Here is a 133,082-nt window from a genome sequence, read left to right as displayed (position 1 = left end):
AGTGGAGAAAGAGGGAGGTGGCTGTTCAGTCCACTGCTGCTCAAATGAATCAGAACAAATCAGACCCTCTTATTTTCCTACTGACCCCCGAGGGCGAGGGTATGACTGGGCCCCAGCCCGAGGCTCTGAGGCTCTGGGAGGCAGGAGAGGCGCTCAGCACCTACAGCCTGGAGATGGGGATTTAGTGTTACTTTTCAGCTCGGGATTTTCTCTGATTTGGCCTCTCTCCTCTGCTCCCACCCTGCAGTGCTCTCGCTTCGGCAAGAGAAACCCTGGGATCTGAGCAGGTCCCACGCTCTGGGGAACACAGCAGCCTGCCCTCTGGCTCTTTCTCCGTGGGTGACATCACTCCTCTGGGGCCGGGCAAGGCAGCTTGCCTCTCTGTCAGCACCCAGCAGATGCTCCTGCCTCCCACGCCCCCTGCCCTTCCCAGTTCCCACACTCGGGCTTCCTTCTTCCTCCTCATCCCTCACAGCTGCCGTCTTGCCCTTCAGTGTCGTCTGGCTGACCGAGCCTGGGAGTCCAGCCGGCCAGTGTGCAGGAGGATGCAGAGGCTTCCCTTTCTTTCGCTCTCTTTCCTCCATGTGGACTCGGGGTGGGGGTCAGGGTGGGCAGAAGAGACAGGATGGAGACGCCGCTCCTTCCTCAGACCAGATAGATGGACAGAATCCTATCACTACTGTGTGTGAAGGGTCACTGAAGAAGAAATGTTCTGGAAGTTCTTAGTAACCTCCCTCTAGGCCGTATATAAGCACACATGACTCACCTAATCTGTCCAAAGCTGGGCCAGGCTGGAACTCTTATTCCCATTTTAAAGAATGGAGAAATTTAAAAACAGAATTTGAATAACCTGCCCAGATCACACAGCTATAAGGTGGCAGAGCGGGGATTTGAACCCTGTTCCATTTGTCTCCAGAACCCAGATCTTAACCAATACAGACTATCATTTTCCATAGGAGTGTAATTTCAGCTCCTATTTACTTAAATGGGGCCTCTGTTTTATGGGCGGCCCTGAATTCATACATACCCACGCATTCATTCTCACTGGGAAAAGGTACAAAATGTCAGCATTATTTCTTAAGGATTTTTCCAGACTGGAAGAGATTGAATGGGGTCATTTCATTCCTCCCACTGCCTCTGACCTGGACTGTGTTCAGCCTTCTGGAAGGAAGCCTGCAGGCTCCGACTCTGTGCCTCTTGGTGAAAAGAAACCTGGAGAAATGCCCCTGACTCTTTCTCCCTGGGTAGCGACTTACTGTCTGAGGGCAGCCAGCAGCCTGGGGGGTGATCTGGGGTACTCAGTGGTACTCAGTGTATGTTTCATGGATATGAGTGCAAAGGTGCCGGCTGGGCTCTGGGGCAACAAAGATACATAGCTCTCAGTCCCTGCCCTCAAGTGGTAGACGCGTAATGAATGTTTCATGAACGACCCAGCACTTAACCCAGCACTTTCACGCACAGAGGAGCTGGGGCGGGTCTGTGAGTAACAGGACGCAGGGAAGAGCGCTTTAAGTTTCACAGAAGAGGTTCTGACGGGAGTGTGGGGCGTGTGTACAGGAATAGAATATGCTTCTGAGGGGTGAGTAACAGGGTCGGAGGTGTGTGTTGGGAGGACTGATCTGGTGGTTGGAAGCCCTGCGAGGGGGCTTCTGCAGCATTCCAGGGGATGGAAAGGCAGATGTGCGGCCTCTGGGGACAGGAGCGGGGGCTGTGGGGTGGAAAAGCCAAAAATGACTCTGAGGTTCCAGGTTAGGGTGAACAGGCAAGCGGTAGGAGGGAGGGGGTGGTCAGAGAAGCAGTTTGCTGGGAAGGGACTTTGAGGAGTTTGGTTGGGGGCTTGGAGTCTCCTGACTCTGCTCTGGGTTTTCCAGCTGTGGCTGAGCTGTCTCCGGAAGAAGGGGTCAGGAAGGTGGAAGCCAAAGAGATCAGAGCACGGGGCCAGCAGCACGTATGGCCACCCCACAGCAAGCCGTGCCTCCTGCCCGGCAGCCTGGCAAATCCCAGGCCATCAGGCCCTGAGCCGCCGCTCCTCCTTGCCCTGTCTCAGGGAAGGTACAGAGTGTGGGCCACTCTACACTCAACAGAGGCCTCCTTGCCTTCACAACAGTCAGCCTCCACTGTCTGTTAGCACTGCGGGCTCAGGAGAGCCTGCCCCTCCTGCCCCCACCCATGCCAGAGTTGGCAGGGAGGGTCTGACCCTGAAGTCTGAGAGGGTCAGCTGCCAGTGCCGCCCTGCAGGGCCTCTGTGCCTGCCCTCCCAGTCCTCCACCCCATGGGCTTAGCTCTGTGCATGAGGACATGACTGGGAGGTAAGATGATCCCTGTGGGTCTCTGGGGGGCTTAAGAAACAGATGGTCCCCTCGCACGAAGTTTGCTGCTGGTAACATGAGTAGGTCTGGGTAGGCAGCTGGTGGGACCAGGGCAGCTTGGGCCCGGGGAAAGGAACCCATGACTCATGAATGTTATCAGACGAAGCATCCCCTGCCCAGTCTCCAAATTCAGCCCTCACCCAAGTCACTCTCTCAGCCCCTTCCAGCTGGCACGTGGGACTTGGGCCTGAGACACCCACAAAGGGCCTGGGGAACTGGCCCCCAGTGTCCCTGCTCTGGGCCAGGGCAACAGAGCCAATTGGACCGAGAAGGCAGGAAGAGCACTGGAGCCAAGTCTGAGAGCAGCTGAGAGAGGACAGGTGTTTGGAAGGAAGAGAAGGGCAGGGCAGAGCTGGGCAGGGACCCCTGCAAACAGGGGCTTCCTGGCCTCCCTATCTCTCTTCTAACCAGCCAGATGTGAGCAGCAGTGACAGGAGACCCCAGGCCTATCCTTTCTCTCGGGCAATCTGAGTTCCTCCTCTTCCCGTAAGTCCCTCTCAACCCTCCTCCACGGCCCAGCCACCCTGAGGCATGGCTTGTTGTTAGGGCTCCAGCGCGCGGAGTGAGATGTCCTGTGTTTGAATCCCAGCGACATGAGCAGTGTGACCTGAGGCCTGTCACTTCCCCCCACCACGGTTACTCATCTATTGAAATGAGAAGAGTAACAGCAACCTCCTAAGGTTTATATAAAGATGAAATGAGACGAGGTGCCTAGGACACATAGCTCAGTTCCTGCTACACAGCAGCTGCTCACCAATTGTTATTGTTACCATCATCATCACCTCAGGAAGGCTCAGGAGAAGAAGAGGGCACAGGCACAAAAAGGGATACAGCTGGCCCCTGCAACTTTGTGTGCCCTCAAACTGATCTCAGCCCCACCTCTTAATATCTGTGTAAGCTTGAGCAAGATACTTATGTGCCTCAGTTCCCTCATCTGTAAAATAGGAACAGTAATAGTCACTACCTCATGGAGTAGTTGGGGAGGTTAAATAGAGATTAATTTATACACATGCACACACACACACACGTAGCTTAGGACAGCGCCTGCCTTAGCAAGTTAGCTGCCGTTAATATTATTTCCTTTTTCAGCCATATCACTGTTAAAATTCCCCGTCTCCCAGCTCTGATGTGCACTGGACCCGGCTGGACAGAGGTGGGGTCGGTGGCAGGCTGCAGTGACTCTGGGGGTGTGTGTTTGGGAGCAGCCCTTCCCCCCCCCCCCCGGCTCACGGGCCCTTTGCTCTCTCCCCTGCAGATGTCCATGAAGGAAGTGGGTGATGGCTTGCAGGATCAGATGAACTGCATGATGGGGGCGCTGCAAGAGCTGAAGCTCCTGCAGGTGCAGACGGCACTGGAGCAGCTGGACATCTCCGGAGGGGGTCCCACCCCAGGCTGCCCGGAAAGCCCCCGGACACAGCCCGAGCCCCCTCAGTGGGAGGGTGGCAGCCGTCCTGCCAGGCCCGAGGCCTGCTCCCCCTCCACCCAACCTTCTCTTGGCAGCAGCACCAAGTTTCCATCGCACAGGAGTGTGTGGGGGAGGGACGTGGCTCCCCTGCCCGGGACACAGCTGTCACATCACCAGAGCTGTGCCCAGCATGGGCCGGAGCTGGTGGAACCGGATGACTGGCCCTCCACGTTGATGTCCCAGGGCCGGAACCGACAGCCTCTGGTGTTAGGTGACAACGTTTTTGCGGACCTGGTGGGCAACTGGCTAGACTTGCCAGAACTAGAGAAGGGTGGGGAGAAGGGTGAGACCGGGCAGGTGGGGGAGTCCAGAGGAGGGAGGAGCCCGCCGAGGGAGCTAGGCCGCAGGTTTGCCCTGACAGCCAACATCTTTAGGAAGTTCTTGCGGAGTGTGCGGCCTGACCGCGACCGGCTGCTAAAGGAGAAACCAGGCTGGGTGACACCCACAGCCTCTGAGCCCCGAGCTGGACGGTCGCAAAAGGTCAAGAAGCGGAGCCATTCCAAGGGCTCTGGACACTGCCCCTTCCCAGGCGCCGCGGAGCCCAGACGAGGGGAGAGTCCTTCCACCGGCTGCCCCAAGGCCCTGGAGTCCTCACCCCCTGGCTTTGATATTAACACAGCTGTTTGGGTCTGAATCCTAGAGACAGAAATTTGACTGAACCCCAAAGGGCCAGGTCCCAATGCTGGGCCCCTGGGAAAGAGGTCGGGCAGGTGGTGTGGCTTTTAAAAGCCTAACTCCAAGTCCCTTCCCCCCAGAAAGGAGGGAGAAGCAAGAGGGTCTGGAGCAGGCCTGGCAGGTGTGTAGCTAGGAGAGGCTGTGGCTGGGGCTGGCTGGTGGGGGAGGTGAGAGTTCCTGGACAGAGAGGAGAGAGAGAATGTGCTCGCGTGCCTGCGTGCGTGCGTATGTGCACGCGTGCGTGCTGCTCACTTTGGGGCTGGAGGTGACAGCAGGGGAGGGGCAGGGGAGGAGACCAGGACATCCTTCTGACATTCCTTCACTGTCCCCAAAGACTTCAGTTGCACATTCTGTGTGGATTAGGGCACTGGGGCCTCAGGTTTGCCAGATATGCCCCCAATAAAGACCTTGTCTCTTGTGTCCCCAACATTATAACTGTTCGCTTCCTTGGCAAAGCACTGCCCCAGGCGCAGGTATTAAAGTCCAGCCTTCCTGGGAGTGGGAGCAGCAGAGGCAAATTCTACCCTCACCTCATCCTGTTGCCTTTGAGATTTCAGCCCATCTCTGGACCCTGAGAAATGGCTGAATAAGGAGTGAGTGCAAGGAGAGCTTGGGGAAGCCCCAGGCCTTTCTAAAAGCACAGGAAAGGAAAGCTACCATATGTATAGAACTTTAAACGTTTGAAAGCCTTGCCATATCTATTATCTCCTTTGTAAGTGTAAATTAGTCCCATTTTCCAGATGAGGCAGCAAGCCTGGATATGCTCCTGTCCACCAACATGCCATGGGCAGGGATGACTGAAGAGCAAGGCCGAGCCCTGGAACCACACACACTCCTTCCCCGACACCAGGTCCCCAGCAGAGAACCCCACCCAGGGCACAGCAATGCGTCAATTAACCAGTAAGGTGAAGGGTCGCCGAAAAGAAATACACATTCATTTTTAAATTCCTAGCTCCGTTCTGCAACAAGCAGAGCCCTCGGCCTCGTCTTCCCACCTCAACCAGTACAATCCGGGGTGGAAGGGGCAGCAGCTCAGCTCCGGCACCCGCGGCTGCACCTAAAGCTTCCCTAAAGCCGCGCTGGGCACGAGGCCCAGAGAGCGACGCCCGCGCCCCCGCCCCCGGGAAGCTGCGGCCCCGCCCACTCCGGCTGGGAACGCCCACTGGCTGGGTAAAGACAATGTGGGTGCCTGTTTGCGCCCAGCCAGCCCGGGAGGGCAGTCCCTCTCTCCTCCCTCGCCTCCTCCTGGCTGAGCTCCCCTCTGCCTAATAGGGGGTGACAGCTGTAATTAAAGGCAAGACGCCTTCCTGCCCTCAGAGTATTTAATAGCAAATTGGAGAGGAAAAGTAACCAGAAAGTCTCTTCCTGCATCCTGGACCCCCAGGGGCAGAAATGGGGGTGGGGGGCTTAGGCTGAGCAGCCCCACAACTCCAGTTAGGAGGTGCTTAGGGTCACTCTGAAATTCCCACACAATCAAATTGTAGGTGTTAAGTTTTTGGTGGTGGAAGCTACAAAAGAAAAGCTGCTTAATTTTTTTTTTTTTTTGAACGCTAGCTGTTTGCCAGACAGTATGCACAACATATCTTTCAAACTTCAGAAGGACCCTAGAAGGTATTGTAAATACCTGGTAATTCAATGGAGGCTGCCCATATCAGGCTACTAGCAAATGAAAGAACCAATATTTAAAACAGAGGGATGTCTGGCTCCAAAGCCCCTGTCCTTTCCTCTCTTCTCCCTGGAGTTTGCCAACTGAGCAAGCGGTTTCTGGAGGAGCAAGCTCTTGCCTGTCCTCTGGGTCTCCCCACAGAACTCTGAAACTTCAGTCCTGAGTGGAGATCCATTGGCTGTGGCTGCCTTGGGTGGGGGCGGTGATGTGTGCGTGCCGGCATGTGTAGAACGTGTGCGTGTGAGGGGTCCACCTACAGATTCACTGAGTCCTGAGAAAAGGGAGCCATGGGCTGCTGGGTGGTGGAAAAGCTATCCAGCAATTATTCAAGAAGGTGCTAGCTCCGAATTGGAAATGATTCTACTGGACACCAAGTCACCTCTCGGCCATTCATCTGTGACACATCTGTTTTGTGGATTCAAACCAAGTCAACAAAACTTTATGAACACCTCCCAGTGCCAGACAGTGCGATGGGAACTAAGGACAGAGCAATGACAAGGACCCAGTTCCTGACTCAAGGGGTCCAGGAAGAAGAAAGAAACAACTCTTAACCCACTGGGTCACCAGAGGGATCTGAGGGAATGAAAACTCAATTTACCTTGGGCCAGAATGAAACCATCAGTGACATTTGCTGCCACGAAATTCACAGGTGTTGGGCACTGTCTGTCACCTTCGTGTTCTTATTTCCTTCTCCCACATCCTGTAAGTGGCTGCTGTTACCCTTATTTTACATGGAGAGGCTCAGAGAAGTTAAGCAGCTTGCACAGGGTCCCAGTGCCAGAGCTGGGATTGAATCAGTTCCAACTGACTTGCAGGCTTGCGCTTTTCACACCGCCCTGCAGACCGTCCACATCTACTCCGAAGCCAAGTCAAGAGGAACAACAACAAAACCCATCCTCCCCGCATTAGCCACGCACGGAGAACACACGGAATGCCGGCTGCCGTGGTGGAATTCTGTCCGGGTCTTGAAGGGCTGATGTAGCGCCCTGCCCCTTGTCACGCTATACTAGTGAAAGGTTAGGGCCAATCTGTTTGCCCCCTGCCCGCCCCATTATCTTTCTTTTCCTTCCCTTCTGGGCTCCTGCCAGGACAATGATGGAGACTATATTTTACAGAAGCCGAAGGAAGAGGTGAAGGGGAAGTCCTGGGGCATAAGTGACTCGGGAGTGGAGGGGTGGGGAGCCCTGTGTGAGGGGAGGTAACGGAAGGAAGCAGAGAGAAACTGACAGCTTAATGCTGCCCCTGGGGCTCATCTGATGGTTAATTAGGACATGCAAATAAGCTGGAAGCTCATTTAATACGCTCACTGGCACGGGGCCCCTGCTCACACCTGGCCCACTTCGGTGGCAGGTACAGGGGTCCACTGATTGGCTCGGACACCTGCTCAGGGCCTCGCCTGCTTCTTTGTGGCCCTGGGGCCAGAATGTGTCTAGAGATGATCCCTGACCACAAGCAGGAGCTGGAGGAGTCCCTGCTGGGCGTGGTGGGGCCTGGGGGTGCCACCTGGTGTCCTTCCTTTCTCTTCCCATCCCTTCAGCCCTGGGACCCCTCTTTCCCAGAGGGCCCTCTCCCTCAAGCATTTCCCCCTGCACCCACCCCTCTGGTTGGGTTGAGATCTGAACTCAAGCTTGTCCTGAGGACTAGAGACCTGGTTCAGCTCTGTCCCTACCCCAAGCCCCCGTTCCCCAGGGCCTGTCTCTGGCTTTCGGTTCCCCGCAGATGACTTCCCCAGCCAGGCCAGTTCTGGCACTTCTGCCAGAAACCTTGCAAGAGCACTGGATTTGGAGTCAAACAGGATACGAGACCCATTTCCGTCATCACTGAGTCAGCCCGAGTGGGTTGCTGGACCTCCCTGAGCCTCATTGTTCTGAGCTGTGAAACGGCGAGAACGCTGTGAAACTGGGAGACGTGAAGGACAGGAGGACCTTGGGGTCAGCACGCGGTTCCCAGCCGGCACAAGCCCTGTCTATCTCGATCACCCGACCTTCACCTCAGCCACTAACCACATGTCCCAGGGCCAAACACTGAAAGATAAAAAACCGCTTTCTCTGAGCCTTGGTCTCCTCCTCTGGTCCTGTTACCTCAGGACTGTAGCAAGGATCAGAGAAGACAATAAAAGTGGACATGTGTTTGTGCACTGTTAAGACATCACCCCAACGGGCTATTTGCCAAGCAGCGAACAGTACGCTTTTCCGTGAAAGGATGATGTGCGTGTGTTTGTGTGATGGGGGCTGGGAAGGGCAGCAGCATAGGCTGAGCTCAGAAACGGTGCCTGAAGACCCCCCACTGCCTGAGGATGTGCCCCAGGAAACACTCCCATCCCCTCCCGCACCCCACCCTCCCTCACAGTCAACCCTCAGGGTCCTCGAGTTCCTGGCAGGGACTAGAAAGCTGAATGAGCCAAGTTCTGATGGTTTTGAGAAGAGTCAGGCCCTGTCTGCTCTCTCTCTGCTCTGTAAGGCCTTAGTTGCTAGAGTCCCTGCCAGGCCCCTTCTCTCCTTCCCTCCCTCCCCCAGCCTCCCTGGAGGGCAATGGCCTAAAGGTGCTTGTGGCTGTTCTCCGAGAATCCACTCCCTCTGGATGGGGTGGGAGGGAGGTCTCCCTGAATCCTGCCCCTGAGGTCTCGGGGCTCAGGCTGTTGCCACCAGGGGAAAGGCGATGGCCTAGAAGGGCCTAGCAGACCCTGGGGGTACAGAGCAGAGGCATAAGGACCTTAGACTGCATTCACCTCCTTTGCACTACTGTTAGGATGCCCCCTGCCTCCCCTTTGCCTCCTCCACTTGACCCTTACGTAGAATGATGAAACCTCTTTCCGAGATTCCCTCTGAATTTGACAGAGGACTTACTTCCTGCTCCTCTCTCTGTGCCCTTCGATCGGTCCCGACATACTCCTCTACCCACCACCTCCAACCCCCAGATATACGCCCCCAAATCCTAGCACACACACCAACACACACATGCATGAAAGGGCATCACAGTGAAGTCAGCCTCGCCAACGTTCCTAAAACGAAGTCCACATCCTTGTCCCTAACTGGGTCCCTCTTTCTTCCTGCTCCTCCAAGTGTCCCCACCCCGACTCCCGCCCCCACTGCCCCATGAAGGCATCCCTATGTCCCAGTCAGGGAGAGGCCTCTATGGAACAAGGAGAGAGGGAGCCTTTCTCGGGCGCCTATGCCTCAGCACAGTGCTTGGGGCAAGAATCATGGGACAAGGGGCCAAGACTTCACCTTGCACTTTGCCTTTTCCCTGCACCTTGGCCAGGCCGGGCCCTGAGTGGAGGAGGGAGCAGGATCTCTGACTGTACACCAGGCCTCAGGCCACAGCTGCCACCCTCTCAGGCTTCCACTTCACAGAATCCATTCTCCACACGCCCCTCCAGGCCTGTCCCTCAAGGTGACCACCCTGTTCCAGGGACGTAGGGATCGCTTCCAAAAATGACCTCCTGCGTGCTCTGCACCCCCACCCTCTCTGACCACGACCCAGCTCTGGGCTCTCCGCCCAGCCCTCCAGTCCTCTCCAGAGAGATGCCCGCTAGTTTCCTCTAACTGGCTGAGGAGGGTTGGCTCAGGCACAGCAGATGCCCGGACACGCGGTCTGAGGCTGCCTCACGTCTCTGGGGTGTCGGTTTGCAGGGGAATATGTCCCCATCCAAGGGAAGAATCAGGTTTTGTTTTCTTGTTTCCCCCGCTCTGCACCTGTTACTCCCCCTGGCTGCCTTCCCCTCCTCCTGTGCCTCTCCCTCAGCCCCTTCGTCATCTCCTCCTGCTGACGGGAGCCCCGAGCAGCAGCTGCGAGGAAATGCTGCCCAGGCTCTGGGAGGACAGAGGAGGTGAAGGGAGTGTCTTGGAGACCCCACGACTTCCTCCTCATCTGGCCAGTCTTCCGTGGGTGTCCAGAGGCCCAGCTCTGCCCAGCAGACCCCAACAGACCCGCTCAGCCTTGTTTCTGGACACTTCTCACCCGCAACTTGACCCTCCAGGGAGATGAGCACTTTGAGTGCTCCAAGCTCGGGTTTTTTATGCGTCTGGGTATTTGCATTGCTGTTTCCCCACTGCCTCAGACCGGGTGACTTTTTAACTCATCTTCCACTCTACACTTCAAAGGGCATCTCCTCTGCCACGCCTTCCCCAGAGGCTTTATCTGTGCCTGTACCCAGCTACAGGACTCATTTCGTAAGTCACTCTAGGTTGTGAGCACCTTCAGGGAAGCAACCCCTCCTCCCTTTCCTGTATCCCCAGCGCTGAGCACAGGGCCCTCCATGCGAGCTCCACTCCTCAGAGCCGGCCCTCAGCTGAGCCTGCCTCCTGCAGCTCCTGTTTTAGGTACCACCTGCAGCCAAGGCCCCCTCAGCCGCCTCCCAAGGCCCACTTTTCTCTCCCCTCTTCAGTCCGCCCCCCAGAGAGGGCAGCTGTGGCCAGTGTCACTCCGTCCCGAGCCCCCTCTCCAAGCTGCCATGCAGTGCCGTCTGCTTCGGTTTCTCCTCCCTGGTCTCCCGGACCAGGACCAATTCTATTCTGATGCAGGCTGTCCGGGAGTCTTGGTCCTCACCCCTCCCTGGCAGGTTGTCACCTGGATGCCTTGGAGCTCAGGCCCCGCCCACGACCACAGCCACTTCTCTCCCATGCCTGCTCAAACCCTGCGGATCCCAGTTTCCACCCTGGAGGACATCACTTCTACCCTAGCCTCCAAGTTTTCTCCTTTCCTTCTTGCTCCCTCTCCACAGGTCATCCTGACCTGGCTCATCTCCTTGTCCTTTGTGGCTACAACATCTGGCCCCAGACTTACCCTGCCCCAGGAGATTTTCTTACCCAGCTCTGCCAGGGATCCCCACCCGCACTGGGGACATCGAGTCTGCTCGATTCTCCTTCCCCCATTGTGATTATGGAGGGTCAGGGTGGGGCAGGGGGGAAGGAAGTTGAGAGGTGGGTGTTCAGCGCCTTCCCTACCTCCAGCCCCACTCCTGGCCGCACTCCAGGCATTGTCTCCCGGGGGCTGAGCCGCCAGTGAGGCAGTGAGCCTATCAGCCATTTGTGTAGAAGTGGTGGGAAACGGGAGGGTGTCAGGCATACTTTTTTTTCTTTCAATAAAAAAAGTTTTTAAAGAAAAAAGAAGCAACAGAGGTTTCTCCAAATGGTGTAAGGACAGCAGCTGAAATCATGGCATAGACTGTGCTCCCTGAGCAGAGGTGCTAAGGCTGGTAACTTGTCCCGATGGCCTCCAAGTAGTCACTCAAAGCCTCCCACATGCACTGCCCAGGGACTGGCCTGGGGAGCTTGGTCCTTATCGTAGGACAGACTGACTTAAGCAGGTGTTAGAATCTCTCATCTGAGGCTCCAAGCACCTGTCCAAACAAGTCAATTTACATCCCAGAAAATAAAGAGTTAGGTAATGCATCCGCGGTTTCAAGGGCCCAAAGATTTCCAAAGCTTCTGGTCTTGGTTTCAGGACTCTCCTGGGAGTTAGGGATCAAATATCTTCTCCATTAAATGTATCCCCTCCCAGGGAAGGCAAGCAGGGCCCAGTGCCTAGTCCCAGAGTTACAAGTCCCCTTTCCTTAAGGGGACTGCATCTTTAGCATCCCCTTAATCCTGGTGGCTCCTTCCAACTCCCCAATCTGTCCAACTGGTGAGACACTAGGGGATGCGAAGGGCAAGGCAGATGGTGGGCTACAGAAGTAAGGCATGTGCCTTTGCTTTCACCCATAAGGGAAGGCCTGAATGATGAGGTCTTGGCAGGAAAGGTGGCACCTACTGAAAAGGGGTGGATTGAGGAAAAGAGCCTTCTCAATCGAAATGGGAGATCCCCAGGGAACGGAAGGGCTAGAAGGATCAGAAGGGCTGCTGTGTCCTGCTGTCAAGTAACAGAAAACTTGGGAGGGCGTGAGGGTACCTACCGCATGCCCCGTAGGTACCCAAAGGTCTGAGGGGGGCAGAACCACGTCAAGGGAAGCAGAGAAGTACAGAGCAAACAAGGGAGACTTCTCTCTTCAGTCCTAACGTCTCTGAGTGCCCAAGTGTTACCGCTGCTTCCCTTCTAAACCGAGCTTTTGTTTGAGAATGATCACAAACATCATTGTCACTAAAGAGGGACAAAGAAGTGAGAAATAAAGACTGAGAAGAGCACTAGAATCCATGGGGAGTAACCTTACAACACCGTAATTTTCATCCTTATCAATTCTGAAATCTCCCCTTCCCTGCCCTCTCCAGGCCTCACTCAGGTGATGCTACGTGCTTGTTCCTTGCCTAAACCTACTGGACCACTGACTCCTTGTTTCGAGGGCTGTCGTGATAATAGCTCCAGCCTCTTCCTTCCACATTGACTGGAACTAGATCACTTCTTGTTCCAGTTTCTGCACGTGCCTTTTCCTAAAATCTGCCTATAACATTCTAACCTGCTCTCACCTGTTGAAAATCCCACCTTTTAAAGCCTGGTTCAAATTCCCGTCTCTGAGGCATTTCAGATCGCCCAGAACAGAAGGCATGTGTCTCTGCCTCATACTACTGGGCTCAGAATTTCTTTATGGTACTTTCTGACCTACCGGTTCCTATTCCACATACTGCTTCCCTTCTGCCCCCACACCCGCCCATGCTGCTGTCTGGGTCAGCTTCTCCACCTGTACGCCTCCTCAGCGGACAAGGCCCACTAGCTCACGAACACGCAGTTTCACCCATCTCAAGAGTAAGCCACGCTGGACGTCTCCACTGTTTTTCTTTGTTTTGTCCTGCACCAACTCCAGACACTGTCCCCCACCACTCCTCTGACAACCATCAAGGTCACCAGTGACCTCCCTGTTTTCCTTTTTCTCCTTCATCTCCCAGCCTCATGATGGAGCCCTACTCAGCTCCCTGTTCCTAAGCAGGAAATGTAAATCCCCTGTCCTGACCTCTTCCTATTAATTCCAGACTCATATCCAACCACCTGTGGTATGAGCTGAGAATCTGACATGCTTCTCGCACTTAGTATGTTCAAAATTGAACCCCTGACCCCTCCGTATGCCCCTTCCAAACCGGCTCCTGTCATATCTGCACTATCTTCATTATTGGCCCAAGATCTTGGAGTCATCTTTCCTCCTCTCTTTTTCTGACTCTACGTTGTCAGCAAATCCTGTTGGCTCCACTATCACACTTGATTATTTGGCCTCCTGACTGCACTCTCTGCTTCCATCCTTGCCCCTCTACAGGCTACTCTCAAATCAGCTGCCAGAGTATTCCTGATGGTACGCTGAGTCAGAGCGTGTTACACCCCTTGCTGAAGTCCCTTCCTTGGAGCCCCCTCAGTAAATGCTTTAGGAACTCTGCCCCCCCACCCAATGCCGCTACCTCTGTCATCTCCTACTGCTCTCTCTACCTCCCCCGCCCCGGCCACACTGGCCTCCTTGCTAACCCTCCACTGTGCCAGGCACATGTCCACCTTATGGCACCTGCAGACCCTTCTCACTGCATGGAAGGCCATTCATTCCCCCAGGCAGGTATACGGGCTGCACATTTCAAATATTTATGCAAAGAGTGACTTCAGTGAGACCTAAACCTTGACCCACTACCATCACATTCCCTCTACTCAGCATTCCCTTTCCACTGTGTAACTCTTCTCCATAGTACTCATCACACACACACACTCTCTCACACACACAAACACACCTCTTACCACCTGCCAGAAACTCCAGGAGGGAAGGGATTTTGGTTTGTATTGTTCCCTGATGTATCCCCAACATGCAGACCAGCACCTGGCACACAGCAGAGGCACAATACACATCTGACAGCCTATACGGATCACGCCTTGTTCTGCTCTGTATGCGCCACAAGAACTTTTACATGGTTAGAAGGAGGCACGAGAACTTGCTTTTGGTTAAGCTTAAAAAAATATATTGAAAACAACAGCTCAAAATAAGAGTCACATCACTGCTTAAAATGGGAAGGTTTATTAAGGTTTTTCCTCAAAAGGAACAGCCAAGCCCATGCTTCTCAAGAGAAGCAATTAGCAGGAAAGGTATGTCACACCTTGGGCCCAGAACCACAGAAAGCTTCTTAACAAGCCAAAGAACTTGCACCCCGCAATTCACTGTTAAAGCTCTTGCTGATGTCTGCAAAACAGAATCCATGCTGCCTTCCCAGAAAACAGAACTAGGCACCAGGTTCAAAGTCTCCAGCTGTTCTTAACAAGAATATTTAAGCAAGACACGGCATTGAATAAGTGGACTGCACATTTAACACACCCAAGATGAAGCTATAGTAAGTAAAATTCATGTTCAATGCAATGTCTGTACTACATTTTCAAGAATAACCTGCATTTTTTACATTTTTGGGGAACAGAAATGCTAAAAGCTGGGTGGTTAGACTGTCTCAAAGCTCACATTCATTTCCTTCCCCGCAAGATGGGCTCTTTCCAGATCCTGAACAAGGACCCAAATCACTCTGCCCTTTTAGGTTTGGAGCTGAGTCAAGAGGGCCTATTTTAACACACATTTAAGTAGCACCTTAAATACGTATAAGACCCAAATAAAACAAAAGGTTATTTTACAAGTTGTTTTCCTCCCCCAAATAGCTGACAACTTCCCCACACTTTGGTTTCACCACACACACATTTATGAGTTCATTTACTGTCTCCTAACATTCTACTGTGATTGCTCAGTAAGGAAAATACTGAGGCAATCTTTATTTCTTTCTGTCTCTCAGTCCTGAAAACAAAAATCAGATACATGAACGGACAAATATATGCGTACTTATGAGGATAATGAGACAAAATATTTGAAGTTGGGAAGGTCCAGAAAATGCAGAATGTTCATATGTGGAGAAAAACAGCTCCAGACCAAGTAACCTGTTTTAATAAAGTCAGTAATAAAATAAAGATCAGGCCTTCCCAAGGATCAGCTTTTCCCAAGTACGTGCTAACTTCACAGCAGCACATTGTTCCACTGAGGAGTAAAAGGCGGCCAGTCATGATGGCAGATCAAGGTACCAAACAGAGATCAGTTCAAAGTTGCAGGCGAAGAGAATAACACACCAATATCCATCTTCTCTAAACATTCCTAAGAGAACTTACCCTGTGGCCACAGTTCAATAAATGACAATATTATTCATCGTTTTTTACGAATTTCTTGTATCTTCCCTGCCCAATTAAATTGCAAACTCTTGAGGGAAGGCCTTTACGCCTCTTTGTGAGGCATGCAGTGTTTATAGAATAGAGTTTGAATATATAAACTCCAAGCTTGCACAAGTGTTAACTGATGCTGAAGCTCCCCCTGGTGGAGGGTAAAATGACAGATTACGCATTTACCGTTTCTAAAACGAAGACTGTCTGGGGGCACTACTAAGCCATTAAAGTTCTTTGCATTCTAGCGAGAAAAAGCAAACTATCAACTGTGACATCCTTTAACTTATATATTACTCATGTAGCCAAAGTCATTACACTTTAAATATCCACAAGTACTCAAACGGTGTCAGTTCTTGAATATTTATCATATGAGGTTCAGATAATATCCTTAAGGACTTTTTTTTCTGCTACAAGTAAACATCTTGTTTTCAGGTACCTTCTGCTCTGGAACCAAGACTAAGGACTTCATGCAGGGACAGTGTGAAAGTGCACCTACCTCACTTTCTAACAGGACACCTTTCCACCTTGCTCAGCAATGAGACAGCGATGCCTATCTCTGATTTCAGCTGACCCTGCTCTGCATACCATGGTGTACCACAAGGGCAGCTTTCTTCACATTTCTGTTTATCCCAAGTGGACTGCGTAACAAAGATGTAACAAAGAAGTCCAGGACCTTTCCTGACCACGTTCAGAAATAGAGGACACTGAGCTTATTTACGCCTCTGGTCAAGCAGATTGTAACTTGGGAGTTATTTAAAATAATTCCTAATTAATCTGGCAAATAATTAGACAATCTATGTAACAGGTAATATTTAGAACTGTTTACTCCTTTATGAGATGTTTATCTATGATTTTTAAGTCCAGAGGAAATCTGAGAGGTGGGTTCTAAAGCAGAATGACTTAAGAGGACCTTAAAATTTGCCACCCTGACCTGCACTGGCCCTAATGCTTCTCTTACTTGTTTTTTTTTAATTTATTGCATTTATTAGATTTTTGGCCCCTCAATCCCAGACATATGTATAACTGGATCAGTAGAAGATAAGTATTAGGTAACTAAGTTTATTAGAAACTTACAAGAATACAATTTTCAAAAAAAATTTTTTTTTTACAATATTACAACATTTTCTCAGGTTGGTCAGAGCTTACACTTGAAATCTGATCTTTAAATTTCAATTTGGTAACCGACGGGGCTGACCACACTCCTGGAAAGCCTCAGCAAAGGCATGAACACTGCTTCACACCTAGCTGCAATGAGACAGCATCAAGATCCCTGAGTGATGATTTGGACTTTCTAGGACTGGTCTCCTCCTCAATATTCGGGGACAAGGCACAGGGTTTTCTTGCTTGTTTCTTCCCTTTTCCAGCACTTAACCGGCTAACAAGCTGTTCTGCTCAACCCCTCTGGTGTACAGAAGTCAGATCACCCTAGGTCCATGTCCTATTTATGCTCCACCTTTTGTAAAAAATGGAAAAAAAAAATTGGGAAGGAAAAGCACCACTACCTAGCCAGCTGAAGATTTAACTTAGCAATCTTTCCCACACTACGACCACTATACTACATACAGAGTTGAAGAAAAAGCAACTGACACATCCTTCATATGCTTTTTCACTTTCACCCACTTCTCTCAGTCTTCAATCTATTATAAAGCAAATTTGAAAACTTTTTACATAACATTTCATTGGTGGACTTATACTCAACAAATTAACAATGGCAAAAGGATTCTCTTGATGAAATTACAAGCTGTAGAACATTTGAAATAGTAAAAGTTAAACCCTGATACAGTATTAAACTTATCTTTTTACATATAAAAATAATACACAGTGGGATATTTTATTCAATAAGATACAATCTTCAAGATCAAGAGAGAATATACAAAACTATTGTATGTAGGCTGATGTATTTTACTGTATAATAGGAATAAATATATCTAGAAGAGAAAGTGCGAGGTCTGTTCGTAGAGAAATCACCATTTACTTAGGGGTTTAAAGCCAAGTGTTCTGCAGGTACCAGCCAGAAAGGAGCTATTGCTGCATTTAAACGATGTGATCATTATAAAATGAAGGCCTTAAATCTATAAACAATAACAAAAACACACAAACCAAATGAAAATGTACTAAAATTTAATCATCCATAAAAGCTGTAATTTAATCTGACAGTAAAACACAAGAAGCAATATTAGAGTTGGTTTAGTATATTATATATTTTAGCTTTGAAAGCCATAGAAATTGGTTATCCCAGTTTTTTTCCCTATAAAAGACCCATTTTTCAAAGCATTATGCACAAACAATTTTAATTAGATATAATGACAGAATGATACTTCATAATTTTTTAAATATAAAATGAAGTCAATGACTCAAAAAAGTTATCCGCTGCAACGAGTTGAGGGGAAATTTCATCATCTATATCATTACAGATATAAAGTGTAATGGTTCAACTTTTTAGTGCTTGACAGGGAGGAATCATGATAAAAAGGTCAATGTGAAATCATTTGATTATAGTAGCAATATCTAACATTTGAAATGCATCCATGCTCTTTTGTATAATCATATTAGAGTCAAGTATATTTATTTTCACATCTGTTATAACTGCTATTGCAAAGGAGAAATACTATTGTCTTATTTTTCCAAGAGATATACACAGAGCAATTTTTTTTCTCCAGGGAAGTTGTGCAAACCAATATAAGATCTAAATTCTTCATATAATATATAAAACAGGAGAAGCCTCTTCAGATTTATTTTTTGAAGTCTGGAATGCTGGCACTTTCCAATTAGGCAACAGTTCTTCATTCCTGTAATCTAGAACATTGAATAAATACAGATACATATTTACATACAGTTAATCTCCTGATGTCAGAAGATGACAGTAAGTAAGCAGATATCCAAAAATACAGAAAGAAACAATGGTTTTGGCTGATCATAACTAGAGAGCTAAATTAAACTGATATAGTAACAAGGCTATTTTAAACTCCCTTAAAAAATGTTTCAAAAATAGTTTTATTGTACTCAAGTGTTTCACAATATATCTGGCAGTCCTGTCTGTAAAGAGGAAAACAGTAATTATATTATTTCTACCCCATTATCATCTTATTTTTAAAAGTTCCTTTTCCATTAAGGAAACAACTCCTTCCTGCATAAACTTTCCATGAGAAATTCTTTATTCAGCCATTTTATGACTGTATATATGTATCAGGATACCACTTCCAATTCAGGCTAGGACAAGAAGAGACGACACAAAAAGAGCTGATCCCCATTTTGAAGGGCAGAAAACTCTAAGTTTTAATGTTCAACAGAAAAGAATTAGGTTAAAGGAAGAACTTCCTGAAGATGAATTTGTTTCCTCAGTTTTAAAAAAGGGGGTCATATTAGAAAGAGATTAACGTGTTTCAATACAATTTTGCCTAAAGGCTAAGACTAGATAAGCTTTCCCTTAAAGTCCACATACTCTTACTAACAATGTTCATAGTTGCTATTTAATTTTACCCCAAATCTCGGTACCTTTTAAATGGGATCAACATGGTACTTCAAGTCTATAATCACAAATAAATACGCTGCAAAGTATTCTGATTACTAAGTGACCTACTATTTGGTATAACCAAATATCCACAGAGATCTCTGGTAACATACATACTCTGTACATATACTCTGGTAACTTACATACTGTAAACTGAATTACATATCAGAGCCTAAGAATTTATGCGTCCAAGATGGAAGTCTTATTTGTAGATCTGGGTCAAGATCTTGCTCCCTAAGGTAAAACTCACAGTAGTACAGTGTAGGGTTGAATATGAATGAATTTTCACAACAGGCCAGGAGATGGCACCTTTTCCTTTAAACGTAAGCTAAAAGGATATTTTCTGAGAACTGGAAATTCAACTAGGGTCAGTTAAGATAAGGATAAGAATGAGCCAGTCAACTAACTATAAAAGAGTTAAATAATGTATTTCAGAACAGGAATTGAAGTTCTCATCTTTTTAAACCTCCGTACGCTTACCTAAAGAAACAAAAATACCAGCAATTTTAACAATAATCACTTTCAGGGAGCTGGTGATTTAAAGTTATTGACTCAAGATTTCACTAAAAGCCTAAAGGAACCATTTGGCCAGAAAGCTGTTTTTCCTAAGTCTGAGTACCAGAGGCAATCTGTGCCCTTTTTCTCCTTTCTGTCTGTTTTCCCTCTACCTTCATTTCAAAAGAGGGTACAATTACTCAGTTGTTTCCCTGAAGAGAGAGATTCATTCATATCTCTAAGGAAGCACATATTAGTTTATTTGGTGCTCTGGAAGAGGTAATCTACTAAATGGACCCCAGAGACTTACAAGAGTTAGCACAACTAGCTCTCAAGTGGGGAGCAATTGACTTTCCTTTAAACGGACCAAGTTTAGTAATAGTCCCATAATTAGTATCAAATTACATCATAAACCTACTCTATGAAAATATTCTTTTATGGTAATGTTTATAGAGTTGATGAACATAAGTAGAAACCATTCAGGGGACTTAAACATATAATTAAAGAAAAACAAACAAATGGTCCCACATGGCCTGGTTTCTCACTTGATAGGCAGCTTCAATGCGGCCACTAATTTCTCTCCAATGGGTTCACTTAATGAAAACTTGAGTGGTACTTAATGTCAACTACTACTCGGAGACCTACAGAAGAAACATTTGAAAGAAGTCAATCCATTCCTGAGAAGAAATGATTAGCAGTACTGCATTGACAAAACACCACACATCCAGCGGCGTGGTTCAAGTTAAAAAGACTGATAATACCAAGTTTGGGGAGGACGTGGAATTCATAAGCTGCTGATAGGTGTGTAAACTGGCACAACTACTTTGACAAAGAAAAACTTCTCAGCAGTATCTACTAAAGCTAACCACATACACAGTGTATTACTGGCCACTCCATTCCTGCATATACACACCAAACAAAAGCGTACACACGCACCTAAAGGCTTGTTCAGGAACGTGCAAAGGAATCATGTTAGTTCCTGAAAAGACCTCACATGTCCATCAATAGCAGAATGCAGAAATTATATTGTGACTATAGTCATACAATAAAGATGAACTATTACTATATGCAACAAGGATAATTCTCAAAAACATTTCTGAGTGAAAGAAGGCAGACAGAAAATAACACATTACATGTTTTTGTTTCTGTTAAATTCAAAGAGAGGCAAAACTAATCCATCATGTCAGGAATCAGGGCTGGGATTACATTTGAGGAGGAATGCCTATTACTGATATATATGGATGTGCTCACTTTGAAATAATTCATCAAACGCTTTCTCTCTTTTTTTTTTTTTCAGGTGAACCACTGTTCCACTTCAATTCAGCATAAATTTGGGTGTGACCTTGGAAGGCTTTCTATTCACTCGACCACTATTTTTTTCCCATTCTATACCAGGCACTGGGAACATACTGGTGAGCAAAACAGATGTGGTCCTTGCCCTCTCTCATACAGCTTAGACTCCAATGGGGAAAGAGACAAATTATCCAACAGATGAACATATCTACAAATTACAGAAGCCTGGAAATACCCTAATAGCTGAAATGGGAAGTGGTTAATGGGGAAAGCCCAAAGTAAGAGGATGAGAAAGGCATCTGTTCCGCTTTTAGCATCTCACCTGGCTCAGAGCTGCTGCTTACGGCGGGTCTAAAGCAGCAGACATGATTTCTTTTTAGGCTTCTTCTTTTCCACTGGTGTTTTCCTATTTATCTGTCTGACCAGGTCATAAAATATCTAAATAAAAACAAGAAAAAAATTTACTTATTTGACTAACATTTGAGACCCTGTTCCACGAACAATCTTGGTTTTGTTAAATATTATTCTGCTCCTGGAACTATATTTTGCTGCTTTAACAGATTTCTTAGAAGACCCAGATAACTTTCAGTCAGGGTAAAGCAGCACCTGCGTATTTACAATGCGGGAAATGCGCTTGCTCTTAGATACTCAGTAACAAATTAATGAACAGAATTAGTAGTGAAAAATAAGGTAGTGAAGTTATATTCTTCATGGAATCTTCTGTGCTTCAAAACTTAATTATTAACTTAAATCTTCATAGTGGCTTTATTTTTTCAAAAACTACAAACATACAGAAAAGGCACGAGAATAGTACCAAGAATTCATGCATATTCTTCACCATATTCACCAGTCAGTAACATCTTGCCAAGTGTACCTTATCTTTTCTCTCTCTCTTCTTTTTCTCTCTTTCTTTTCTAAACCATTTGCAAGTAGTCCGCATGCCAGAGGTCCTTTAATAGTTGAGTGTGTATTTCTTAAGAACAAGGATATTCTCTTATATAACCACATCAGTTATCACATTCAAAACATTTAAGCACTGTTTCATTACTTTGTATTATCTACAATGCAAATTCCAATTTTCCAACTCCCCCAAAAGGACCTATCCAAGATCACACAGTGCATTTAATTTGTTGTCACTTTAATCTTTTAAAATCTGGAACAGTTCCTCCACCTTTTTCTTTCACGACATTGTTGTTTCTGAAAAAATACTGGCTAGTAACTTTCAACCTGGGTTTGTCTGATGTTTCCTCATGATCAGATTCATGTTATGCATTTTTAGCTGGAAAAGGACAAAAGAGATATTGTGTTCCTTTCAAGGTATCACATGAAAAAGCATATGATTTTTGTGATGTTAATTTTGGTTAAAGTGACAAATAGAAAAAGTTTGTGACTACTAATTTAAAGTGACAATATCTGTTAATAAATCTTTTAGATTCATTTTGGATGAAAAATGCAAGGTGTCAAGGACAAAAATACAATACGACTTATTTCACAGAAGTAGGTTATTTCAATTCTCTTATGTTTATATCATATATACACATGAGTTACAGAATTAATAAGTATGCCAAAGTGTTGCAACATGAAACAGATCAGCTAAATTTAATTCTTTGTTATGAAATGCAAACACTCATTTACTAATGACCTGGGATAGAAACAAGTATCACAGAAGCTCTATTACCCACCTGTAATAAACAGTGCTCTGTGGAAGTGTTTCAAAATGTCCTAGCTTTTAGGGGCATTATATGCAAAATGTCAATATGCACTGAATATATACTATGTCAATATCTATTTTCTTGATTTTAATGATTGTGCTGCGGTTGTGTAAAAGAATGTCTTTGATCTAAAAGTACACACACTAATATATTTAGGAGTAAGGTAGAGTGATATGCAAACATATGTGACAAATTTTAATAGCTGGTGAATCTGGAGAAAGGGTAAACAGAAATTCTTTTTATCGTTCTTATATCTTTCCAGAAAGTTTTGAAAGTAAAATATTTTAAAAATTATTGGTTATATGTCGATAAAAAAATTATTAGTCTATATTTGTGAAGATGGTACTCAGATAAAACAACTTCTATTTACCTTTTTTTCAAAAATGGTCCTAAGCTGATAAGGGATTACTAGCCAACAAATATAAACAGCTCACACAACTCAGCATCAAAAAAACCAAATAATCTGATTTAATAATGGGCAGAAGAACTGAACATTTTTCCAAAGAGGAAATGTACATGAAAAGATGCTCAACATCACTAATCATCAGGAAATGCAAATAAAAATCACAATGAGATATCACCTCACATCTGTCAGAATAGCTATCACCAAAAAGAATATAAATAACAAATGTTGGCAAGGATATGGAGAAAAGGGAACCCTTGCACACTGTTGGTGGGAATGTGAATTGGTCTCGCCACTATGGAAAACAATGTGGAGATTTCTTAAAAAACTAAAAACAGAACTACCATATGACCTAGCAATTCCACTCCTGGGTATATATCTGAAAACAAAACAAAACAAAACAAACTCCTACTAATTAAAAAAAGGAAAGGTACCCCAATGTTCATAGCAGCATTATTTACAATTGCCAAGATATGGAAGCAACCTAAGTGTCCATCAACAAATGAATGTATAAAGAAGTTGTAATATAGGGGCAGAGGACTAAGAGATACAAACTATTAGGTATAAAATAATCTACAAGAATACATTCTACAACACAGGGAATATAGCCAATATTTTATAATAAATATAGATGGAGAATAACCTTTAAAAATTGTAGATTTTTACTGTACACCTGTAACTTGCATAATATTATACAGTAACTATTACTTCAATTAAAAAATAATAATCCTAAACTTACAAGGCTAAATTAATTGTTGGGGGGATAACCCACCCAAAGCTAAAAAAGTGATTCATTTATATTTTCTTTTTCATCCATCCTCCCTACTCACTGCCTTCAAACCATTCAACTCTATTATTTTATTTCTAAGAAGGTTGAAAACACAGAATTTATGAACAAATGGTAATTTCTGTTTCACAACTCAAAGCCCTTCAATAACTTAATATGCATAAGGCACAAACAAAATCTCATTAGTTTCCTAGCCTCAGTGCATAAGCTATAAAATGAAAAGTAACAAAAGGACAAACTAACACAGTAAATTAATCAAAACGACATGTTTCTTCATGCTAGCAAGTTTGGGTTTCTGGTATTACACAAAATGGTAACTGGTTTTGTGGTATGTCCTCAAGGATTTCTTTGGCAAACAGTGCCTACCTCACAGCAGCAGCTGGTTCAGTGATGAAGGCAAGTTCGAACTATAGTTATTTGGTTAAATATAAAGTCCTCAGCCTAGGTTCTTCCTCATCTCTCTGAACTACAGAAAAATCTAAAGGGAACACAGAATAATTTCTCAATCTGTCATTCCTTAATTGGGATGTCTTGATTTCAATTATTATTCCAGCATCAGCAAAGAATAATTAATTCTTGATTACGAGTGATGTTATTTTGATACAGTTACATACTACTTTCAGAACACAGCACAAATGGTGTGAACAGGAATTTTTTTTTAAGTTTTAAATATATATATATTTTCTGATATAAATACATATATATTCTCTGATATAAAAAGTAGAGAATTAGAGGGCAGTTTAGTTAAGCAGTATGTCCCTGCATGATTTCAAATTTGAGTCCAAGAGTCGAATCGTATGAAAGTATGCTTTCTCTATCTTCACACACTCAGATATCACACACATATATTTAAAGCATTAGCTGTCTGAGGAACTATTAACTACCCCAAAAACTCTGCAGCTGGATTATCAGGCTATAAAGAGAGAAATGTGATAAGAAACAAATTATTACACTCTCAAGAATTTCTAGCATAAAGTTAGCATGTTTTCCAAAAGAGTCAAGATCTTTAAGTAGCTAGAGTATTTCATTTTATTGTATTGTTTTTCTATTTTTGTTTTTATAAACTTTTATGTCAAGAGTTGACTTTAACAAGGCTATTGTGAATAAGCAGCTCTGCTGCACTGGAAACTGAAATCCAGTGGGAGTTTTAGTAGCATGTAAATTCCCACAAATACGTAATGCTTAACCATATGTAAATTCATTAAATAAATAAAGGTAAGGAACACCTTCTGTCCATTGTATTCACTGGACCCTGGCCCAACCCAGCGCCAGCTGAGCCCTATGAAGTTGGTAGGTGGGCACTAGTGAGGGTGACAACAAGGACAGGAAGGAACTAGATCTCTAACAACCATTCTGAAGATGGTGACCTTGCACTACTGTTCCCCTGGCCAACTCATTCATTAATCCTAATGTGTTTCACCTCAAAGTTAAGTCTCTCTTTTTTTGGGGGTGGGGGGGGTGGGTGGTAAGACTGTACCAAAAATTAAAATTTTACGATTAGTTATGTTTTTCAAAACAGCATCTATGAAACTGTCCACCAAAAAGAAAGTTGAAACTAGAAGCATGTCATATTTCCTTTTATTTACTTGGCAGTGAGTAAGAAATAAGTACTCTTGAAGATCTCAGCAGGACTTGTTCCCCATTAGGATGCACACTTTTTTAGGGCAGCAATAGTATCTGTCCAGGTAACTGTTACCCTGGTGCCTAACCAAGAGCGAGGCATATGAGGATACAACAAATACTTGCTGAATAAGTAAGTTATGGATTTCTTATATTCATGTATTTACTAAAATTAGTTTTACCTAAAAAGCAAACTGATATTTCTGATTATTTGTAAAACAGAGGATTTGAAGCAAGCTTAAATTTTTTTCCTGTTGCATGTTTAAAGTAATTTGGTCATTTAAAAAGTCAGATAATAGTCTACAACCATATTAGTCAAGGAAAAGTGATCCACAGAACCAAAGACCAGAGAGGAACAGCAAGCAAAAACACACAGGATTCGAATAACCTAACCCACTCTTAACTCTCACTTATGCTGCAAGTGTGCTGAACTCTGATTGATTACCTGTGATGCTACAAATGGCAAATGAAGACTTCTGCACTATCGGGAAAGGAAAGAAACCTACTGTTATGTTAAAATTATGTTAAAATTAACAAAAGCAAAGGGAACTTCTTAAGTTTGGCTTGGATGTGGTGGTAGCAGCTGGGATTACACTGGTCTTTTAGGGATCCAGTAAACTACTGGCCCTTTACACCCAGGCAGGCAAGCTTACTGGTTAAGCATTCCTATCCCCAGCTATGTTCTCAAGATAGTGGAGTGCTTAAGTCATGGACAAAAAAAAGCCTTGTGCAGCTGCTGTATCAGACCTAAAAGACCGAGTGAATTTCAGTTCCATATCCATCCACACTCACACAGATTTCTCCCTCTGAGTCATGCACCAAAGGGAAGCAGGACTAAAAACACCAAATTCTGTGATATCTTTCATTACAATAACTACTTTGATTTTGGTATTTTTCTACTTGACTTTACAACCCATTCACACACATCTGCATAGGTAACTGTTATAATACAAGGGTGATGTGGTAATTTTCACACACCACTTTCTGGCATATCATTTAGAGGCTTAGCAGGACTTTAAACATATTCTTTAATTAAAACTTCTTCTTTGCCAGTAAGGTAAATATAAGTGTCCTCATCAGAGCCAGCAAAGAATTTTATGCAGAAGAAATACGGTTTCTAGGAATTACTTAAGTGTTTTCCATAAACTGATAAAGACTACTTTAAAAAAAAAACACCATTTTTTTTCTTTTTTTTAAAAAAATTGTTTTTGGCTGTTAAAAGAAAGGAAACTAAAAAGATACTTATTTGTGCTGCCTAGCAGCTGTAGGTTACCTCATTAACGTTGATCTTTGACTTTGCAGAAGATTCTAAAAAGGCACAGTTACACCACTGTCTTGCTAAATTCTGACCCTGTTCTTTGCCAACTACTCGCTCATCTTCCAGGTCACATTTATTGCCAACCAAAATCATTGGAACCTGTGGGAAGGAAAAAGAAACATACAATAAGCACTAACATACTTGTCACTCAGCCTCCAATAAATAAGCAACTACCCACCACCAACTGAAATGTGCTAGTTAGGACTATAAGCTTCACCAAGTGCTTAAAAAATGGCTTATATATGTGTGTTGGGGGGAAGATGGAGGGAGAACAGACAGAAAAAAATATGGAAGGGATCCTACAATGCAGATCTGCTAAATTATTTTAAGAATACAATCCCAAAATTCTTATGTGGACCAATACTAATAGCTGAATATCAAGTAGAAAAATCTGAAGAAAAAGGAACCTCCTGCAATACAAAGAATGTACTCAATGGTCCCAACTATGGTTTAACTGCCTCACTCTCACAGGACCAACAAATGCCAAAAGTAGTGGCAAGACCAACACAGCAATAAGTTCTACCCGTACAATTGCCATCTAGATATGAAGACCAGCTTAGGTGAGATGTTCAGGAAGAGTAACAATAAAAATAAAGCCACTAAGCAGCGACGTCTTCATCTGTAACTCAATCTTCTTTAGTTTATTGCATGGGACAAAGAGATTAACATTACCAGAATTCAGTGATTTGCATGTAATTTCCTATGAAAAGAGAACTCTTTCAGATGAATTAGTCATGGGAAGAAAGAGAACTATTCATCAGGTTACGGTTGGTCATGAGTCATATGGTGCAAATCCCTCCCGCCTACAATGATCACCCAAAATGAAGGTCCTGAGCAGGTGCACATGTTCCCATTAATAATGAGAGAGAACACACAAAAACAGAAAGGAAGGTACAAATGAAATTTTATATCCTAATTTATGCAACTTTTGAAAAGAACGCTTTGCAGCTCAAAACTGAGGCGCACATGTAAAATATACATTTCATCTTTGCCAAAACGCACAATGATGATGCTATTCATCAAATAAAACAAGAATTCTAAAACAAAAATAAAAAAAAACTCAGTTAAAATCTTTAACATTTTAATTCAAAATATTTAACATTTAATTCAAACTCTAAGTAAAAACTATACCAACAGAATGTTAGAAACGGGCACATACCATTATGGTTCTTAATAATGTTCTGTGAACACTGTCTGACATAACTACCACCTTTCAAAGCCCGACCTGGATCCCACTTCTACCAAGTACTCGGGCTCTTCTTCCTCTACTGCACTCATGACTCACGTAGGACAGTGTACACTTCACATACATGTCCTCCTCCTTTTCTAATCATCTCTGAATATAATCTGTAGGTAAATTTAAAAAGCGTAAACATTTTTTGGTCACAGGAGCTCTTTTAGGCATGTGGTAGATACCTTCCAAATCCCCTACTGATAGAGAAAACGGACACTTTCTATATGGCCACAGAGAGAGGGCAGTATTCTTTATAGGAGAAAAATACTTACATCTTCTGTGTCCTTAACCCGTAAAATCTGTTCCCTCAGGTCCTGTAAGTCATTAAATGTGGACTGAGCTGTAATAGAATATACTAATGCAAACCCTTGGCCATTCTTCATATACAAGTCCCTCATTGCTGTAAATTGCTCCTATAATTAAAAAATATGCAATTATAAATATGACTTCTTGAATGTATATTGAAACAGTTTCAATCAGAATAATTACAAGTGAGCTACTGAAGTTTTTACTACATGTTATCATGACATGAAACATAAGACATGGTACATGGTTACTAGAAACTCTGGAGTGAATGTTTCTGTCCCCCACTCACATGACTAGAAACGACAATAAACTAGGATTAGAAGGGAAATTTTAGCGGCTTTAATTTACTTCTGTGTGATTTATAAAAACACATATATGTATAATTCCTTTTTGTATACAGATTTTTAACTAAATTATTTTGGTGCTATAGAAAATAATCTCCAAAGTAGTGCTGTTAGAAAAGAGAAGTCCAAGTACTGAACCCTGAGGCCCTCTAACACTAAAAGGTCAGGGAGATGAAGACAGATCAGGAAAGGAAACTTAGGAGTAATGAATGACACAGGGAGAAAACCAAGCACGTGTTGTTTCCTGGAAGCCAAATGAATAAAATATTTACAGAGAAGGATAGTGATCAACTGAGTCAAAGGTTGCTGAAAAGTCAAGGGAGTTAAGGTTATACGCAGAGGACTGATTATGAATGACAGACCACGGATTCGAAGCTATGCAAACAGGGGGTTGAGGATATGAGTAAGAATCAAAGGTGTTAGGATAAATGGGCTGCAAGTTCCAGTGAAGCTGAAGGGTATAAAGGAGGTGAGATGGAAAATCAAGAGGTGGTGAGTGAAGCATGGGACACTTGAAAATGAGATTAGGATGGTATTAGGTTATTGGTAATCACAGTCTAGGGTAAGACCATGGGCATGAAAGGCTAAAGCAGGATGGAGGTCAGGAACTGATACAGGCCAAGCTACTGGATCATCTATGACACCTGAAAAATTCTATTTGGATACTAAAATCACCAAAAATTCTTACTAAAGCAGAGTTGGAGAGAGTAAGCAAAAATCTTCAAAGAGTAAGGAGTGACCTAGAACAAGATTAATGAGCATCACGTGCTTTCAAAACTTCACGCAAGGCACTGGGGACAGGCAAGTAAATAGTAAATAATAACAGCGTGCTGAGTGCTAGGATGGGAGAAATACAAGATATTTGAGAGGACAAAGGAAAGATCTCTGCGGTGTGGGAAAACACCCTTCATTTGTACAAGAGCAAGAAGAAAGAATGCCCTTACACTTGTGGAGGCAGTGAAAGCAAGAAGTAGAAAGTTTTTTTTTTTTAACTGCTGGAGTCTCTGGGAACAAAGGAGAATTATTACTATTTCAGAAGCTAGGAAAATTGGGGGTAGGGGGAGTGGCAAGAGTGGGAGGCCTTTGATTCAACTGATAAAAGAAAGATGTAGTTCCAGTGATCCAAAGCTTACCGTTGGAATCAAGATCCATTTTGCCACAAAAGAATGGAAATGTATGGTATAATTAGTACTCTAAATTGCTCCAGTCTGCTTTTTTCTTTTTGACCTAAAACTTTCTCACCGTTTATAAAATTATAGTGGGGATATTTCTGCTGAATTTTAAAAAACTTAAAAACACTGAAGAATACCATCCATTTTAAAGCTGAGAATTACCTAAAAGGTAAAGCCTATGTGTATGAAGGGGGGAAAAATCACTTAATGTGTGCACTTTTTGTGGCAGAATAAAATCATTAATTTATAACAAAATTTAAAAGGTGATGACAAATGAAGACAATGAAAGTAAAAGCAAATACACAGAGTTCATACTATATAAAAGGCATTTTGTGCCAAGTGATTTATAATCACTTTCTCATTTGATCTTTATAAGCACCCCTGAAGTATGAATGTCATACTCATTTAAGAATGTGAAAAATAAGGCTCAAAATAATCCTAAAGAAAACACTGTCACCAGCCTCTTGAGATGTTAAAATATTAATAAAAAGCAAAACCAATTTCTACAAAAATGAATGACCATGGTATCAAGACACAGTCGTATTTAAACACAGAGAAATACCTCTCTAACTAAAATACTGGAAGTAAAATACCTTCTTAAACTGTAATAGCATAATCCTTACCTCAATACAAGGAAAAGAAACTGAACACACAGATTTCTGCAGGTGAACACAACATACAATTTAACAGTGATATGTGGGCATTAAATACATTACAGATCATTTTATGAACATAAGAAAATTTAAGAAGCCCTACATTTAGAGACTTAGTTCTTAATCAGAACAAATGCTTCTATCAGAGGAAACATTCGGGTGAAAAAAGCCTGTTCACAAATTAAAATCTATCAAAAAAAAAAAAAAAAAAAAAAAAAAAAAAAAGAAAGAAAAGAAAAGAAAACATCCTTACTGTTCCCGCTGTATCCAGGATTTCGAGCATACACTGTTGGCAGTCTACTTCAACTTGCTGTTGGGGTGGGGGTGGGGGTGGGGGGTGGAGGGGGATGAAAAAGTTAACGTCAAAATGTCAGTCTGTTTTCCTCCCACCTCTTCACTCAAAGTGTCTATTAACAGCTACAAAACCATGTTCTCTAGCAGTGTGCTGTACTGGTGGAGACTTGACTTGGTATTACAATAAAGAACAGGAGGTCTCAAACGTATTCTATTAATACACAGAAGCCAGGGCTGTTAATGCTGCATTTAGATATTTTCTGACCACTATGAATTCTGAGTAATGATTTTTGTTATTATTAGAAGGCAATGGTCATGTTCTGTGATTCAAGAAAAACTGCAACAAGCAGGTATAGTTCTAACAGGATAAAAATATATAAAGTATGTATATTTATAGTATCTACAAAACAAAAGCACAACAGTATTAAGTAGCTCAAAACAGAGTCAAGATTTGGGGATAAAGAAAATTCTGCCAACTTACCACGTCCAAGTTGTTAAAGTTTTACTATAATATGCCCCAAATTTAATACAGAGGAAAATTTAATTTAAGTGATAAAGGGAACACAGAATAACACTGAACTCATACAGTTTAAGACTAAGAAAAAGGTACTTCTTTGGAAAAGCTGTGTGCATAAGGTGAAATTTTATATATTGCATTCTATTTTCCCAGTGTTTTATAGAATAAGAGAAAGTTGGCCTAAAGAAAGTATCAACTATTAAGTGTGTGGAAAAATTTTAATAAAGGAGGGATTAAGAAAAGTGTTAAATCTTTAGCATTCTTGGTACAGATCTCCATTTGTAGTTAAAGCTTTAACCAGCAACTTATTTGGGGGAAATTTCAGTAATGCAACGCTGTCTTCTAAAAATAAACATATTAACCAACGTAAGGAGTATTTTAAACTCCACTTCTGTGTCAGATAAGGGGCTGATGAGGAGCACAAATTCCGAGTGCCACGACTTACGGGACTAACGTGACAATGAACTGCACAATCTGTAAATGGGCATGTTCGATGAATGATGAATTAGGTCTGCGGTTTCTCAATGTATCACGATTTTATTTCCAATTTAGAGACAGTGAAACTGCTCTGTCGGTAGGCTTACTGAACTTAATTCAGCCAAAGTTATAGCACTGTTTAAGGTAAATTCTAAAACATCCAACAAAGCAATCCTTTCCCATTTGTTGAAAGGTAGGTTTAAGCTTTTTCTTGTTGTTGGTATACTGTTGGCTACGAGTCTTTCTTACAACACTAGCTCCTCCCCCAACCCCCCTACCTCATAACACACTTGGGAAATGAAATCATGCAAATTCTCCCCAATTCCAGCAAGTCTTATAATTAAAAAAAACCAGTATTTTTTGTCAAAAACGACTATTTAAATCTTTTGTCCTTTTTAATAAGCTTTACTTTTTAAAAAGCAGTTTTAGGTTCACAGCAAAACTGAGCAGAAAGCAGAGGTCCCATATACTCTTTTCCTGCTCCCTGCCAGCCTCCCCACTATCAGTATCCCACAAGAGTGGTACATTTGTTAGAATCAATGAACCTACGTCAACACATCATTATCATGCAAAGTCCATAGTCTGCAGTTTTATTCTTGGTGTTGTACATTCTATGGGTTGGGTGGGACAAATGTATGTATCCACCATTATAGTAGCATACGGGCTCCAATTACCTAATTTTTTATAGTCTAAAGGTGAAATATCTTTAAAGTTACTACATAACTAAACAAAAATAACTTTCAGTCACTGGATAACTTCAAGCATAAAATGATCTTAATTTTAGTTCACAAAAAGAGTCATCAAAAATATACCTACTATTTATATGCAATTTTTTCACATTAAAAAAATTCTCTACCAGGAAAATGCATACATTAGAGAACAAATTACTAAACAGTAACAGAACATGGAGCTCTCTAGAGCAAAGCAATATTCTGTGAAAAAATTTTGCCTTGATGAAACTTTTAAAAACAGATACAGAATCGCTGTACCATTTCTCAAAACTATTTTCAAAAAAGCAATTCCATAGACCAAATTTAAAGTCATAAGAAACTACTTGTAAGCATGTGTATACAAGTTTCACATTTTACCTTTCTGTAGGAATCTTCTATCGTTGGGTCATATTTTTCAACAAAAATTCCCTGAACAAATTGAACTGTCTAGAGAAAAAAAAAAAAGCAGACAAAAGTTAAGGACTTAAAAGAAAAATCAGCCTCTTTTAAAGTTACTTAACCTCACAAAGTGCTAAAGATATAATGAAATTATGTGAAAACTATGGGTAAACATACAACTGTAAAGTAACATTTTTTAATATAAGGATACATTCATAAAAGAGTACACTTATGAAAGAAGATAGTCACATTAAAAACTGTCAGCAATGCTGCTGCTGACATTATACTGTTAAAAACATTACTATATCGTTTCAAAATACAAATAAGGACATGGATTCTATTTATTAAAATGTGAAAATTTATCAAACTCCTATTATTCCTTCATTTATCAACAGCAATTTTTATCTCATGCTCTCAAAGGAAACATAGGTTCTAAATTTTAAAAAGTCTTGAAAGTCTTTTTAATCATAGTGGGAAAGAGAAGAGACAATTAAAATTTCTGGAATTTATTAAATTTATAATCACATTAAATTTCATATTCACTCCAGAAGTAGTTATTTTTCCAATTTGCCAGGTGAGATTCAAGCACATGCCTTCCTGATTCTAAAGCCTTATTACTCTTTTCATTGGAAAACACTGCCTACTCACCCTTTTCAGATTTTCTACTTTTATCTCTAAGATTTTTGTAAGCAAAGACTAGAAACTAGGTATTTTATCATTCAGTAAATAAAAAAGAAGTACAGAAGATGGTTGTGAACTATTTCCTGCACAGTTTTAAAACAAGGTCTGGTATATCACTGCCTAAAAGCAAGGGTTAAGAATGTGGACTGAGGAAATCCACACTTCAGTTAGCCAGAGGAATATTTTATGCATTATTTTAGTTTGAGCTAAATAGATTAACTTGAATATAGTCAACTTCTTCAACTGTCTATAATGGTGGTTCCATTTCCTCAGCTCTCATTTACTCTTCAGCCCACCCCAGGGTGGTTATGGCCTCATCACCTTACTGAAGCTACTTCTGTCACATGCAGCTACCTCTGTGTTGCCAGAGTATCTCTTTCCTCTTGACTTCCAAGCAGTCAAGCAAAGGTACATTCTTGAAGTACCTGGTATGTTCTTCTATTCTGGATCCTCCAATCCTATCTACTCTTTAAAAGTTGAGAGGTACTGAGAGCCCAGTCCTGAGTTCTTCTCTTCTCTCTCTAGTCTCTCCCTAGACAACCTTGTTAATTCCTATGGAGTTTTAACTATTTTATTTATTTTAAAAAGGTAATTAATGGACACAGGACAAAATGCAAAAGACACAAAAGAGTATGTAGTCATAACTAACCCTACCTACCACCTTTTCCAATTCCACTCTGAAGGAAGTAACTGATATGCTATCTGTAGCTTATTGAACCTTGTAGAAATAGTCTTTGCTTTTTTAAAATTTTATCTCCCTCCACCCCTGCCACCACCCTTCCTTTCTTATAACACATACCTGGTAGTTTACACTACTTGGTTGCATTTTTCCCCTAAGTAATATCCAGGATATCATTACATTATCAGTGTACGTAGAGCTGCTGCATTCTTTTGAATGATCTATAGTATTCTACTCAAAATATGTATTAAAAACTTACTTAGCCCCTACTGGTAGGCATTTAGGTTGTTTCCAAATTCTTGCCACTATAAAGACTGTTGTAATGGATATCCTTGATCACGTCATTTTGTATATGTGAACTTATATGTGGGACACATTTCCAGAAAGGGACTTGCTGAATTGGACTTGCTGTATTTAAAATAACAGATGCTCAGGGCGGGGAGAGGGTAGAGCTCAGTGGTGGAGTGCGGGCTTAACATGCATGAGGCTCAATCCCCAGTACCTCCATTAAAAAAAATAAATAAAAAAGTAAAAATTAATTCCCCTCCTCCAAATAAATAAATGTATATTTAACAACAAAACATTAAAATAACAGATGTTCACATTCACCACAGAGGTATTAATTTATATTCCTAACAGTAACGTGATTCTCATGAAATATATACTGTAGAAAAGTCTTGGCAACCCAAACCATATTTCAAGTCTCTTTTTTAAGCTATTATCTTGAGGATCTGATTGTTTATTTAATATATTTATTTGAACACCTCACAAGCACGTCAAATTTGACACGACTCTTGATTTGCACTCTCAAATCTGCTCATTCTCCAGTGTCTCTCTTCTATTTAAATGGTCCATTAGGAGCTCAACTAGAAACCTGGGCATGATCCTCAACAGCTCTTCTACTCCCCAACTCAATCCAGCACTAAATTATTGTCAGGTCTACTTCCTATTTAACTCTCAAGACATCCGCCTTTCTCTTCTTCACTAATACAAGCTTCCACAAACAATAATCTGGTATACTGCATTCACTCCCAACTTGTCTCCCACATCTTCTCTGCCTGTCTTCTAAATTACTCTACATAGAACAAAGTCCTCTCTTTAAAATATGTATCAATTCTGTCACCACCATCCTCCCCACCCCCCAAAACCCTACCTTCAAGAGCTTCTCACTTCTATAAGGAGTAAGTTACAAGTTCTCACATGGTCTTCAAGTCATGATCTGGCCCCGGCTTACCTCTCATCTACCTCACTTCCCTCTTCTTTCCTCCCTGTTCAGTCCTATCCCAGCAACTGTGACCTTTCTCAGTTGTTCAAATGCTGGTTTAGGTTCTCTTGTCATAGAAGTGTCTTAACAATCTATACTCTTCTTTCAAAGTAGCTCTTTGTTTAATTGTGTATTTATTTATTTATTTATTATATTTCCTCCATTATAATGTAACCTCTGTGAGGGAGACCATGACTGCTTTTGTTCACTGTTGTAACTCTAGAGTCTGACATTGTAGAAGCTCAGTAAATATTTACTAAATATATATAGCATGTGTACAAAAAATAACCTTCATTCCACTGGGGTGGGAGTAGGGTAGGATTTACTGCACTGGTACCTGTAATAATCAGTCTCCCCTACCAGAATGTTTTAAGTTCCTTAAAAATGAGAACAATTTTATTCCTCTTTGAATCGCAAACACTAGCGGTTGACATACAGTAGGTAGCCAATAAACATTTGGTAAACAAAAGAGCGAATGAGCCAACATTATAAAACTACACATTCGTGGTTACTGAATGAGTCCCTGTCCCCTGTGGGCCAGATACTAGGTATATGAAAAATACTACCACCTTTCCTCTTTAGTGACTAGAAGTAAAGCAAGCAAATATCAACAGTCTCCTTGTATTATATTGATTAGTTACAGTTAGGTGGCTAACTTACCAGAGCAGACTTCCCCACGCCTCCTGAACCAAGGACCACTAGCTTGTACTCACGCATGATGTGGTCTGTTTAAATACTGACAATCTGGAAAACAAAAACAAAAAACAGAAAATTCAAAGATTAATAAACATGCTAAGAATAGCCTAAAAATGTACAACTATAATACGAAATAATATGAGATTTTGGTTTGTTTGTTTCTCTTAAAACTATCAAGAGGAAGACAGAGGCTATACAACAAAACCATGTGTATTTTAATATAAGTTTATAGGACTACTGCCAGGCATCTAATTCACTAAATAGTATCTTTGAGTAGGCATCCATCATTACCCCGTTCATGTTACTTCTAAGAGTATCTGATCAGAAAATAAGATGGTTAAAATTAGTAATTGTTGTACAACTACAATCATGAATCCAACTGTTACAAAACTATCATTTAAACAACTTACATACTTTTTTGAGAAGTTCACTCATAAGCTTTATTTTAATATTATGAAAATGCTATTTTATTTGCTTAAAATATCACATGTAATTCTATACTATTTTGTTCCCTATTGTATTATTGGTAAAAAGTTACCTCAAACATTATTAAGATACAAATGGGAGAATGTAGATCAAATTATTAGAACTCTATAGGTCGGTACTGGTGGTATATTCCATAAGGTCTAAATTGCTAGAGAGGGGAGAAAAGGAATATAAACTTTATTTTTAATCTTTTTTATCTCCATGGTTATCTTAAAAGGTAAAAGGGCAGGAAAGAATTTCCAATGGCCATGATGGTGTAAGTAGACCATCTTACAACAAACAGCTAAAACACCAGACAAAAGATATGAAACAACTGTTTTCAGACATTGGACGATAAGCAGTACAGCTCTGTGATCTCTGAGAGATGGGAAGGAAATGAAGTGGGACCTACAACTGCACTGGCTTTCTGCCTGGAGGGGCTTTTCAGACTGTGATGCAGGGAGAAAGAACTCAAGCAGAGAAGTTATCAGAGAAATGGGAGTTATGCAAAGAAAATTTCAGAAATCTACAGGGGGTCCATCTGAGTCTGTGGCCAAACACTAAGCCAGGCATGTGGGATGAAACTCTATAAGGTAAGACAAAAAATAAATAGGAAATCTATAAACTGAACAATTCCCTGAATGCTGGGAAATACTGAAGTTCTAAACTTTTCTTTATTGAAAAATAGGCACCATATTAAGCCATCAAGCAGGCTAACATATGGGTAACCAGAATGGCAGGGGGGAGGGGGCTGAATAATAAAATAAATAAAATACTTTCAAAATGTGATAAAAATTATAAATCCACAGATCCAAGAAACTCAATGAGCATTTTCCTCAATATAAACACAAAGGAAAGCATAAGGCACAATAATCAAATCTCTGAAAAGTTGTCAAAAAGAGAACATTTTACAAGAAGCCAAAGGAAAAAGTTTAGATACAGAGGAACAAAGTTAAGAAAATATATAGACTTCTTGAGAAGCTATGCGAGACAGAAGAAAATACATCTTTCAAATGCTTAAAGAAAAAATGGTCAACTCAGAATGCTAAGTACATTGAATATATCCTTCGAAAATGAAAGTGAAATAAAATTTTTTCAGATCCAAAAAAAGAAAGAATAGCTGGGAGGGTGAAGGGGGAATGTTCAACAGCAGACACTTAAAAAGAGCAAAGAAAATTCTTCAGGGGGAAGAAAATGATAACAGATGAAAATGCAGATCTATATAAAGGAATGACAATTACTAAAGAAATAACAATACCAGAAATTTTGAGTGCAAGTAAACCTACAAGACTTTCTTGGCCTCTTAGAGTAAAAATAACAATATACCACAGGGTTTACAACACATGCAGAAGTAAAACATATTATAATAACAGCACAAGCAAAGTAAGGGAACTGGAAGTATAGTGTTCAAGGTTCCCACGTTGTATCTGAAGAAATACAATATTATTTGAAGGTAAACTGTTATCTGTTACAGATGCATATTATAAATCCTACAGCAACCACAGAGGGTGGGTGAGGAGTGGGGGGAAGAGGCATAGCTAGTAATTCAAAAGCTGATATAATATGGAATACTCAAAAATTTCAATTCATCCCAAGAAGGAAAAATACAAACAAGCAAAAAAAGAACAAAAATGGGAAAAATACAAAACAAATAGGACAGAATTAAAAAGCAACCACATCATTACATTAAATATAAATCATCTATTCTAATATTCCAACATTCCAACTCAATGGCAAGATAAAAAAGCAAGACCTAACTATATGTTATTCTCAAGATACAAACTTTAAAGATACAAGAAAAGTTAAAAGTAACATTTATTGGTGACAAAGGCACAGTTGGTACTAATATTTTTACTGTGGTTTGTTGCCTACATTCAAATAGAAACAAATACTAAATTTCATTTGGAGGTAAGTAAAAAATAAAGATGTTATCTTTTTTTTCCTACACAAGTGTTGGGGACCCTAGATTATGAATCCTTACCTGTTAGAAGCAGTTAGTGCATTAGTTTACTCTAGTCAGACTGTTCTCAAAACTTTTGGTTTCAGGTTTTCCTTATACCCTTTTACATTCTTAAGAACTTTTGCTTATATGGGTTGTCAGGAATGAATGTTGGATTTTTTTCAAATACTTTTCTTGCATCTATTGGCATTATACGGTTTTTCTTTTTCTTTTACCAATATGTCCACTCTGACTGCTTCTATTCAGCACTGTACTATGCTATGTATAGTAGATTCTAGCCTATGCAAAAGAAAGAAGTAAAACTGTCTTTTTTTCACAGATGACATGATCTTGTATGGAGAAAATCCTCAGGAATATCCAAAAAAACTACCAGACTAATAAGTGGATTTAGCATGTTTCAGAAAAAAAGTTGACACAAAAAAAGCAACTGTATTTCCATATACTTGCAAAGAACAACTGGAAATATTTAATATACCACGTACAACAGCATCCAGTAAGAAATAAAATACTTACAGATGGATGTAACAAAATATGTGCAAGACTTGTGTACTGAAACTACAAAACATGGCTAGTTAAGGACTTAATAATTAGCGAGACTCACCATACTATACAATATTAAGATATGTCCATATCATTGTTAAGATGTCAGTTCTCCCCAAGTTGGTCTATAGATTCATTACAATCACAATCAGAAGGTTTCTTTTTTATAGAAACTAACAAGATGATTTCAACATTTATATGAAAATGCAAATAACTTAGAATAGCTACCACAGGTTTGAAAAAGTCTTACACTATCTGATTTCAAGAAATACTATAAAACTACAACAATAAAGACAGTGCTGTATTAGCCTAATACAAATAGTACAAACAAACATAGATCAGTGGAATCAAATCAAGTCCAGACTTAAAACCATGCATATATGTTCCACTCATTTTTAACAAAGGGATTGTGGTCCCATCCTCCCCCATGGCCCCCAATGCTCCAGGCCTCCTGGTATTCATAACTTGAGTTGTTCCCTCTCATATTCATATCCTTGTGTGCTTTCTTCCCATGCAGACTCAAGACTGGTCATGTGACCAACAGAATATGGTTGTGACTTGAAAGTGACTTTCAAGATTACACCATGGTCCCTGAGATCATTCCCTTTAAGAGAAGCTACCATGGTCCCTGAGATCATTCGCTTTAAGAGAAGCTACCACCATGTAATGAGGACACTTAACCAGCCCTTCAGAGAGGCTTTTTACCAATAGCTAGCACCAATTTGCCAACCATGAACCAGCCACTTCTGAAGCCTGTCTTGCAGTTTTAGTCAAGCTTTAATTCAGGTAACTGTAGCCTCATGAGACCATGAGACTCTTCCAATCAAGCCACTTCCAAGTCTGTGATCCTCAGAAACTGCGAGACAATAAGTGATTACTGTTGTTTTAGGACAGTAAGATTTGGGTTAGACACACAATGTGTTATACAAGAATACAGGGGCAAAAGAAATTCAGTGTGTAAAAGTCTTCAACAAGTCAAACTGGGGAGGAAAAAAAACACCCTTTAACTCTTATCTTTGTTCATACTAGCCAAAATCTAGAAACAACCAAAGTATCCATCAAGAAGTGAACAGATAAACTGTGGTATATCTAATCAATGGAATACTATTCAGTAGTAAAAAGGAATGAACTACTAGTAGATGCAACAACGTGGATGAATCTAAAAAACATGCTGAGCGAAATAAGCCAGACACAAAAGAGTGAATACTGTTATGATTCCACTTACATAAAACTCTAGAAAAGACAAAACTAAGTTAAAGTGCCAGAAAGCTACTTGGGACCAGTGGTGATAGGGCAAGAGTGATGACTACAAAGGAGCAGACGGGAATTTTTCAGGGTGAAAGAAATGATCTGTACCTTGATTGTGGTGGTGGTTACATGGGTATATACACTTATCAAAAATTATTGAACTGTACATTTAAAATAGGTGCATTTTATTACATGTAAATTATAATTCAACAGAATTAACTGAGGAAATTAAATGGGGGAAAAAAGGGGAAATATCTCAGAATAATAGTTATATATATACTGTTATAAACTGAATACATCCCCCACAAATTCTTATGTTGAAACCCTTCCCCCAATGTGGGACCCTTGGGAGGTAATTAGGATTATATGAGGTGATAAGGGCAGAGTCCTCATGAGTGGGATTAGTGCCCTTGTAAGAGTCCCAAGAACTTGCTTCTCTGTCTTATATCTATGTGAGGATGTAAGACAACCAACTACAAGCCAGAAAGTGGGTCCTTCCAGATACCTAATTTGCCCGTGTCCTGATCTTGGACTTCCAGCCTCCAGAAAAGAGAGAAATAAATTCAATTGTTTAAGCTACTCAGACTATGGTAATTTATTACAGCAGCCAGAACTGAGAAACACAGTAAGGATAAATTAGTATACTAGGCAACAGACCTGACAGCAAGGATGATTGTTGTTCTGAATCAAATATTTACAAAATATCTCCCAGGTACCAGTCCTATACTAGGTGCCAGGGACTGTATGTATGTATGTATGTATGTAACACACACACACATACATATACACACACTTCCTTTCCTCAAGGAACTCATAGAGAAAAAAGTGCATAACTATAATACGATGTAAACAAAGTTATTTCAGAGACAAGATTAAAGGGTTGGGGAAGGATGCAGGAACAGAGAAGAGTCCAGGATAGTTTTTTAATGGACATTACATAAAAGCTAAGTGAAAAACTGAATAGGAATGTTACAGGTATATAAAGAAGGGCATTCTAAGCAGTGGAAACAGCTTGAGCAAATACTAAAATTATTAAATACAGAAGATTCAGGCAATATCACATAGTTCAGCATGGCTACAGTACAATTTAAAAATAAGATGGAAAGTGAAGCCAGGTGTGCAGACTGGGTTATACTGGCAAAGGCATTTGCCATGTTCAAGAGTTTACTTTTTATTTGGTAAGCAATGGGGAGAAAAAAATTACTTTTTTAAAAAAGTAGTATTGTTAGATATACATTCTAGAAAGATAACTGATAACAGTATATAAAACAGACTGAAGAAAAGAGAGACCAGAGGCAGGGAGAACAGCGAGGAAGCAGATGTAATAACTCAGGTGGGGAATGAGACAGGCCTGTACAGAAGCACTAGGGCTGAAGAGGGGGCAGTGGTTTTCTGAAGCCAAAACCGACAAGGCTCTGTAGAGCCTTGATTAGAGGTTATTATTACGGAGAATGAAGAAGAGTCAAGGATAACTCTTAGATGGCTACCTTGGGCAAATTAGGTGGCTTGGTGGCATACCTCCATTAAGACAGGAAATAACAAAAGGAGGTTTGAAAAGAAAGTTAATACTTTCTACCAAAAATTAAGTTTGAGATTCCTATGGGGAAAGCAGGTAGAGGCATTGGATAGATATTTTAAAATCCAAGTCTAGAAGCTCAGTAGAAACCAATGGGCTGGAGGTACAGACTTAGGAGTAGGTGTTTTAAAAGATGGTAGTAGCTGAAATCATAGCAGATGAGATCAACCAAGGAGAATTTATTCAGTGAAAACAGAAAATAGCTGAGAACTGAGCTCTGAGAAACAACCACAGTTTACTTTATAGATGGACAGGAAACCTGAGGAAAAAGTGAGGTGGGAGAGGTTTATGTTGGACCCTAGTCATCCTATACCTCTATCTGTATCAAGTAATTCTTTCATTTCTATTGGGGGTGGGGGAGCTGTCTGTTAAACACAAGAGCATGTATTTCATCCAGACAGATCCCCATATCCATAACCCTCTTTCCAGGCCCCCAGTGCTGTCATTTTAACAAGATGTGAATTCATCATCTCTCTAATCCAAAAATGTGTATCTTTTGAGAGGGAATCCTAATATAGGAAGGTTCATTTATCCTCCCCAAACTGCCTCCTAGGGCAACAGAATTTGGGGAAAGCACTTAGACATGGCCAAATTATTTTGGGTATTCTGTAACAACAAAATATTTGGCCTCTGTTCCTCAGCTCGATGGGTAAGAGAGTCGACTTCCAAAGTCATTTTTCACACATATTGTATGCACAGAAAATTATTTTCTTTACACCTAACAAAAACCATGGATTATAAATGTATGCACATATACACACATGCAAATACAAGAATAATATAGCTCAGATAAGAAAACACATACAAATTCCAACAGGGAACAGTGTAGATTAATATTTTTTAAAAGAGGGTTAGTTCTAACCCATTATTGCCAAGTTAGAAAACCACTATGCTCTTCCAAGCAAATCCCATGCCTTTTTATGGAAATCTCTTGTGCCCTGCACTGAACACAGCACCAGAAAATTTCTTACTCTGGTTAAGATTCCCTGACAAATAAGGAGGACAAGAATAAACATTACACTATATTTACATTTTAAGTCAATTTTGAGTCTCTAACACTATGGTCCAAGTTATAATACAACAATTTTTTCACTCTTCGAACTTCAGCAAAACTACTTTTGAATTTCATGAAACAACGTGAGTTGATTACCCTGTGATGTAAATAGATCCCAACTTTGTTGTTTCTTTTTAGAATTATTTAACCTATTTACAAGATGAAATAGTTTCTCTTACATAACTGAACCTATGAAACAAAATTCACTAAAGGAAATTTAGTTACAGCAAGAAATTTTGGAGAAAAAAATTTTTACATTAAGGAACACTGAAGGTAGCTTCTTAACAAGCAGTTATGTTGTTGGTTATATTTAAATATTTACAAAAGTTGTGAATATTTTAAATCTGACAACTGACCACAAAATGTTGGGGATGGATGGGGATGGTGGTAAGTAAATATGGAAATTATGGAAAGACAACTTTCTAAAATAAAGAACAATGCTCCTCATAGTACACTATAAGGGAAATTCAACTGTTTTTGTACTGTGAAATCACATTATTATCTCACTGAAAGAATTTCTTCTTTGATACTTTCTCCTCTTGTTCTTCTCAAGACTAGTACTTTGTGGGGAGGATATATATAGGGACAAAGTGATCAGACAGAGTGTACTTATAAATGAAGTTAGTCTTCACACTCTAAAACCAGGCATACTCAGCCCAACAGCACTTCCTACCCCTTCCCAAGTGAAAGAAGGTAAGTTCCTGTAAACAGAAGAGGCCAAGACGATTCTCAAAAACAGCAGATAATTAATCACAGATTTGAGGAAAACAAGTTGACAGAGGCAATAAATTCTACAAACAGAATAAAAACCAAAGAAACAGAGTTAAAAGGGCCTAGAAAAGACTGTAAAATAAATGTAATATCCTTAAAGAAGCCTGTGAAGTTATTAAATCTATATAAAAGACATATTGGCGACCTAGACATTTTGTTTAAATAAAAATATGACCATCAAAAAAGTTCAGTAGATGAGCTGAAGAGAAAAACAGATATAGCTGAAAAGCAGGCTAGTGAACCAATATACTGAGCCACCCAGAGAGTACAGAACAAAAGGATGGAGATGGAAACTATGAAGGAAGAAGGCTAAATCTCAAAGCTCTACCAGCTATCTGGCAGGAGGTCTAGAAATAGAAGAGAAAGAACCACCCAAGAAATCACAGAACACTTCCAAAGGTAATTTAAGAAAGTCAGGAATCTTCAGATTTAAAGTGCCCAACAAATGCCAAACAGCAGCAGCAGTATCAAAGATCACCGCCATAAAAGGGATTCACAACTGAATGTACTGTAGTTGAATTTCAAACCACTGAGAGTAAACACAAAATCCTAAAAAGCTTCTAGAGAAGAAAAATACATTCCTCTCTTCTTGAATATGGGCAGACTTAATAAAATAAGCAAAAGTGATGTTGCCTGACTTCTGAAGCTAGAAAGGATGCCAGAGTTTCCTCCTGGATCTCTCTTTGGAGCCATGTCTCTGGGCCCAGAGCTGCAAGGTTGCCCTGAGGCTGCCACTTTGGAGAGACCACAGAGAAGGACAGAGTTGCCTTAGGAGCCCCAGCTGTGAGTTCTCTCAGACCGGTGAATAAAGATGATCCCAGACAGCCACCATCTGACAGCAACACCAGGAAGAGAGACCTTAGGCCAAATCCACCCAGCTGAGCCACTCTCCAATTCTATACTCAAGAAACTATGAGTGATAATACATGGTTATTATTTTAAGCCACTACATTTTGAATGGTTTGATAACTAAAAGCAGAAGGAAGAAAGGGGGAAAAAAAAAAGGAACAAAGAACAGATGGACAACCTGAAAATAAATGGAAAGATGTCAGATAATCCTTATATTTCACTAATCATATTAGTAAATGTTCAATAGGCAAAATGAAAATTAAAATACAAGACAAAATATATATAGCAAAAGTTGACAGAACTAAAGAAAAAATTAGGCAAATATATAGTCATGATTCGATTTTAACATAACTCAGTTACTGATAGAAAACGAAGATAAAATCGGTAAGGATATATACATTTGACCAAATAATGAATCAACTTAACTCAATATACATATATAGAACACAACCAATGACTGCAAATTAAACATTTTTCTCAATTGCATGTGGATCATCTCCTGGGGCATAAATAAGGTCAACAAATTTCAAAGGACTGAGATCATACAGAGTATACATTCTAACCATAATGCAATTAAGCCAGGAATCAATACAAAAATATAACTATATAATCTTGAAACATGTGTTAAACCTCACAATTCTAAATAATACATGCATGGGTCAAAGAAGAAATCAAGATGGAAAGTAAACAATTAGAACTAAATGATAATAAAAATACATATTAAAGATTATTGGAGCTGGTACCACAACAGAAAAAGAAAAGGAAAATGATTCTAGAAATAGAAAGGTGTAAGAATAAGAAATACACCAAGCAAATAAATCAGTAAAAATTATAGTTAGGTATCTAATTATCATTGTAAAATATACACAAAAATCTGGAAACAAAACTCCATGATTACTGCAACCTTTTGGTTGGGAGGAGTTAGGAAGGAAAATAAAGGCATGTTAAAAGTTTTCTCTCCCTTGGGAAAAGGACAAAGCTATCAAATCTCTCTTTTTCTACACATTGAAGAAAATATAAATCCAAACATGAAAAAAATGTAATGTCAACAACTAGATTATACATAACTGAAATATCACTAGAGGAAAAACAAGCAAAGAAAACTTAACTGATTCAACAAGAGTCAGAAAATGAAAACTAAACAGCAGGAAAGAAAGGTAAAGAGAAGATAATAAGAACAAAACAGATCAGCAGTCCCCATAAAAAGAAATCTTCCTAAATCCTACTTTTGCAAACCACAAATGATAAAAGCTTATTCTATGAAGACTATAACGACAAACGTTTTAAAACTTAGAAAATAATACACTTAAATTACATGTAGCAAATCTTATGTTATATGAATAGCTGGTTTTGTCTCTTCGTATTTTAAATATTGAAGTCAGTATTTAACAATAGAATGCCTAAACTACAGTAAGTGTTTCTTTCATGGCAATTCCCTCTAGAAACATCTCTAGATATGGTCATCTAGTCCTATGCTCACAAAACAGTCCATTCCATTTCTGGGTAAGCTAATTGTTAGAGCGCTTTTTACATTGTTATTTCTTTGCAGCCACTTACTGAGTTTCTGCCTCAGATGCTAAAAAGAATAAACAGAATTACTCTTCCCATTTATGCTCTTTCAAATATTTGAAGACAGTTATTTCCCTCGCTATAACCTCTTTTTCAATAAGCAGTCCTATTTCCTTTTTCAAATGATAGCCTAAAATTCTGTAATCATTCTGTCTCCTCTGCAAAAGCTTTAGTTCTTATACTCTCTTAAAATAAAAGTAATATACGCTAATTAGTACCATTAGGAGGTATTACAGCAAAGTTTATAACGAAAAAGAGCAGTCACTATAGCCCCTTAACCTATTTCAAACTTCTAGTTGTTTCTTTGAGTGTTTTTCTTCATACTTCTAAGTAAGATATTAATACTACTATCTCTTGGCTTTTAGTTTACATATTACTATTATGGTAGATGAGAGTTTCAGTTTTCTTAAACGACACATAGCAAAGTAATATATTAATATCACATTTCCTTTTTTGTGTAACTTGTATTTATTCTGGAATTATCTACCAACATATTCCCCACTCAAACTTACCAGATAATCTACCAATTTCATTCTCTTCTTTCCTCAGCCCCCCAGATCCTTCCTGGAGCTTGCTGTAATCTGTACCAGTGTTCTCTAGGCCTGCAGACGTCTGCCCACCTAGGACTTTTCTATGTATGCTTCAAAGTGCCTACCCACAAGTGCAACCACTACTATTTCTACTGCTCCTCCAGGAAATAAGGAACTTGTCCCAGGAAGTCAAAATCTTCTCTAAGCACTGTTTAATTCAATTAAACAGGGCGAATATGTACTATAGGGCTGGTGACAATACTTTTTTAAAAAAGAAAACACTAAATTATAGATCATTCTCAGCATTGTGCCATAATTTTTTTGGTACAAGTATCAAAAACTTAAAAAAAAAACCACTTTTAAAAGCACAAGGTTTCCACAATTTCTTAAGTTCTTACATTTCCTTACTAAATGATGATGCTTCTCTCCTTCTTCTTTATATATTAGAAAGGAACACAAATTCTACTGTTTTAAAAGAAATTCATCCATCAATTATCCCTAAATAAATTTTTACCAAAACCTTTAGTAAATTATGACTAAAGACATATTATTCCAGTTATTCCATTCATCACACTCTTGAAATTCTCCAAAAATTCAGGCAAAGGATTACGATATGAATCCAACCATCTTACTTATTCAGGAGTAACATTTTTGGCAAGTTTGATAAGTAGTCTTGAAAGGTTAATTATGTTATTATGACAACACATGCAATAATCTACCATCTGAAACTATTCCTTAAACAAAAATGTGTTAGCGAGTACATTTTTCTTTTATAATAATCTCTGTAGCACCTATAGTTACATTTCCTTTTTCATTCTTATTGTTTATTATGGTCTCTCTTTCTTTTGCTCAATCTGACCAGGTCTGTTAATTTTATTAGTCTTTTTCTAAGAATCAGCTTTGGCTTTGTTGATTCTTCACTGTTGGCTTGTTTTATATCTGCTTTTGTGTCTATTATTTCCTTCCTTTATTCTGTCCTTTTTCTAATTTAGATTGAGTGTCTGGCTGTTTAATTTTCAGCCTTTTTTCTTTTCCAGTGAATACCCTAAACCCTCCATCAGGGATTACTTACCTTCTACCTAAAGTGTATCTTTTTGAATTTGTCTAAGTGATACTCTATTGATGATAAAATCAGTTTTCATTTTTCTGAAAAATTTATGTACCTACATTCTTGAAAGATATTTTAACTTTAATATTTATTTATTCTTAGCACACTGTAATTTCTTTTTGGTTTCAAGTTTCAATTCTTCCTTTCAATAAACCAGTCTAATTGTAGATCTTTTTTTTCTCCCTTCAGCTAAGATTGCAGAGGATATGATTAATTGTACACTCAGCCACAACTGAGAACAGAACTAGTCCAGAATATCACAGGTCCAGCGCAAAGAATCAAAAGGAACAGTTTTGATCTGAGCAAGGTGGTCGCGGCAATCAGAATGGTGATAGGTGTTCCAGATCATTGAGACAAGTTCTGGACAGTAGGCACGCAGTCTAGTTTCCATCAGTGTCCCTGGCCTCTGGCTTTCCTTGCTTCTGCTCCTGTGGCTTCCATGAGTGTACAAGTTCACTTGGACCTCTGCCTCATCTTTCTTCTTTTGCGCTTCAGCCATTTGCTTCTTCCTCCACCTCGCTCTCACGGCACAGAGGCTCAGAAGACGGTGCTAAGGCCGAGCTAATTGCAGATCTTTTGAAGGTAATCTGTCATCTCCCTCTGGCTAATTTTAAGGTCACTGGTTATGTGCAAATTTAACTACAAAGTGTGTAGGCTTAGTTTTTTATCTCTCCTGTTTAGAATTTATTTGACTTCTTGAATTTGTGCCTTTTTGCAACTTTAGAAAGTCTCAATTACAAACTCCTCAAATGTTATTCCTACTTGACTTTTCTTAACATCTGTATTCTGCTTTGAACTTAGATCTTCTCATGTTCTTGTTATTAGTTAGGACTGACACAAGACTAGGTTGATGCAGTGAGACTCTATAGTGGCTTACACAAAGTTAAAGGTTTTTTTCTCTCTCACGTGACACTCGATAGGGACAGTCCAGGGCTGGTTTGGCAGCTTAGCAGTCTGAGAGTGCTAAGCTCTTACATCTTGTTGCTGTCATCCTTAAGAGTATTGCCCTCTTCAACACAGCTAAAAATAGTTCACCATGTCCACATTCCAGTCTATGAAAAGGAAGAATGAGGAAGGAAGTGGTGTATCCCTTTCCTCTTATACGTATAACCCATAAGACTAAAACCTGTGCACCCATAACTTCCACTTGTATCCAAATTGCTGAAACCTCATCACACAGTTGAACCTCACTATCAGAAAGGCAGTGAAATGGAAGCTACTGCTGAACAGCAAAGCATTCAACTTTTATTACTTAGAATGAGAAAGAAATTTGCCACTATTTCCTAATCTCTTTTCTTCTCTTACATATTATCCATCCATGTCTCTTTATTTTGGTCATTTTTCAAGTCATCTTAGAGCTCACTAATTCTCTCACTAAATCTATTGTTAAAGCCATCTATTGAGTTTTTTAATTTTTATTTATATTTTCTATTTCTAGAAGTTTTTAAATTTTTTGTCAAAGCTATTGGTAATCTTTCATAGTTTCATTCTCTTTCTCATTAGCAAGTATAGTGAAATGTTTAAAAGCTTGAACTTAGGATCCATATTGCCCGACTAGAATCCTGTTCTATCACTTACTCACCTCTGACTACAACTTTTCCTCCTAACTACTGAATACCGGGAATGCCTATATTAAAGAAGGGAGAAGATCATGTTGTCCAAAAATACTCCCTACTCTGTGTCTTCAAGCAGGACATGTGCTCTATGGCTTGTAAAAAATGAGCAAATGCCTATCCTGTTTTAGCAACACAGTAAATCATCAAAAATTCCATCAAAGGGGACCACTTTTTATACGTAGTATCATCTACTTATGGAGATGAACATTCTTCAACAACTGTTAGCATCACAAGCAAATAAAACATTTGTAAACCGTGAAGAAAATTTTATAGGCAGTGACTAATACTTTCTATGTTGACAAAATTTTTTCTTTAAAAGATAAGGCTTACTATCTTTTAAAGAGAGAAATTAAGTTTACTAATTTATGCTAAGTATAGCAATTCCAGAATCCTGATGTATATTTCCATAAATAGAGGTATTTACTCTAACATTATTCCCTTAAGGGCATTGCAACATAAATTATATAATCATAATTTTAAAATGTAAGACTAACACTAAAGCAAACCACAGCTAATGAAAAAATATGAATTTAAAATAATTCCTGAAGCAAAATGGCATAATTGCCACTAAGTTTCTGAAATCTTTATTCTTTAAAGACTATTTCACCTTTAACAACCAACTGAAATGCTGTGATCTTTCCTAGAAGGGAAAGTAAAATGATCTGACTAATAGCAACTAAACTCTATACAGCATTTTATCATTTACAAAGCTCTTTCCTTTACAATTTTTAGTTCACCAATATCAAAACTGTATTATCATTATCCTGACATTTAAATGCCATTCTCTTTTCAATGTATTACGCTTTGTTAAATAACAACCCAAAAATAATAATAGCAGACATTTACTGAGAGCTTACCACATGCCAGGCCGTGCTGTGAGAAATTCTCACAAAAAGCTTATGAGGTATGTACTAGTAATTTGCCCAAATCACACCTCTAGGAAGAGAAACCACAATTCAAACTCAGGCAGCCTGGTTCCAGAGTCTACTCTCTAACCAACACGTTAACTTGCCTCTACCCATACGTGTACACAGAAACTTATATATTCATAGAATACCTTTGGAAGGACACTGAGGAATGCGGGGACAGGGAAAGAAGAGAGATTTTTTTCACTGTATGCCTGGCATGTATTTCTTGATGGTCAGGCAGAGAAAGGGAGTGGGGGGAGGAATTCCATGAAAAAAGGCACAGATTCAAGAGAATGAAAGTCTGATTAAAAAAAAAAAAGATTAAAAAAAAAGTCTAGGTGGCTTGAGCATTTACAGTGAAAGGTAGGGGGAATGAGTAAAGATGTAGTTTAAACAGAAAGCTAGCAAGCTACCAAAGTCCCTGTATGATATCCAAAGAACCTGAAACTTTCCTATCAGAGAAGAAAAGTCACGTAAGATTTCTGGGTAAAGAATTTGAGAAGAAAAAAAAAAAAAGAAAAAAACCCCCAAACTTTTATGAGAACTGCATATGTTAACAAAAGAATGAGAAACTGGGGCAGGGAGTCCAGCTAGGAGGGCAAGGATTGGGGATGGGACTTGAGACGTAGAGAGAGAGGGTGCTATGAACACCAAGTAAGATAATGCATATATAGTACTTAGCGTAATGCCTGGCAAATATTATCCTCTAAAAAATACCTACTACTACTATCACTGCTTTACTCCTGTAACTAGAGTATCAATGTACTGTATTTTGAGAAAATCCATGGAAAGGTAATGTAAGACAAGACTGAATGAACACCACTGTCAGATTAGGAACTCCAAATCAGGAGGCAGCATAATAAAAATTTACTGATCCTGAGCCTTACTGAATTGAATGGTCATCAGTTCTCTGAAAACCACAAACATACAGGGAGAAGCGGAGATCAAGGAACCCAAACAAACAACCCCTGCTGGAAAGGAACACCTGGCATATCTGGATCCAAACCCAAGCCCTGTATGAGTCTGAGCAGGTTATTTGTTAACGTGCCATTTCCTTATTAACAAAACAAAGCTGGATTAAGAAAGTTCACTGGCTTCTGATAGTTAACAATAAAACATATTTTAGGTATGTATAAAATGTCTAAAACATGGGAGAAGTTAAATGTTTTCCCCTCCTAAAGTGAAAACAGAGGATCAACATTTTGGTTTGATGAAAACACTGCCACATTAGAAAACTACTGCTAAGATCCTAGCTTATTAGTCTATTTGTTTTAAGAACTTCAAATCTAATCTTAGCATGGCCAGAGTGTCATGAGTTTCTGATTCTCAGAAATTCTAAAGTTCCTGTTGTCAGAGGTTACTGGCTTTGTGACAAGAAATAAAACGGGCATAGACATCTTTGTCTTTTAAAAATGCTGTTAATGACAATCTTAGTCCAAATCAACTTCTTAATACCTGACATGAGAGGAGGTTAGAAAAAACATAGTAAGAAAATTACTTAAATACTTCCTTTCATGAGACAAATCAATTTGATCAGGTCTAGAAACTAGCCATTGAATAAGAATTAACTTAATCAAGGACACTGGATTTTGTGCCTAATGCTAAGAAATAAATCCAAAAAAAAATGTGACTACTGATTTATAGACTTCCTAGGATTTATTTTCAAGAGGGGTAATACTTGGTGAGAGATTTTATTTTCTCATTATGAAATCAAATGGAGATTTTGTAAATGGGAGATCTTAATCTAGCTATCAAGAGTTATAAATTGCTGACCACATATGTTTACAAATGGACTTCTTCAGAAGAATCAGTTCCAAATATTCTTTTTTGTATGGCCACCAAGCCTAGTAGACTAAACTACCACAAGTTTATGCCTGGATCACTGCAATAGCCTCTCATCAGGTCTACCCACATCCAATTTTCCCCCCTCCAATGTTTTTTCCACAGTGAAACTAGAATGATCTTTATAAAAAGATATATTTACTCATGTTAGTGACCCTCCTCCCAAATCCCTCCAGTTAAGATACTTCAGTGATTTTCCACTCCCCTTAAGGATAAAGACAAAAAATGTTAACATGGCCTACAAGGGTCTGCACAGTTTGGTCCCCAACTCCCACTCTACTGTCGTCTCACAGTGTGCTCCCTCTCATTCTCAGTGCTCCAACCAACCTGGCTTTATTTCTTTTTCCCCACCATGCCATGCACTCTCCTGCCAAAGACACAGGTCAGTTGGTTAAGTGTTTTGGAGAAAAATAAAGCAGGAAAGGAGGGATAGGAAATTCATAGGGCATAAAGATTTGTAATTTGGAAAAAAGTAATATTCGAGTAAAAACCTCAAGGCAATAGTAAATGTGAGAACAGAGTTACACAGACGTCTGAAGGAAACGGAAAAGCCTTGAGACACATGGTGACTTCAGTAAAAGATAAAGGAGAACAACACTCTAATTGTAGGGCAGTGATGAGATTAGTAGACGGTAAGGTAAGTGATGAAACAAGACAGCTACTTTGGGCTTTGGGGCCACAGTAAGGATTGGCTTTTACTTGGTATGAGATGGGAGCTCACTGGGTGGTTCTGATCAAACGGTAACAAGTTCCCACTGAAATTTTAGACAGATCTCTAGCTGTTCTGTGGTGAAAGGAGGAGGAGGTCAAGGGCAGGGGCAGGAGAACTATCTTAAGGCAAATGAAACAACCCAAAAGATGGCAACATGGGTCAAGGAAGTAGCAATAGAAGTGGTAAAAATTAGTTATCTTCTAGATATATTTTAAAGATAGTGCCAAAAGGAGTGAGGAGTTGGGAGAAAAAAAGACTACTGCTAATACTGCTAAACAATAAACAGAGGATAGGCACCAAACCAGAGAACAACAAGCAGGATAAATACCAAAAAAATCTACGTAGGCGTATGTTCAAACTGCAGAAAATCAAAGACAAAGAGCCAGAAGAGGGGGAAAAAACCCACCTGATTCATAGAGGAGCAAGGATGAGAATTACATGAGACTTCTCAGAAATTACACAAAAACAGAGAATGAAGTGAAATACTGAAAGTGTTCAAAGAAAAAACCCACCAGGCTACAATTCTGTATTCAACAAAACTATGCTTCAAATGACAGAGGAATACAAACTTTCTCAAACACAAATTCAGGGGAATTTGTTGCCATAGACCCACCCTACAAGAAATGTTAGAAGAAGCTCTTTAGAAAGAAGAAAAATGATTTAGGTCAGAAACTTGGACCTAAATATGAATATATGAAGGTCAAATAAAACCCTTTCTCTTTCTTTTTTTTGAGGGGGTAAGGGAGGGAGGTAATTAGGTTTGTTTATTTATTTATCTGTTTAATGGAAGTACTAGGGCCTGAACCTTGTGGATGCAAGGGACACACTCTATTACTGAGCTACACCCTCCTCTGAAATCTTTTATTTTTCTTATTCTTAATTGAGCTAACAGATAAGATGCTTGAAATAAAAGCAACAATGTATTAGATGATTATAGCTTATGGATAAGTAAAATAAGTGTCAGCAATGTTATAAGTGATTACAGGAACTGGGAATACTGTTATAAAGTACTTGCACTGAAATATTTCAACTTCAAGTACAACCACTAAAAAAATAAAATATAATTGATATGGTAAGAGAAGAGAAAAAACTAAATCATATAAAATATTCAATTAAAACCAGAAGGCAGCAGAAAAAGAGTGAAAGACAAAAAAGGAACAAACAAAGGCAATGAACAGAAAACAGTAACGACCATGGTAGCTATTAACTCAACTGCATCAAAAATCACTAGTCAAAAAATCAATACCATAAATACACCAATTAAAAGAAAGAGACTGTCAGACTGAATCAAGTAACAAGATTTATCTACAGTCAATCCTTGAATAATGTGGGAGTTAGGGGCACCAGCCCTTAACCAAGTTGAAAATCCAAGTATAACTTAACAGTCTGGCCCTCCAGCTACGTGGTTCCTCAAAATCCACAGTTTCATGTCCATGGATTGATTCGACAAACCTTGGCTTATGCAGTACTGTAGTAGATATTTAGTGAAAAAAAATCTGTGTATAAGTGGACCCACACAGTTCAAATCCATGTTGTTCAAGAGTCAACTGCATATGTTGTCTACAAGAAAGTCACTTTGAATGTAAAGATAGATTAAAAGTAAAGGGATGGAGCAAGATATACCATGCTAATGCTAATCAAAAGAAAGCTGGAACAGCTATATTAATTTCAGACAAAGCAGACTACAGAGCAAGGAAAATTACATGTACCCCAATGTTCACAGCAGCACTATTTACAAAAGCCAAGACATGGAGGCAACCTAAATGTCCATCAACAGATGAATGGATAAAGAGGATATGGTGTGTATATATATATATATATATATATATACACACACACATACATATATATACACAGACACACACACACACACACACACACACGATGGAATATTTACTCAGCCATATGAAAAGAATGAAATAATGCCATATGCAGCAACATGGAGATTATCATACTAAGTGAAATAAGTCAGACAGAGAAAGATAAATATTGTATGATATCACGTATATATGGCATCTAAAATATGATACAAATGAACTTATTTGCAAAACAGAAAGAGACTCATATACATAGAGAACAAACATATGGTTACCAAAAGGGAAAAGGGGGAGGGACAAATTAGGAGTTTGGGATTAACGGATACACACTACTATATGTAAAATAGATAAATAACAAACACAGGCAATCATATTCAGTATCTTTCAATAATCCATAATGGAAAAGAATCTGAAAAAGAATGGATATACATGTATAACTGAATCACTTTGCTATACACCTGAAACTAATACACTGTAAATCAACTATATTTCAATTAAAAAATTAAAGAAAGCTGGAGTAGCTATATTAACTTCACATAAAGCAGACTTCAGAGCAAAGAAAATTATCAGAGATAAAGAATGGAATATATAATGTATGTATAATGATAACAAAGGGGTAAATTCTCCAAGAAGACATAACAATTCTTAATGGTTATGTGCCTAACAACAGTCTCAAAATACATCAGGGAAAACTTGACATTCACATGGAAGATAATTAAGTTAAACCCTTATACAAAAAAATAATTTAAAATGGATCAAAGACCTAAATGTAAGAGCAAAACTATAAAACTCTTACAAGAAAGCAAAGGGGAAAGCTTCATGACGTTGGATTTGGTAATGATTTCTTGGATTGGACAGAAGTACAGGTAACAAATGCAAAAACAGATAAACTGGACTGCATCAAAATTTTAAACTTCTATGCATCAATGGACACAACCAATAATGTAAAATGGTAATAGACAGAATGGGAGAAAATATTTGCAAATCATATATCTGATGAGGGGTTAATATTCAGAATATATAAAGAATTGCTACAACTCAACAACAAAAAAACCCCCAAACAAACCAGTTAAAAAAAAAAATGGCCAAAGAACTTGAATAGACATTTCTCCAAAGAAGATACACAAATGGCCAATAAGCACATGAAAAGATACTTTACATCACTAGTCATTAAGGAAATGTGAATCAAAACCACAAAGAAATACCACTTCACATCTATTAGGATGGCTATTACCAAAACAAAACAAACAAATGAAGAAATCAGAAAATAACAAATGTTGGTAAGGATGTGGAGAAATTAGAACCTTTGTGCATTGTTGGTGGGAATGTGGAAAACAGTATGGTAATTTCTCAAAAAAAAAAAAAAAAAAAACCCAAAACAGAATTACCATATAATCCAGCAATTCCACTCCTGTGTATATAGCCAAGAGAATTGAAAGCAGGGACTCAGACACATATCTGTAGTGCACCCATGTGCACAGCAGCATTATTCACAATAGGCGAAAAGTGGAAGCAATCCAAGTGTCCATCAACAGATGAATGGATAAACGAAATACAGTATGTATATACAACGGAATATTATTTAGCTTTAAAAGGAAATTGTGATACCTGCTGTAACGTGAATCAACTCGAGGACACAATAAGTGAAAGTCACAAAAGGACAAATACTGTATGATCCCACATATATGAAGTACCTACAGTAGTCAATAGTCAAATTCATAGACAGAAGGTAGAATGGTGGTTCCCAGGGCTGGGGGAGTGAGGGAGATAGGGAGATAGTGTTTAACATGTATGAAGTTTCAGTTTGGGAAGAAAAAAAAAATTCTGGAGATGGATGCTGTTAACAGTTTCATAAAAATGTGAATGTACTTAATACCACTAAACCATACATTTCAAAGGTAAAATTTTATGTGTATTTTATCACGTTAAAAAATGAATTCACCATATTAACTTAAAATAAATCACAGGTAGAGGTGCCAACAAAGGAAGACCAGAAGCAGCAGCCAGTGAGGTGGGAGAAAAACAAGTGTGTGGTTTCTTGGAACAAAGAAAAGAAAATATTTCAAAGAGGAAGTGATCAACTGTTTAATGTTGCTGACAAGTCAAGTAAGATGAGGACTGAGAACTGACCACTGGAGGTCACTGGAGACTTGATCAACTCATTTCGGTGGAATAACCTAGGGACAAAAGTCTGACTGGGTTCAGGGAAGACTGGGAGGTGACAAACTGGAAACAGCATTATATAATTTCTTTGAAGAGTTTACTTAAAGAACAGAGAAATGGCGGTGGAAGGGGTCACCACTGCAAGGGAAAGAGGATTTGGGTTCAAGAGGGCTTTTGTTTTATTTATTTTACTTTTACATCAAACATTGAAGTTCAGTACATCAAACATTTAAGAGCTACTTAGTAAATGTTTGTCCAGAATCAACTATTTTCAAGACTAGGTTTAATGCTTGACACTAGAGGTTACAGGGTTGCAATTTAGAATCTTGCTTTCCTTCCCTCCTCCAAACATTCTCTCATCATCTTTTTCCAAAGTTACTAAAATTTTTAGTAAAACTCTTTATCAAATAATATTGCAATGAATATACAATAATTTAACTACCTTTTTGGTTAGATATGTCCAAACATTCTATTATTATACATAAAGCTGCAATAAATCTGCATAAATTTTTATCCAGCGTTACTTTTTCTTTGGGTTACATTCTCAGATGGATCATTACTGGATTTAAGGTTAGGAACTTTTTAAAGGTTCTTCATGGAGATTAATAGTTTTATCAATTTACATTCTTACCAAGAATACCTGGGTTTACCATAATCCTAACAGCACAGAGTTTCAACTTACATTTGCTGATTACAGTTTAAATGGTCTATTTGGTTAATTGTATCATCAAAAATGTATTATCCTACTTTAAATTTCTTTTATTAACTGGTGAGGTTAAACTGTTTTCCAAGTATTTATCGTTACATCTTTTTTCTTTTGCGAACTGCCTATTCTCTTCTCATTTGTTTTGAAAAGTTATTTTTCCTATCAATTGGTCTGCTATGTTTATTAATTAAGAAAAGCCACTCTTTTGATTATTTTATGTTTTCCCTGCAGGTGTTATCTACTTTTAATTGTTTATTTGATCATATTCAAGTTAATTTTTGTTAATCATGTTAAATCTGTATTTTCCTTTGTCATTTTCCATTTATAGTTCATAGTTTGGTTTATAACTACTAAGGATTGGGTATCAACAGATTAAAGCAGAAGATGTGTTTAGGAATGAAAGTTCTGTTGAAAGGAACTTAGAAAGTTTCTTCTGCTATAAATATCTGGTTTATTATCTGGTCTCCATTTAAATGAAGGTTTATAAATGTATGTCTAATAAATAAATATATAATAAAATCTGGTAAAAGCAACTAGAAAAACAGGACTTGGATTCAGAAGACCTGTAATTCACAAGACCTGCTGGCTCTACCACTTAGCAGCTAGAAGTGGCTAGTTTCTCAATTTCATTCAATTCTCATGGTCTGTAAATAACAGCATAATACCTTTTGAGGGCTTACTATTTGCCAATCATGACTCTAAGGATTTTAGTTTTATCAACTTATTAAAATACAACTCTATGATATTATAATCATCACTGTATACAAGAGAAAACATATATCCTAGAGAGATTAAATAACTCATCAAAACTCACACATAATTAGTAAATGGCAGAACCAGGATTTGAATCTAGACTTTCTGACTCCAGGGCCCCTATTCTGGCTCCTAATCACTCTATTATATGGCCTCTTTCCTCTTTAAAATTGGAGTGATATCATTTATCTCATATTACATTAATTGAGGCAATATCTATGAGAGAATTTTAAGTGTAAAGTCAGTATTATTAAAGATTTTTGTTCTGAATATCAACAAAAAATCTGATAGATACTTAGTATAAATTAAAACTGATTAAAAATGAAACAAAAAAGATGGTAGCAAATTCTTCAACTCATCTACTGAGAACTAAAATCCTTACAGTAACCTGTTAAACGTACCATGGAGACAGCCCTTAGGCTCTTGCTTTCTGGATAAGGAAAAAAAAAAGTCTGCCTTAGCTAGAAGAATATAAAATTTATTCCATAAAAATGACAGCAAAAAGCATGATCCCAAATCAGTTAAATACGCAAGTTTGAAAGCCCATGAAAACAAGAGACTAGGTTTGTCTTTCTCTCCCTTAGGTCTTGCCAGTTTCTCTTCTGACACCAGTATCTCGGTTTTTCTATCCAAATCCTCCACGCCGTTTGGGGTGCATTTCAAGCCCCCAACTTCAAAGTTGTGTCAATTAACTCATGCCTGTAGTTGTCTTTACCTGACCTCTCATTACTTCTTTTATTAAAACTCCTTAGTCTCTGGTTACATTTTCTTTTGTTGACATATAATTCACATACCATAAAATGTATCATTTTAAAGTATGTAATTCAGTGGTTTAAATTACATTAACAAGGTTGTACAACTATCGCTACTACCTAATTTCAGAACATTTTCATCACTCTAAAAAAAAAACACCCATATCCTTTAGCAGTCACTCCCTATCTCCCCATCCCTCCAGCCTCTGGCAACCAGTAATCTACTTTCTGTCTCTATAGATTTGACTATTCCAGTCATATCTATAAATGAAATAATAGAACATGTGGCCTTTTATGCTTGGCTTCTTTCACTTACGTTTTAAAAATACTTGAACTGAGCTTCCTGCACAAAGCATGTCCCCAGTTAAACATAACAAAACAAAAAAACATGTATCTTCCCACTGGTATTTACACAATATAAATAAAGCATGCTAGTTTTTTAAATGATTACTAGAAGTAAAACATCATTTTTCTTTTGAAATTGGGCAGCTTAACTAAGAATATCATAAAAGAGAAAAAAAATCTTTCAAATGCTCTGAATGAAAGTTATATTTAGAGGCATTTAACTTATTAAAATAATTTTCTAGCACCAAATGTTTTAAAAACATATTTCTGAATCAAATATCTCTAAATCCTAAAGCTACAAATAAGATTAAAATTATAGTAATACACCATAGCAGAACTTGAACAAAAGGTACATACTTCAAGCAAATGTGAAAATCTAGTAATTTCAACAATTTGCGTTTTACATTCTGGAAATTATAGGTTGCTCAAATAGAAGGAACTGATTCTAAGAAACTCTTTGATATAAAGTGAAAACCAATGTATCAGACAACAGACAGACAACTAGCTATTTATCTCTTGAAGTCACTAAACTTCTTTGAAGCCAAAATTTCTCATTTTTAAAAGAAGAATTAATTTCATCTGTTTTACCTTTTTCATAGAATTGTGAAGATCAAATGAGACAAAGTTTATACATGTTTATAAAAAGCACTCTACAAATAATATGACTCATATATTGCTAGAAGGATTCTTAACCAAAATCAAGTTTTCAGTACTAAATAAGTATAAATAAGAGTTCTCTGGGTCTTCGTAGGTAGAATAATAACAAGTATTTTTCCTAATGGTTCTAATGACATCAATGAACACTATGGTGATTCTTGCTTTTAATGTTTTCTAAAGGAGGAATGGAAATCAGCACAAACTGGCCTTACATTCTGAATGGCATAAAGGTTAACCAAGTACATAAAAGCATTCAGACCAGTTCCCCAGGTCTTAGGAATCTAACACAACATTCATTCTTTTGCATCTTAAACTTATTCTAGCTAAAAGGAGTAATACACTAAATACTCCTTTAAACACTAAACTGCCTGCTAAAAATTCAGTGGGACCCAAACAGTACCCTCAAAGACCAAGCCAGAATCAGCAGTAAAGTTTTGATCAACAGAAAAGGAGTAATAAAGAAATGGTAATCTAATATTCCATGTTAAATACTTTATACAAACCATACCATTTGATTTTCATGACCATAAGGTAGGGATACTATTATTACCATTCATATTACAGCTAAAGAAAGTGAGGCTAAGAAAAGCATCTTACCAAAGCTCATAGTAATTTGCATAACTGGGATCAGAATTCAGACAACATGACTCTACCATCCACATTCTTAACCCAAAGTAAGCCAAGCTGGTTTTTTTCTTATCAAATTTCACTTTCTATAGCAAGAGCAAACCAAAAACAAAATCCAAGAAAAAGGCAAAATTTCCAAATGTGTGCTTCAATTTATTTTCTTTCCATATCCAAGTAGAACAAAACTCATAAAAAGTAGTTAATGACCAGGAGACCACATAACAAAATAGGGTGATGGGTGAAGAGTTAAGATAACATATCCTGCACATACTCATTCTAATACTGGCTTCTATCTAACTTTTTAAGTTCAAAATTAAGCCTTGTTTCAGTAAGCTTCTTTGCTCACAGTGGCTGAACTCTTAAGAAAGCCCATTCTAATGACTTTAAATCTATAGTTCCTGTAGTTGAAAATGCGCTAGAGTACTTGCTGCACAGTACGAGTACATTAAATACTTGAAGTACTGTTGACAGAAATGATCACCAGGAAATATCTGTAACCATCCAGATCCACCCACTTTCCATCAGTGTAGTCAACTGATCCTACCTTCACTTTCCCTACTCCCATTTCTACTTCTATGTACATCAATGTACGGTCTGGTACATACTAAGGATGCATGTTTCAGAAACCATTACAAGAGTCTCCTCGAAAATGGTGTTCTGATCAAATTTTTCTAAAGTTATCAATTCTGAACAATTTTTTAAGAAGTTATATTTGCGTGAATTTTATTTTTCTTTAGTCTAAAGAACATAGTACACAGGAACTATACCATAAAATACATGTGTTAAAAAAAAATAAAGAACATAGTACAGAGGGAAAAAACCCTCAAATCTTGCATTTGACAACAATATGCTGAAGGGCAATAACAGAGGGTCACAAACATGGAAACATGTAAGGATATTAAAAGAGTTGCCAAAGAAATAACATTTAATAAAATAAATAATTTATATTACCAAAATAAAATGTAGGTCTATGGGAACAATCTTGAAATTGTCAAAAAAGAAATATTCCCATGACATATGATAAAATTTCTAAGCAACCACAACACAAAACACCACCAGTAAACATAAATTATATCACAACTGAACAGTGATTTTGTTAAAATACTTGCAAATACAATGATTATAGAGTGATTTCTATGTAGGATTAGTTCTAGACACCAAATACACTAGCTATTTTCACTGAAGAGTAGAATTTTCAATACAGTACTGACTAAAAGACTGATAATGTTATCTACAACATCCCCACACATTAACATTGACAAGGAGAAGTAGCTACACCAATCATAATCCTTTGGCATGCATGAAAGTGTCAGAACAACAGCATATACAAGCTGTGAAATTTGAAAAATGCTACATACAAACAATCGACAAAATTATCAACTCCTAAATCTGTGTTTGAGTCTAATACTTTTGGACTCATATGACTCTCAAGGTTCTACAAAAATGAATTACTACAATTTTTTGTTACAGTATAACAACAAACAATTTAAATAACTTCACATTAGTTAAATGATATCAATCAGTATGAAATAAGTATTACAATTGTCTCTCCAAGTATAGAAAGAGCTTACTTTGAAACCTAGATCTGGACTAAGTTTGCTAACTGAGAAGAAGTATTTATAGCCAAATCAAAAACTATCCGAATACAGAGACACCTTCAATATCACTAAAGCCTTGAGGGACAGGGTTCAAAGGGAGACACTATAATTAAACATCTATGATTAAATTTTCTAGAAGCTACAATCTTAGCATGTGTTAGATACAGGGCTCTGTTTCTAACAATGCCTTCCATTGGCTAGAAGCAAATAATTGAAATATAGCCCAAATCAATCTGTGAGGCATACCAAGCACAGCAAACATCAAACGTACCTTGGTATCTGGATTAATACAGAGTGAAAAACAGTATTACAATGGTCCCTAATGTAACAAATACCTATGATGTTTATTTAATAGGGATGTGAGAGTGTGAGTGATAAAGGGTTTTCCCAAATTAAACAAGAAAAAAAACCTTATAATCCCATTTCTCAAAGTGTTGGTTTCATTAATTTATCAATTGTATAGCCTTTAGGTAACCAAAAAAACTGTTGGAAAAAGCCAAACATTTGTCAAAAAAGCAAACTGGTTCTGTGCTGAGGTGCTACAACCTGAGGGATACATTCATTTTTGATTCCCTTATTCTGCACTTGCTGAAATTTATTTACAAACTGGGTACCAAGTTTAAAAAAAAGAAAAAGGAAAGAAAAGGAAATCTGATGGAGAACTTAAAGACAGAGAGAAACACGCTGTCTTTCCAAATTAGAAAAGAAAAACATCTCTAGCACTAACTGGCAGATCTCCCCTACTGAGTAAGCAGAAATATACTGTGCATATATAAACATGCAAAAATTAAAAAGCCTGCTAAATTAATGTTATGTCATTAGAGAAAAGAGAAGAAAAAATCTGGTCATTTACTAGGGTTCTGTCAAATCTAGGGTAGTGAAGCACACAAAAGGAAACAGAAAAGTGTACTTTTACAAGAATACCTTACTATCAGCACACAAAAATGGAGGAAAAAGAACTGTGTAGTGCAAATATGACTCATGAAAATGGCTATTGATCATTAAGAATTATTGGCAACCACCTAAATTAATATCTTTTTTTTCCAATCCCTGGCCTGGTATAAACATAGGTGTGTGTACATATATGTGTAACCTGAAAAAAACCCGACAGCAAAGGCTTTCCACTGCACTGAAACTTCGGACACTCTGATTCCTTCATCAACTCCCAGACTATCATCTCCCTTTCCTTCCCTCCTAAACCTGGCCTCCAAGAATGATCATCAGTGTAGCTTAACAGTAGCTAAGCATAGACTTTGAACCTAACTTCCCGGGTTTCAAGTCCAGCTCTGACACTTACTTGCTCTGTAATTTTAGGCCATGCCTTAACCTCTCTGTGCCTCAGTTTCATCACGGGGAAAACAGCACCGACTTCGCATGGTTATTTTGAGTAAATTAGTATCTTTAAAGCAAACTTATAACTGTGCCTAACACAGAATAAGAGCTCTAGAAGTATTGGTTCATCATTATCACCATCTGTGTCTTGAGTTATTCTTTGCCCAGCCCCCTCTATTCTATGTATTCCTGTTTCCCCCTAAATTAGCCAGTAACATAAACTATGAACGAATCTTAAAATCTCTCTTTATTGCTGAAGAAAATACCATTACATAACTGATGTCACTACTACAAATTTCTGATATGAAATCTCACCTGGGCCCTGAGTACCACGCATCAATCCTTTTACCAATCTTTGCTCCACTTCCTCTCTCAATCCCTCCCCTCACTGATAAACTTACCAAATTCAGTCACCATCATCTTTTTCCCTCAAGTCCCATTCAGAGGATAATAAGGTTATTTTTGCGTGTATAGTATCCCTTCCTTTCTTTTGATAACAGTATCCTGACTCTCCACTGGGAAGTAACTTGTTTCTTGTACAGCAGTTTCAGTGGGAATGTCAATCAAGGTGTCCCACCCTCCACTGGACAAGGGAGACATCTCACTCAAACTCAAGCTGGGCCAATTAGGCTGAATTTCCTTTGAAGCTGAATCTTCAGCAGAATGATGTGAAGTGGAAAATGGTTAGAGCTGATTCATTCTGACTGTGGTGCACTACTAAAGACACTGTTCGTTCCTGCTAGGAACGGCCCTGATTCATCTTGGGGTTTCCTGAGGCATGCACACTTATTTCTTACTTAAATCCTTTTATTCAACATCCTTCAAATAAATACCTTTTTCTTTTCTGCTTAAATTAACCATTTCAGCCATCTGTTCAACCTTTGATTGGAAAAATATTTATTGAACTATGTGATGATTACTTGTATGAGTCATCCTGGTTAGGCTATAAGTACCCAGATATTCAGACACACACTAATCTCGATGTTGCTGTGAAGGTATGTAAACGTTGTCAACATCAAGGAAAGGAGATTACTGATGATGCGAGGAGGCCTCATCTAATCAACTGAAAGCCCTTAACGGCAAAAGTGAGGTTTCACTGAAGAAGAAATTCTGTCACAAGAATTCCTGCCAGAGAGTTTCTAGCTGGCCTGCCCTACAGATTTTGGACTTGACCAGCCCCCACAATCACATAAGCCAATTCCTTGAAATAAATCTATTTTGTACACATACATACACGCATATAATGTATATGTATAGTGTGCATGTGTTTGTGCATGCACACACATGTGTATGTGTTACTGGTCCGTTTCTCTGGAGAACCCTGATTAATACAAACATCTACTATATACTGGTGCCGAGAACAAGACAAAGTCTGTTTCTGTTGCTTGCAACCAAAGAACTCCAAGTACAGTAATCTATGTCACTGTTTGAAGAAGAGAGAATCCACAAAGATTTCACTGTTTCACAAATGTACTAATAATTTAAGATCAAAGCTGTGAGCAGAATTTAAATATTCTAAATCTAATGGCAATAAAACTAATTTTCTAGATTCCTCCAAAGTACAGGGAAATTAATGAAGGCATGCTTAAGAAAGAAAGGGTGTCTAAAATAGCTGCCAGAACGTGCAGGTTCCTTTATTCCAGTTCAGGTATCAGCAAACTATGACTGACAGGCAGAATCCAGTCTGCTGTCTGTTTTTGCGTGGCCTATAACTAAAAATAACTTTTACATTTTAAAATAAATTTTTTAAAATCAAAAGAAAAACAGTACCTCACGACACGTGAAAATTACATGACATTCAAATTTCAGTGTTTATAAAGTGGATACATCCATGTGCATTTATTTACATATGGTCCATGGCTACTTTTACCCTACAACAGTATAACTGAATATTGCAACAGACAATATGACCCTAAAAACTGAAATATTTGGCAAGAAAAGGATAGGCAATGTTAGAAATGATGGGTACAAGAAGGGGATAAATTAATTGTAACTATTATTTTTGGAATACTTACCATATACAAAATACTGTTTTGAGCACTTTCCATATAATAATATTTTTAATCCTTACAACATTCGTATTGAGGTGAAGACCATTATCCTGATTTTATAGATGAGGCAGAAAGGCTAAAACAAACCTGCCCAAGCTCAACAGACATAAATTACAGAACCAGGATGACAACCCAGGCTGTTTGGCTCTAGCATCTATGTGGTTAACCACAACATCATACTGCTTTATCACTTATCTTCTTGTCTACTTAGTCTGCACCAATTAATGATGTTGATTTTCCTTAGAATTGAAGTATTACAAACTCTGTAGCTAAACCAACACTGGAATAAATGAAGAAGTTTGTGGCAATGTATTCCTGAGAGAACTTGAGAGATGACAAAGACCTATGCCTATGTTCCTTCTTGAAGATGGGAAATGCAGGAAGATGCTCCCTTGGATTCAATCATTGCCTTCCCCCAAACAATACTTAAACTCAGAAGCTCAGGCAAGTTTCTATATGCAGGCTAAGATAAAGCATGCTCTTCTCCCACATGTCTTACCTCATCACGATCAATTAAATAAGAATTTCTGGATGGTGGAGCCAGGATGTGGATACTTCTCAAAGCTCTTCAATTAATTCTAATAAACACCCATCCAAGGTTGAGACCTACCACATTATACTTCCCCTCCTTTCAAGGAAGAGAGTGGTGATTAAAAGTAAAGAATACACAACCCAATTCAAAAATGGGCAGAAGACCTAAATAAGCAGTTCTCCAATGAAGACATACAAATGGCCAATAGGCACATGAAAAAATGCTCAATATCACTAATTATCAGAGAAGTACAAATCAAAACTACAATGAGAAATCTATCATCTCACACCAGTCAGAATGGCCACCATTCCAAAGTCCACAAACAATAAATGTTGGAGGTGTGGAGAAAAAAGAACCCTCCTACACTGTTGGTGGGAATGTAGTTTGGTACAGTTACTATGAGGAAGATTCCTCAAAAAACTAAAAATAGACTTACCATATGATCCAGCAATCCCATCCCTGGGCATATATCCAGAGGGAACCTTAATTCAAAAAGATACCAGCACCCCAGTGTTCATAGCAGCACTATTTACAATAGCCAAGACATGGAAACAACCTAAATGTCCATCAACAGATGACTGGATAAAGAAGTTGTGGTATATTTATACAATGGAATACTACTCAGCCTTAAAAAAGAATTAATGCCATTTGCAGCAACATGGATAGATCTCCAGGCTGTCATTCTAAGTGAAGTAAGCCAGAAAGAAAAAGAAAAATAACGTATGATATCACTCAAATATGGACTCTAACAAAAGAAAAAAGAAGACACTAATGAACTCATTTACAAAACAAACAGACTTGCAGACATAATAAACAAACTTGTGGTTATGGGGGGGAGGGGTGGGAAGGGATAAATTTGGGAGTTGAGATTTGCAAATACTATTATATATAAAAATAGATAAAAAACAAATTTCTGTATAGCACAGGGAACTATGTTCAATCTTATAATAACCTTTAATGAAAAAGAATATGAAAATGAATATAATTATATGTATGTAAGACTGGGACATTATGCTTTACACCAGAAATTGACACACTGCAACTGATTATAATTCAATTTAATTAATTAATTTTTAAAAAGTAAAGAATACAGGTTAGGGGAGGAGCAAAGGCAGAGATGGGGAACCTTGACAAAACTTCTTTGAATAAGAAGCACTCTAGTAAAGCGCATTTCTAGTCTTCACATCTCAACTCTACCCCTAAAATCAAAAAAAAAAAAAAAAAGGAGGTATTAAAAACAAAACTAAATATTTTTACATAAATATATATGTATGTTTACACAGTAAATTTCTATAAGATACATAACAGATATTTTGTCTTGTAGGTATTTTTCACTTGATCTGTATTTTTGTCACTTGTATTTCTTTTTATAATGTACTACTTGTTTAATTAAAAATAATTAAGCTTTTGAAAAATGTGTGACTAAAAGGATGTTCAAAGATTACTTTACTTGTACTTTGAATAAGAAAATAATTACATAAAGAGCTAGTAAAAATTACTTGACGCCTTCCTGAAAAGCAGTTTACTTTCTGTCAGAGCACAAGACATAAAATCTCCCCAACTTTTATGTACAGTGGAGATATATATTCTAGAAATCTATTAAAGAATCTTTTCCACCAAATGATTATTACTATCTTACTGGTACTAGTTTACCACAATACTTAAGTGTGAGGGGAAAACATTTTAAATAATAAAAATTAATAAAGTGGAAATATTTCAAAGTTTTATTAACACAAACGTCGATTACACATTCTAATTTTTATAATCATTTATAATAACCTCACATAACATTTAGTTAAAATCAAATATTCTTGTATGGACTATTCATTTAAATGAATTTGAAGTTTCTGATATGGCTTCAAGCTTCAGAAAACAAAGAAGTAGGCAATGGGGGTGGTAAGGCAGTATCTAAGCAATCACACAGGCTTGGCCAAAGGTCCAAAGTCATATGAGCCCAAGCATGTCATCTGCTTGCTACTATGATTCTGAGTAAAGGACTCAGCTTAGTGTTTAAATTAAATTTTGCACCAAAGAATAAAATCTCAAACCTGGTTAAATGGTAAGCCTCAGAAGACAAAATCCCATTTGAGATGTCAATTTTTTTAGACATACTGTGCAAGAAAGACCACTACCACAAGGGAAAACGGTTTTCCACTTAGCAAGATGGACGATGGTCCAAAGCAAGGTGAACCTCCGTAATAAGTGTAAGCTAGCTGTGGTGACAGCTCAACTCCAGGAGAGGCTAGTCTTAGAAAACAGTCCTGACTGAGTTGTCTAGGTCCTGAGTATCATTTATTCTATTTATTATGGTTAGTTTTTATCCTAGTGGTGACCACAGTGCTCTCAGGAGAGATTTTCATTGTAAAGGCAAACTAAGTCTTCAGGACACTAAGAGAATTTGAAAGTCTCACTCTCAAGTGTGTAAAAAAAAAAAGTTAGCTCATAGATAGAATCATAATAAGTAGGGTCAGAATCAACATTTAAAGATGTTAATAACAGCGTGAGCAGTTATATTTAAATTGAAAGGAGAAACTGCCTCAGAAAAGATTAGTGCTTTAAAAAAAACAAAACATTTCTACTTCTTTTGCAATGTTTAATGGATATAGTCTCATATATTTTGGACTTTATGAAATTCTAAACCTCAGAAGAATGTATGAATAACTCTGGAGACAATATATAAAGGAACTTTATAAAAATAACCAGAAACAGCATTATTATGAGATACATAAAACAAGATTACCAGAAATGTAAAAAGAGAGAATATATCTCCTTTTAAAAGGAATAAAAATTAGATAGCAGACAGGGTATACACCCAAGATACTTCAATCAATAAACCAAAGATTAGAAGTCAGATTTGACAGAAGTGTTGTGTTTCCAAGTATTCCCAGAAAGCTCACAATTCAACAACTTGTTTGTCCACTTTGCAACTTAGAGGTGCTTTACCGCCAAGTACTAAAAGTGCTCAAACCTAAAAATGTCAATCCTCAAAAATTTGTATTATTCTAATCTAGTTAAAATACATATGCTTGTCTTTTAAAAAACAGAGAAACAAAACCTAGCCAAACTTAAACTGTAACCTGTGATCTGAAAAATACACAAGCACATCTACCTATTTAATGGAACATTTTATATTCCCAGATATAAAAGTACAACACTCTAAAGTTACAGTAATTAAAATCTAGTACCAATATCTGAGTAGGCAAATAAAGAAATGAAAAATCAGAAAAAGCCTAAAAAAGACTCAAACATATAAGGTACTTCCAATTCTTAAATGACCCAGAAATTCCACCACAAATGGGAATTTATGATATAGAAAAACACAAGCAAATAAAGATGTATGCCAAAAATAAAAACTTGAAAACCAGGAAACAGACAGTCCTTCAATAGAAGAATGGATAAATGACTGTACATCAATAAAGTAGAATGTTGCAAAAAAGAAATGAGATATATTACATTTAGTGATATGAAAAGATGATCAAAATGCCTTGGGAAAAAAGCAATTTGCCACAGTTAAAGTTCAATCTATTCTTTTTTAAAATATAAAGATAGATACACCTTTATTTATAAAACTATTTATTTTAGAATATACACAGGAAAAGGCCTGGACAAATATTCACATTAGTAGTGGTTGTCCTTGGAAAAAGGGACTTTCACTAAGTTATACACATCAAAAATATTAAAATATACAGAATAAAATAATTCTACTTCTTGGAATTTATCCTATGGAAATAATTAAGAATGCATGGAAAAATTCAACTACAATGATATTCATAACAGAGCTTTTATAATAAAAAAGTGAGAACTACAGGGAAGCATTTAAAAAAATGATGGCAAATTCACATAACAGAATACTACAAACTGATATCGATTTATCCATTAGATACACTATTAAAATATATTCATTTTCACAAAAAAAACATTTTTTTAAAAGGAAGCATGAATTATTAAATACGTGCCCTCATTTTTTAAAGGAAAATAGATATACACTGAAAACCACTGGGAAAGATGTATACCAAAATGTTAACAGGCCAAGAAGTAAAAGTAAGGGTGATTTTTCTTTTCAGTATCGCTTCCAAGGGGGTGAAAACTGGCTCTGAGGGGCAAAAAAAAAAAAACTTAACTCCTTTCGTGCATAAAGCACAGATTAATATATAATATATAGACAAGTATACAGTACACCTATGATATTAAAATTTCATGAGGGTGAAAATTAGAAAAGGTTGAGAAACATTACCTCACTGGTACTCTCATTTTTTCTACAATGTACTTGGTATTACACAGGCTTGAATAAGTAATATATGTACATTTGAAATACTTAAAAAGGAATATACAATGAAAAGTTAAAGTGTAACATTAATTTTCATTATTAAATAAAATTTATTACTATAGTCCAAAGGCTTTAAATACAATACAGATTTTTAAAAATATAATACTAAAATGAAAATGTATAGAGAAAGAAAATGTAAAAGTATTGCATCAGAATCATATGGAGGAGTAAACTACAGATTCCTCGGCCCTACTGCAGATGTAATAAAACCAATACCTCTATGGATGGGGCTGGTGACTGTATTAAATGAGGAACACTTATAACATCATACCACTCCATGGAAATATAAAATCCAGACATATATTTTAATTTGGCCTAAGAAATTTTTAAAATACGTATTTAGGTGATAAAAATAAAAACAACCTAAAACCCTGGAAATCTAGGAATCCCTGTGAACTTCTCCTCCTCTTCCTTTAACGAATCTGAAGACTCTAATTTCTTCAAAAACGATCAAACACACCCTAATATCCATTATCTCTACTGGGTACAGAGCATGGTAAAGAACATATAAGAAATAAGCAAAATTTATAAATTTTGCCACTAAAATAAACTCATTTCAGTTAAATCTGCAAAATCCAGCATTAACCACTAGCATCCTCAGGGCACCATTATTCACAAAGAAACACAAGTTTTTAATCCTATGATGAAAATTAAACACGTAGGGAACAAAAGTCACTGTTGGGTAGTAATAAGTGAGATGCTGTCAGCTATACTCAATTCTCTAGTTAATAAACCTGTTTAGCATATAAGACTTGAAATATGCAGGATTAAAAATTTTGCCTACCCCAAATCACAAATCTCCCATGTTAAATATTCTGGGTTTAAAACATTAAGCCATCATTTATTGTATTCATAAATAATCAATCTCAAGTAATAGTCCCATTTAACTAAAGGAGAATACAAAGAGTTAGTAAAAATAGAGGATATATAGGATTAAAACATTGCTCCAGTCCCTAGCAATCTTCTCCAGTTTCTTACAGACATCAATGCCAACTTTTGCTGGTAGTGGTAATGGCAGCAATAATATTTAAGTGCTTTTTGTATTCCAGGCATACTTATTCAAACGTCAAACATATCTAAGAAACAGGTACTGTTGTTTTTCCATTTTATCAGATGAAAAAAACAGAAATAAAGAGGTGAAGTAACAGCCGGTAGATACTACATGCAAACTTCCACAGAGCGTTTTTTGCCTGCTGACCAAAATGATCAAATATTCAAAGTGAGATTTGGCATATCATTTATATAAATAAGCTTACAATCTGTAATTAAACAATTATCCATAAAACAGTATACAAATGAATGTAACTGAGGCAAACCTGAGTTAGAAGAATCAAACAGAAGTTTCCCAAGTCATCGTATCAATAGTACAATATTTTTCCCATTTCTCTCTCACACTACACCAAGAAAATGGCAACTTAATTTTGCTTGTTTTTGTTTTAAAGTACAGATTTTATCATCATATGTAATTCCATCTCAGAAATGTATTTGTTTAATTCATTTGTAAAGTCTTTAACTTATTTTATCCTCAAAGACTCTTCATCTTTAAAAGCTTTAAGGAAAATAAAAATCACCTGTAATCCCAACTTCAAGCTAACAATTTTGGTTCTTTGCCTGTTTCCTTTTAGCCTACCTATATTCTACATATGAACATAAACATGTAAAAATAAAAAATGAAATCATACTATGTAAACATTGTTAATCAGCCTTTTCTCTCTTAACAATACAGCATTTTTAAAAAATGGTGCAAACAAATGCAATTACATGATTTTCTACAAAACACTTTGTCTTCAGACTAAAAAAATAGTTTCTTGTACTGGGAAAATTAACCACAAGGTGGAGAGGGGACGGTTGGTCCTTCATATAAAGAGTTCTCCCTCTTTAGCAAGTATTTGAATGCTTTTTAAAAAATCACTTAGAAATTTTACTGATTAAATAGGCATTCTCTTTCCTCTACTAAAAAACTTCACATGTCCATCTTCAGCACATCAACACACAGAAGACATTAAACACATGGTTATAGAAGTGTTATGGTTGCAAAAGATAAAGAATGTGACAATTCACTGTAGACACAAGCTGAGCTCAGTACCCTTGAACCTAAGCAGAACACCACAAAGTGATGATTCTTTATACCCAGTGCTGCTTACATACACATGCAGGCAGATGGCACACAGTGATGACACAATGTGAAGCTTGTTCTGTTGATGACAGTAGTACAAATCTAAAGCAAAACGGGAATAACAGAGTGACTACATCACCTAAAACCCTCCTATCCATGGTTTCAGCTGCAGATTTTGGTTGTTATTTGAGTTATAATGAGTATAACATAATAGATAATATTTCAATGTAAAAATTGACATCTGAATACTAGTGAGTATTTACTAAACATTCATTTAAATTCAAAACAATGTTTTACAATGGAGTTTGTCCCAAGTGTGAAACTCAATATTCAAAAGGAATAGGAACTTTTTTTTAAAGTATATATTATCTGACCAATTTTGAGTTACTGAAGTTCCAGACATCATTTAGATGTAAAAGACACATCATCAGAATAACTTAATATCTGAAGATGTAAACAAATAAAGGTGGGTCTGAGATACATAATTCACCTTCCAACTCACTTGCCTATGGTTTTTATTGATCTAATATTCTTAAATAATTAAATTTATAAAAGTTTCACCCACATCAAATTTTAGATATACACACCTATAGGGCAAATTGACACTTATACTTTATATGCAAAACAATTTCTGAAGCATGACAATTTCCTGCCGGGGGTTATGTTATTACTAAACCGATTATATGATTAGAATAAACAGCAGAGCAGTTGAAAAGCTGTCATACAGAAATCTAGCCCAAAAAACAAAAAGAGCACTTTGAGGATACTAAGAACTAAAATATATAAAGTTACCTTTTATAGACTTGTCATATTATAACCTTATTTCTCAGACAACTACAGACAAATTTTAAACTATGTCCATTCTTCACAAAAACAACCCTCTTCATTCTGTCTAGGATTACTGTACTTCAAACTTAAGCCAGCAAGACAGATCCCATACTTCATCAAGTAGTGATACTGCCACAAATGGTGAGATGCATCGTCCTCTCGGAAGGTCCCTGCAGGCCATCATATCTAAAGGGTTCTTTCTATTTTTCAATATTAACTTATCTCCATGTGGCCCTCATTTCATCAATTTCATTTCTCTTTTGGTGAAAATAAATTTCTTTTCCACAGTCTAGCACAGCAATTTTCATGTGCTATCCACTCCCTTATGATATAGCCTGTATTATAATCCTTCCCCTTTCGCAACCTTCCACTAAAAGTTTCTTTCAGTCTCTCAATTGTCTGCATCTATTTTCATCTTTTAAGTATTCATTCTTATTAAGTATTCATTTAAAGGTACTCTAAACTTAAATTTGTTAAGATAGTAATTCATTTGAAGGATTAGAAACTTTATAAATACGCAGTTTAGATCTCATACTACTATTCTGCAGGAGTATTAGCATTAGCTGGAAAAAAAAACCCATTATGTATTTTTTTTAACCAAACTAACCATTAAATGCCCCAGAATTATCAGTTCATATTTCTGAACAACTAATCACACACTCCGATATACTGATAGATGACAGTAACAAACACATCCCTTCCCACTCCCTGCCCACTGAAACAGAGATTAGGTGGACAACTAATGTTAGCTGCATCAACATTTTGATTACCATTTTTCCACCACTTCATTTCAAAAAACTACAGTAAATTTTTAAATAGTTAAAAAAAATTAAGAGCTACAAACAGAACCAAAAGAAGGTGATAACTTGAAATGTGAATGCAAAGGTCTAAAGCAGATTTTTTTTTTAAACTGAAAACACAGATTACTCAAGGTAGTTAAAAATCTTAGTGAAAATCACACTTTCTAAGTTTCTGATCTTCATTTCCCTCCTTAGGATTTTTATTGTGTGATTTATTTTAAGAATTTAAGCCTCATGGGTGAGGGGAGAGTTTTGCAGAGAAAAATGATACATGAAGTCGATTATTTCTGAAAAACTTTCTAGGCTCATCTAGAAGGAAAACAGTGTGCTGCACTGAAGAAAGGTAGTGGATAGAGGCAGTTTCTGTCATTCACCTACTGATTCATTCATTCATTCATTCATGTTTGCACACAAGCAAAACAACAATATTTACTGATCACTTATTTTGTGCTTTGCACTGCAGTAGTCCTTTCTTCTGAAAGTCTGCTGCCAGCATTATCCTCTATAATTAAGAGTTTGTGAATTTTTGTAAATTATATAATTACTTTGGGTTTCATTATCTGCAAAAAGTGAACAGTATCTATCTCACAGATCTATTGTGCAAATGAAATGGGATGTAAGCACTTTACCTTCCAAAAAAAAAAAAAAATTAGTTCCCTTCTCCGTCTAAGCCTCTCTAGAGATTGGGACATTTATCAGTGCTTCTCAAACTTACTATGAAAAATCTTTCATTCTCTACAGATTCCATGTCTTTAATGACTTCTGTCTATCAATTACAATGACATTTTATTAATCAGGTAAGTAATGGCTAATCAGAAGTCTCAAATTATCAAAGACAAAAAAACTAACAAAACTCAATGCTAGCTTCCTGAGGTGTAAGCACAATGTTTTATTTCAATAACAGCTTACAAATCACCAGTGTACGATGATAATATGGTAACTAGCCCCAAAGGTTTGAGTCAATAGGATTATTGGTCAAAGCAAAGATAAATAATATTTCACTGTATAAACCTATTGTGAGCAAATATATAACTTTCATTAGGCTTTTTGCAATATTAAAAATAATTCATTCCTATCTCTGCAGACCCCTGGGAAAAACATAATTTATGTACCATAAGTTAGTGATTTTCTATGTCTGGCAACACTACTAGTTACCCTCCAGATCTGTTTTAAGCCACTATCATTAGTATAACACCATCTTCAAATTCAAAAGTTGCACATTTCCTATCCATAAAGGTAGGCAGTGATATGCTATGTCTTCCTTTTGTTATTTGTTAAGAATAAAATCCAAATCCTGCACCACAGACTTCTGTGATCTGTCCCATGCAAACTTCATCTACTAGTCTCTTCTCAGCTTACCACAACGGCCTTCTCAAGCATGACAGCTGCTTCCCACTTTAGGGCTTCTGCACCAACTGACCCTCTTGTCTGGTTCACTCTTCTTGCAGATTGTCACACATCTGGCTTCTTGTCATTCAGGTTTCAGATTAAATATCATCATCTAGGGAACTCAGTCTAAACCCTTCCATTCCCCTCTATCATTTTTTCCTGTTAAAGCTTCTTCACAGCATTTGTGACCTCTGAAATTATCTGTTCACTTATTTGTTTACTGTTTCTCTCCATAACCACCAAACTTCACTGGTACAAAGAACTCGAGGAGAGCAATCTATTCACTGCCCTATCTCCAGTTCCTAGAATAGTACCAGTGCTCAATAATCACTCAATAAATATTCATCGGCCAAACTGTTTAAGATTATTTTGGGGAAGGACTGCTTTATTAGCCAAGAACTTAAATTTAGCATTCAAAATTGCTGATTCAAAAGGAGTAAGAATTAATACAAGGACTTTGTACATGTGGAAGAATATATGGGGAGATATAATGATTGTATTAAAAGACAAAATAATGAACTGAGAAATCATTTTGCTTTGGATAGTTCATGATGTGTTTATTTCTAACAAGTTCTTAATAAAGATGAGAACAATACTGTTCAGTTTAAAAAAAGAAATAAGAAAAAATGTTCTTTTAATAAAAAGAATAAGAAAAATATACACAATATTCTATTCAAACAGTGGACTTTTTTTATTCCAATCCTTTGGGATAGAAGGATATGAAAGTCTATTCATGTTTTACATATCTCATCTGTCACCTCATGTAACAACTGAATAAAATTGTTATTTATTTTAGCTTTATTGAGATCTGATATTTAAAATTGTAAATTTTCTTATAATAGTATACTATGAGCTGCTAGACACTCAATCTAATAACTTATTTTCCCTGCCAAGAAGCAAGGAGGCTTCTAAGAATGTAAGAAGTACAGACTGGAAAGGCCACAGCTACCACCTTGATGATAGTGGCAGCATGGCCCAAACCAGGGAAGATACTGTTCTCAGCTATGGCTGGGGAGAAGAAGGGAAGAGTATGAGTGATCAGTCTTAGGAGAATGACTGTAGTTCTGATTTCTGTTGACAAAAAGGAATATCTTCAAGTCAATTCAAATTTTCAACTGGAATCTTATAGTTTGAAACATTAAATCCCTGTTTTGAATACTGAGGTCTCTTTAGTAAATGGAATATCACTCAGTTGACAAGATCTGGGCTTTTGTAATTTCATGTAAGAAAAACACAGTGTTTGTAAAAAAAACAAAAACAAAAACAAAAACACACATATGTAATCCCCAATACTATGTGCTCTATTTGCTTATTAATTTAAAAATATTTTCAAGGATACTTTTAAAGGGGAGAGATGTGAATAAAAATAACTAATAATAAGAACTTTATGTCTGAGTTTAGAAAATATCTGAAAACTAAATAAAAATTAAGAAAGGTATAACAACTGAATGGTTTAAAAAATGCAAACACCCTGAACGTATTACAAACCTGTATTTATTTTTTAAAAACTGGAGGTTGCTCCTTTTCCCAACTGGTAATATAAAAGGAAGACAGCAAGCAAATAATTCACACCTAATGTGAGTTTACTTATCAGTCAAAAAGAAATATTAATATCACTCTTTAGGCTAACTTGCTTACATATTATTTAGCCAAGTGGAAAGCGTAATTAGTGTAGAGCTAGAGCCAGGTACTAGAAGGACTAAGAATGGCATTTGCTAACTCATTTTTTTTTAATTAAGAAATTAAGAGAGAAGGATATGAAAATGAATATACATATGCATATGCATGACTGGGACATTGTGCTGTACACCAGAAATTGACACATTGTAACTGACTGTACCTCAGTTAAAAAATAATAATAAAAAAAATTAAAAAAGAGAGAGAAGGGAGAAAAGTACTGAAAGTGATGTTTTTTCTAAAGATCATATATTCAATTTTCTTTTTTTTATTGCTCCATATTCCACTGCCTTCAACATTCTGTGCTGCTTAAAAAGTCTGTATTTCACTTTTTATCACTTCACTCACACAACTGATGTTTCTAAAGTCCAGCTGCATTCATGAACGCTAGAAAGATCACACACAGAAGAATTTCACCTTACAGTGAAGTATTTTAAGGTAATGCCTCCAGAAACACAATGTCTAAAAGTGAGGGTTCCCTGTTAACTAAGAACTCAAAGTGCTAAATAAAATTTCTGTAGGAGACTATACATTTGTCAAAGAAGTAGCATAAACATCCCTTTTACTGATGAAATAACTGGAATCTTTTATCCTTCTTTTTTTTTAAAAGGCAACTACAACCAAAGTGTACATACCGAGTCCTATCTTCTCTCAGAGACGACCTGACTCCATGAAGCCTATTCATTAGATTCAGACTCTTTCTGCTGAATTGTATTTCCAAAGCTGAGTACACTTGATGATCCAGAGATCTTCACAACAGTGACTTCCAGCAATTCCCCCCAAAACCTTTCCTCTGGTCTTCCTTTAAAATCTCAGGTCTTGGCCTACCTGTGTTAAATCAGCCTCCCTGTCTTCAGTCTCTTTCTTCCTCAATCATTTTGTACTCTGTAGCCAGATTCATCTTCCAAAAGATAAATGCTCTGCTTGGATCATTTTCCTCATATCAAAACTTCTTGTGCTCCCAAATAAAGTCTTTATTTCTCAGTCTAGCATTCAATGACTTCCAAAGCCCAGTCCCAATCAATCTTTACAGCCTTATGGCCAATATTTTCTAATTATACAAGCCTAGGCTTCTGTCAAATCAATCCCCTGTTCTCCAACTTGTCCTGAACTTTCTATCTTGGCTCATGCCATTCCTACCACAAAAAATGTCTACCACTCCTTTCAAGCTGCCATTGCTCAAGGCCCTTTTGCATCTCTGCATTTATTCATGTAAATAAGGACACACAAATGATATGTCCTGCCCCATCCCCCCAAAACTGGCCAAAGCCCCAAATCTAACAATAGCTAGCTTTTATTAAATGCTTACTGTGTGCCTAGCAGTCTTACATAGTATTTCTAATCCTCTCAACAATCCTATAAAGTAGGTATTATTATTCATTCTCCTTTTAAAGATGAGAACGCCAAAGTTCAGAAACATCAAATTACATATTTAGTAGATTACCTCAAATTGTATACTCGGTGAGTTGCCTCAAATCACAAACTTAGTAAGTGGCAAAGCAAGGATTTGAATACATGCTGCCTAACTCTAGAGTTATTGCTCTAAACAGTAAGTTGCATTTTTTTTTAATCTGAATCATGTGACCATCTCTCTCATCATCTGAAATAATTCAGTTTTACATAATATTTCTATTTTACTAAATACTATAAAATAAGCTTTTTCATGTTTGTTATTTTAGTAAAGGGAGAACAATAAAATGCTCTTTCTTTCCAATAAAGAACAATACTCAAATTGTAATGTCAAAGAATACCTTTTTCATCACAAAGATTACTTTTCCCTAAAATATTTTTAAAGAAATTCATTCCAACCAACTTTTTCAAAGATGACTGCACAAATTACTAAACATACACTCTGATGGTTTTACAGATAATTAGTAATACGAGGATTTTGTGATTACCACCCAAGAACTGTAACAGGTATCTATCAAATTGGCAAAGATTGTAAAAACTGACCTACTCAATGCCATTGAAGGTGCAGTGAGACACACACTCTTAAACAGAGGGTAACCACCCTTTGATCCAGTTATCCCACTTCTGGGAATCTATCCTAAAGGAAGAAAAAAAAACAGAGATGCAATCAAAGATAAATGTACAAAAATGTTTGCCCCAGTGTTATTTAAAATAGTAGTAGTATAAAGAATTAATCGAAAAGTCCCACACTCGGAGACCAATATTCTGTTTGGAGAAAAAAGTAGGAGTGAAACTGTATTTATAAAGTATAATTCCAACTTATTTTTAAATTTAAAAAATCTGTACATGCAAGGAAAGAACTAGAATAATGTACATTAAAATGTTATAATTGTTATTATAGTAGTAATTATCTCTGGGTGATAGGTTTATGAGTAATTTCTAATTTCTTCTTTACATTTACGTTTTTTTTCGAAATTTGCCATAATGGAACATGAATTAGTTTAAACGAGACAAAAATGTTTAAGCAGTTATAACTACTGAAAATGATCCTGAACCTAACAAGGGCATATTACTTGGAATAGAAACTACACTTCCTAGTGCAAAGAAAACCTCAAACTTGTTTTGTTTCCAGCTTCTATTAGGCTCACGTGTACTTTTAGACTGTGTAAAGAATGTCATCCAAAACTCAGTAGTATTCACGAAACTGCGCAAGGCTCACTATCTAAAAGTCAGCCAGTGCTCCAACAGAAAGGACCACAGTGAAATGAACTGTTTCATTGTATGCCTATTGAGAATAATAAATGTCTAATTAATTCTCACTCAAAACATGCAAAATGGAAAAACCAGAAAAACTATTCTTGTTTTGCAAATTAACTAAATATACTGTTGTTGCCTTATAAGCACATCACAGTTAGGTCTGGGAGGAACTTGAAAATAAAGCTGGCAAGCTACCAACATTCACTAAAAACGCACACTGATGCATTTTGTCTATATGCATATTTCTGTTCTAGTGGATAGTTAACTTTAGTGGCACAGGATGATTTTAATCAGTGTAGAAAAAATATTAAGCTGTTCTACCAAAAATCCCCCAAAACTTCTCACATTAAACACAGAATTAAAATTGTTGGCTGAACCAGAAAAAACTTCCCTACACTGTGGCATATATGCAGAAAAGCAATTTGTAAAAAAAAAAAAAAGAGAGAGAGAGAGAGAGAAAGAAAAGAAAAAGTCTTCAATGTAAGTAAAACAGGCAGTTGAGCAAGCAATTTTTATTTGACTATATTTTACACAACTGGGAACTGGCTTGCTCTAATACTAAAAAGCTGACCACAGAAGTAGTTGTTGAGCAACTAAGAGAGAATTAAAACATCACATAGACTTTACTTAGAAAATGAGTATCATTCTTTTTCACTCTACTATGAAAACACAACATTTATTTATAAAACATATGTCAGGTTCTGACAAACAGAATAAATTACTATATTATATATTCCTTAAAGTGGAAACTACAACCTCACATCTTAGTTTTCATCAAACAGCCTAATACTGCGTCACTCAAACATCTGTTCAATTACTAAATCTGACATCTATTAATGAAATTATGCAATATTTTCACAACTATACAATGAAATTTAAAAGTAGTTCAAAAGACATCAATGATTTGGGCTAAATACTGAAAACCACATAAAGTCCAAAGAACAGTGTTAATGTCAGCTGCTAAAATACTTAAGTTATGGTTGCTTGCTTAATGTTCTATAATACAGCCAACTTGTCTAGAATGATCCTATTTATAAATGAATTTTAAAATATCATTGAAAATAGAGTGAATGAATTTACTCTCCGGATCACACATCTGACAGATCTGAAATGTTCAGTCTGCAATAAGAGAGAATTCCTACTACGACTAACTTAGAATCTTATAAGCTACACTTGGACTTTGTCCAAAGAAACAGTTGTACGCTGTTCTTTGTGTGTGTCTAACTTTACACTTTTGTCGTTGATAACTAAACACAGTTCTATCCTAAGTAAAGTTATATTTTACAACCAGAATAAGTGAGGCTAACATAGCACTGCAAACAACCGTGAATCTTATAGGTATACACATAATACTTGTGAATTCAAAGTAAGGAACCTCAAGTTTTAATTAATTCAACAGTGTCTTTTATCAGTTATAACATGTAGGTTAGTATATTCCTATCCTTATGAAATACGGCTTAATTTAAATATATTCTGAAACCAAACACAGAATTACATATTTAATTCCAAACATGGTTAATTTTACCATCCATGCTTTGAAGTACTCTCTATCAATGTGAACTAAATAAATAGGATGGAGATAGGAAACTATCTCTATCTGGAAAAACTGGATATGCAAAGAAATTTTCCAGATTTATCTAACCTAAATTTATGTAGCCTAAATAAGTCATTAGAACCTTAAAAAAAAGCCATTAATTTGTCTAATGATTGAAGTTAATTTCACATAACATATTTAATCCACAATATGTATACCATGTACTTCTGAAAATTATAATAAAAGGATGATTTTTAGACCACTTATAAAAGCACACAATTTCTTTCAACTCCATCTTAATCATCATACACAATTTCCTTTTTTTATTGGTGCATGCCTGTACCTTCTACCTCTAAAAGGCCTATTTTCAAGTGGAAATGAGAGCATGGCATAGTTCTCTGTTGAAATGCTTAATTGATCAGAACATCATGATATGCTATCATTTATAGCAATTTTAATCTGGATCATTTAACTTTGAAACAAACTGCCTCTTAATAAGTCATCTTAAAACTAAGTACAAAGGGGACTGGCGAGTATGTGAATCATTCATTGCATACTCATAACCACTACTACAAAAACTCAAATGGGCCAATATTTTCTTTGCATATGAAAGACTGAAAAGCACGTTAAGAACTACCACTTGTAACCTCCAAATTTCACGCACAAAAAGGGGAAAAATGGATGCTTCATCTGTTTCAGTAACATAAGAAAGCTGAACTATCTTTATGTTTAACATTAATCATTTCCATAAGATTTGAATTTGGCATTAAGTCATGCAGCAATATATGATATCAAAATGAGCAGAAAATACTTGGCAATATGCCATAACTCTTTAAAATTGATGAGTTCAACCTGAAAGGAACATTAGGAGGAAGGTAGTTTATGTTCACAATTTTAAACTCACCACAACATTAAGATATAAATGCTTTATAAAAGATCTTTTTACTGAGCTTCTAAAATAAGAGAATTTTAGATCTGGAGCTTAGAGGTTATGTGATGTTCAATGAACATTATTTGCTGGGTCCCCAGCAAATGTCAGACACAGTGCTATGTGCTTCCAGGTAACTCCATTATTAGCTCAACCCACCCACTTCATAGATGTTGGAGTTTCCGCTCAAGCCAAATCAAGCTGTTTAGATTTCAGAGCCAGAAATGCTGAACAATGCCCTCACAGTGGTATACTTCTATCAAAACAGACTGGTATCATCCTCCCTTATAAACTAAATAAAATTTCAAAGATGCAATGCTGAACTTATTTAACAGAAACAATAGTTTCTGTGTTTTGAGTAACTTATAAAGAATTACAACAATTTAAAAATTCAACTGTGAGAGTCCTCAACTAAGTACTAGTTGCATAGTTTACTGCAAAGAACAAAGCATGGGGGCTGTCAGAGATGTAAGATTCTAAAGACATACAAACAGAAATTAAACAAATTGCTGATACCATTAAAAAAAATCCCTTTGTAAGAAAAAAGAATTATCAACATGAAAAATTAGATGCTTGATTGGAAAGCCTACTTTACATAAAAGATCATCTATCATATACTAACAAAGTTCTTGAGGAACAGTTAACACTGACAAGATTTGAAGCTATTTAACTTTTAGGTTACAAATTATGACAGAATGTAAAACTCCCGGAGGGCAGAGACCCCATCTAATTCAACTCTGTATCCCCAGCAATTAGCACCCTGTTGTTAAATGTTAGAGAGGTCAGCTAATATATGAACTCCTGTGAGCTACTGGAAAATTCAATCTAACAATTTGAAAGGTCTCTTTTTATAACTGAAATTATTTTTTAAGTATTAAACAATAATATTCAATGCAAGTGACACTGTATGAAACTTAAGATCAACAACTGTGGCTGTCACTTTAACCAATACAACCTACTCTCTGAAGGAATTAATAGATACACCAAAAAGACAAGTATATCTATATACTTTGAATCAGTACTCCTTCTGAAAATCAATTCCAAGGAAATATTTGAAAAGAAAGAAAATGTTGCATACACAAATGTATTCATTTCATTGTTATTTTCAACAAGGGGGGAAAGAAACTATCTACACGACCAACAGCAAGTACATGGACTATTTTGCAACCACTGAAAAAGGTTTAAAATGAACATAAACCTCCTAATTGGTCTTCCTGCTTCCGCTCTTGCCCCTGCCCCCACCCAAGTTGATCTCCAGCCAGAATGACTTCCACAGTAACACAGTAAGTTACAGCAGGTCTCTCTTCTACTCAAAACCCTCCAGTGGTTTCCCATCTCATTCAAAGTAAAATCCAAAGTTTTGACCATGGCCTACAAGGCTTTACAGTGAGTGGCCTCAGCTACTTCTCTAACTTCAAGCTCTCTCACTTTGCCTCTTGCTTACTGGCAGCCTAACTGTTCTCAAAAAGGCCACGTACAGAGTCGTCTTTGCATTTACAGTCCTCTCTGCCTGTAACCTTCTTTCCCAAGAAAGCATTTATCCCTCACTTCCTCCAGGTCTAGAGGCTCCAGCCTCATGTCTTCCCTGACTACCCTTCCTTGTTCCTGTTTCTCTCTATCCTCTCATCCTACTTTTACTCTTCTGCATATCTCTTATCATCTGACTTATTCTATAGTTATTTGGTTATGACCTGTCTCTCCTGATTAGAATATAAGCTCTATGACAGCAAGGACTTTGTTTTATTTACATAACAGGCATTCAAAAAGTACTTGTTAAATTAATATTAAATGTTGATACAATTGTTAACTAAAAGAAAAACCATGCACATAAACAAGCTTGGAAGAGAACAGGAAAAATGGTATGTGAACATTTTCAAATGCTGATCATATTGCTAAGGAGTCCGTACAATAAAAAACATGTCAGTTGCGATTATGATTTTAAGTTGCCAAAAGTGACTATAACAATCTTATTTCCTCATAAGTCATTTGTTTAAAATTATTAATTTAAAATCACTGGTAATAGTCATTAATGAGAACTTTTCCCCCATAAACTTTTAATAACAATCACTCTTAAATCTTGTTCAGGGGTGGGAGGGTGTAGCTCAGGGGTAAAGCGCATGTCTGGCATGAATGAGGTCCTAGGTTCAATCCCCAGTCCTGCCTTTAAATAAATACCTAATTACCTCCCCCCACTCTTCCCAAAAATACAATAAAATAATAAAAAAGAAAGAAAAAGGCAATGTAGATTCTGCCTCATTACTATTAAAAAAAAAAAACAAAAAAAAAAACTTGTTCCCAAAGACCAAAAGTTTAGTCTGTAAGAGTAGACACTGTCATTTCTGAGGTCACACAGAAAGTGAACAAAGGCTTTTGTAGAGTTTTAATATGCAACTGAATAATACTCAGGGATTCCAGTTTACTTTTAAGACAAGTACCCATGGTTGGTCTCAGAGGGTCCCTGAAACTGAATGCAAAATTTTGTCATAAATATCTCTAAACTTCTTCCCTGAGAGTCTATACATTTCATTATACTCTCAAAAGTGTCGGTGGTCCAGAAAAGGTTAATAATTACTATTTTATATATTGGAAATGAAATGCAATATTCTAATATGCAAAAGGATAAAGATATATATAAAAGGATAGAAAATATATAATATCTAGACACATCTTTGTAGTAATTCAATTCATTCAAGAAATACCAAATGTCTACCATGTGCTGGGCACTGTATGAGCCTCAGTACCTTACACCTAATCATATTTTGCAGTACATAATTGAAAATACTGAGGAAACAAGCTTCACTGAAACACCAGACTAAAAAAGAATTTCAACCAACACAATTATAACTTCAAAACAGAAAGCAAGTGTTACAGGAAATCATAATAAAGACAGAAAGGAGCTCGGGGCCTGATTTAGTGCTTATTATGTCAAAATACTGCACATATCAATTACATCAAAAGAAAAGAAAAACTACACACACACATGCCCACCCCCATACACTCTGACAGGAAACCAAAATAAAGTTTCCAAATCCTGTTTCCAGCAGCATCCCTTTTGAGACTGCCCTTCGGCATGCTTTTGAAGGTAGGAGTCTCACGTTAAACCAAAAGCTGATACTTCACTCTAAGTGTGATAAAAACAGAAAGAATCATCATCTCACACTCAGGAAGCAAAAAAAAAAACAAAAAAACAAAACTGTGGCTACCTGTACGGCTGTGACCCATTAACCTCCTGCCCTGTTATTCCCTGTCATTTCTTATATCCTCCTTCCTGCAGAGCAATGACAAAACGATCTTCCCTCCCAAAAAGGAATACATTGACTCCTCAACGCTAGTTCTTTTTCCAAGGGGTCAAAAGGTCCCCTAAACTCTGGTTCTAAGCCCTGTGAGTTGATTCCATTTTTCAGGCACAACCGTCTTCCCCCACCTTCTCCCCAGAGCAGTAAATTACACAATTCAGCCGAAGACAGTGTCCTTAACTTCCTAAGCGAGGGGGCAAGCGACACTCCCAGTCCCAGTTTGAAGGAAGACAAGAATCACACGGTGACCTCTTCCCTAACAAAATTCAGGGAAGAAGCAGAGACCCAAGAAAAGCAACGCTGAAAAGGCGAACACATGGCAAGCCACGGAAGACATGGGGTAAAGAGGGCGGGAAAGGGGCTGGGAGGTGGAGTGGGGTATAGATATGTCAGCTCTAGGCACCGAGGGGAATAAAGGAAGGAATGGGAGACCCTGAACCCCGACAGAAGTGAACACAGAAAGGACACCGCTGCCATCTACCCGCACCTTTCCAGCAGACAAGTGAGGACAGAAAATTCACCCAACCCTCCAACCCCGTCTTCGCTTGTCCCGCAAAGGGTGAGGTGGGTTTGAAAGATCTGACCCCATCTGGGGACACGCAAGAAGAAAAATGCAGCGATGTCCAATCTTCTACCGCCCTCCGGCAGTGAGGGGCGAGGGCACCATGTCCGGGGAGACGGCGAGGGAAATGGGCTTGTGCCATGACACCTCGGGGAGTTGGAGGGTGGGGGACACAATGTCCTCTTTCTCTCCCACACCCGGCCCGGGCCCCTCCCGTCCCTCTCCCGCAGGCCCAGCCACAGTCGACCGGCTCGGTCCGCGGGCGTGGTTGGCTCTGGCCCCGGCGGCGGAGGCCAGGCCTCCCCGAGCCCTGGCCCCTCCCGCCGGCCAGGCCCCCGGGCCGCCGCCCCGGACACCGAGGGAACGCGGAGGAAGAAGGGGGAGCCAGGGGACTGACCGGCGACAGGAGCCGCCTCAGCTCCGGCTCGGCAGACCCGCGCCCCCTGCTCCCTCTGGGGCCGGCTCCGGCTCCCCGCCCCTCACTCACCCCCCCGGTCCGGCGCCTCCTCCACCTCCTCCTCCTCCTCCTCCCTCCTCTTCTCGGCCGTGGCTCCTACTCCGGCTCTGCGCGGCGACGGCGGCAGCGGCGGCCTCGAGAGCGGCGGCGGCGGCGCCTCCAGAACGCGCACGCACGCAGCACGCAGGCCCCGCCCCCCTAGTTCCGCCCCGCCCCTCCGAGTCGGCGTCGGCGAGGTTTCGGCCCCGCCTTACCCGCGGCGGTCAGGAGTCCACTTAAAGGGGCCGCGCAGAAAGGCGTGGGAGAGCTAAGAACCGAGTGGGAGGAGCGGAGAGTTGCGGCTTTGCCTTGGGCGTGGGGAGGCTGGAAATGAAATGAGGAAGGGTCCGAAGATTCAGGAGGAATAGAATTTTGGAGGAAACGCAACCTTTCCACAAGTGCTAACTGAACATCTGGTCGGTGCCAGGCACTGTTCTAGGCGCAGGGAATAATGCCGTTGGCAAGGCAAGGCCCTCCTGAAACTTGCATTCTAGTGGGAGAGAGGAGATAGAATACAAACAAGTAAACAAAAGTTTCAGAAAGTGATATAAAGTCAGGAATAAGGTGACTTTAGAGCTGGGGCGGGGCAGGGGGAAGGGTGGACAGCCTTTCCAAGATGAAAGAAAATCAGCCTTAAGCTCTGAGGTGGGAATAACCTGGCATGTTGCAGAAACAACGAAAGGCCATTGTGGCTGTGTGTAGTCAGCCGGCCAGGGAGCAGTGGTAGTTAGGCTGAGAGATGGGGAAGATGTCAGATCCTATGGAGGCTTATGGGCTGTTATAAGAGCAACAGAAGCCATGGGAGAGTGAGCGGAGAGGAATGACTGCATCTGATTCACTTTCTAAAAAGTTACTCTTGCTAACGTGTGAAATACACAACAGGGAAGAACAGATGTCCACAGGGAGACCATTAAGGAGACAGCTTGTGGTAGCTTGGGCTAGGGTGGTAGCAGAGAAGAGAACTATTCAGATACACTTTGAATTCAAATGGATTTGGCAGAGTGTGCGAAGAAACAAAAAGATTATGTATGATTCTTAGGTTCAGGGCCTAAAGGTTGGGTTAATGGTGATACTATTTAATAACATGGAGAAGACTTAAAGAGGAGAAAATATGGGGCTGGGGAGAGTCAGGAATTCTGTTCTAATATGTTACATAAGGTTTTTGTTCTACATCCAAGTCAAGATGTTGAGTAAACTGTTGGATATATGAGTCTGAAGATACGAATTTCGGAGTCATCAGCACATAGGTGCTTTTTAAGCCTTAGGTCCACATAAATTCACTTAGGAGGGAAAGTAGCTGAAGAAGAGGACAAAGATGAACTCCAACATCTGGAGATTCCATATAAAAGGAGCTACCAGGTAGGAGGAACACCAGGAGAGGGTGGAGTGTTGGAAGATAAGAGAATTGTTTCAGGAAGGTGGGAGTGATCAGTCTTATCAAATGCTGTTGAAATAAGTAAGATGAGGACTGAGAGTTTGAACACTGCATTTGACTTGATGAAGGTTTCTGATGTCCTTGAGGAAAGCTGTTTCAATGGAGTCATTGGGGAGAAAGTCTGATGAGGTTGTGTTAACAAGAGATGGGAGGTGAGGAAGAGTGGTGTATAGTAAGTACGAACAGCTCTTGAGGAGCTTTGCTGTAGAGAACAACTGAGAAAGAGGAGTGCTTGGGGTTAAGGGAGGGTATTTTAAACATGGGGGATGTTTCCTCTTGTTGATACACTGGAATGATCCTTTAGACAGGTAAAGGTGATGGTGCAGAAGATAAGAGGAGGCAGCTGGAGAAAGCTTGTCCTCCAGTAGGTGAGAAGCAATGGGACTAGCATCGGAGTGAGGGAGTTGGCCTTGGATAGGGGCCAGAACAGTATATTCACAGACTGTTTTTGAAGAGTGGGCAAAATCTGTGGGTTCAAGTGCGGGTAGGTCAGGTAGTTCATTTGGTGGTGGCATGTTCAGGCCACTGTGGAGCAGAAAGAGACAGACGGGGGCTGAAATCCAGCCCCTGTTCTGTCAACCAAGTTTTGAGGCCACATCAATCTGGAGGAAGGGGCACCGTTTCTAATTAATTGCTCAACCTGAAGAGGTGTTAGCAGTCCTCCACAACACACACACACACACACACATACTCACTTTGTGTACTTTTTCAAATTTGCACCAAATACTCTTTGTGCTGACTGCTTGATGATCAGGGCTGTGTGTTTTTCTTCCTTCTATGCAGTAGAAAGCTGTGATTGGGGAGGGGCTATTGGCTATTACAGGAGATAGGAGAAGGTGAGAAAAAATTCCCTTGAAGAGTGGAAGAGTTACTAGAGAAGTGTGGTATGGACAAGGCTGAGGGCCCTCTTGAGTTGGTGGTCCTATATTTAAAGTGAGACCGCTCAGCAGGGTTGTGTGGTTTTTCTCCAGCCACATTCCATTCCTTGGGTGCGGAGAAGGAGGGGTGGACTCAGCCAGGGCTGGGTTTTGCTGATGAAACACGATGAGAAGGGGAGGGGTATAAGCCAGGGAATGGTTATCGTGATAGACCTTAGAATCTAAGCTGGGAGGAAGGAGGGGGTAAGTAAAAAAGCAGTGGGATCAAGGGTTTGGTGGTCCTTGTGGGAAAGAATAGTTCAAGAGGAAGCAATCAAATAAATGAGGGCAAGGGGACTTTCCAAGGATGGCGTATGGGGAAGGGAGAGTGAGGCGACTGGGAGAGAGGAAGCCAAGGGATCTGGGAGAAAATAGGGCCAGAGCAGAAATGAAACAGCAAGCTCTCAGGCTCCAGCCTAGTCACAGTACTTATGAGCCACTGGTCTGGGAGAGGTTGAGGGAGCAGCCCTAATTGAGGAGAAACTGTACTCAGGAGGGGATAAGCCAACCTGGTACTGCAGGGATCAGTTGGAGGGTTGGAGGGTGGAGTTGGAGGGTGAGGTTGGAGGGTGAGGGGTTGTGTGGCTTTACCAGCCTTGGAAGAGCCCACTCGTGCTTTGCTTTACCCACCCGAGCATTTGCATAGATACTTTGTCCTGACTGGTGTTCAACAGAAACTAAACGACTCTTTCCTCCTAAATCCAGCGCTTCCTCCTCCTCCGCACTTCCCTCTTCCTGCTCCTGACACTGTCTTTCTCAGTTATTCAGCCACCAAACTTCAGCCACCTTTAATCCATCTTCCCCATCCCTATAACCCAGTTGGTCCCCAAAATGTGGCCATCTGCACTGTCCAATAGAACATTCTACCATGGATAAACAGCAAGGTCCTACTGTATAGCACAGGGAACTTGTAGTAGCCTATAAGGAACATACATATGTATAACTGAATCACTATACTGTACACCAGAAGTTAACACAACATTGTAAACCAACTGTATTTCAATTAAAAAGAAATAAAGTAAACTATATGAAAAAAAAGAATATTCTACCACAATGGGAATTTTTTTTATCTGCATGTCCAGTAGTCACCAGTGGCTATCAAGCATTGATTGGGAACTGGATTTCAAATTTTATTTAACTTTAGTGTACTTGAATTAGATTTAAATAGCCACATGTGGCTGGGGGCTACTGTACTGGACAGACAGGTATAGAACTTTCCTACCCAGTGTCTCTTCCATCTGCCCCCTCCTCTCTATCTCCATTGCCACTGCCCTAGCTCAGGTACTGATTACCTCTGGTCTAAACTTTTAATCTAGTTTCCTATTTGGTCTGCTGCTTAGTTGCCTTCCCTTCAGTCCATTTTGTGGTCTTGCCAGAACCATCTTTCTAAAGCCAGCTCACGACTCCACCCTATTTTCAAAATGACCAGTTGTTCCCTGTCAGATTAGGTAAAAGTCCTTCATCTGGCATTTGTGCAGTTTAGTGTCTCCACCCGCCCTTTCCCAACCTTACTCTGTGCTGCACCCTTGCATAGACAGAGCTGGTTCTCAAGCAAAATTGACTGCTCGCTGTTATTCCTACCAACTTTTTACAAAGGGACGAACTCCTTTGCCTCAATTGTCTCTGCCTGAAACAGTGCCCCACCCCGTCCCCTCTTCAAGACTCCATATCTCTTGAAATCCTTGAAGGCCTGTCTCATATAGCAGTTCATAAATGGAAGCTTTTCTGATTTTTCGCCTCCTTTGAAATACAGTTTCTGTTTTAACCTGAATTGTGGCACTTATATGCTGCCTTGCCGTATGTTTTATGGATTCATTTTATCCCTGTTACTAGATATTCCTCCTTGCAGCTCACTGTGTTTGAATTGTGTTAGTGCCCCTTGCAGTGTCCGTCTTGCACCTTATTTATATGAGGTGCTCCGCAGTTAGACACTGAACTGAGTTCTGCAATTTCATGGAATCTGAAAAGCATTCATGCCTCTCTCTACCTCTAAGAGTAATAATATCACTAACCCTCAAAGAGAATGTCTTTATACTCTGGGTGAAGCAAAAAGAAAAAGAAGCAGAAGAAGCCAAAAAGCAATTCGTTCACGGGACTCCTGTTACAAGTGAGAGTTTCTTAAGTTGGAAGGCCAAGTTGAATGCAGAACTCTAGGAAATTAAAAAGAAATGCAAGAAGAACGAGAAGGAAGAGATAAAAGTGGGAATCAATCATTTGAAACAGATCATAATCTCGACGTATCTGATATCCAGTTCTTGGAGGATGCTAGAAACAATGTGGAGGTAGACGAGTCTTTGTTCCAGGAGCTGGAGGAGGATGAGAATGATCAAAACTACAATCCTGCTGACCCAGAGAGTGACTTGACTGGCTGATGGACTGCCCCCATCTGCCAAGAGGTCTGACTGCTACAGCATCTGTGGCCATGATGAGAGGGTGTTGATTTTCCTTTCTTTTTTTTCTAAGAAAAAATAATTTCCAGGAAAATATTCTTCTGATAGCTTTCATCATTGAACTTAATTAACTGACCTTAAATTTAAAACCAAAACCAAAACCATGAGATGTACTAATATGAGATTCAAACTTTTGAAAAGAAACAGACAAACTCTATTTCTTTTCATGTTACTATTTGCTGAGAATTTCTTCCAAATGCTTCCCAACTTTTCCAGGGTACTTTTACAACTCAGTTCTAGCTCATAATCCTAGAGAGCGTGGGTATGCTTAGAACTGGCAGGACCAGCGTAGCTACTTTGAGGGTCAATTTATGGAGAAGTCCTTTAAGAAGCATTCAGATTGTGATACAAATCAATAAAAAGAGATTTTCATCTAATAAATGTTTAGAAAACGTATTTTTAGACCTTGGACTCTTAGAAACCTGTAACCAGAGAGTAGAATTACATACACTATACTCTGCAATACCAAACTTTTCCTGTTGATGCAGTGGTTTTAAGGATTTGAAGAGAGCTATAATGTTTTACACACAAAAAAAAAACCTTGCACACTTTGAACCTTACATGTATTTATCCAACAAACCTTAACTAAGTACTTGCTACTTACCAAGCATTTATGCTCATTGCTGAGAAAGATACGCTCCCTGCCTTCAAGAAGGACACATAGTAAAACTATGACCTGACATTGGTGTATCATTTTACAGTTTTCAAAATGATTTCACAGTACCTAATTTAATTCTACCAACAATATCTGTAAGGTAGGTATAAATCTCATTTCACAGTGGGAGAAACTTGCTCAGAGGGGTTACATGATCTGCACAAAAGCAGAGCTATTAATTGGCAAGATTTCAAAATGGAACCTAAATCTTTAGCTGTCAAAGCATTGGTTGAATTCTGATGTAAGTTCCCTGAGGATCAGCACTTGATCTCTTTTGTTCATTGCTATATTCTCAGAGCCTAAAAAAGTTCCAGGCTTATAGTAGGTTCTCAATAAATATTTCAGGAATATGTGTGTGTGTGTGTGTGTGTGTGTTGTGGAGAGAGTGAGAGATAGGGTGGAGGAGGGAGAGAGAATGTAAGCCAACCTTCTAATCAATTAGCATATTTATATATTTTAGTTAATTATTTGCTAAGCTGATCTTTTCTATATTAATACTGCTCAGAGTGTGGTCCATAGACGTGCTGGTCCGCAAAATTGTTTAATACCAGTTATAGTCCATTGGGGCTGCTATACCAAAAAGTCACCAACTGGGTAGCTTATAAACAACAGAAATGTATTTCTTACTGTTCTGGAGGCTGAAACTGAGATCGTGTTGCCAGCATGGGCGTGATCTGGTCAAGGCTTCTTTCCAGTTGGTATGGGCATTTGCTTTCTGTATCCTCACCTGAGGGAAGGGGCTATAGGGATCTCTCTGGAGTCTCTTTTATAAGGGCACTAATTCTGGTCATGAGGACTCCGTTCTCATGACCGAAGATGTTGAGCATCTTTTCACGTGTCTGTTGGTCATCTGGTCATCTTCTTTGGAAAACTGTCTATTCAGATCATCTGCCAATTTTTTTTTCAGATTGTTGGTTTTTTGCTGTTGAGTTGTTTGAGTTCTTTATATGTTTTGGATATTAACTTCTTAGCAAATATGTAATTTGCCAATATTTTCTCCCATTCATTGGGTTGCCTTTTTATTTTGTTGGTTTTCTTTGCTGTGCAGAAGCTTTTCAATTTCACGTAGTCCCACTTGTTTATTTTTGCTTTTCTTGCTCTTTTGGTGTCCGATTTTAAAAAATCATTGCCAAGACCTATATCAAGGAGCTTACCACCTATGTTTTCTTCTGTCTGTTTTTATGCCAATACGATGTTGTTTTAATTGCCGTAGGTTTGTAACAGAGTTTGAAATCAGGGAGCTTGATGCCTCTAGCTTTGTTCTTCTTTCTTAATATTGCTTTACCTCTTCAGGGTCTTTTGTGGCTCCATACAAATTTTAGGATTGTTCTGCTTCTATGAAAAATGCTGTTGGAATTTTGACAGGAGTTTCATTGACTCTGCTGATTGCTTTGGATAGTATGGACATTTAAACAATATTAATTCTTCCAATCCATGGGCCCAGAATATTTTTCCATTTATTTGTGTCTTCTCCAATTTATTTCCTTAATGTCTTGTAGCTTTCAATAAACAGGCCTTTCACCTCCTTGATTCAGTTCATTCCTGGGTATTTTATTCTTTTTGATGCAATTGTAAATAGGATTGTTTTCTTAATTTCTCTTTCTGATAGTCGTTACTAGTGTATTGAAATGCAACAGATTTTTGTGTATTAATTTTGTATCCTGCAGTATTACTGAATACATTTATAGTTTACTGAAAACTGTTTATTAGTTCCAACAGTTTTTTTAATGGATTTTCTATATGTAATATCATGCCATTTGCAATTAGTGACTGTTTTACTTCTTCCTTTCCAATTTAGAGGCCTTTTATTTCTTTTCTTTTATTTCTTTCTTTTTTCTTTTCTTTTCTTTTTTTTTTTTTCCGGGAGAAGGAAGGATTTATTACTACTGGCAGCGAGTAAGGAGAACACCGGGCTGCCTTTTATTTCTTTTTCTTGCTAATTTCTCTGCCTAGAACTTCTAATACTATGTGAATAAAAATGGTGAGAATGAGTATCCTTGTCTTGTTACTGATCTTTGAAGAAAAGCTTTTAGCTTTTCACCCTTGAGTATGATGTTAATTGTGGGTTTGTCATATATGACCTTTATTATGTTGAGGTATGCTTCCTCTATGCCCAGTTTGCTAGGACTTTTATCATAAATTGATGTTGAATCTTGCCAAATGCTTTTTCTGTATATATTGAGATGATCATATAATTTTTACACTTTGTTTTGTTAACGTGGTGTATCACATTGACTGATTTGTGGATGTTAAACCAGTCTTGCATCCCTGGAATAAATTCCACTTGATCATGGTGTATAATCCTTTAAATGTGTTGTTCAGTTTGGTTTGCTAATGTTTTATTGAGGGTTTTTGCATCAGAGATATTTGTCTGAATTTTTTTTTTCTTGTGTCATCCTTGTCTGGTATCAGAGTAATGCTGGCCTTGTAAAATGAATTTGGAAGAGTTCTCTCCTCTTCTATTTTTTGGAAGAGTTTGAGAAGGACTGGTTCTTCTTTGACTGTTTGGTAGAATTCACCAGGCTCTGGTCCTGGACTTTTGTTTGTTGGAGGTTTTTGGTTACTGATTTGATTGCATTACTGATAATTGATCTGTTCAGATTTTCTCTTTCTTCGATTCAGTCTTGATAGATTGTGTTTCTAGGAATTTAATCATTCAGTTTGATACAAACCATTTTGGCTATTTGCCACCCACCTTTTCTTCCTGGATAGTCTTCACTATTTTGAAAAGAAAACACTTCATGCCTTGAAAGTGAAAGCGTCAGCAACAGATCTGAAAAAAAAATTTAAACTGCTTCCCACCACAGACGCTGTATCTACCAATCTTATGCTGTGAAGGCATTATTGCCCAGTAATTAAGCATATGGTCTTTGGAGTGAGACTATTCAGGTTTAAATGCAGGTTCAGCCACTTAACAGCTGGATCACCTTGGGCAAAATACTTAACCCCCTTCAGCCTCAGTGTTCTTTTCTGTGATATGACACTAATAAAAGCACAAAATTTCATACAGTTTTAGTAAAAATTTTAGCGATCAGGGATATAAAATGCCGTTCCTAAAGCCTGGCGCATAATGACAAAATGATGTTTTTATGTTATAATAAATATCTATCATTATTATTTTAAGTTCATAAAAATGCATGCTGTTCAAAAGATTTTTAAAAATCTTGACTTTAGAGGTAATTCTGTTACCATCCAAGCTTGTAAATAGATGGTCATTTTTCAGTTATGCACGTTATTGAAAGATAATAAAGATCAGCTAATTCCAAATTCCTTTGTGTATACATACACACACACATACACACACATACATATATATAATGCATTGTGTGAACTGAGGACAATATATTTGTCTTCTAAGTGGCCAATAAAAGCAATTTCCATTTCTTCAGCTCAGGTTATTTGCCAATGAAAGAAGACAGTCAGGTAGATTCACGTTAGGCATTGCATAAAGTGCATTAGAGAGGAGAGTACACACACAGATAAACATGAATGTTTGGTGGTGTGTATTGCTTATTTATATGTTTTATACAGCAGACTTTACATGCAGGGTGACTTTCTGCTAAGGTTTCTGCTTTCTGCTAAGCCAGCTCATTCTTTTCCATTTCTTTCTGTGAACAGTCATCTGGAACTCAACCATGCCGCTCTGCAACTCCGAGAAAGAATCAAAGTTTTCTGCAGCAAGGAAGTCGGATAGGATGAGCACTAGACAGGACACTGCTGGCCACGGAAGAGAAAGCCCCATGTAGGCAGGAGGCCAGAATGTGCCAAGGGGAAGCAAACACTTCTCTTATCAAAAGAGAAGAGCTTGTACCTCACCGCCTTATCAAGGAGAAGACTGTCTCCAGACCAACTCAACCTTCAAAAAAATGGAGGGAAAAGGAATCCAAGAGGGCTTGCCCTAGCTTTGTGGATATGAGTTAAAATCATTTCCTATTCTGTAACAGAACTCAAGCATATGTAAACCCCAAATTAAACAGCCCACGTAGATACAGACATATGAATTTTTAGAAGGCAGAACAGTGTAGTTAGGGTTGTTAGGTTTAGCAAATAAAAATACAAGATATCCAGTTAAATTTGAATTTCAGACAAACAACAAATATATTTTTAGTATAAATGTGTTCCCTGCAATATTTAGGGTTTGTTTATCTGAAATTCAGATTGAACTTGGCATCTTGTAGTTTATCTGGCAATTCTAAGTGTGATTAAACATGTAGGTTCTGGAGTCATACTGTGGGAATTCAAATTCTGACACTGCCCCTTACCAGCTGTGTGACCTTGGACATGTTACTGAACCTCCTGGAGCCTCAGTTTCTGTATATGTAAAATAAGACTAGCATTTGCTTCACCGAGTTGTGAAGATTAAATAATACATAAAAATTAATAATGATAACTGACACATAGTAAATGCTGAATAAATGATAGCTGCTTTTATAGGAAAGATAAACTGTTATTGGCTAACCAAACTTTTTTTTTAAATTGACATTATGATTCCAAGTACCTCAAAAAAAAATATAGGTGGAGATGATTTCTTCCCCTTACGTTCATGCTACTTTCAATTTTGTTTACAACAAACTAATACAGCTTTTAGGCCCACTGTCTATGGCATAAAGGAATACACAACCAGCATCTTACAGTGTCATTAGGCTTTCTATGCCTTCCCTTGATGCATAACACTTGGATCCAATCTTGGAGACGTCCTAAGCTCCAAATTTCCACTGAGACATTTGGGTTAACTTTTATAAAGTATTACTTAAGTATTTACTAGATAAAACTCAGGAGCCAATGTCAGCTCTAGGATAAAGTTTCATCAGAATGGTATTGGTTGTAATAGGAGGCCTTGCTCTGTGGGTTATTCAAGAACAGCCACCTTGTACAGAGAATTGCTGTTCTTGACTAGAGGATTTTATTAGCACGAAGTTAAAAATCAGACATGAGAAAACATGGTGAAATGTGAAGAACAGTAGACCTGGAATCCAAAAATCTGGTTCTACCACTGAGCATGAGTCACCTAATACTTTTACACATTTGTTTCCTCATTGATAAAATGAAAACATCAATGCTACCTTCAAGGGCAAGAATTAAGTGAGATAATATAATGAACAATACAGTGCTAGGAATGAAATAAGTGTTCAGGAAGTTATCTGTTAACTTGGTAATAGTTTGTTAGTATTTGAATCTGCTTGTTCATTGGAAAGAAGACCATATCCCAGAGCAGCCTTGCAGGATGTTTAAAGCCTGGGGTTTGTGCTACTTTCTTTATACGGCTGAGCTAAAACAGTAACTCCTTACTCTGTTCATGTCTTCTTCTGGATGAGAACCAATCACTTCCAAACAATGATACAACCTAAGGGGAATTCAAGCAAGGACTCCATCTTTCCCATCTCCAGTGATGTGTGTGTATGTGTGTGTGTGTGTGTGTGTGTGTGTGTGTGTGTGTTGGGGGGGCAGCGGTGAGATAGAGGAAAGGCCAAAAAAGTAGTTGGAAATTTCCTTTCCATTTTAATAATTAGTTGAGCCAGATACTAAGCTGTGTGTGTCAAAAGCATTAGTTTGAGGCCAGAAAGTAGAAAACACATTTCTAGTACATTTACAATATTAATTTTGAGTTGAGGGAGCAAATCCCAAATTCAAACCAGATTCAGAAATTATGACCTCAGCTTTTCCAGAGTTTGTACTGATTAGGCTTGTTACAGATTAACCAGAGATAGAACATAATAGGGCGAAAACACAGGAGAAGAAAAAGTAGAATTCGTGAGATTACTCAAACTCAGAGAATGAAATTTCCTGTCTCAGTGCTTGCTGCTAATAAATGAGACTTAAGAGAAGGAGTGTAATATTTTCTAAGGAGGAACGAAGGGGTGAGTGTTAGGGTTTTGCCAAGGGAATTACCAAGGGTGTCGGTTGTCTTGGGCTGGAAGGTCATGGAGAGTGCATCGTTTTGCAGAGCAATACAGGGTGATGGTGAACTAGGGGAGAAGAGCTGGTGGTTGTAGAATGAGCTATACCACTCTTTTTAAATCAGTTAATTAACATTTATACATTAACTACCAGCTGTGTACTCAAGAGCTTAGTAAACATTCAGGGGCTACAATGACACATGAAGCACAGCACCGGTGCCCAGTGTTCCTAGTAGAGGCAAAAGTAACCTACAAGCCTAGTGAGATAGAAGAAAAAGGTAAATGGAAGGCTCTGGAGCCAGAGTGTTAAGAAATCTTGAATGACCAACATTTGGATTAAAAAAAGGAAAGGCTAAACTCTAAAACAAAGACTAGAAATAGATTTGCTGCAGAAGAGGAGGACTCCTGATCAAAAAAAAAAAAAAAGAAAAAAATCATTAAGTGTCAGGTATGCTGGGAACATGATTAAAGGCCTCGCTTGGACTTTGAACTTGGCAAAGGTTCGAGTTAAGAGGAAGCATTTCTCAAGCCCTTCCTTTGGCTCCTGCAGAACTGAGGCGCATGGTGTAAAGAAAGGCCAGGGCGTGTGCTCCCAGGACAGGCATCTGAAATGCATCATAATCTCCCTGCTGGGAGTTGTAGGGCTTCTCACTGCCCCTCTCATCACCCTTTGAGCCACAATTGCCAAAATGAACAGATTATCACAATTTCAGCCCATGCAACGATCTCACTAATGCTCATTTGCTGACTTTAATGAGTTCCAGAACCACTTTGTGTGATCTTACAATCAGCTCAGGTTTATCACCAAAAGAATCCTGTTCAAGAGGTCCGCTTTGCAGAACTCAGATACACTGATGTGAAAATGAATTCAAATGAATTCTTGTGGGCATTGGAGAGCCCTCGAAGTTCCCTAACACCATTAAGCACAGAAATGTTAGATGCTGGCTGTCCTGATGAGCTGGCTTTTGTACTATACCTGTCTTGCCAACTACATTCACGTAGCCTTTTGTTCTCTCTTCAAATTTCACAGCATCCTCTGCTCTGCCTAAAAAGGAAAACTCACGTCTTTGAGCTGTTACAATAAAACTATTGGCAGAGTGTAAAGTGAGAACAGAGCCTTGCTTTAATTTATTGCACCACGCAGATTTATTACACATCAGCATAATAATAACAACGTCTAACGACACTGTGATTTGCCGTCTGATAATCTCCTCCTCTGCTCCAGTAGGAGTGCAGAGGGGGGAGCCTGAAGGGCCCTGTAGGCTCCCTGTATGGTGCTAAGTGCTGCTGGGCACACTCTTGGCTCGGTGCCACGAGATGATGTGGTACCACTGGGCCGTGCAGCGCCAAGATGTAATGCAGAGCTGGTGAGGAGATGCAGTGTTTGGATGGAAAGCACTGGGAGCAGTTTGCCAGGTCTGGAAAGGAGTGTTTCCACAGTTGCTCATTGCCAGGGAGTAAGCGTCCTCCTTCTTCTCGTAAGGGATTTTTCTACCTGAATTATGATGAGAACACACTTTGAGAACCGTAGAGGTGAGGGAGTCCTTCACAGGGCATCTTACCTGCCTTTAGGCAGCACCACACTTAAAAGAATCCGAGACCTTCAAAGTTAAATCTGTTCGGAGTTTCTGAGGAACAACAAACAAAATGCAGGGTTAAAGATAATCACCCCTCAGGCCAAAGATCTCCTTCAAGGTTCTCTTTTGGGCTGCTTCTCTGTCGCTTCAGCGTGACTTCCGAGCCCTGGGGTGCCCCATCAGTCTTGGCTGCTTCCAGGGAAACTGCTCTGTGGCCCCCGGACACACAGATTGCCCACAGCAACAGTGAAATCCTTACAGAGGACGGCGTCCATCAGAGATGCCCTCCTGCTGCTCCGCTCGCCCTGGAGCTTCTCATTAGATGTTTCTAATTTTTAAGATAATGGGAACTTAATGGGGATTATTTTGATTTCCTCTCACCAGCCGATGCTTTTGTATCCGAAGCCCTGCTGTCCTCAGCTGCACTGCTTGAACAAATTGCATCCTGAACAAGCAAAAGCTGTGGCCCAGGAGACTGCTGACATGACCTCAGAAACCCACAGTCCAATACCCTTGCTCAGTTTTCTTTTCTCTTAGGCCAAGAGTATTGCCTGTAATAGCATTTGGATTTCTGGCCACCTCGGTGACCACGCTGGACTCTCCTTCCCTCCACCAATGTTGAGAGAGGAAAATATCCCTAATAAATCATCCATGCCTAAGCAATTAATTCTAAGCTTTTAGGGGGCTCAGGGTCCTGCTGTTTCCCTGCTCCTTACCACATTTTATAAAAATCAAGAATTTAGTCTGGCCATATTTGGAGGAAACTTTAATTCAAAAAGATACGTGCACGCCAGTGTTCATAGCAGCACTATTTACAGTAGCCAAGACATGGAAGCAACCTAACTGTCCATCAACAGATGATTAGATAAAGAAGATGTGGGTATGTACTACTCAGCCATTAAAAAGAACAAAATAATGCCATTTGCCGCAACATGGGTAGACCTGGAGATTGTCATACTAAGTGAAGTAAGCCAGAAAGGGAAGGCAAAATACCATTGGATGTGGAATCTAAAAAAATGAGACAAATTAACTTATTTACAAAACAGAAAGAGACTCACAGACATAGAAAACAGACTTGTGGTTACCAAGGAGGAAAGGATGAGGGTGGTGGGGGAGGGATAAATTGGGAGTTTGGGATTTGCAGATACTAACTTCCATATATAAAATAAAGAGCAAGGTTTTACTGTAGAGCACAGGGAACTATGTTCAATACCTTGTAATAACCTATAATGGAAAAGAATATGAAAAGGAGTATATATGTATGTATAACTGAATCACTATGCTGTACATGAGAAATTAACACAAAGTTGTAAACTGACTATATGTCAAAAAAAAAAAAGAATTTAGTCTGGCCATCATCCATTACCTGATTGTACTCTAAGATGAAGATCTGCCTTCCAAAGACAGTTTCAAGACCAAAAAGATTGGAAAATTATGTATAATTAACCCTTAGAGGAATGAAATGACCTCAGTAAATATTTTTTGAGATTAGGCCCAGGGGATTCAAAGACATTGTCCCTATCTTCTATCCAAAGCTTTGATTTTCTTCTCACTAAACGAATCTGGTTTTTTTTGTTGGTTTTTTAAAAATTATTTCAATTAAGTGGTGGTCAGTGGGGTAAATTGGCCCTTGAGGGTTTTTATCCTGCCGAAATGCTGGCAAGCCACAAAAATGAGCAAACCGCCATCATTAGTAGACCAACTCTGCCCAACACTTCACAGGATAGGCCAGTTTGGGGTGTCCTCTTCCCCTGTTGGCTGCTAGCTATTAGGACCACTCAGCAAATCTTGAATCCTGGAAATCACTTCAGTCCTGTGATGGCTGATTCCTGGTAGGTAAGAAACCACGTCAGTCTTCTGTGTGAGGTTCAGTGTAGCATTATCACTACCAACGTTGGCTTCTGGCAGTAGGCCTTCATCCTACAACTAGCCCCAAAGCAACTCAACAAAGCTGAAGAGGCTGATGAGTCAGAAAAGGAGAGAAGCCCAGTCCTGGGCCTGTCCAGAGAGGTGACAGGCCTGGACACTTGAAAACACATTGCTGATCACTTTTCATGGAGAGCCCTAGAATGTTTTAACTAAACAGTTGTTTTGAGGATGAATTTGTAAGACAGGCAATTAACCATCCAGCCATTTTGTGGGATGGCTGTCAATGGGTTGGCCCAAAGGGAGGAAAAAGGAAAAGGGCACCAAAGAAGGCAAATGACTGATGGTGTAAGACGGCAAGTAGATAGAAACTGTCACATTGTAAATGAGGCAAAAAAATCAAAATTATGTCAGGAGTGGGGACTCATTTTTAATTATTTTGGTGATGATTATTTTATTTTTATTTTTACTTTTTTTAAGGGTATTAGCAAAACTGTGCCATCCTGGCCACTGATAATTGACTTCAAGGGGAACCAGCATGTAATAGGGACCCGGACAAGAGTTTGGATGAAAGGGTGGCGGTGAGGGGGATCAGTGAGGAGATGAGAATGAGGCGGAGGCTTCAGCCCCACAAGAAATGGCCACTTGACTTCAAAGGGTGCCTTTGTCACCGACAGCGTTCAGGAGAGCAGACAGTGTGCAGAAACTTGGCTCGCTGGCCCCTGATGTTGACTGATAAGGCAGTCTCAGTGTTGAGCACCGGGCACGGGCTCCTTTGCTACCTTCATCAGTCTGGAGGTGCTGACTTTGCTGAGAGCGTCTCCACCGCAGCCCCAGGGCCTCTTCCCACTTCCTCCTCTTCTGGTTGCTCTTCTCATTAGAGAGGCCAAGGCCCACTCTAGCCCGCTTTGCATCTCTTACATCAGAGGCTTGGGATGGCCGATTGCAAACGAATCGTTGCAATCTTTTCCTTTCATGCTGTTGAAGTTTGAGCAGAGAGGCAAAAAGTCAGCGTCCCAGGAACAAACAAATGTCTACGTTTCCAAAATGAGTCGGAAACGAGGCTCCTCTGAAAGTGCAGGGTGCGGCAAAGACAGCATTCAGGGCAGAAGCTGAACAGGATCTCACAGATTTTCAATCCTACAAATTTTCCTTGTTCTGTTGAAAAGAAAAAACAAAAGCCAGATACTAGCCTCTTATCTGGCATGGTATGAAGACTCTAAATGATGTTCACTATTTTTTTAATTGCACCCTGTGCTGTTCAACTGGGAAGAGTGGGTTTTGGATTCCAACACGACTGTTCGTGCCTCAGATGGGGAAGGAGAAGGGTGAACATAGTTTAAAAAGGAAAAAAAAATTATCTAAAAATTTCTACCATGACAAAAATTAAAGTTCAATTTCCAAGCCAAAGGAACATTCTGTCAAATCTACACTGCACCCCAGATGACACCCTACCGCTTGACTCAGCTCTGCTTAATTTTGGCACCTTTCATCTCAGAAAACACAGTAAATACTAATTACTTTTCACAGCATTCTGAAGTCAGTCGAGTCATTCAAACTCATAGTGATGACAGGCTGGGCAGTAGGTAGCAATTTTCCTTTGTTGTCATCACCCTTCCCACACGCTGGGAAACTGAGGCACGGAATGCTTCAAGGTTCTGGACAAAATCAATGGTGTTCCAGGAACCAAGCCTTGAGCACTTCCTTCGTCTTTAGGAAGTGGCTTTTTGATTCAGCAGAGGTACTTTCCAGTGTTAGCAATTGTGTCAGCAGCTAAGATGACTCCCATCCAAGGGGCCCCAGGTTATCGGCCTCTGCTTCATCTCAGAAAAGCTCTCTGGCTGTTGAAGAAAATGTAGTGGGTGGGGAAGTAGGGTGAAGCATCTGTGAGTTTGGTGGATGGGTCCTTAACTGTATCTTAGCAGGGAAAAGAAGGGCTCTGTGATTGTGAATTAATGTAACTGGAAGGGACTGGATTTGTCCTTAAAACTCTGATAAGAAGCTGGCAGGACCAGCACTACCTCCTCCCTTGGCAATGAAGCGTCGCAGTGCCATGGGCAACCCTAATCCTTCACCCCCCTTGTCCTGCACGCATTGGGTATCACACACATCCTGTCAACTCCGGGAAGAGGCCATGTTGGGGTGGATTTTCTTGAGGCCTTATTTGTTTCCACCTTCAGTAGAGGTCAACAGGACACTCAATCCTAGGTGGATTGCGGTGGTCTTAGAGTAGCTAGATAGTTCAGTATTAGCTGGACTTGGACCATTGTTTTAAAGTGCTAGAAGAGAAAGATGAACAGTTGCCACCAGGTAGAGAAGAGTAGACAGTGGGTGCTTGTTTCCTCCCACCTTCACGATCTCTTGCCTCAGAAAAGTGGGAGAAAAGAAACTGACACATCATTTGATGAACTCTCCCTCCCCACAGAGTAGTCCAGTTCTGTATCTCAGCAGGAAAGGGGGAAGGAGGGAGCGGGAACTAACATTTGAGCACCTACTCTATGCTGATCACTTTATAATTTAATCTTCGCTCACAAGATCCTACTGTGTAGGTATTATTATCCTCATTTTTAGAAACAACTTTCTGAGGTTCGCAGTTAGGAAGCCGTGAGGCCAAAATGTAAAACCCAGAGGTTCTGGACCCCACATTCTTTCCAGGAGTATTGTTATGCTGAAGTGCCCATTTTGCATGAAGGCTGACTTGATTCCCAATGCAGCCTACAGGAGGAAAAGGACAGCAGGCTGGTACTGTCTTATATAACATGGTTATCAGAACGTCCTTGATGACAGGAAGGGTCAGGAGGTCAAATTTGTTTCAAAAGCCTATTGGGCTGAGGGATCAGATTCATTGAATGAACACTTTTCTTTCCAGGGTGTAGGGTGCAGTTCTTTGCAAAAGGCCAATGGAAGGAAATACTCTATAACTTGTTTGTTGAAAAATCCAACTTGAGTTTACCTTTAATCATTTTTCAATAAATTTAGGGATACCTTAAAGTAGAAAGACTAGTTTCAAAATCATACTACTCTTAACCCTTGTCATAAGAATAATTATAGGCAAATTTATTGAGGGCTTATTATGTGCCAGAAACTGTTCTTTAGGCTTTATATGTGTTATTTAATCCTCCAACAATCCTTTGAAGAAGGTATTATTATTCTCTATTTTACAGATGAAAGGCACAAAGAGGTTAAGTAACTTGTCCAAGGTTACACAGGAAGGAAGTGGCAAAAGGATTTGAACTTCCAAACCTGGGCACCTATCAGCTACACTTTTTGCTGCCTGTCATCAGGAAAGACTGTATGTCGATAAGAAGGGTCGTTTCTGTAATTGGAGAAGAAGGGTCTTTTCTCATTTTCTGTTTCTAGAGGAACAGCAACATTCTGCCCCATGCAGCGCTAGGTCCCTTTACCTGCATTCATGTTAACGTGGCTGGGGAGGCCCACTGAGTTCAGCTCCTCATCCTTCATTACACAGCTTGGCCTGTCTCTTCTCTTCTCTTTTCTCTTTAGCATCTTCTTCTTGTGATGGAAGTGAGGGGCGATTGTAGACTAGGATCTTCTTTCTCAGATGTGGGTTACCACCCTTTGGTGTGGTCATTGTCCTGGCAGTAAAAAGTGACTGACATCCCACTCCTTGGACACAACAAATCTCACCACCAGCGTCGCCTCACCAGAGAGAGGCAGGCAGGGTTTACCCACACTGAACACTGTGGTTGAGGTTCATAAACGTGTTCTTGTGTTGTCTAAATATAAGCACGTGGACCTCACTGGGGAGAGACCAGGTCTTCAAAGAAAGGTCTTGGGGATCCCACCCCTAGCACTGCGGAGATGGAGGGAGGAAGACTGCAGCCGCTCAGCTTCTGATTCTGACAGCTGAAACTCACATCTGCCTCCCGTTTCCTGTGTAAACCAGGATTGCTAAATTACTCACTCCACTCAGATGTGTAAAGAAAACACAGTTTCTTTTTTCTGTAAATCATTCTGATATCCTTTATGAGCTCCCACCTGCTGGGTAGCAAGAGGGCAAAAAAACTAATTTTAGTTCAATAGGTTTTAAAACTATGTCAGTCAAAATTATTCACTGTCTCTTTAGGCTTCACTGTGTCTTTGAGTTAAGGCTCCGTCTTTCAGTTTCTTCCCTTCTTCTGCTTGCCTCTCTGTAAGTGGTACCTGCCGCCCATGGGTCTAAGACCAGGACCCTGGCTCACTCACCCCATGCTATGCCCTCTTAAACACGCTGCTTTAACAGGGGATTTTATGGGAATGGGAAACAGCTCTTCTGCCCTTAACATTCGCTTAATTTATTCCATTCTCTTCAGGCAGAGACCTGGAGAGGAGAGGCCAGGAGAAAACAAGGGGACCCTGGGCCTGGCATGCAGCTGCCCACCCGTCTCCTTCTACATCACACTGCAGGAGGAGGCCTGCTAACTATCACAGGCAGAAGAGTATTTTCTTTATACTAAGGAGGGAATTCTAAAATTAGAGTGCCGGTTCTTAGACTTCTAAAGGCTATGCATTATCTAGTTTGTTTTTTCCAAGCTTATTCTAAGTAGCTGTCCTGACCTGCCTGAGGCATTACACCTCCAGGCAAGGCCTCTGGGATGTGGGCTGCAAGAAGAGAAGAATTGAAACACAGTCTTTCCTGGATATCTGTCGGGTATTGGTTCCAGGACCTGCTGTGGATACCAAACTCCTCGAATTCTCAAGTCCCTCATATAAAATGGTGCTGTATTTGCATATTACCTAGCACACCCTCCAGTATACTTTAAATCATCTCTACATTGCTTAATAGCTAATGCAAATGTTATGTAAATAGTTGTCAGGGCAGCAAATTCAAGTTTTGCTTTTCGGAACTTTCGGTTTGCCTGTTTGTTTCCTGAATATTTTCCACCAGCTGTTGGTTGAATGTCTGAATGTGGAACCTGCAGATACGGAGGACTTACTGTACTGTGTTTGCTGAATATTGTCCCCATTATATCCGTTTGGGATTGGGGTGGCTGAAGGGGAGGGAGGATTCTAGAATGTGTTTAAAAGTGCTCTTCAGAGGGGAGACAGTTCAGTGTGGTGCTTAAATGAGTGGACTCAAGATCCAAACCAGGCTCTGCTATTTCCTTATGATTTAGACAACTTTATTTATATGTAAACTTGATTTCTCCATCCTTAAAATGGGATCTTGGTAGTATCCATCTCATAGAGTGATTACAAAGTTTAAATCGGTTAACATATATAAAGAACTTAGACTTTGCCCCATCTCATAGTAAACATTCAACCAATGTTAACCATTTAGATTCCAAACACATACAATATTAAATTTTAAGCCTTGGAAGCTTCTTATATATGACATGGGGGAAAGAGCATGGATTTTCAAAGTAGACAACTTAAGTGATATGATGTTGAACAAGTTCTATGGCCACTGTGAGGCTGAGTCTGAAGAACGGGGATGGTAGTGTCACAGGATAGCTGTCAATGAAATGAGATGCTGTGTGTGAAACAGTTGGCAAAGGGTTGGGCAGATAATTGAAGTTCAACCAACGTTTCTTCCCTTTTCTCCTTAGATCAGGAGCATGTTCTTCTATAAAGGTTTACTGTTATATCCTCAACCAGGAACCTTAAACTTTTATAATCCCCTAACTGGCTGGTGCATAGGAGAAGCCTGACAGATTCATCGACAAATTCAAATAAGCCTCCAGCTGGGGAGGTTCAAGACCCAGAAGGTCTTCCTGTCACATGTGGCTGGTCAGAGGACACTTCCTGGCTTCTGCTCTTCACATCGTCTAAAGTGGGTACACCTTACCTTCTCCCTCCTCTTTGTTAGTTTCACTGTGATCCGCTGGAGGATTTGCATCTGCTTTCCTTGCATTACTCAACCCACACTTGGAGAGAAGTGTGTTTGCATAAATACTAGCAGATGAATTTTTAAAATATCACTTTTCTCTTCTGGCACTCTGTGAGAGAAATGAGCAAATATAAACAGAAGAGTATCGTACTAGAAACATAGCAGATGGGTTCCTACTGGGATCTGGACTTTCCTGGAGTTTACACATTGGGGAGATGTAGGATCATGACAAAATTCACTGGTAAGGCTCTTGCTTTTTGTTTCTTGGGCACAACAGTAACTGCTTAATGACTGAGCATAATGGGCACTTTCAGCCCCACTTTTCCCTTTTGGGGAACAGGAAGAATGCTGCAAGCACTCTCCATAGGAGGGACTTTCTTCATAAGCTTAGCATAAATCCAGTTTGATTGCAGAATCAAGGAGAGGAGAAGAAGAGTTTATCTTCACTCCATGTTGCAAGGGCAGGAAAAAAAAAAAGGAAACACTTCTCTTCCCATGTCAGATGGCTTCATGCTTATGACCAGGAGTTTATCATGGATATTAACAAATGGAAACAGATGACACACACTCCCTGACCAATCCTGATTTGGGCCACCTCAGTTCAGACTACACATTCTGAGAAACACATCGATATCTGGGGAGTTGATCATTAACTCCAGTTTACACCTTTGACCTCATCTTGGTTAGATATTATTTTCATTTATTCATTCAACAGATTTTATTGGGCATCTACTATTGACTAAGCACTGCCTTAGGAGTGCAAATATAACAATGAAGAAAACAAGTTTGGTCCCTGACTTCACAAAACTCAAGTCTAGTGGGAAAACAGACACATCTCATGAGCTAGTCATTTTATTACACAGCTATTAAAAGGTGCAGTAAATCAATAGTCTCTATATCCATCAACCATAATATGTCCCAAAAACTGGCCTTGGAGAAAATGGGGGGTAGAAGCTCCCTGTGGCCTCCTGTTGTCAGAGCCCCCACGGGGTCTTTAAAATCACCCCATGGGAGGGCTCCTTATCCACTGATGGACTTGGCTTCATGAGTTGTCCTTAGGGTCTCTCAACAGAATGCTGTAATGACTTCTGGATCTCAGCAAAAGCCTCACCTTAAATCAATAAGTATTAACTCATTTTTTTTGTTATTACAAGCATGTTTCTCAGGGTTAACAAGAGAGGCCACATGATCTATCGCAAAGACCACAGGCTTTGAAATCAGCCCTGAGTTCTAATCTTGGCTCCAATATTTATTAGCCATGTCCCCTTGGGCAAGTTACGTTACTTTTCTATGGTTTAATGGCCTCATATTGGGAAAATAGCCCTTAACTCTGGATGCTTGAGATTCTTAAATGAAATAAGCCCTAAAAAGTGATTAGCATGAAGCACATGCTCCTTCATCATGTTTAGGGACTGTATTCTATATGATGCAGGACTTGCCTTTGAAAGAAAATAGCATTTTCATGAAATAGTTAATGATCACCATACAACTATGAGCTATTTGGTAAATGGTAATTTATACCCAGAGCTGACTATGCTTATCCTGACTACAGCCAACTCTTCCTGCTTCTGCTGCCCTAACTCTGCAATTTGAAACATACCCACCCCACCCCCGCCAAGCAGGGAAGCCCACAAGACATCAGAATGCTTCAATAAGGAATCAGAGTAAGAGTAAGATAAATGTTTCAAAATGAGGTCCTCAGCCTTGTCACACTGATTTCACTATTGCCCTTTATTTCACTATTCTTTCCAATCATTAAAAGGATTATCTGTTATCTCCAAGGTGTTTGAAAATACGGGGCTGGAGATGGAACTTCAGGGCCACATTCGGCAAGAAATACACAGCTAGATGCTGGAGACATTGCCTTAAGCAATTTCTATGTCCTTCAAGACTCCTGTACCAGAAATCCTTAGTCTTAGTGCAAGAGGAGTAGATTCCCCCAAGAAATCTGATTGGCAGCTCCATCTGATTGTCGGTCCTATAGATTCCTCTCAAAGTGCTCAGTTACCGACCCAAATACTATTAGGATTTACCACATAGCTAAGTGATGGGGCTAATGTGCAAATCTCTGTATTTTGTGCATTAATTAAATAAAGACATGGTTTTTAAAAACTGGAAACATATGTAATGTCCAAAACATAGGGGATGATGAAGGTAACTCTATGGGTTATCAACCCATAGTAAATATCTACTATTAGTAATTATGGTTTTATAATTTTCCATATGATAACAGAAAAAGATATTTAGCAAAAAGCAGTGTCCAAAATTTTATATACAGATTGAAAGCAAAGGTGTTAAAAGAATAAATCTATGCCTACGAAAGGACTGGAAGGAAACACACTAAAACGTTAACATTCTGAGTGTTAGAACTGTGGCTAGCATTTTTGTTTCTACTTTTATTTTTATAACAAACGTATATAGTTTATATCATCCTAAAAAGATGATATTGTTCATTTTGAAATGAAGAATTCTGAGGCCAAGAATATGGACTTCCCTGAGATGACTTCTACGAATCATTTCCAAAGAGGAGTTTTAGTAATTCACCGGTTGGCTCAGCTGAGGGTAAGTTGAAGTGAGAAGAGGGAGCCTTTTTCAGGAACTTAATGGGGATCAGAAAGTTTGCTTTGATCGACTCTTGGGTTCTGGTCTTTCTTTATAGGGACTGTAATGTTTTCTTTCTCGCTGCCCAGCCTTGCTCTTTCCAGGTCATGGCGTGTGCCTGTGCTCTTCTGCAGGATGCGGGGTCGTGGGGCTGGCTGTGGAAGATGAAACCAAAGGCTGATTCCAGCGCCCACTGCAGACTCAAGTGGAGCGGGACACGGCTGCACACTTAAAAACCCGAAGCAACTTATTTTGTTTTCCTCTGTTTTTAAGGTAGTCTCCAAACTTCCTGGTTTTGACCTAAAACGAGAACCAAACAGCTTGTGAGCAAATCCAGTCATCCTCATGATCTGTGACAGCCTATCTCAGGGGACATTTTATACTTTTTTTTTCCCTTAAAAGATTCTCCTGATAGCCATGCCACAGTAACAGTCCTGGATATATCGGTAGCCCTTGTCCTGTGCACATGTGGTTTTTCTTTCTGGCTTCTTGTGACAGTTTAAAAGTCTCGGAGAAGGACTGTGGGCTGGCCATGCAGATCCCCATGATATCAGATCATTAGACATGTTCCAAGGGCTCAGCCTCTTCAACTCCACTTTTACGTAGAAAAGTAGAAAAAGTAGGAGTCACGTCCTAAGCTACCAGGACACATGCCCTGTGGCTTCCAAGCCACGCCGATCCTGGTGGGGCAGCGTCCCCAGATCTCTCAGCAGAGTTGCAGCCTTTGTTGCTCATGCTGTTCATTCCCAGCGCAGCCTGGAGCCTTAGCCTTGAGCTGGCCATCCAGCTCCACTATTATGCTTCAAGATAAGGTTTTGGGAAAATGATGCTGTCGAAAGAATCCCAACAAACAGAACAGTACAAAGAAGTCATTTAAACTATGTCCTGACTCTTGTCACCCAGTTACCTTATGACCAGAAAGGGAATGGCCCTAGAGCAATATCACTGGGTCCCTGATTAGCAGCCTTGCAGCAACCAGGACAAAGAATTCCAAGCCCTAGGACTCAGAATTTGTGAACCAAAGATGACAGCGGTCAGATGACTTGTCCAGCCGGGTTTTACTAGACAGTCCAGTGTTAGCAGTTCCCAAGAGGGCTGCACTTAGCCTGAGTCAGCCAGGGTGTGACAAGCCACAGTGCTGATCTCACCTTTGCAAGCCAACCAAGTTCCCTGCCCCCTCCGCCCACTCAGCTGCTGTCAGCCACCTCTGCCAACTCGTTCATTTTGTTTCTATTTTTCTCCCTCTCTCTCTCTCTCCCCTTCTCTGGGCAGCCACCTCCTCTGCTATTTACCCTCCCCAACACACCCGCTGATCTTCAGAGCTTTGCTGTTAAGTGTGATGACTCATTTGTTACTTAGGTATTTTGGGTTCATTACTTTTCAGCCACTTTACTGAGAAGAACCACACAGAGCCAAAACAGAGAAGAGAGGAAATGGGGGTGTGCAGATGGGAGGGGATGGGGCAGAAATCCAAGAGCTGCTATGGAAAAATTCAGGGGAGGTGCTGTTGTCAAAGCTCGGACTCAGAGAACAAGGCCATTCCAAAAGCAACAATGGGAAGGAAACAGTGCTTTGATTAAAACTTCATTGAGAGGCCTGGACACACACCCCAGAGATCTCCCACAGGGAGATGGCGTGTTCAGGAATCCAAAAGAATCGTCATTGCTCTTCGGGAGTATTTATGAGCAACCACACCCAAGCTGTGTTGACTTGGCCAAAGCAAGGTGGAAGGGTGCACGTACAGGGCAGCCAAGCACCACCTACAAAATGCAATCCAAAATATTTGCCCTCAGCTTCAGGCTCCCACTCCCCAGTAACCGTGTGCCTTTGGCTCAACTGTCTCGATCTGCTTAGTGGACGATATCTGATGTGGAGTTGCTGTTGTCCTGAGTAGACAGACACTGCTTATGTTGTGAACAATGGGATCATCGTAAGTGATAGGTCAGCCAGAAGATTCATGAGTCTATATTGTTCAGAGGCTTCCAGAAAGTTGTTGTTTTGAAATTAATTTTCCTTAAATTTTCCCCCCAAGAATATGCAGTCCATGACTCTTCTGCTTACACTGTAAGCCTGCCTTGTTCTAGTTCCAATCTCTTAATAAGAGTCTCGAATTACTGTTTGTGACATTCGCCATCCGTTTCTAGTTTGGGACTTGCAAGTTTAGCATGCTGGGAGATATTCATTCCTTTCTAATTATGCATTCTTTAATTCGATAAATATTTTCTAAGTTCCTAATGTGGGAGGCAGCTCTTCAGGTCCAGAGCTGGGGCATGAGATGGAGCAATTCCAGAAGAGGATTCTGAGCTCTTTCTGAGAGAAAGAAGCTGATGAAAACAGAGGGAGGACTAATTCATGACAAATCTCATGATTATTGAATTTGGGCTGTTAATTCCTTCTTATGCAGCATGGTATGTTAAAAGAGTTGGTTGTACCCAACAGCTGCTACATGCAAACCATTTTCCTGGAAACAGTGTAAAATATAAAAAAGGTATGTTATGGAAGTCATATATTGGGATGATGGAGCAGAAAGATAAAGGATTTAAATTCTCTGATGGCATCATGCCACCATCTTAGCCCAGGTAATGACAAATCAGTATCACATAGATCACATTCTCTGATCTTACACACACAAAAAAACACCTTACTTTAAAACTTACATTTTAAAAAACTCACTTCAACTTCCATAAGTTAGGAAATCTAAAGACACTTCTAAATAACATTAGGAATAAATAATAATTAAGGGATCAAAGAAAAAATCTTAACTGAAATCAGACAGTACAGAAAGCTAAATAATAAGATATATTTCTGAACTCATGTGATATAGCAAAAGCTGTAGAGAAATTTACAAAAGCTTTAAAATACTTATTTAGAAAAGAAGAAAAACTAGAAATTAATAAGCCATGTGTCCAACTTAAGACACTTGAAAAAGAAATGACAGCATACAAAGCACAAAGAAGAAAAGAAATACTATAGAGGAGAAACTAATTAAATTAAAGACAAAGTTACATTAGAAATGACCAAGAAAACAAAAAGCTGGTGTTTTGAAAAGTGTGTGTAGTAAAATTGACACATTAAGAGAAAATCACTACATAAGAATTTTTTTTTAAATAAAAAAATTTTATAAACTTCATGCAACTAAATTTGAAAACTTACATGAAACGGCCAGTTTCCTAGAAAAAAGAAACTTTCCAAAATTGACTCAAGAAGAAATAGAAAATCTAATTACACAGCTGTAGCTATTTTTAAAAAGCTGAACTGGTAGTTTACAAATGAAAACAAAAACATGAATGTATGGGACAGAGCAAAAGCAGTTCTAAGAGGGATGTTTATAGTGATACAAGCTTAAGTTAGGAAACAAGAAAAATCTCAGATAAACAACTTAACCTTATACCTAAAGGAACTGAAAAAGGAAGAACATACAAAATCTAATGTTAGTAGAAGGAAAGAAATCATAAAGATCAGAGCAGAAATAAATGAAATAGAGACTGAAAAAACAACAGAAAAGATTAATGAAACTAAAAGCTGTTTCTCTGGAAAGAAGCAAAATTGATTAACCTTTAGCCAGAATCATTAAAAAATAAAAGGGAGGGGACCTAAATCAATAAAATCAGAAATGAAAAAGAGGTTAAAACTGATAGCACAGAAATACAAAGGATCATAAAAGACTGTAACAAACAACTATGTGCCAATAAAATGAACAACCTAGAAGAAATGGACAAATTCTTAAAAAAGTACAATCTCCCAGGACTGAACCAGGAAGAAATAGAAAATAGTAATAGGCCAATTACCAATAATGATATTAAATCAGTAATTAAAAAACTCCCAATAAGCAAAAGTCCAGGACCAGATGGCTTCACAGGAGAATTCTACCAAACATTTAGAGAAGAGCTAACACCTATCCTTATGAAACTATTCCAAAAAATAGCAGGGGAAGGAATACTTCTGAACTCATTATGAGGCCAGCATCACCCTGACACCAAAACCAGACAAACACATCCCAAAAAAAGAAAATTACAAGCCAATATCACTAATGAAAATAGATGCAAAAATCCTCAACAAAATATTAGCAAACCAAATATGACAATACATTGAAAGGATCATACACTATGACCAAGTGGGATTTATCCCAGAGATGCAAGGATTTTTCAACACCAGCAAATCAATCAACATGATACACCACATTAACAAACTGAAGAATAAAAACCATATGATCATCTTAATAGACGCAAAAAAATCTTTTGATAAAATTCAACATCCATGTATGAAAAAATCCTCCAGAAAGTGGGCATAAGGGAGCATACCTCAACATAATAAAGGCCATATACGACAAACCCATGGCTAACGTCATACTCAATGGTGAAAAGCTGAAAGCATTTCCTCCAAAATCAAGAACAAGGCAAAGACGCCCACTCATACCACTTTTATTCAATATAGTATTGGAAGTCCTAGACACAGCAATCAGAAAAGAAAAAGAAATAAGAAGAACCCAAACTGGGAAAGAAGAAGTATACACAGAAAATCTTAAAGGCACCACCAGAAAACTACTGGACCTTATCAAAGATTTGGTATAGTTGCAGAATACAAAATTAATATACAGAAATCTGTTGCATTTCTACACACTAACAAAGAACTATCGGAAAGAGAAGTTAAGCAAATAATCCCATTTACCATTGTGTCAAAAAGAATAAAATACCTAGGAATAAACCTACCTAAGGAGGTAAAAGACCTGTACTCAGAAAACTATAAGACACTCATGAAAGAAACTGAAGATGATGCAGACAGATGGCGAAAGATATACTGTGTTCTTGGATTGGAAGTATTAATATTGTTTTAATTACCATACTACCCAAGGCAATCTACAGATTCAGTGCAATCCTTATCAAAATGTCAATAGTATTTTTCACAGAACTAGAACAAATAATTTTAAAATTTGTATGCAAACACAAAAGACCCTGAATAGCCAAAACAACCTTGAGATAGAGGACAGTGCTGGAAGAATCAGGTTCCCTGACTTCAGACTATACTACAAAGCTACAGTAACCAAAATAGCTTGGTGCTGGCACAAAAACACGTAGGTCAATGGAACAGAACAGAGAGCCCAGAAATAAACCCATACACTTAAGGTCATTTAATCCATGACAAAGGAGGCAAGAATATACAACAGAAAAAGTCTTTTCAATAAGTGGTGCTGGGAAAACTGGACAGCTACCTGTAAAAGAATGAAGAGTAGAAAAGACAAAGTATGAAAAAGGAGGAGAGAACGGTGTCACAAAAACCAAAGGGGAAGAAATGTCAAGGAGGGTGATTGCATAGTGTTAAGTGCTACAGAGGGGTGAGGTGAGATACGGCTAGGCCACATGGAGGGCACTGGTGACCTTAGAGAACAGTGTCATTGGTATGGTAAGGACAGTTGTCAGACTGCTGATTGCAGTAGGCGGTCAAGTGAATGCGACATGAAAGAGGAGACAACAATAAGTGGACTTTAAAGACTTGGCTTTGAGGGAAAGAGAAAGGGCTAGAGCTAGGAGGGACGAGCATGTGTGGAAGTGTAAGGCTTTTTTTTTTTAATTCTTATTTTTTATTAAAATGTAGTCAATTTACAATGTTAGTTTCAGGTGTACAGCAAAATGATTCAGTGATACATGTTCATAAATACATACATATATATATTTTCAGGTTTTTTTCCATTACGGCTCATTACAAGAAACAGAATATAGTTCCCTGTACTATAAAGTAGGTCCTTGTTGTTTATCTATTATTTAGATAGTATCGTGTACCTGTTAATCCCAAACTCTTAATCTATCCTTCCTCCTACCTTTCCCCACTGGTAACCACAGTTTATTTTCTATGTCCATGAGTCTATTTCTGGTTTGTAAATAAAATTTGTATCTTTTTTGTAAAAGTTGTTTTGAAAGAGAGAAGGGATGAAAATATTTATATGCTGTCAGGAAAGTTAAAGTGAAGGAGCAGCTCAGAATCAAGGAGATGGAAATGATTAGTAGAGTAAGAGTTTCCTGAGGAGGAGGCAGAGACCAGATGGAGGGATTAACCTGGAACTGGAGAAAACGTCACCCCGAAATAGGAGAGAAGGAGGAAAGGATAGAATTAGAGTTTTTAATTTTTTAGGTGCTGGGGAGGGAGCTCAGGGAGTTCCAACCTGATGGCTTTAATTTTCTCCAAAGATGGAAAGTGAGATGATTTACTGAAAATGAAGGCGTGGAGGGTTTGGGGAAACAAGGAAAAGATGGAAGAGCTGTTGAGAAGGATGACAGATTAAATAGAATAGGTGGAATGTTACAGAATGGTTGAAATATACGGAACATGAGGAAGAGGGTGGGAGGAGGCTGCTGGAGGAGATAAGGGGGCAAGCCGCTGGTGCTGAGGAGCCTGGGACATGTGAGATCGTGTGACATGAGTTTTCCATGTGGGCATCAGAGTTTCACAGCTTGATGGAGGCATAAGAGGTGCTGGGGAAAAAAAATTAGGAATGTGGACCAGCTGACAAGTCCTAAGTGAAGACTGGGAGACTCAATTCCAGCCAGCTCTGATGATTCAGAGCAAAAATTACTAATTAGTGTAAATGATCACATTTGGTTTGATACTGAAGTTTTTGTTTAGCTAACATTTTTTAACCCCTTGAAGACAGTTGATAACTCTTTCAATGACATATTTCAAGCATACACACACACACACACACAGACACATATATGTATATATAATTTTTCCCTTATCAGAGGCAATGGGGATTGAACCCAGGACCTTGTGCAAGCCAAGAACACACTCTACCACTGAACTATACACCTCCCCATCCTTCAAGTAAATATTTTAAGTACAGAGAATAATATATTTGGTGGTATTTTGCCACCAAGTAAAAAGCAATCTGAAAGAAGGCAGTGAGGTGCCTTCTGAGCATTCGCAATTATCTACTTGTGTGTCTATTCATTCCCCCTTTCATTCCCTTTCTTCAACAACCTAAAAATATTTTTTTTAGTGGAGGTACTGGGGATTGAACCCAGGACTTTGTGCATGCTAAGCACACGCTCTACCACTGAGCTATACCCTGATCCCCTAACAACCTAAAAATATTTATTGAACACTGTGTGCCAGACCCTCATCACTGAGGTGAAGAACACGTATCTCGATTCATCAGTTCTGAAACACACATTTCTCACCTCCCCCCAGTATCTTACTATCTCTGAAATCAATCGGGATACTGCTGACACGGATGTCAGCCAGGCTGCAGTCATGATGTAGTTGCTATGCTCTGTCCAGGCTCGAACTTAGTCTCAGCTGTTCTGTTGTCATTACTTCAGTTAAGTACAGTGTTGGTAATAACATGTTGAGCTTGGTTGCTGTTTAAATTACAAAAAAATTATACTATCATTTGGCGTTTGTAATGAAAAGTGATTGTATTTGCAGAAGGCATGAAAATAGTGGCACATGAATCTGACCTCAGTGAAGCAGATATTTACCACCGGAGAAATTACCACAATTCCATATGTTATCGCAAAAAACAAGAACCAAGTGTTGTCTGGGACCCTTGAAAGAAAAAATACCCACAAACAAATAAAATTGTGTTACATTTTGTTCCTGATACATACACAAAAGATTGCTGCCAAGCAATGCAACTTAGGGCAGGGAGAACTGTGCTGTATTTCAAAGTCATGAGAGGCTGGTGTGACAGATTCCCGGGTCACACAGGGTTATGGTTAAGGCAGGAACTGTGTCATAGTTTAGTTGGCAGGACTTTTTTTTCCCTTAGTGATACGTAAAATAGAGATGTGTCTTAAATTAAATGTGTCTTAGAATGGCTGTCCTAGAAATATCTAAACATTGTCTTTTAGAGAAACAGAATATCAGACCTATAAGAATGAACTCCTTCCTTTCCAAATGAGGAAACTGAGTCCCCAGAGGTAAGGGGCTGGCTCAGGATTGCACCACACAGCTTGTTAGAGGCAGAGGAAATGTATTTACTACAGAGGGTATTACTGAGCCTCTGGCAGAAGGAGCAAGAAAAAATAAAAATTATGTAATGGCTTAATGGCCCAGACCTCCATTAAAAACCCTACAATTTTTTTTTTCCTATTGGAAGGATGATAAACAGGTTTCGTAACTACTAATCTTTGACAACACGCTTCTGATTTATGCCCATCATCTATATCTCTTTAATCCTCTTAATCACTGGCCTTGCTGGTTTTACGGTTTAAATATTTCATAGAGCATGCAATCTCAGTGTCCCTTTTAATTTGTCTCAAGAGAATTTCAAGACCTATAAGGCAGTTTTAAAATAGATTCAGATAGCAATCTATCATTTGATGTGACATAGTTTATTCAATACATTAAAAAAAAACAAGTTGCTTACTGTTAGTCCTCTCCGGGAGCTGGGATAGTTAAGGAAAGCAGGTGTCCAAACCTGAAAGGGGAGATTCAACCAAGAACAGTGGTGGTACCATCCTGTCCAAATGATGAAACTACCATATGGAAACAGAGTAACTAGAGAGTGAACGCTTCCTTCCTTATCCTTCTGATCCACACTATCATAGAAGCCAGCTCTTTTTACTTCCCATGGTTCCTAAAATTGGTAAGAAAATAGAGTACAGAGTGTGAAAATAAAGATGAAAGGTATTTAATTTTATAGTTTTGCAGTGGAAAGCTGCAGACTCTTGTGATGAGAATTTCATGGCCAGCAGTAGGAGTACCCTAACTGAATAAGATTCTTAAAAAATTTGTTCCTTTGTTTTGGTTATAAAGCTGCTACTGTTCTTATTCTTACCAAATAATTGCATTCTGGTCACTAGTCACACTAGTCTGTTATAAATTATTCCCTATTTATAAATGAATCGCTCTAAAGGCATTAGGAGGATGAAGAGACATTCAGAGAGACCCAATTCCTCTCTTTTCCCCCTCTTTGCATCTCTTTTTATCCTTAAATGTTTCCAGTGTAGGAGAGGTTTTGCTTTTTTTCATAGTAAAGTCAGTCTGTAGTGTATCTTGTTATCCTTCTGATCTTTCTTTTTTGTGAATAAAAACATTATACACTGTAAGCAGCCAATGGCTGGTTATATTTTCAGAAAACAGGATTAGATTAATTCATTACTGGTGGCTTCAAGTTTTCCCTTATAGCTCCAGAAAATTCACCCACCTTTGGTCCCTTTTCAAACAACTGGACGGTTGGCATGCATTTGACTTCACACTCAGAGGCAGCATCCGACAGTCATCCACACCTACATTAACTTCAAGGGACATGGCATTGGGGCACTTTTTACTGAGGGAATGAAAAGCAGGCTCGATCAGTTTGCAAGGCCCACACCACGTGGCTGAGAAGTCAACTACTTCTAGTTTGTCTCCTGTGTGTGGAAGGCTTCCTGAAAAGCATACTGTCTCTCCACCTGCTTCACCATTTTGGCTGTTGAGGTCTGACAAGTAGCTCTGAGAACTGATGGAAATGGATCCAAAGCACTGGCCCAAGCTTCCCGATCTTTTTTCTATGCGTTTTTCTCAGTCAACGTATCAGTTGTGCAAACAGCTCAAGCCAGAAATGGGCAGAAGACCTATACAAACATTTCTCCAATGAAGACACACCAATAGCCAATAGGCACATGAAAAAAATGCTCAGTATTGCTAATTATTACAGAAAAGCAAATCAAAGCTACAATGAAATATCACCTCACACTGGTCAGAAAGGCCATCATTAAAAAGTCCACAAATGATAAATGCTGGAGAATGTATGGAGAAAAAGGCACCCTCTTACACTGTTGCTGGGAATGTAGTTTGGTGCAGCCACTATGGAAAACAGTGTGGAGATTCCTTGAAAACTGAAAATAGACTTACCATATGATCCAGCATTCCTACTTCTGAACATACCTCAGAGGAAACTCTAATTTGAAAAGATACATGCACCCCAATGTTCATAGCAGTACTATTTACAATAGCCAAGACTTGGAAGCAACCTAAAAGTCCATAGACATATGACTGGATAAAGAAGTTGTGGTACATTAATACAATGGAATACTACTCAGCCATAAAAAAGAATAAAATAATTCCATTTGCAGCAACATGGATGGACTTGGAGATCATCATACTAAGTGAAGTAAGACAGAAAGAGAAAGAAAAATACTGCATGATATCACTTACATGTGGAATCTAAAAAAAAATTTTAAAAGGACACAGATGAACTTATTTACAAAACAGAAACACACTCACAGACATAGGAAACAAACATCTACTGGGGGCGGAGTGGGGAAGGGGGTGGGGAGGGATAAATTGAGAGGTTGGGATTTGTAGATACTAACTACTATATATAAAACAGATAAACAGCAAGGTCCTACTGTATAGTACAGGGAATTATATTCAATACCTTGTAATGGCCTATAATGAAAAAGAATAGGAAAAGGAATATATATGTATAAATGAATCACTATGCTGTACACCAGCAATTAACGGAACATTGTAAATCAACTGTACCTCAAAAACAAAAAAAATCAGTTGTATATACAGTTGCTTATTCAACATTATTATGTAAACATTTTCTGTTATAATATTCTTAAGTATAATTATTAATAGTTGTATAATATCTCACTGTGAATGTAGCATACTTTTTTGTTAACCTATTCTCCTGTGATTATAGATTTAGGATGTTTTTGGGTTTTTGCAATTGTAAATAATGCTGCAATGGACATCTTTACACATTAATCTTTTTCTGTGTGAAATGAGATTCACTTCTTTCAGGCTGACTGGGTATTTTTTAATATACTAAAATGGTAAGTAGTGCATTAGTGGCCTAAAAGTAATAAATGTGTTTAAATTGACTGCATTTAAGGAGGGATTTTTTTTTTTTTTTGTAAGCATGTACATTTACCTATCACCATCAGTGGTGGACTCCTTGTCCCAGAGACTAACTGGGCATGTGTTCAGCAATCTGGGATGAAAACTGCCCTTTTGCCCTTTCCCCGAGCAGGGATGACATTGGGGGTGGGTGAGAGAGGGAAAGTTTAGAGGACCAGTGGTAATCTGTGCCTCAAAACCTCTGCTCTGTGACCAGGAAAATATAGAACTCTCTGAAAAATACTTTGTGAAAATCATTCTTTCCCGCCTTTCCAATTAAAGGATACATTTCATGGAGACAGAGTAGATTCCAGACCTCCACACACCCTTCATTTCCTTGCAGCCGTTATAGGACCGTGTGACTGGAGGAGCCAGGAACTCAGCACCATCAAGATCAGGGCAGGGAGGCCAGGCTCTGGCCGGCGTGGGAGTAATCCCCTAGCTTGGCACCTAGTAGCTTCAAAGGATAATTTGATCCAAGAGCCCTTAGGTCACACTTTCTAACACAGCTGCTAGAACACACGCCCTATAAACAGGAAATGCCTTAGGAAGTACAACTGAGTACTTCTTATTTTTATTTTTTTAAGAAACTATTAAAAAGCCTGAGCAGAGGATGACATTTATCTGGCATTACAGTTAACAAGCTAGAGGTGCTCCCTGACAGCCCTGGTTTTATGTTCTGGGCAATTGTGTGCCCACTGCTGTTTAACAGGTGCTTAAATTCCCAAATTAATCTATAACTCATTTTGCTGCGTAAAATGCGTGTCTAGTCAAGGGATTTGTCAGTTGCATAGTTCGTTTTTGCTGCCGCAGAAGAGGAAAAGATTTACTAAACCCTAAACCAATTTTTAGGTACCCCTGTGCATGGAGTATGGAAAATGTAACACTGGGAAAAAGGAAAGCCGTGTACAACAGAGAACGAGGAGGCTCTAGTTGGTTGACTAGCATCAGGAGGAACTAGAATTAAGAACTGCTGACTTCTAGAAAAGGCTTAGCTGTGCGGTGGCCACACTACTCACCTACCCCTTGTGTCAGCTTCCACCCCTGCCCTGGCTCCATACCATTTTTCAGCCTCACCTGTTTCACACCACAGGGCCTTTACACGTGCTCCACAACACCTGGAAAGCCCCTATTCCTCTCTTCTCCCATATTTGGTGAATTCCTCCTCGTCCTTCAGGGCTAAGATGTCATTTGATTTGGTTATAGCATGAAGACAGCATAGCAGAGTGGAGAGAACTTGGACTTTAGAGTGAGATATAACAGGGTTTAAGTCTTGGCTCCATTTTTCACTAGACAGCTGACTTTGGACAAATTGACTTGACCTCCATGAGTCTGTTTCCTCTCTAGTTAATGGAGTTGATACCTTGCTCACTGGAGTGTTATAAATATTAAGCAATACAACAATATAAAGTGCTTGGCATATGGAAGACAATAAATGTCAATTTCCTTCTGCCGTCCCTGTCTTCCAAGCCTTCCTTAGTTCTCTAGGCAGCATCGCTTTATTCAAAACTTAAGAGTATGAGCCTATGTTATCTCTGAGACTGTAGAATCCACGCAGTATTCAAGTTCCTCATGCCATGTTTAAGTTTTAGAGCTTCCAGATGGAATTTTTAATTTGTTTATTTATTCAAGAAATATTTATTTAATGACATCAGATGGCAGCGAGTCCCATCACTTGGGTTCTTACTATGTTTTTTCTTCCTTTGGAATAGGGTTTCTCAACTTTGACACTATTGATGTTTGACCCGGATAATCCTTTGCTGCCGGGCAGAGGAGGGCGCTGTCCTGTACTTTGCAGGATGCTGAGCTGCGTGCCTGATCTCTGTCAGCTGGAACCTGGTGCCAATGCCCCCAGTCCAGTTGTGACAATCCCAAGTATCTCCAGGCATTGATTATTCTTGGTTGAGAAAAACTACTCTAGGACTTTGCTCTCTTGGTTATTTCTCCTCTCGAGGATCTATATTCAGCCTCTCTTGTCACCTTTCTCTCATGAAAATATGCTATGTTCTCCAGTCTTTCAAAATAAACCAAATCAATCAAACAAAAAGCCCTCTCCCTTGACAGTTAAGCTCTCCAAAAGCATTGCCTATATCCCTTGTCCCTTTCCACCCATTCTTCTACCTGCTGCAGTCAGGCTCCCCCACCCCCTTCATGAGATGCTCTGGCAAAGTTCCTGCTGATAAATGGCTAAACCCTGCGTTCTCTCTCCACTGCTCACCTTGCTTGGCCTCTGTGCCGTTGGGCACTCCTTAAATTCTAGGCTGTCTTTCTTTCCTGTTCTTCTTTGAACCTCTTTCACAAACCCTAGTGGGATCTCTTTTGCTCTGCCTCTTAAATTCTGTCATTCCCCAGGCCTCTGTCCCTGGTCTTCTCTCTTCTCTCTCCCTACACACATTCACCTTCTCAAGGCTTTAATTCTTATTTAAGCATCAACTCCAAAATGTTCAGTTCCAGCCCAGATTTCTCTCCCGTGGATCTCATAGACATCTCAAGGACAACTTGTTCTCCACATCTCCTCCTCCCAAAGTTACTTCTCCTCCCATCTTCCAATGCCTCATCTCATCAGCCCAATGGAGTACATTGTGCTTTGGGCCCTGGAGATGCAGATATTAGGTGGGGACTTCAGTAAAGATGTTCAGCTTAGGTAACCTAGTTATGCAAGGCTGAGCCAGTTCCTTGGTGGCCCTCCTCACAGCCCTCTGGCTGTAGCCAGCATGGTGCTGCAAACCTTAGTATTACATTAAATGAGATCACTTCCGGAAAGCACCTGGCACACAGTAGGTACTCAGTACGTGTTAGCTCTCTTTCCCTGTTATTTTCTTCTGGAAGACACACTCCAGGACATTAAGATTTGTGAATGGGTAGTGAGATTATAAGTGATTTTTTCCCTTCTGTTCTCTAATTTTTTTCCCATGGAAAAGAAATTGTTTTTGCAGCTAAAGAAAAAAGTTTTGCTAAAATGCTCTTACACAGACAACTGATCATGCCACACCCCTTTATTGGCCGGTTGTTGCCCCTCGGTCAAGTTCAGACCTCTGAAACCATAGCTTACAAGATGATCTGTGATTTGGCCTTGATCTCGTTATGTAACCGTATCTCATGCTCTACCACCTCCCCCACACATTACGCACTCTGGCAACTCCAGACCTCTTCCAGATCCCTGAACAAGTCAGGCTGTTGCCTGTTTCTGCATAGAGTTCCCTCTCTGCTTGGTGACTGACCCATGCCCTCCATCCGTTCCTTTCCACTCTGTGTCCACACACAAGTCCACACTTAAAGGAATATTCTGGGACACCTGACCTATTCTCTTTTCTTAAAACTCAGCTCAAACACATCCTTGCTGAACACTTTTTTTTCTCTTTCTGTTTTCTTTTTTTAACATGCATCCTTCTCAGCTTTATTTTATCTGTGTACTGGAGTCATTTTGCCTGCTAGACTAAATTGCTTCCATTTCTTAATTTTCAATAGTGATTCAGTACCTTCCTCCACATAATAGTCATTCAAATTCATGTTTGTTCTTTTCCTTTCTTTCTTTCTTTTTTTTTTTTTAGTGAAGGATGTATTCTTTTTAGGGGAGGGGGTAATTAGGTTTATTTATTTTTACTGGAGGTACTGGGGATCAAACCCAGGACCTCAAGCATGCTAAGCATGCAGTCTACCACTGTGCTATACCCTCCCCACTAATGTTTGTTGAATTCCACTCAATCAACCTCTAGTTCTGTTGTGTCTGCTTAGACACTCCGATGCCTTCCTTTATTTTTGTTAGGAGAGAGGTGATTGGACTTAAGCCCTCCTTTCCACAGGACTGCACCAGATACTGGTGCATAGCTTGTCCCTGAAAGTCCTGGCCAGTTTGTTGTCTTCCTTGATCAGTGCAGGTTGATAATAAAAAGTGTAATGTTGTGGTGGTGGTGGTGGTGGTGGTTTGTGCAGTGAGTTTTGTCCTTAGTCTGTCCCAGATCACTTGGCCTGTCTGCAGCTTTTGCAGGAGCCCAGGCACATGTATATCCAAGACTTTGGGGCCAATCAGGCCCTTGGAAAGGACAGAGAGCCAGGAGTCTACACCAGCTTATCCATAGCCAGATGGAAGAGATGCATATGGCAAAGTATGGGGAAAAGACGAGATGCTTCCATACCCTCTCCAAGGGCGCTGCTCTCCCCAAATCTCCACATGTCCACCAAGCTGGAAGCTTCTGAACACTTTTCTTATCTCTTAAATCTCCGGGCTGAAGGTAAACATGCTTTGCCACTCTGCTCATTTAGACATTTGTCAGGGCGCCTAGGACACCCCATTGTATTTGTTTGTTGCCTCCTCTGTCTCCCTCTAAGAGACTGTTACTCCTTAAGGGCAAGGACTGTGTCTTTTGTTTGGCAAATAGAAGATGCTCATTTAGATTTTATCTAACTGAGAAGCCCTGTAGTAGGCTTTCGGATGAGAGGGGGAAGAGGAAGTAAGCCACAGCCCCTGCTGCCTTTATACGTCTTGTAATTGGATCATGGAAATGAATGTGATTAAGTGGGGTAAAGAAAGAAGAAATTAGAAGAAAAGCGGAACACTTTATACGCTTTATTTCTCACTTAATCCATGATTTACTTGGAAATGAGTTCTATTATTTTGTAAAGATGAAAAATGAAGACTTTAATGAAGTTCAATGACTTGACTAAGCAGCCAGTGAGTTTCCAAAATCCAAGCTCCTCATCTAAACACAAAAATGTTGATTCTACAGTTTGAATGAGGTCCTCAAACCCCTATTCAGGGGAAAATTACCATCAGGGGTCATCGTGATCCCTTACCTTACAAGACACCTGGATCCCTGCAAAAGAATATTAGATATCAGCTGATGAATCCAACTTTTCAGGGGCTGAGATCTCTGTGCTCCTTCTCAATCCATCCTCCTGCCTCCAACTCTAGAAAAATGTTAAAAACAGAAGCTTCCCTGAGTTACTGGAGCCGCATTTGCTTACCCTAGGGAAACTCCTGGGGCTCAGGGGACAAGGCAGATCTGACCTGTGTGTGGTCGGGCTCCCCAAAGAGACTACTTCCTGGGGCACAGTTAGAGCAATGAGCCCTGCTGCGGCTTTAAAGGCTCTATTAAAGATGCTCGTCACAGGTTGCCTAGTAACCCAAGGCCGAGTCTGTGCTTCCTCCTCCCCAGGCCCTCTTCCTAAAGCTCCGCCTGCAGGCCCACCTGGAGACCTACCTCCTGATAACTTTGTTAATAACTTTAGAGTCTGACATAGATCAGGGAGCCTCCAAGCTGGCACCAACACCCATTATACTCTCCAAAGATAAGGAAACCAAACATTAGCTAGCTGGTGGCAAACAGTACTATAAACACACCCATGCCTTCCTCCCCTTACCCCTTCAAAGCAGAAGCAAAATGCCACTCCTGGCCTTATTTGGATAGGGAAATAAAGAACTGAATGCAACCTCAAGTGGACTATTTAAGGTTGCTTCAGTCCAGAGAGGTTCTCCTACAGAGAACATTTTCATTTCCCCTGGAATCAAGTGCCTACCTTTCTTCCTTCCTCCCAGGATTCTCCAAATAACTTCACATGCCTGAGCACCTCACTCTATGGCCCCGAATTATACATTCACTTAAATGGTACTGTAAACTCTGATCGTTATGCATCCATTTAAGATGCAGTTTAGAGAGTATTTTCTAGCCTCTTGATGTATTTTGTTTTGTGTCTTACGTATCCACATAGTTTTTAATCACCTTGGGACCAAACAACCTATTTCTTGAGTGTTGCCTGCTGTGGTCCTCTGAGCAGCAGCCTGAGAATCATTTCAGAGAGTGTTAGAAATGCAGGCTCACAGGCAGGCCCCACCTTAGACCCACTGAATCAGAATCTGCATTTTAACAAGATCCTTGGGTGATCCACATGCACCTTAAAGTTCGGACAACAATTCAGATCCTTTTGCTATGGTTTTGTACATATTATCTATTTCTTTGGTGCCCTGTGCAGATATTTTTATTAATAGTAAATAGTAATCAGAACAAGAAATTTTACTGAGCATTTGCGTGCTGGGTGATTTATGTGTGTTATTTCTTTTAATTGTTACTGTATTAGATTGCTAGGACCACCCTAACAAAGTACACAGACTAGGAGGCTTAAACTACAGAAGTGAATCTTCCCACAGTTCTGGAGGCTAGAAGTCCAAGATCAAGGTGTCAGCCAGTTTGGTTTCTACTGAGACCCCTCCCCTTGGCTTGCGGACAGCTGTCTTCCCGCTGTGCCCTCACGTGGTCTCTCCTCTGTGTGTGCCTGTCTGGTGTCTCTCTCCGTGTGTCCAAGTTTCCTCTTATAAATCAGATTGGATTAAGGCCCATCCTAATGGCTTCATTGTAACTTAATTACCTCTTTAAAGACTTTATCTCCAGACAGAGTTACTTTCTGCGGTACTGGGAGTTAGGACTTTTTAACCTTTAAATTTTGGACGGATACGATTGAGCCCATAACAGCTATAAAGTGGCTAATTATTATCATCCCCATTTTACACATAAAGAAACAGAGGCTTAACAAAGTTCATTCACTTGATTAATACACACCTAGTAATGACAGAGCCAGAACTGGAGCTTTTTGTTTACTCATTTCTTTAGCAAATATTTATTTCACACTTACTATGTCCTATGCATTGTAGTAAGTGAAAAGGATACAGAAATCATGGTTCTTGCTCTCATAAACCTTACATTTTTGTGGATTATTTTTCATCCTGGAGTCTCTGTGTTTAACCTCTTTACTGCTATAGAGATTCATCTTTATGTAAGTCCACATGTTACTTGTTGCCAAATTCAAGAAAACAGTATAACAACCTTGCTTACAAAACCAGGCTCTGAGTCTAGCTTTATAAACATCTATCTGGGACTATATTTCTTTCAGGTCAGTCCATTTCCTAGAGTGAACAACTCATTCTAGTTCGTCTGGAACTTGGACTTTCCTGGGTTTAGCGCTGAAAGTCTTGTGTCCCAGAACTTCAGTCCTAGGCAAACCATCATAGTTGGTCCCCTGATATTTCCTGCCCTGGGCCTTGGTAGGACAGAGGATGAGGAAGGAGTAGTCATCACATAAATAGAGTCCAATTTCAGAATCACACTGGACCGATGGGGCAATGAAACTTCAGGTTCACCCAGGCCTCTGTCTACTGCAGAAATAACAGGTCAACCTACTGGCCCCACAGATGGAAACTGAATCAGGGGTTAAACGGAACCTCTCCAGCATCAGCTTTTCTCGATACAAACATGAACACTGTGAATGCCCAGCATAATCTCTTGAGGTCCCTCAGCTGAGAATTCAGGAATTTCTGAGTTCCAAACATCAAACTGTCCTTCCTTAGATAATCTCAGCTTCAGTTAACAACAGGTGAGAAACTCTAGCTGCGGGGAGCTGGGGTGGCCCAGGCGGTCCTCTCTGAGTCCACCATCTCAGGGAGAACGGGCCGCTGCGCTCGCTAAAGCTAGAGCCCTTGGGAGGTGGAAAAAGGCGCTGCTGAAAGGCAGCCAAATCCTCCTGCATAATTGATGCCTGCGGCCGGCAGAGCCCTGCTGACCTGCTGTGGTACTTCCCTGGTGCTGGTGCATCCCCACTGCCCACTGGCTCTTAGCTGCAGCTTCTGGCGAGCTCTTGCGTATTGGAAATGACAGACTTCTCAGCTGCAGGCGTGCCAGGGGCCCTGTACTTAGCTTCAGCTTTTTGTTATTCTGTTAGTCCTTGAGGCCTCAATGCAGGGGTCAGAGAATAAGGAATAGACAGGGAGCCTCATAATTACTTAAATCTATGGAAACTCCAGAATAAGAAATTTAGGTTTCTAACAACAACACCAAAAATGGCCAAAGTGTATTCTGTTTGATCTGTTCTCTCACCAAATTCAAGTCTGTGTGTGGAATTGGCAGCATACATTCTCCTGGCAGGGGGGCCTTTCACAGCAACAAGGGTCCTCCATAAGACTTTCTGATTTCAGGAAAAGGGGATTCCTTAACCATATTTAGTTCCTAAGTATGCTTCTTATATTCCAAGTTAGTTAAGGAATTTCCTGATACAGGTTTAACTGAGAACCTACTATGTGCAATTGTGGTATAATAAAAAATAGATGTTTAGTTTTTAGCTTAAATTCCTGGCACAGAGTTCCCAAACCCCTTGGAATTTCCTGAGTGATAGGAGCATCTCCTGTTACTTATAAACAGCCCCTTTTCACTATACCTGAATTTTTGCTAATGAAGTGACTCAGCGTGGGGCCCCTAGGTAGCTTCAAGATGGAGGTTGGTCACCAGAAAGACCAAACCTTCAGCCCCACTCTCTGACCTCCAGGGAGGGGAGGGGCTTGGAGTTGACTTACAAAAACAAGGGGACCCAGGGAGCTTCCAGGCTGGTGAACACACTGATGTTCTGGGAGGGCTATGAACACAGAGAGGACACAAGAAACTCCACGCACCCTCCCAACCCCCAGCTCATACTTCGCCATATATATTTCTTCCATGTGGCTGTTCTTAAGTCGTATCCCTTATAATGAACTGGTAAATAGTGTTTTCCTGAATTCTATGAGTCATTCTAGCCAATTATGGGACCTGAGGAGGGTGGTGGTTGTGGGAACTCTCAGATATGCAGTTAGCCAGGTAGAGGTGTGGGTAGCCAGGGCACCTCGTTTTGCCTGTTGTCTGAGGTGGAGGCAGACCTGTGGGACACTAACTCTGGAAGTTCGTGTCAGAACTGAGTGACGTTGCTGGTGTTGGAGAACTGGAACATGGTGTGAAAAACTCCCACAGCTTTGGTGTCCAAAGCAGCATCAGAAAACATACTCAGCAATGAACATAACAAGCACCAAGGAGGAGACACAAATGTAATAGATGGTCATTCAGAGGTTGCAATCAATCAGGGGTTGAGATGCACATGAAAAAATGCACAATTCCAAATCATTTTGGTAAGTGGCCAACAAGTGAATGGCTGTATCCCATTAGGCTTTGATTTGACCTTGAAGTACCTTTCAACTCCAATATAATTTCAATTTATATATATTCTAAGGTGCACAGACTGTAGATTTTATAAGAGAAGAACAAGGAGCAAGCAATGGCTCCTACCTCCACGTGGCCTCAGAGACTCTTGGTTTCAGACTCTGCTTCTGGAAAGGTCTGCCACCTTGACCAGCATGGCGGCTGGCACAGCAAGAGAGCTGGGTGTTAGCTATTGCTAGCTCATAGAGCACTGGAATCCCCGTGCCGAAATGAAGGTGAGGTTGGCAAACTTTCTAAGAGGCTTCCTTGCGCCACACACTCAGGACACAGCACTCAGCAGCTTCCTCCCTGACATTTTATGGTTTGTTTTTATTTTTTTCCAAGTAGGAGGTACACAACAGAGGCTCCTCCTGTAGCTGGGAAAAGACTTTCTAATATTTCTTGGATAGATGTAGTAATGATTACACTTAGTGAAGGAAGTCAGACAGAGAAAGACAAACATATGATTATCACTTATATGTGAACCCCTCCCCAATGACAAAAATGGACTTATTTACAAAACAGAAACAGACTCACAGACATAGAAAACAAACATGGTTACCAAAGGAGAAAGTGGAGTCAGGTGAGAGATAAAATAGGAGTTTGGGATTAGCAGATAAAAACTATCATATATAAACTAGATAAAAACAAGCTTGTATGTTTAGCACAGGAAACTATATTCAATAGCTTGTAATAACCTATAATGAAAAAAATATGAAAAAGAATATATATGTATAACTGAATCACTACGCTGTACATCAGAAACTAACACAACATTGACTATACTTCAATAAAAAAAAATTTCAGGGGAGGGTCTGGCTCAGTGGTAGAGCGCATGCTTAGAATACACGAGGTCCTGGGTTCAATCCCCAGCACCTTCACTAAAAATAAATAAATAAACCTGATTACACCCCCCAAAAAAACCATTTCTTGCCTGATTCTGAATTCCCACCTCCCCCAAGTACATTTGTGGCTTTAAAAGTGCTAAAAAGCAGGAGGAGACACTGAGAATTCTGAGTAGGTGGCACAGTCACCTGTGCACCCAGGGGTGATGTGAAGACCTCTCGAAAGGCCTCCTGGCCAGAAGTACCTCCCTATCTCCTGTGGGACCTGGTGGCATTTCAGTCCTCAGAAGCCCCTGAGAGTGATAACAGCTTAGAATCCTAGAATCGCTGAGGTAGAAGGGAGCTGGGGGATGATTTAGCCCATCTCCTCACTTCACAGTTCAGCAGAGGAGTTGATTTGTCTGGGGTCTTGTACCCAGGACAGCGGCCACGCTGGGATATTTCTATGTATTGCCAAGACTTGTTCAGCAATATTAGGCTACCTGCTTAATCCACAAGCAGAGAATCATTCGCTAACTACAGACATGACCCTTGGGGGGATGTCTCTAAGGAAGCATAGCCTAAAGGGACCAATGTGTCAGGAAGAAGGAGGAGGGTCCAAGAAGCTCTAGGAACACCAGCCACAGTTCTTGTATCTCCCCGGGAAACATGGAAGGAGGCAGGGCAGCACCGCCCTGATCCCAGCTCTCCTGCCTGGGGCAGGTGTAGTGAGAAACTGACTGCGTTGCTCTGGAGGTTTGCCTCATCTGCTCAGCTGTCATAGCAAAGCAGCACAGACTGGGTGGCTTGAACCACAGATATTTACTTTCTCCCCATTCTGAAGGCTGCATGTCCAAGAATAACGTGTTGGAAAATTTGGCTTCTGGTGAGGTCTCTCTTCCTGGTTTGCCGGGGATGTAAGGAGGGAGAGAGGAAGGGAGAAAGAGAAAGATCTACCTACCTATCTCTGGTGTCTCTTCCTCTTCTTATAAGGACATCATCAGTCATACTGGATCAGGGTCCCACCCACTTGACCTCATTTAACCTTATTTACCTCCTTAAAGGCCCTGTCTCCAAATACAGTCAAAATGAGGGTTGGGGCTTCAACATATGAATTTTGAGAGTACACAGTTTGGTCCCTAGCAAGGTTGTCATTTACCCTGGGGAGGAGCTCAAGGTATTAGTAAGCTGTTTATCTTGGCTGTGATGAGACTTTTTGCAAGAACTGAGTTTGCCATTCTGAGCATTTCTACTTTCAGCTGACAGGTTCTGCAGCTTCATGGGACACAAAATATTATGCATACCCCCCAGGAAGACCCTCCACCCCCCTGCCCTCTGGTGAGCCAGGTGCTCCTCTTCTCTGCCCCCACACCCCTGTGGGTAGAGCTCATCCTTGCATTCCTGCTGTAGCTCTACAACAGCCCGTTTGTCCATCTCCTCCACTAAATGGTGAATTTCTAGAGGGCGGGGGCTATGTCTCATCTCATTCATGTGTCCATCCCCAGGATCCTGCTCATGGCCCGTAACCCATCAGATATTTGATCAATGTTTGGGAGTGGAACAGAATGGCCTCCTAAAGCTGTTGATAGCGAAGCAGATATACCATGGAGCTAACGAAGCTTAAGTAACAGGACCCATTTGCATGAGGACGTGTCCAGCAATTTTGAAGTCACGATTTGGTATTTTTTTTCCCTTTAAGAGATTCTCTCCCTCTCCCCCCCCCAAAATCTATATAAATTCTGGCTCCATAAAACCTGGGTATGCCCCTGGGTTGCTGGGGTTTGGCTCTCAGCTATATTTAATATTTCCTCCCTACCCTGTTTGAGGGAAGCACCTCAAATATATAGCATTATTTTTTAATTAAAAATTTTTTATACAACTTTTAGAAGTTACACTCCATTTACAATTATTACAAAATATCAGTTCTATAAAAATATCAGTTCTATCCCCTGTGTTGTACAATACAGCCTTGTAGCCAGTAGTTTGCACCTCCCACTCCCCCACTGGGGGCAATATTTTGCCTCCCCGCTCTCTCCCCACTGGTAACCACTAGTTCGTTCTCTATAACTGTGAGTCTGCTGAGCCATCTTTTGACCAAAGGAAATGAGAATACTCAGGCTCTGTGCTGGGCATCATGGAATACACTGACTTCCAAAAATCATTAATTAAAGACAAAATCATATGCCCAAATGTGATTCCAGAATACTTTTCTTCCAATCAACGATTACTCATAGTCTTTACAAAAAGGGGAAGTGTGGCCAGATGGGGCAGCCCTCGCACCCTGTGCTCCCTTGCGAGCTTAGACGTTTGTTGGGACACTCAGCTTCAGAGGGCAATAGTCGTTTGTTCCTCATACCCGCTCAACTGAAAGTCCAACCAACCTGACCTCTCACTCCTGTCTCACATTAGCCCACTTCTCTCTGCCTCCACTGTGATTGACTTGGTCTCTTGGCAGGTTATTGCAAGCAGCACTAACTGGTCTTCCTCCTTCCGCCTCTGTCCTCTCCAATTCATCCTTCACATGGTGGCCAGAGAGATTTTTTTCAACAATTCCAAGCTGATCACATAGCTCTAATGCTCCAATCGCTCTGTAGCTCCTGGTTATACTCAAGATAAAGCTCAGATTCTGGGGCAGTATACACAAAGCTCTCAGGGCGTGGCTGCTGTTTCCCTTCCCTTACTGTC

At 39.4% G+C, this 133,082-nt stretch overlaps 2 protein-coding genes, 1 long non-coding RNA gene and 1 pseudogene across 4 annotated transcripts in view; 2 read left to right on the top strand and 2 right to left on the bottom strand.

The window, feature by feature from the left end:
* Window positions 1-4,936, top strand: part of INKA2 (inka box actin regulator 2) — an 11,968-nt gene extending 7,032 nt beyond the window's left edge. Inside the window, exon 2 of the mRNA XM_010995302.3 lies at window positions 3,625-4,936. Coding sequence (XP_010993604.1) covers window positions 3,625-4,467 — 843 coding nt within the window. The 3' untranslated portion in view covers window positions 4,468-4,936. The remainder of the gene's footprint in view (window positions 1-3,624) is intronic.
* An 11,368-nt stretch (window positions 4,937-16,304) lies between these two features.
* RAP1A (RAP1A, member of RAS oncogene family) lies at window positions 16,305-86,663 on the bottom strand. 2 transcript variants are annotated; one of them, XM_064488826.1, is made up of 8 exons: window positions 86,523-86,663; window positions 35,795-35,878; window positions 32,490-32,558; window positions 30,367-30,423; window positions 27,911-28,051; window positions 26,360-26,503; window positions 20,887-21,002; window positions 16,305-18,061 (listed from the first exon to the last, which is right to left on the bottom strand). In XM_064488826.1, exons 2-7 carry the CDS (start codon window positions 35,849-35,851, stop codon window positions 20,916-20,918), a joined length of 555 nt encoding a protein of 184 aa, XP_064344896.1. In that variant the 5' UTR covers window positions 35,852-35,878; window positions 86,523-86,663; the 3' UTR covers window positions 16,305-18,061; window positions 20,887-20,915. The 2 variants fall into 2 exon arrangements, with proteins under 2 accessions (XP_064344896.1, XP_064344897.1); XM_064488827.1 differs by lacking the exon at window positions 86,523-86,663 and adding an exon at window positions 79,002-79,095.
* Window positions 86,664-107,196: 20,533 nt separating this feature from the next.
* On the top strand, window positions 107,197-110,007 carry LOC135322159 (uncharacterized). The gene is made up of 3 exons (XR_010382525.1): window positions 107,197-107,399; window positions 109,625-109,720; window positions 109,849-110,007. It is a non-coding gene; the product is annotated as an uncharacterized LOC135322159 (long non-coding RNA).
* An 8,832-nt stretch (window positions 110,008-118,839) lies between these two features.
* LOC105102040 (thioredoxin-like) lies at window positions 118,840-119,211 on the bottom strand (annotated as a pseudogene).
* Between the last annotated feature and the right edge of the window lie 13,871 nt (window positions 119,212-133,082).

This window comes from Camelus dromedarius, chromosome 9 (assembly GCF_036321535.1).
Source record: "Camelus dromedarius isolate mCamDro1 chromosome 9, mCamDro1.pat, whole genome shotgun sequence".
Lineage (NCBI taxonomy): Eukaryota > Metazoa > Chordata > Mammalia > Artiodactyla > Camelidae > Camelus > Camelus dromedarius.
The sequence above is the reverse complement of the archived record's forward strand: the minus strand, read 5'-3'. Positions and strand labels throughout refer to the sequence as shown.

Coding starts and splice junctions, on each gene's coding strand:
- RAP1A (XM_064488826.1), bottom strand. CDS start 35,851: ATGCGTGAGTACAAGCTAGTGGTCCTTGGTTCAGGAGGCGTGGGGAAG. Junction 30,424..32,489: donor TAGAAGATTCCTACAGAAAG/GTAAAATGTGAA, acceptor CCACCCCAACAG/CAAGTTGAAGTAGACTGCCA. Junction 28,052..30,366: donor TCCTGGATACAGCGGGAACA/GTAAGGATGTTT, acceptor TTTTAATTATAG/GAGCAATTTACAGCAATGAG.